At 34.5% G+C, this 136,800-nt stretch overlaps 10 protein-coding genes and 6 pseudogenes across 11 annotated transcripts; 4 read left to right on the top strand and 12 right to left on the bottom strand.

Annotated features, from left to right (window-relative positions):
- Positions 1 to 4,105: 4,105 nt before the first annotated feature.
- LOC120150681 (mitochondrial import receptor subunit TOM6 homolog) lies at positions 4,106 to 5,649 on the top strand. Its single transcript, XM_039163310.1, has 2 exons — positions 4,106 to 4,360; positions 5,467 to 5,649. Exon 1 carries the CDS (start codon positions 4,190 to 4,192, stop codon positions 4,352 to 4,354), a length of 165 nt encoding a protein of 54 aa, XP_039019241.1. The 5' UTR covers positions 4,106 to 4,189; the 3' UTR covers positions 4,355 to 4,360; positions 5,467 to 5,649.
- A 930-nt stretch (positions 5,650 to 6,579) lies between these two features.
- On the bottom strand, positions 6,580 to 8,519 carry LOC120150701. The gene is made up of 6 exons (XM_039163322.1): positions 8,084 to 8,519; positions 7,533 to 8,006; positions 7,389 to 7,448; positions 7,209 to 7,295; positions 6,997 to 7,125; positions 6,580 to 6,911 (listed from the first exon to the last, which is right to left on the bottom strand). The coding sequence occupies exons 1-6, from the start codon at positions 8,270 to 8,272 to the stop codon at positions 6,615 to 6,617; spliced, it is 1,236 nt and encodes a 411-aa protein (XP_039019253.1). The 5' UTR covers positions 8,273 to 8,519; the 3' UTR covers positions 6,580 to 6,614.
- A 2,059-nt stretch (positions 8,520 to 10,578) lies between these two features.
- LOC120150714 (probable E3 ubiquitin-protein ligase ARI2) lies at positions 10,579 to 14,068 on the bottom strand. 2 transcript variants are annotated; one of them, XM_039163338.1, is made up of 7 exons: positions 13,761 to 14,068; positions 13,243 to 13,275; positions 12,865 to 13,147; positions 12,176 to 12,656; positions 11,343 to 11,891; positions 11,125 to 11,261; positions 10,579 to 10,999 (listed from the first exon to the last, which is right to left on the bottom strand). In XM_039163338.1, the coding sequence occupies exons 1-7, from the start codon at positions 13,881 to 13,883 to the stop codon at positions 10,863 to 10,865; spliced, it is 1,743 nt and encodes a 580-aa protein (XP_039019269.1). In that variant the 5' UTR covers positions 13,884 to 14,068; the 3' UTR covers positions 10,579 to 10,862. The 2 variants fall into 2 exon arrangements, with proteins under 2 accessions (XP_039019269.1, XP_039019268.1); XM_039163337.1 differs by having other exon boundaries at positions 11,092 to 11,261.
- A 1,546-nt stretch (positions 14,069 to 15,614) lies between these two features.
- Positions 15,615 to 16,314, top strand: LOC120150693 (agamous-like MADS-box protein AGL62). The gene has a single exon (XM_039163317.1). It carries the CDS (start codon positions 15,622 to 15,624, stop codon positions 16,312 to 16,314), a length of 693 nt encoding a protein of 230 aa, XP_039019248.1. The 5' UTR covers positions 15,615 to 15,621.
- Positions 16,315 to 17,575: 1,261 nt separating this feature from the next.
- LOC120150689 lies at positions 17,576 to 19,144 on the top strand. The gene has a single exon (XM_039163313.1). The coding sequence runs from the start codon at positions 17,576 to 17,578 to the stop codon at positions 18,941 to 18,943; it is 1,368 nt and encodes a 455-aa protein (XP_039019244.1). The 3' UTR covers positions 18,944 to 19,144.
- A 162-nt stretch (positions 19,145 to 19,306) lies between these two features.
- Positions 19,307 to 21,813, bottom strand: LOC120150682 (protein trichome birefringence-like 13). The gene is made up of 6 exons (XM_039163311.1): positions 21,327 to 21,813; positions 21,068 to 21,245; positions 20,837 to 20,977; positions 20,124 to 20,244; positions 19,813 to 19,947; positions 19,307 to 19,615 (listed from the first exon to the last, which is right to left on the bottom strand). The coding sequence occupies exons 1-6, from the start codon at positions 21,730 to 21,732 to the stop codon at positions 19,352 to 19,354; spliced, it is 1,245 nt and encodes a 414-aa protein (XP_039019242.1). The 5' UTR covers positions 21,733 to 21,813; the 3' UTR covers positions 19,307 to 19,351.
- A 2,975-nt stretch (positions 21,814 to 24,788) lies between these two features.
- Positions 24,789 to 45,121, bottom strand: LOC120150694 (annotated as a pseudogene).
- A 3,934-nt stretch (positions 45,122 to 49,055) lies between these two features.
- On the bottom strand, positions 49,056 to 51,161 carry LOC120150688 (annotated as a pseudogene).
- A 141-nt stretch (positions 51,162 to 51,302) lies between these two features.
- On the bottom strand, positions 51,303 to 56,042 carry LOC120150695 (serine/threonine-protein kinase STY46-like). The gene is made up of 5 exons (XM_039163318.1): positions 55,995 to 56,042; positions 55,812 to 55,899; positions 55,266 to 55,486; positions 51,460 to 51,540; positions 51,303 to 51,380 (listed from the first exon to the last, which is right to left on the bottom strand). Exons 1-5 carry the CDS (start codon positions 56,040 to 56,042, stop codon positions 51,303 to 51,305), a joined length of 516 nt encoding a protein of 171 aa, XP_039019249.1.
- A 7,563-nt stretch (positions 56,043 to 63,605) lies between these two features.
- On the bottom strand, positions 63,606 to 65,904 carry LOC120150687 (annotated as a pseudogene).
- Positions 65,905 to 66,506: 602 nt separating this feature from the next.
- LOC120150685 lies at positions 66,507 to 68,916 on the bottom strand (annotated as a pseudogene).
- Positions 68,917 to 107,541: 38,625 nt separating this feature from the next.
- LOC120150697 lies at positions 107,542 to 116,987 on the bottom strand (annotated as a pseudogene).
- A 49-nt stretch (positions 116,988 to 117,036) lies between these two features.
- Positions 117,037 to 119,140, top strand: LOC120150715 (soluble inorganic pyrophosphatase 6, chloroplastic-like). The gene is made up of 7 exons (XM_039163340.1): positions 117,037 to 117,054; positions 117,265 to 117,576; positions 117,663 to 117,823; positions 118,134 to 118,234; positions 118,347 to 118,528; positions 118,861 to 118,959; positions 119,048 to 119,140. The coding sequence occupies exons 2-7, from the start codon at positions 117,325 to 117,327 to the stop codon at positions 119,138 to 119,140; spliced, it is 888 nt and encodes a 295-aa protein (XP_039019271.1). The 5' UTR covers positions 117,037 to 117,054; positions 117,265 to 117,324.
- Positions 119,141 to 120,008: 868 nt separating this feature from the next.
- On the bottom strand, positions 120,009 to 121,322 carry LOC120150691 (annotated as a pseudogene).
- A 762-nt stretch (positions 121,323 to 122,084) lies between these two features.
- On the bottom strand, positions 122,085 to 123,531 carry LOC120150690 (eugenol synthase 1-like). The gene is made up of 5 exons (XM_039163315.1): positions 123,319 to 123,531; positions 123,027 to 123,161; positions 122,701 to 122,929; positions 122,423 to 122,626; positions 122,085 to 122,331 (listed from the first exon to the last, which is right to left on the bottom strand). Exons 1-5 carry the CDS (start codon positions 123,529 to 123,531, stop codon positions 122,135 to 122,137), a joined length of 978 nt encoding a protein of 325 aa, XP_039019246.1. The 3' UTR covers positions 122,085 to 122,134.
- Positions 123,532 to 124,471: 940 nt separating this feature from the next.
- LOC120150692 (protein trichome birefringence-like 12) lies at positions 124,472 to 127,569 on the bottom strand. Its single transcript, XM_039163316.1, has 4 exons — positions 126,931 to 127,569; positions 125,725 to 125,862; positions 125,226 to 125,475; positions 124,472 to 125,055 (listed from the first exon to the last, which is right to left on the bottom strand). The coding sequence occupies exons 1-4, from the start codon at positions 127,452 to 127,454 to the stop codon at positions 124,780 to 124,782; spliced, it is 1,188 nt and encodes a 395-aa protein (XP_039019247.1). The 5' UTR covers positions 127,455 to 127,569; the 3' UTR covers positions 124,472 to 124,779.
- Positions 127,570 to 136,800: the final 9,231 nt, after the last annotated feature.

The raw sequence follows: 136,800 nt of genomic DNA on the forward strand, positions 1-136,800 counted from the left end.
TCCATGGTGTAACACGATGTTCCAATGTTCCTGTAAATTTAAATAAACAATACTTAGTAAAAATATAAATATGATAAGTTACGAATTCAAAGAAATAATACCTGCATGGTTTCTTTTCTTGTAGTACCACTGTTGAATAGAGGCTCGAAAAAACTCCATTAACATAGTAATGGGTAATTTCCGGGAATGACGACTTAGAGCGTTGATTGATTCTGCACTATTAGACGTCATGAAACCATATCTTGCTCCAAGTTGATATACTCTTGACCATCTTTCAAACCCGACATCTTCTAGTGTTTGAGCACACTGAGGCAAAACACTCTTAAACAATTTATATGCTTATTGAAATCCACTTCCCGATAAGCTTTTACAGCCTTCCAGTATGTCCATTTGTGCTTTTTTATACCAGCAGACCTTGATTTTAGATTTCTATACAAATGAACACCACAAAGTCCATGAAAAGCATCTGGGAAACACCTTCTAACAGCGTTGTCAATTGAGTTGCCCTATCGGATATGATTGTCAGATTGCTAATAGGACCTATGCAATCCCTAAGATGCCCCATAAACCATGTCCATGAATCAGAGGTTTCAGATTTGCCAACCCCGTAAGCTATTGGCAATATCCCATTGTTAGCATCCATGGCTACTGCTAATAAGTTTACTCCAAGGTATCGACCTTTCAAATGTGCTCCGTCAACTATAATAACTGGGCGCATGCAAGTAATAAACGAACGAATCTACAAAATAATATACACAAGAAATATAATCATTTAAATGTGAAATGCATGTAACTAACAAAAATGAGTCAACAAAATTATATTGATTTACTAACCGTAGCACCAATGGCGATAAACAGCAACTCAAAGCGTCCATCTCTATCTGTTTTGATATGAGTTACCGACCCAGGATTTTTCAGCTTTAAATTGTGACAATAAGCCGGCAGTTGGGCAAACGATGCTTCTGGCGACCCCCTCAACAATTCCAAGGCATAACATTTGGCTCTCCAAGCTTGAGAATATGATATACTAATCTTGAACCGAGCATTCATGTCAGTCATAATTTCATGTCCCCGATACCCTGCCATTCAAAAACATTAACTCAGCCAGAAACCACCCAACACCTTTTTGTTTGCCTGTCTATGGTGAGGAAAAACTTGGGTTCTTGAACATGTATGTTTATCAATAAAAGTCCTAACTTGAAACATTTTGCAATCTTTTTATTCTCTTTGCAATCATACGCCACGTACAGTTTTTGTCAATCATACACCTTGTTTCGAAACGATCTTTGCTTGATTTGTTAACTTTTAGTTGATAGCCATCTTCCACACATTTCGTATATAAAGCTATCTTCAAGTCTTCCTTTGTATCAAACAATCATCTTTCTTGATACGAATAACTTTTGTGTAACAATCAACTGCTTTCTTTATCAACTCTTCTTCCGGTATCTGAAGTAATTCTGGCATATTCCAGTTATACGCCCGTGGCATTTTCTTTCTTCGGGGACTTTTTCTTCTTCAGGATTATATGAATTACAGAATGGATGTTCAACATGTTCATTCACAGTCGTAACTTCCTCCTCATTATCATCAACATTACATTCTTCGGCAACGGCTGTTTCATCATCAAAATTCGGGTATTGACCATATCAATATCATTACACGCATGGTCTGTTTCTTCTTCTGAAACATCATCAAAATCCGTGTATTGACCAATATCAAAGTCCGGATATTGACCAAGACCAAATTTCGAATACTGACTAGTACTCACAATTTTTTCTGTTGGCTCATCATCGTCTAACTGTCAATACGAAAACCGGAATTTGGTGCTGAAAGTTGATTGGGATTTGGATTAGAGAAAGGTTGTGGTTTTGAGAAAAACTTAGTTGATTACTACCCGCTACTGACCCAACAATACTACTTCTAGGTTCAACAACATACAATGTAACATCATCTTGTGAAACACTAATGTAAGCAATGAATCGTTCAACATCTTCATTGTCGGTTAACAAATAAACTTTACCATTTCTCTGATAAGATAGCCTAAATCCACTTAGGGGCTCTAAATTCAATTTATTTGAAACACGTAGCATTAGAGTTTCATAAGTTAACTTTTGTAAAGACAATTTTAGTTGAAGATTCATGGGTAAAGGCATATATTGTAAAACACCATGAACATTATCCCATGACCCTCCAAAACACAAATCTATCCAAACATGATCAACATTAGATGATTTCATGGTTGTAAATTAATTTACTAAACAGACGAGCTGCGAAACTAAAACCTGTTGCCGGATTGGGAAGGATGTCGTTGGATATAGGAACGGATGTCGCCGGAGAGAGTGATAGATGGAGATGGAATGAGTTGCGATTTAGGGATTTAGTTTATGATTTCAGTGTTATATACCCAAAATTTCAGTGTTGTGATTTACAGATTCTCGTTGCGATTTACGGATTATCGTTGCGATTTACAGATTCTCGTTGCGATTTACGGATTATCGTTGCGATTTACGGATACGCGTTGCGATTTACGGATTATCGTTGCGATTTACGGATACCGTTGCGATTTACGGATACGCATTGCGATTTACGGATACGCGTTGCGATTTACGGATACACGTTGCGGTTTACGGATACGCGTTGCGATTTACGGATACGCGTTGCGATATACGATACGCATTGCGATTTACCCATACGCGTTGCGATTTACGATACACGTTGCGATTTACGGATACGCGTTGCGATTTACGTGTTCGCGTTGCGATTTTCATATTCGCGTTGCGATTATGGAAAATCGCAATGCGAATTTGTACTATCGCATCGCGATTTTCAAGAATCGCGTTGCGATTTTGGAAACTGATTTGCGATTCTGGGATCGCGTTGCGATTTTTATTTCGCGTTGCGAATTTGTTGGTCATTTTGGCAAATCCAAAAAAGTTGGTTAAAATCGTATATTATAACTTTTTTTTGGTCACTGAGGCGATTTTCTCTAAATTTAATATTAATAAATTGAACAAACGAAATTAAGAGAATCACTTTATAATATTTAATTTAAATTAATAAATTAAATATGGATAGTTGAAAAAAATTATACATCATAACACGGGGCACTCACCTCATACCTCTCCATTTACATATATTATATTTGGAAGATCACTTTTGGATTCAAAGACTTGCATAAGCAATTAGAATCTTTAATAAGAAAGAAGACAACATCAAGGATAATATACATAATTAGAACTTGATGGTCGTTTTTTAATTGAAAAAGAATGATGATTCGAGACCAAAATTGATTCTTCTTCAAACCTACAGAAGCTTCGAGTAGAAAGAGAATGATTTTTTGAATAATTTAGATTTAGGGTTTAGTGTTGCTCGATGGTTATATTAAATAGTAAAATTGATCAAACATGTTCGACTCTGTCATTATTAATTTAAATCTCTAACTATATAAATCTTTAAAAAATTAAATTTAGAAAAGTTTGAATTTGAAAAATAAAATTGATTTTGAAAAAAATTCAGCCTAACAGAATTTGAATATAAAAAAAATTCAAACTCGATAAAATCTAAAATCGAATTTATCTGATTTGAATAATAAATTTAATCTTTAATATTTGTATACTATATGATTTTTTTATGTTCTACACATGTTCATGGTTAAATTTATCTGATTTTTTAAAAATCAAATTAATGTAATATATAATTATTAAAGATTAAATTTGTTATTACAATAATCAAAATCATATAAAATATACATTAGTTGACCCTATTCCCATATATAATGAGGTGAGGAGATGTAAGGTAGTAGGTTGCCCCCAATGCCAGGTTGAGAGCAATTTCCATGGAAGACCTCCGGCAGTCTATTATTTTCTCGTATTTAATTTTAGTGAGTGAATTTTTCAACGAAAATTTTATACATGCACATTTTTAAACAATATCAAGTTGATTATTAATTGAATAAATCTTGTTAGTTGAGTTATAATTAATTATCTTTAATCTTTCACTTTGGAGCTGAATTAATCCGAATATACACGTGGATATAAAATAGCAGAAAACTTGAAGGGCAAAATAGTCAAAGGCCATATGCTTCCTCTATATAGTAGCTAAACCCCCATCGCGGCTAGGGTTTAAGCTTCTGCCTCCATCGACCCAGACTCTAATAAAAAAGCACAGCACAACTCAAACAGAAGCAGCGATGTTCCCAGGAATGTTTATGCGCAAACCCGACAAGGCGGCGGCCTTGAAGCAGCTGAAGGCACACGTGGCTATGTTTGGGGTCTGGGTAGCCGTGGTTCGTGTCACCCCTTACATTCTTCATTACCTCTCTGATGAAAAAGATGAGCTAAAGCTCGAGTTCTAGAGTCAGGTAATTTAAAGACTTCGACTCAGCCCAATTTTGGGGACTGAGTATTGTTTTCTATCTGGGTTTTTACTGCTACGAATTGTTACTATCTGGGTTAAATATCAATTCTTGCGTTTGCCCAAGATAGGGTTTGTATGCTTAAGACACGTTTAGGAGATAATCTGGGTGATGGAAAGTGGAAGGAGACGTTTTGGATATGGCTATTTTTATGACATTTTTTTGTCCATTGGAAGAACATTGGGAGGGGCCAAATTGCTTCACTTCAATAGATCAAGGACCTATTAAGTATTTGAACCTAAACAGGGGTCAGGACCTAATTTGACTAACATTTAAACTAAGAGGGACCTAAATTGCTATTCCCAACCTGTATGTGGGTTGGTCACTGCATAGTAAGCTCGACCAGGATGCCTTGTCCTATAGGTGGAGTATGATTGCCTTCAAAAGACACTTTCAATTCCCTGATTGTCATTTTTGTTTAATATTTTGGAGTATATTCATTGGCTTGGAATGATTTAATTTTATCACGATCGTCGTCGGGGTACACCAATCTGTTTGATTTCCTTAAAAGTTGCTATTACAGTCTCGTTACAAGTCGAGTGTGTTATAATAGCGAAAGCCGTTCTTTGTATCACTATCCATTTACATGCGTGTGCCTTAGTGCCTTTCCCTTGCCAAATAGCATGACAACTGGTTATTTGGTAAACCTGCATAGCTGTAAACAAATCCCCATTTTCATTTCTTTTGTCCCTAATGATATCGTTATTGAAATTAGTTTCTTTGTGTTGGTTGCTAATGATTACAAGCCTGCATTGATGACAACTTCTATGGTGCCATTCAATAGAGTCCTGTTATTTCACCTCTACTCTGATTGTTGCATAATATTATCAGTTGAGTGCACCAAAAATCAATGCCTTCGATTTGAATTTAGTGGTTGGCAAAACAGATTTTGCTTCATATGGTAATTATGTGAATGATATAGTAGCCACACTTGACTTATCTTTTAGACGATGAATTATTGTTAAAGCCCTTAGCTTGTGTCCCTCATCTACTGCATTCGAGAGGTTGTTTTGTATAGTTTGTTGCTGATTTTTCCTCCTTATATGGTGCAGTGGGTTTACAAGGAGAGAATTTGATTAGAACATAAAGGAGTATGCAAGTTCCGTGTTCATTCTTGCTTTAGTACGAGGCCGAAGTGCAATCACAATAGGTTTTTTGTGTTCTTGCCTGTTAGTCTTGTATTTAAGAAATGAAACTTGTCATATCTACTTGAATATACATTTATCTGGTTATCTTGTTAGTATTTAGATTTTGATAATTGGTTATTCTAAGTTTCTTTAGATCCGTTTATATAATGATCGAAGTTTTGTTTAAGTTCTCTCGGAAAATCCGACCCTTGAGCATGTCTACTATCTTTTTAACTCATCTTGTGATCATTTTCCTTCCATCATGTTGACTCAAAATCTAGTGGGTCATTTCTCATTTGAATTGTGTACATAAATCTTCTCCAATCATCTATGAATTGTTAACTCGAAACTTAATCGAACCTAAACTAAGAACCACTTTAAGCTTGAGAGCAGGCCACGATCTCAGTTTTGATGGCCGCTACCAAACAATCATAAGCGTACCCCATGCATTCTTCATCTCCGCCGACAACATTTCCGGAACTGCTTCCTTTATGCTCTCCAACAGAGCGAATTTCGTCACCTCGAAATGTTCATCGGCTACACCGTATTTGAAGTGGGTGCCCCCTAGTTTCTTCGAAGTCGTCTCTCTCACCGTTACTCTGCCGGCTTTACGGAGTTGAACAGCGGACTCACATATCTTCAAAGTTGTCAACAAGTGCCACTTACTCTCAATATCATTGGTAGTTATCGTCGACTTTAGTTCTTTTATAATGGAGCAAATAAATTTGAAAGCTACCATAATTCACCCCAAATCCCTAAATAATTTTCTTAGATCCAAAATTTCCTTTTTTTTAATCATTTCCCCTAAATTTGTCATAAAAAAACTCATTTTCAGCACTAATTAATTTATGTCAACATGATGAGTTGGAACAATTTTTTAATAAAAATTCATGTCAATATTTTAATCATGATAATTAACGGTTTTGAGATCAAATTATGTCAAATTAAAGTATAAGAACTAAATTCCGAGTTTGATAACGACTCAAAATCAACCTCATTTTAGCGCCATCATTCATAGACTATAACAATGTAGGATGTAATGAATTTCACAGGGCTAGATATACCCTATATCACTAAGCTAGTTCTTTTGGAAATAGATATTGGAATGCAAAATTGTGAGGGACCCATTCGATAATTTTCCCATTTTTCCTATTGCATGATTGCTGAATGTTCTTCAGTGCACCAGGCATACATTGCTCGACCATTTGCAGTAAACCAGCTGAACAAACATCTGAATCTTTTGCAAAATACTCCATAATCTTTGGTAACATTATGTTTTGCTCCTTGTTGACACTATAATTTGCTTGGATGTACTCTTGTTTTGCTACTTCAAGTTCATGGAACACTTCTTTCGGTGTGTATATTCGGACCTAGATCAAAATAAATCAATAAGTCTTGACAAAAAGAATATCGAGAATTTATTTAGTCCCCAATAAGTTATTCCAAAAAGTGTACCACGGGGTCCGAATGGCTTCCCGAACTAAGTGCAAAATGCAGGAGAGGTTCTCGGGACTCGATTGCATGGTCTCTTCGACGATCACCGACCCTAAATTTCGTCTTCGAAGGAAAAAGAAACCGTAGCCACTGCAAGCAGATGAAAGTTTTATGTTGATCTCGTGTTGATTATTATACTTCTGCTCGAAAATTTGCCAACAACTGGATTTTACCTGTCCAGGACGAGGTGACCGGCACCCAAGTATTGAACACTGTAAGGTGTCTATGCTTATGGTATGGCCACCAACATTATATGCAGCCTGCTTTATCATTATCATCATCATCATCCATAGGATTGTCAAATGCAAGCATGTATTGCATAATCCTTTGTTGAAGTAATCAGAAAAGCTCACCTTGAGTAACAAAGACAATCTCTTCAGATTGTTTTTCGGAATACCATAGACCAAATATGCCTGTATGAACAAAGTAAAGTCGGTATTTTTTTAGGGTCTTACTCGGAAATTAAATAAAATGAAGATTGATATGTGGAACATTACATGCATCACCAGAGAATTGTGTACATTGATCCAGAAAGCTAGCTTTTCCTCATGTTCCATCCTTCTAACATCAACTTCTTCCAGCTGATAAACAAGTGACCTGTAATATTGCAGCTTATGTTCAATATCTTGTAACCTTTTGCTGTCCCTGCAAATCCCTTGAACCTTAACCATTTCGAAGGTCGGTCCGCTGGATTCCTTCGACTTCGCAATGTTAAAAGGGCTATCGATGTGGAAGTTCAAGGATGAAAATTTCCCACACCGTGGGGTGCTCCACATATCATCAACTGATGATAAATAAGACATAGGAGAAGAAAAGTTATGGTTATTCAAAGGTGGGTCTGCAAGTTCACAATATATGGTTGAAATGGCCTTGATCATCTCCTCGGAAAGCTGGTTCGGAGTTTTGGGAATACGATCGGAAACGAAATGGTCTGCCAAGGTTAGTCCATTCGAGGTATTCATCTGAGCCTTCTGGAAAATCGAATGAAAGCAAGGAAAATCAGAAACCAGAAGGAATATACAACTGAATTGACATGGACACGGATTACCTCCAACATGGACAAAGGAAGAGAATGGTATAAATCTACAGAGTTATCAGCATTCTTTTTTGGAGAAGTAACCGAATATGCCGATCCCCGAGAGAGCGTAGAATGGCTCCGAAAAATGCTAGAATCTAACACTCTCTTAGTTCCCCAAACATCAATGAATTTCTTTGGTGGATTTTCTTTCTCTGACATAATATCACCTTCCAGAACCTCAGGAAACGTTTCTTTTTGCGCCACTGAATTTGGTTTCGGATTCTCCTCTATGGTATTCAAACACAAGAATCGTCGATTGAAAGTTTTACGGTACAACGAGAGCAGATACTTCTCCAAGTAGGCAATTTCCAATTCTAAAACTGCAATGTCCTTTAAAATATCCTTAGCACCCTGGAATTTACATGAATGAACTCATTAACTGATGCAACAAGTTATTTATAATGTAATTATTCTGCAAAAACATGGAACATAAAAGTCGGTAAAAGGTCTATGACTTAATGCCTTGTCTAATGCATGCCGAGCCGCAAATTGGTCCTGCAATCGATCCCGAAGGCGTAGATGCTGCTCGAAAAGATGTTACTATTGTAGCTTAGCTTTGTATATATATCCCAAACCTGTATAAGCTTTGCAGATATGGCAAAATTTACCTCTTGCTTTAAAGAGTTCCGAACTTCGAGATTGGTATTCTCCTTTGCTTCAACATGGCTCTTTATTGTGTTATGAGATGGATAACTATCAAAACAAAAATATATACCAACCATTACCAGCTGATAATAGAGTCAACTAGCTCAATCACATAACTTCTAAGAAACCAGAGAGCTACCTGCTGGAGCGCTTGTGTGTTGCTTCCATGAATCGAAAGGGCAAATTCGAATCGGAACCCCGCCAATCCGCTGCAGCCATGGTAATATCAATGGTGCCCCCTAGTGGAGAATAAAAGTTCACTGAAACATCATTAAATGTTGACAAAATTTTCTAAACCCATCAAGAAAGATGGCCAGAGCTAGAAGGAAACATCCAAACTCTGCATTAATTGCAACATAATACAGTATGAAATCTGCATATATATTATAAGGTTCACAATAAACAATCCAATGGAATGAGACTACTCGCGCAAGTTAGCCTTGAAATTGAATTGATAGCACTAGTTGCATAGGTAGAAGAGCTATGTCTCAATTAGCTGTTTACAAAGGGTGTCCATTTCTTTGACTAGTCCCTTGTCTTAGAAAGCTAAACCACCTTTGCATTAAAAGAAGTAAAATCAGTCCTTGTTGTGCCTTTGTGGGTTTTCAATCATGTAGTTTCTACTTTTACATTTCATTTTGTTCCTATGCCATTTCTACACCGTTCAAGCCAAGGGATCCACTTTGATTTGGCTCCACTACAAAAAGCTTTGTGCATGCAGAATATATGGCTTTTAAGCCGCTTCACGACAGAGATATGCTACAGAAGAAGTAATAATAATAAGAGCATGAATGCATGCAAACCATCATTACTTGACTTAGCTAACTTTTATATTAAATCTACTTTTCCATTCATGTCTGCTCAATCCCAATATAACATGTATGGCTGGTGAAGAGATTGCTAAGGTATGTTGTTTCAACTTTTTATTATGCATTTGACACTTGTCTATATTTGAATATGAAGTATAAGAGAATATCTTTATATCCATGTCGGACATGTATCTAATATTCATTGTCGAGTTTGAGTCGCATAGGATGATCTGTTGTCGTCCCTTTAAAATAACCAAAAGGGAGAAAGCACTCGAGGGAAAAGAAAACAGACCTCAAAAGGGCTGAAAGTTGAAGGTCAAAGAATAAATGTATAAGATCAATGTTTTGACATGAAATGACTGCTTTTGTGGGCATTACTTTGTCTAATCCCTTTTACAAAGGGAAAACATTAGAATCCAGTCCATAAAAGACTTGCTTTTCTCCTTTCTTGAAAAAGTTTATTGCCTTTCCTTTTGATATGTTTGCCAAGACTCTATGATTGATTGATCACTTCAACTAATTTAATCATACAATTTTAGCATTAAACTATACGGCGATAACTAAAATGAGTTGCCTGCTTCAGACTTTTCAAGGTTTCAGAAGGCTCGAGTTTTGACCGATGCCTAAAACATCAAATGGAGGACCAAGCTTATCAGTGTCATAATCCGACATCATTGCCGGCGGGAAAGAGATAGACATCTTGAGCAAAATGAAAAACATAATGAATATATGCTTTGATCTGTCAAACTTGCGGACCCTGTGAGTAACAAAAAACCTTGCAGGACCTGTAGATGCCTAAAGAGAACAATTCTGGAGTTCATCCTCTCGGCATGTCATGACTCGACTCATGCTCCACAGGTTAGCATTGCCAGAAATAGATTTTAAATAAAGATCCAAGCAAACTCCATGGTTACCAACAGATGTTTATTGTAGCAAAGATAAGCAATGAAAAATATCTTAAAAGGAGGAAACTTGGGACAACTCAGATCTCAGGTTTGAGAAATTACTCAAATTCAAAAGCCTAAGGTTTCTGTACATTAAATTGATTTTCAGTTCACACAACCTTTGAAAGATAAAGAGAACCTATGAAATCAAGAATTGATCTTCCAAAATCTCTCTAAAATAGAAAAGAAGCAGAAAAAGGGGGACAAAAAACATGCTAAGCAGGGAAAGTGAATCATTTGAGCGGGGTTCTATGCTCAATCCATTAAATCATCAAATCCCATCAGATAAAGTGAAGGTCTCTAATTAGCTCTGTACATATGTACTTATCCAGAAAAAGACTATTAGAGAGATCAATTCCTGTCGATAACTTCTGCTGGCAAGTTCAGATCAAAGAAACCACCTCCATAACTCTCCTTTTTAGGTTTTTTCGGTGATGGGCAACCACTGTCATCTGAACTCTCAAAGCTGAAAGATCGGTCGCGCTTGCCTACATGTCAGTAAATTTTTAAAAATATATATGTTTTAATAATCTTCAAACTAAGTGTGTGTGTTGATCTCCCAAAAGATAAGTGCACATACCACTAGTGCCACAATCGAAGGGAAGGCAATTGCCAGTTGTAGTACCGGCTTTACTATTCCGACAGACAGCAAGCTCTGATGCTTTCTCGATGCCTTTGGATTTGTATGGAGCTATATTATGGGTATTTCGTTGGAGAGAACCCAATAAATCATTCTCAATGCATTCATACCTGCAAAGAATAGCCTCAGCACGAGAACTCAAAACTCTCATAAACATCAATTAGTATTTGATATGTAATAACTATACTTACATTTTCTTACAAAGGTTATCAATGATCACAGAAAGATTGATTACATGCATTCGTATCTCCATTACTTTATCATCAGTATATTGATCAAAAGGCTCTTCCAAAAACTTGGACAGTTTCTCAACATTTGCTTCAAGCTGCTGCTGCTGATCCTCAAACAGATGCTGTTTTATTTCCCTTTCCTCATTTGTCATCTCATCCTTGAATAATTCTTCTCCAAACATGTAAAATGCAAACGGGTATGAATATGAAAGAACCCGCCTTGATCTGAAAAGTCTAAGAAGTCCATTATTTACCCAGCTGAAATCTCTAAGTCTTGATTCCCTCTCTTCTGAAATTGATACCTTCTCCAGTATAGTCTCCTTGAGTTTACTCTCAAGCTTAAACGAATCTGTATGAGCTTTATAACGGTTATGATAGTGCATATAACGATAGAGATCTCGCTTTGCTCGTTCAGTCTTTTTCTCACAGTCTTCTATGTAGCGACCGCAGCTGTGACCAGCAATTCTTGACCAAGTATGGTCCCGTCCAGTAGCACCACCACACAGCCAACTGCATTAGTTGGAAAAGAGAGAAATGTGATAAAATAATTCATATTCAGCAGTGCAAAAATCATGTAAAAAAACCAAATAATATAATTATAAATAAATTAAACAGGAATGAGGAGTAAAACAAGTCACTAATGCTGGTGTAAGTTCAAAAGCTTTGATTAGAATTAACATTTATGCCAAAACCAAACACTTAAACATAGATAACTAATTGTCATCACAATCAGATTAGACAGTTTTAAGAAATTTGCAAACAGTAGTCAACAAAAAAAAAAAAGAAATCCTTACCAAAATGCTTGTCCACAGATACAGCTCACAAGATTACATCCACCATTCTTCTCCACAGGTTTGTGACACTTCGGGCAAGGCTTTGTATGAACAGTGATCCAGTTGACTGTTTCTGATTCATCTCGGCACTTCTTCATCCAATGCTCCCACATCATACATGAACATGGCGAGTGTGCTTCTGATAAGCAACTAAAACAAAACTGTACACCACAAGAACATTCTACCTCACAAAATTCATCATCCTCAACGCGAATAGCATTTCCACAATGAGGAGTACTAGGGCACCATTTAACCATCCTATTGTCTTCGATGTATGACTCAAGAAGAAAACGATCGAATTTATCCGCTAGATCAGGATGCCTTTTACCAACTAGATTCCTAACAACAGCCTCATCACAAATAGCATTGCACTTGTGTGCCATGCACCTAATGCGCTTACTTTGACCCTCATTTATCTTCACAACAAAATGTTCTGTCCAACCTAGGAAAAGGAGGGAAAAAATCAACTCAATAGACTAAAATGTGCGAGCTGTTACAACTTCAATTACTTTTTGCACACATAACCAAATTTGAGTTGATTGCTCATTTTTAAGGGTCGATTTCAAGAGTCCTCGCATTTTTACATGCTGGTCTTATATGGCGCATATGCATGCTTTAAGAACAAGTTGCAGATTAAGGAGGATGCTTACAGTCATTGCAAAAGGCATGGCCACAGCCCATTTTCGTCATCTTATCACCAGGCAACTCCTCTATGCATATGTCACACATTGCTGCAGATGAAGAGGTCATAGGTGTTTCTGTATCCTCACTCTCAACAACAGAAACACCAGCTTCAGAAAACAAGTCCGTTTTCCCCTTCTCCACAAGTACGGCGAGCAATTTCTCAACATCCCATCGGTAATGAATCAGTAAAGTCCGAGCATGGTGCTCCCTAAGCGATAGCATCTCCATTACTCTCCGCAAATCTTCCCTCTGCCAAGACAAAACAAAGCAATCAATTCAATTCTAAAAACTAGAACACATATGCACAGGAAACCAAAAAAAGGAGAAAAAGATTTTTTTTTTACCTGGGCAGCTAAAAGTGATTCTTTTGTAATAACCTGCGTAAGTACCATAATGGGTTACAACACAAGTACGCCCATTCTAAGAATTCAGTACAAATAGGAACGGAAAAGAAGATGAATATAAGATTCATAGACACTATGTAGTCAGTCCTTTAAGGTTTTCCAATCAAGATTAAAGCTTAATCTCCCCCCCCGGGTTTCTTGAAGGGGAAGAGTTCAATATACACAGTGCAATATAGTATAACAAAAACACGAAACACATGCAATAGAGAGAAAAAAACTGATCAAATTCAACGATCAGCAGTTCCTCTGCTTGTGAAACTAAAAGAATTCCCTAATGAACATGCAAAAAAAAAATCACCCACTTCAAATTACTCTATCCTCATTCTCGAGAAAACCCAAAACCATATTTTTCCAAATTAAACAAAACCCAATCTTAAACTGGAAAAAAAACCCAGAACCAAGAATCTACATATCAATGACAAATTGGAACAAGACATGGAATTCGGGAATAAATTGACCTTGGTAGTGGGACCCTTTGAAGGGGCCCACTGCAAATCGGGGTCCTCATTCTCGAGACCGTCGAGGGAGTCTCGATCGGACGAATAGTAGTAATCCTCGTCGCTGCTCCCACAATCCTCCATCGACAGATCGATCAATCAACACAATTCCAAACTTACCGATTTTAATGATAAATATTATCTTTCTTGCTCAAAAGGAAATGAATCGATTCGTTCCCAGCTATAATTTTACTATCGATTTGAAGAGTGTAAGAGAAGGAGGATGAGAAGAAGGATTGGAAAACGAAGTTTATAATAGAGAAAACCAATTAGATAATAGTAATTATTTGAAAATTTGTGAGACATAAGAGAAACGCTGTCGTTTCGCTTTTGTTCGTGCTTCCTTTATGTTTATATATATAATAATAATTAATAATAAATATGTTAAATTATTAATTAATAATTACTACTAATTATTAATGTATTAATTTTCTGATAAACAATAAACAATAAAAAATGAAAAATAATTAATTATTAATTTTCTACACCCGAAAATTAAACCTTAATTATCCTATCCAAAAAAATTTTGTGAGCTTAACGAGCAACGAATTGAGTAATATTTTTTAATGAGTAGTGAGTCAAATCGAGTAACAAAATTTTTTAACGAGTACGAGTCGAGTACTACTCAACTCGCATCGACTTGCTCAATAAGCACCCCTAAATGTAACCATGTAAACATTAAGAGCACTTATTATTTAATTTTTATTTTAATCACTCAATTTCAATTTTTTTTTAAAAAAATTATTCAAAATATTATGTTTTGGTTATATTTTAGTAATCTTTTTGTTAAAAAAAATAAAGGTGAAACTGACATAATATTTTTTTAATTATTTTTGTGATATTATCTTATGATGACATGTCAATATCATCGTTAATTTTTGAATGTTGAGTCACAAAAACATATATAACGTTAAGTATGATTTTTTTAGAAAAATAGTTAGGTGGCTAAAATAAAAACTGAGTAATCGGTGGTGACTAAATCAATAGTTTCTCCAAAGTTTAAATATAAGACGAACATGATATAAACAAATAAAGTAACTCTTATTGAGGGATCTTTCATCTTTGTGGTTGATCATAACTCCCAACTATTATTAACGTATTGTATTTTTGAGATATCTGGTGTTGTTTTATCCTCTAATTTTGCTAATATCTTCAATATGGTCCTTCAAATTCTCTAATCTTATTATTTTGGTTGTCAATATTTTCAATTTAACAACAAGCATCTTTCGTCTATCGATTTAACGATTCAAATAAAATTATTTTTATTAAACTGTGCAGAATTACAAGAACAACATTGCTCTCCAACCCAAACTTAATTAAGAATTGATTTTAAATAACCAATATCTACGGTCTACCTTAAAGGCAATTAAATAACCCTTTTTCACAGCAGAAATCTCTGGGATTTTCTAATAGGCAATTAATTAAATCAACTTACGGGAAAAATTTAATGTTAATTTTTGAGATGACATTATTAAAATAAACACTCGTAAATTTTGAACATAAATAAATATAAAAAATATTTTTTTAAAAAACGAGAACATGAAATATAAAATTTATTATTATATTATTATATAAGTGTGTAAGATTGAATTAAAATAAAAATCATATCAAATATTCATATATAATATTGGAGAATCATTGATATAATAATTATAAAGATACTAATAAATGTAAAGTTGAAAATTTATGAATTGAACTAAAGTGTACACATTCGAACTTACCATGTATATATTTACTATAATCTCTTGAATTTTCTTTCCCCTTAGAGTGTAAGAAAGCTTCAAAGAATACCAAATTTTCTCAGAGCTCATTAGGTATAACAATGGCAACTCCCAAGCAAACCATAAGTAGCAACACCACCACCAGGGCAACTAGGGGCCGCCAGAAGATTCAGATAAAGAAACTCGAGAACGAAAGCAGCCGTCAGGTAACTTTCTCGAAACGCCGCAACGGGTTATTCAAGAAAGCCAGCGAGCTTTGCGTGTTATGCGGCGCGAACATCGGGATCATCGTGTTCTCTCCCAAAGGAAAACCGTTTTGCTTTGGCCACCCGAACGTCGACGTGATACTGGATCGTTATCTTAATGGAAACCCTCTGGAAGACGCTGACATTGCCTCGTGTTTCGAGGAGTTTAACGAGGAGTGTCGAGAGACGTTGGAGAAACTAGAGGTGGAAAAAGGGCGGACCAAGGAGATAGAAAAGGAGAATGAGGATAAGAGAAACAAGGGAGAGTTTTGGTGGGATGAGCCTATTGATAATAATATGGGGATTGAGGAACTTGAGACCTATGCTAATGCAATGGAGGAGCTGAGGAATAATGTGGCTAACAGGGGTAATTTACTGATGGGAGATGTTTTCGCCGCCACCGCCGCGACTACCACCACCGTGGCTAACCAAAGCGGCTTCGGGAATGGTTTTGCTGTCCAAAACGGAGGTTTTGCCGTCGGAGATGGTGACTTTGGTCTTGGTATTGAAGGTTTTAATTTCGATCATGGTCCTGACTTGGATTATTAATAATCTCTACGGCATCATTGAAGGTGTGGTTACTGTTCTACGTTACAAAATTAATGTTTAGTTTTTATTTACTGTATGAACACTATTGATTTCATCTTTATGTGATCATATACAATGAAGTACTTAATATTAGTTAGTTTTTTCTCCTTTAATTTAACCATTGAGTTTAAAGCAATTCGATTTATTAATTTGAATCATTTCAAATTAAACGTGAACTGGATTTATTTAAATCGTTGACATATCAAGTTAAATTAGATAAGACTCAATTCAAACTTAGATATCAGATTTAAAATCAAATATCATGATGCATGCTTAGTTAAATTAGAATAAATTTAGATATCGTCTACATATAACGAAGCTTAAATTAGATTACAATTGATATTAATAATATATTTCAGAGAATTGCAGAGAGTTTTGCTATAGAAATGATTCTTTTAACGTAATTTGCTCCATTTATAATATTAAATTTTAAAATATTATTTAAATAATCTAACATCTCATTATATTAATTAAGACTTGATTCTCAATCAAGATTATGAGTTGGCGGAGAATTGAAAAGTAGAAAGAGTTGAAAGTAGAGATGGTCATGAGTCCGTTTTACCTAACTTAAAATTCATTTTGATTTTTGGGGTAAAAATTTGATCCATTTCTGATTTTTTGAGAAAAAAAAAACTTACAAAATTGAGTCGAAGGTTCAAATAATTATCTATAGTTGAAAGTAGTTTCAAAACGACAAAGGTAGAAAAGGGAAAACGACCAAGAAGTAGCATAGAAGCATCTTGCGGTGGTTGTCGTAATACGTGCGCATTGTATTCGATGATCAAGTCTTGGTGTACAATAAACTCCCATGCATTCCCCATTGCCCAATATCTATTTTTGTAATCTTTGATTTGCAGAATAATAATCTATGACGGGGTCAAGTCGAAGGCCTGTTCTAGATTCAGGGTTTTGTCGGCTTGGTCTTCATGTTCAATTTAGACTAGTAAATCAGTGAATCGGATTAGTTTTAGATTAATTTACTAAAGAAAAGATTGATCGGATTTAAATTCAAAATTTGATACCAATAAAGACTTAAATAACTCGAAAATAATCATTAATAATTGATTGAGACATTGTCTGCAGCAATCCATCTAATGTTACAGCCTGTTTTGGCATCTCTCCAACTTTCCATTTTGCTTATAGAGATCGCCTTGTCTCTTCCATTTTGTAGGCGAACTCTTTTTTTTTTTTTTGGCTTCAGACCCTCATCCACAAGCACTCGATGGATCATTGCCCTTTTGTGCGCATCCTGGTGGGAAATTTGGCCCTGAAATTTCATGTACCTACAAGGTCCTCACTGTCAAGGGTCCAGGACCCTTATTTTTCTTGTTACTGTAAGATCAAATTCAACAACTTCCCTCATCAAGTTGCTACAATCCCTTTGATCCAATCAGGACAAAGTCTGGAAACTGCTCCTGTCGTGGCGTGTTTCAGTCTAAGCAAGCCTCAGATTTGTCTTTGGGGTTCATCGTTCAAGCTGTCTATAGAAGTTTATGCTGATGGTAATGGCGACAGTGCCTGTGGACTGGCATCTGGGAAGTTATTGGGGAAGGTTTCAGTGCCTTTGGATCTCCATGGCATCTGGGAATCGAGGCCGTGTGTTTTACATAATGGATCGGTTCCTATAGGCCGAAATCGAAGCAGCAAGAATGGATCATGTATGCAGTTGTGTTTAAATGTCAGGACTGAACCTGACCCGAGATTTGTCTTCCAGTTTGGTGGAGACCCAGAGTGCAGCCCTCAGGTTTTCCAGGTTCAAGGCTCTTTTAAACAGGCAGTCTTCACTTGTAAGTTTGGTTTCAGATCATCTTTGTCGGAATCAAACAGGTCCAGGAACTGGCTATCTTGTCTGAAATCTGGTAGGGACAAGTTCTCTAAAGAACTAAAAGGATGGTCGATTACAATCCACGACCTATCAGGCTCTCCGGTTGCAATGGCATCAATGGTGACACCATTTGTCCCATCGCTTGGCTCAGACAGGGTTAGTAGGTCCAATCCCGGTGCATGGCTAATTCTCCGTCCGGGATATAGAACCTGGAAACCTTGGGGTCGACTTGAAGTTTGGCGTGAGCCTGGTTTCATCGACGCACTCAGTTACAGAGTCAACCTCTTCCACGATAATATCATGACAGCCACAGGTACAACCACAACCACCACCACCACCGTCGCCAGTTCAACTCTCAGCACCAAATTTAGCGGGAAATTCACCATGGATATTTTGACAACCAACATGGCAACCCCAATCCAAACTCCATTGATAAGCTCACAAAGCAGCTGTGACTTCGGGTCGTCATGGTCACATTCCTCGTCAAGACCAGGGTCCGGATCAGGGTCAGACTTCGGGTTTGGAGTGTTATCCATTTCTCCGCAGAGCGGTAGTGGATTTGTAATGTCATCAACTGTGGAAAGTGCGGTGAAATGCAGTAAACCGGAAGTGGAGGTAGGGGTGAAGCATGTGACATGCACGGAGGATGCAGCAGCTTTTGTGGCGCTGGCTGCGGCGGTGGATCTAAGCATGGATGCTTGTCTGCCATTCTCTTATAAGCTAAGGAAAGAATTGAGGCAGCAAACTCAGAGCTTTGTCGTTTAATACAGGTGGGGCCTTGTCGTTTTAGGTTGTTTGGTGTAATAAACAACTAATCGGATGAGTTGGTTAGATGTGCTTTTGGATATAAACACTTACAGCAGTTCTTGAGCTTGATGTGATAACCATCAGTTTGTACAGTTCGAATGACATGGCAGGACAGATTTGAGTCAGTTTTGTTTTAACTTTCATGACCAACTTCTTGGACATAAATGAGTATAAATATTCTATGTTACTCTTACCGACATCGAATCGGACATAGGTATCCAAGTATAATCCTACTGTAACAATACTTGTTGAAAAAAAGTGTAATACAAGCTGAATACAACACAAACCAATAAGGTTAATTCTAGACTCGTCACCATAAATGAATCAAAACTACTAAATTGTTTGTGAAACACAAAGAAAACAATTTCAGTTTCGAGTTTTAAGACGGTTAAGATGGGCTACAAACAGGTCGTTCCATGTATCTGTAACTCCAGGCAAGCACCAATGCATGCAGTCATCGTGTTTCTTTCCTCCGGCTGAGGAAGGGTGAGCGTCTGCTCTGAACTCACTCATACGGGTAATATTTAAGCTGTGGATATTAGACCCCTCGAGGGCCTCGTATAGGTGCTGATTCACGAGCCGTGTTTCTACGTTCGTCCCGTTATTCTTCAACGAGAAGAGCTCTTCCACCTGAAAAGGGGATATAACCAATTTCAACCTTGATCCAGAGTGGAAACAGACAAAAGATGAACAATTCTTTCTCCTCGGAAAACAATGGAAGTATTTCAGCATAAAATAAGATGCAAGTTTAATCGAAAGGTAGAACATTGCAAGCCGGCATTTATATTAACAAATATAGCGTCAACATAACTAGTAAAGAGACTCACTTCTTCTGGTAACAAAGGCAGTAACCGTCGACAAGAGCCACCTTGGTCCCAGTCGCCTCCTTCAAAATGCCTGGGTGATTGCGTGCGAAACAATTTAATGGCACCTCGTCGCATTGTTTTCTCCACAAACCGTATCTGCCGATTGACGATTAGTAAGAACTCAGAAGGGAAAATAGTAGCTATAACTCTGACAATGCCAAGTCTTCTCTAAACGAAAGTTGCATGAATGCCACTAAATAAGCTTTGTTATGCAAAGCACCCAATTAGTATATTATTCAAAATTGCAGCAAACGCCATTTGCAGTAACATACCATGTGTTTTAAAACCTTATCCAAGCCAACATCAGGAGGTATGGGAGGGATCACAGGAAGACCCTTTTCAAAGAAAAGCATTGGTGACTTGACTGGGTCGAATTTCGAAGGAGCCCACCACCTATAAAAGAGCAATCGAAATAGTTAATCCAAGTCCGGAAATCTTGGATAACAAACTAGAAATATATGGATTAGAATAACAAAAGAAATTGTGACCAGGAAACAACATAAATATATAACACAACCACATACAACATGATCCAAAAAGCATTGATGATTACATATAAATCAAAAACCACATCCAACTATGGCAACTTGTCATCTCATAAAATCCATTTTCGGTTGATTTCATTCAACACGAAAATAGGATGAAATGCTAAAAGTAACTTAGGAACAACAAAAGAAAATAAAAGGTATGCTACCATACTATTACCACCAAAAGATCTCAACAACCAACCAACATGTCAATATAACACAACCACAAGCTACACAGCTTGAGCCTAAGAGCTCTGATGAGTGCATGTAACTCGATAACCAAACCCAAATCTAATCCACTTTTGGTTATTTTCATCTACCATGATCCAACAACTTAGGAAGAACAAACAAGAACATAAAGGCATGCTACCATAATATTACCGGCACTAAAAGATCGCAACGAGTCATCATGCATCGACAATCTACATCATGTTAAATGGAAAGGGTAAAAAGACTACCAGTGTCCTGTGTTAAAGATCAGTATATCATGGAAGCTTGGAGCCTTTTCCCATGTGCTTTCTGGAATATCGACATCGACTCTATAACCCTCTGTATATCCAAGAGCTTCTAACTCACCACCATTTGCATTAGCCGACCACCTGCATCAAACAAGCCAAAGAAAACAACTTCAAACGAAATGAATTGGAAATTTATCAAAATGAATAAAAAGAGCCCCCAAAGCAGCTTACCTACCATAGCGTGCCAAAAGATTAGTTCGATGATAAGCAATGGTAAGATTATAGTGAACAAAGGTAAATCCACGATCTGCTCCAGCAGGACGCCATTTCTTCACATCATTGGTCACGCGTTTCAGAGTGCAAAACAAAGAAACAAACATGTTTCTGTTTAAGGAATCACCAATAAACCCTGCACTGTTGAGTATCGGTTAAGGCCTAATTGCTTAAATTACTTTTTCTCTAATTTCAAATCTCGTGAGAGGGGGAGTACCAATGTTGGTGTCTCTGTAAGTGTGAAGAAACTTGAGCGGATCGAACGGCGGGAGATGGCAATTACGAGGCTTCCACCGCCACTTAACGATGTCTCCGCTGTTGGATTTGTTGTTCAGAATGCAATTCCATCCTTTGAATATTTCCTTGCAGCTACTGTCGTACCTATCGAATCTCGCATCTGGGTTGTAAACCCACGACCCATCGGTGTAATCGCAGGAAGAATCGCCGGCTGCAGTCGGATCGGATCGGGTTGTGTCGATGGGTCTAAATTGGAAGAAATTGGGATGAGTTGCAAAAGAGGAAATGGAGGCTCTTCTGGAAATAGAGAGAAGGAGAAAGATGCAGACGAAGCAGAGGAGGGAGAAGAGAGGGAAAAGAGATGAAAGCTTCTTTGTTGCTGCCATGGCGGTCTTGAATGAGCTAAGCGGGTAAAGCCCAAGGCTAAAAGCAATGGAGATCTTAGGTCGAAGCGAAAAGCAAACAAAACAGAGTAATCGGTCGGTTTCTCGGGTCCCGTATGACGTGTCAAAGATGTGAAAACAATAACATACAATAGGGGTAATAGTTTTAATCTGTGTACAAATTATCTGATTGGTCAAAGAAATAATTAAATGTTTTAGTCACTTTTCTTATAATCAAATTTGAGTATTATTGAATCTAGTCGATGCTCATTGTTAAAGAACACTTCTTCCAAGAAGTTTTGTGAAAGAGGGTGAGAACTTGTTCAATGTTGATTTGTATTAAAGTGGAGATCATTAGAGTTGTGTGATTTTTTTAACGAATTCGAGATAATTAAAAAAAGACTCACTTAAAATAGAATTTAAAATAAGAATAAAATATTAAAATAAAATCCAATCTGAATAAAATTTTATTTATCTCTTTGTGCATTGATGAAGAATAAGAAATAGATATTATAGATTAGGATTTAAAATAATTTAATTAAACTCTAATTGGTTTAGGCGTATATTGAGTGCATCGTCGATCAAATGCGCACCCAGAGTTGGCGCGAAGTGGGGGCTATTGTCCCCGTCCGTTCCCATTCAGTACATCCCTCACTATAACATTATATTGTTGCATAAGCTATTAAAAGTAGGGTTTTTTTTTCTTGTTTAATTACCCTCAAGGCCTAATTCAATTAACTTGAGGTATCCCCTGGCATTAGGTTTTCGCCAGCAATTCTGTGAGGCTTATTTAGGTCCCTCTCAATCACACGAACTCGACGTCCATCCCGCATCATGTGAGCCGAGAAGGGTAATTCGGATTTGTATGCTTATAACTCGACTCGACCCGACCTGATCTGACACATCATGACACGGTCTGATAAACTAGGTGGAGTTGTGACGAGTACACATGACAATTATATCACGAAGAATATTGGAACCTTTCCAAGAGAATAGGCAAGAGCTGCTCCGGCAACTCCAGCGCCAACTATGATAATATCAGTAGTCCCAACAGCCTCAGCATTTCCAGTTTTGTTTACACAATTTTCACTCGGAAACTCCATAGAAGCTGTTCTGTTGATCTTGCTCGGTCCCCTAGATCTTACAAGAGAAATGCAGTAGAAGAGAACAAACCCCAAAAGAGAAGCCATAACACCTGCAATTCCAACTATGTACTGCTCAGCCATCGATTTAAGAACAATATAGAACAAAATATGGAATGAATGACCAATGAGGGTTGTGACGGGCTAATTTACAGTGACAAAAAGAACTTGCCTATAAATCTGAGTGTTTATGAATTGGATAGGGTTTGGTGTAAACTTATGTGTAGGGTTACTTTTCATGCATGTGTATATTTTAGGTTTGCCCATATTTTTTCACAGATAATCTTTATTTTATATTAATTTAGTATATAATAACTCTTATATATATATTCTTTTATTAAAATTTAAAAATAGATACATACCATATTTAGTAATATATTAAAACTCACTGAGCGACCTCAGTGATAAAAATGAATGTTATTGTCCTTAAAAGTTCTAGATTCGAGTAGTTGTATATGTAGGGTATGTATTCATTATCAATTGATTAAGAAAATTTTGAACATATACTACCCTTATAATTATTTCATAAAATATTAATCAAATTAATCATAAACTTTAAGGTTTAAGTTAGATTCATGTTTTAAATGTAGCTAGACCTTTAGAGTCGTGTTTATTTATGAGCTTTCAATGCGACGTTGGTGAATGATTTTCTTTTTCTGTTTTTAAACCCTAATTTTTACCGTTGTCAATGACAATGTCAATCATCACAAAGAGAACACTATCTTGAGAGGAATTGAGAAAAAGAACAAATAGAAATATAAATTATTTACAAGTTTTCACGTTGGAGTTAATGATACCCTAATTGAAAGATAAAAATAAAATAATATTGATAATCTGAAAAGTAATACGGATTTTTTTAAAATAAGGATTAATTTAGAATGAGAATAATAATTTGAGGATTGATATAAAATGTTTCAAAGTTTAAAGACTAATTTATTTATAATGGATTTAGATTACATATAAATTAATATTATTAATTAAAAATAGTATAATTTTCTTCTATATATTTCGTGATAATTGCTATAATACCATTCTCTATAATTATTATCAATTAAGTTATCATTTAATCGAATAAAAATAATATTTTCAATTTTTCTTGAAATTGATTAATTACCTTCTAAAGCCTCACACAAAGCTGAAAATTAAAATCCCCTTTCTTATTTTTGTTTTGGCCCAATTCTCATTCAATTGATCACAAGTCTTGCCTATTAGGTCCATTTGCTTTTACTAATCGGATCATCCATGGTTGGAATCAACATAAGAATATTGACTTGGAATTCAGATCGATAGACTCGTATATTTTTTTAATTAAAGAATCTACACTACAACAAAAAAGGTTTGTAGTGTCTCATTCCAGTAGATCAATTGATTGTTGGTTATAGATTCATATATTAATCATAAGAATTTTATATCCATACTAATTATTTTGTGATCATTATTGTTCTAAAGTGCAAGAAATACAAATTTATACTTGATGAAACTTGTCCCTAAGAAATGAAGGTAAAAGAAAGAAAAAAGTTGGATTGAAGAACACGACATTAGTTGTTATTATATTTCTACAAGTATTAGAACACTTTACCAAAATAATATGAAAACTATATAGTTGCAAATATAGTCAATTTGGAGAATATTTTAAGAGGCTAAACCACCTTCACAAAGATAGTCTAACATAACCAATCGGATGAACTTCAAACAAAAGCTTCAAACCCTAATAGAAAAACATATGCTTACACTCGTGGAATATTTCAAGCTTGACCAAAATACATAGATGTAATGGTTTTTAGACATTGTGCAAGTACATTACAAGTTTTAGGGTTTTTTGTTTTTGTTTTTATTATAACCATCGATTTCTAATCTAGAACAGGTATTGCAAAGTCCACTACAATCGATTCAAACGAAGAAAGTAGCTAGCACAACATATGTTATTAATCCATGGAGTTTCTTCTCATACTTTTCTGTTCTTTTTTCCAGGAGGAGTTCTATAATAGGCAGGCACAATTAGAGGAAAAATATATGTCTCATTCCTTCGGACTGTATAAAAGGGAGAACAATGCTTGATCCAACTTGAAACACAACAAATATTAGAAAATGGTATTGGTGATTCATATATTTACATCATGTTCGTGTTGCATGAGAGCTGTTTAGTAGAGAAACTAACCTAAAGGAGTTTAGCTCCATTCCACAAGCGTTTGGGAGAAGGAAATGGAAGTAACAATCGCCAAACACCATATATTGCCATGGCAAAGAGATGAAATGCCAAGCTTAATGGACGAGGGGATAAACTGGAGTGCACAGCTGATAGTCCATGTGCAAATACACTGAATTTCAAATACCCTAAACATGACTACTGAATATCCTTGATTGCAGGATCAGACGAGGCACTGAACATCTTCTACATGACATTAGCCAGTGTATTTATTGTAGATGGAATTGGCTGCAATATGTAGTTAAAAGTGCAAAATTATATCATTTTTTTCATTTTTCCTTCACTTTCAAAATGAAAATGAAACATTGAAATTGTAATACCTTTGTTGAGTTAATCGATCGACGGAATTAGCCAAGAGGGGGGTGAATTGGCAATTAAAAATTTGGTGGAAGCTTTTGCAGAAAATTGAAAAGATTTGCACAGCGATTTAGAGTGGTTCAACTTTCTCAATCAAAGTCTACGTCCACTACCTTAGCTATCCACACTAAGGATTTTCCAACAAATTCACTAATTTGTTCTTTCTTTTGAGGCCAAAGAGATAACCTTACAACACCCTCAAGAATATACCCCAATTCTTGAGAACACTCTTTTCCCAAAGAGAAGATTACAAATTTGCAAACTTACAAGGAAAACCTCACAAGGTAAGATGTTTGCACAATTCTAGAACAAGAAAAGAACACTCAAAGATAATTACAAATGAGCACAAATGGTGTTCTTGAAAGCAAAATGAATATTGAAAGGAAAATTGGCTTGATTTGCACAAACTTGATGTTTGATGCTTTCTCTCTTGTTTCTCTATGATTTCTTGTTGATCAAGGGCTTCAGAACTTGTTTAAATACACATTGAATCACTTCTGAACGTTAGGGATAATTAATGAAGATAATATAGCCGTTTTAGTGTGAAAACAATTAATAAAACAGCTTGGAGCGTGGGGGGAATCGGTTCCTCCTCATAGGGAATCGGTTCCCTAAGTGTAAAATTCAAATATTTCGACCGTTGAACATGGGGGAATCGGTACCCCCTATGGGGGAATCGGTTCCCTCCGAGCATTCTGGAAATCTCGGATCCAAACCATTCAGGGGGGAATCGATACCCCATTGGGGGGAATCAGTTCCCTCTGAGCAATCTGTAATTTTTGGCTTTGAAATGGTTCGAAATACTTTGAAAGATTATTTTGAAATTGTTTTAAGATTAAAACTTAATTTTACACTTAAGTAAGGATTAAAAATGATTTTTGAAATATTTTGAGTAATGTTTTGATATTCGAATAATTATATCGAATATACTTAGAAAATCATTTTGGAAAATCTTAAAATTCATTTAACTTAATTTGTTATATCGAAAATATCAAAATGTTTTCAACAATCTCCCCTTTTTTTATATAACAAAACATTTTAGTAATTTTAAGATTTTGAAATCAAGTTTTGAAATTACTCCCTCTTACTTTAACACTTCTCCCCATTTATCATTTTAAAAACACACTTAAAACACACTTCTCCCCCTTTTTGTTAAATCAAAAAGATTCAAATAAGCGTGAAAAATATGTAGTCAATTGATTAGGTATATGTATGCATAAGCTGCTAAGATCACAATCAAGAAAACCGTTAGCCATTAGTTCCATAATCAATATTCATAAACAATGTGATATGGTAAAATTGGTCATATTGCTAATAATGATGTAAATGATGCAATAATGAATAAATCACACCAAACATATAAGTTCACACCATCCATAAATTTAAACAAATTCACAATCCACAAATTCAAACTTTCCAAAATATTCAAAATGTTAAAACAATAAGTTTGGAAAGTAAAATATTTAATCACATATCCGGATCAGGAAGAGGAAAACGAGCTCGCATAGCGGCCATTTCGTTAGTGAGGTCATTAATACGTGCGTTGGTTGCTTCATTATTTGCACGCATTTCCCGAAGAATTTCTAATTGTTGAGCTCCCATTGTGGATAAATGAGACTCTATAGAATTAAAGCGTGAATCCATAGTCGCATATCAGTAATCAAATGTCTCCATAAAAGATTGAAAATATGGAGGCATTTGAGTCGATTGTTGTGCTTGCTCTTCGGGCTGCTCCTCGGCCTGCTCAGGTTCATCTTCAGCTTCATCGATGTCTCGCATTAGTTGCTCAAGCTCGAGATCTTCGTCAGCTTCGGGTGGAGCTTGTGAAGAACTAGCTCCCGGAGTAGTTGCAGAAGACCGAACCCATTCCCCGGTTTCCTTATCCTTAATCCATCCCGCTCTCGTTAAGGAAAGAAGGTTAATTTGTTTCTTAAGAGGAAAAATGACATCTAGACCGACTCTAAGCCCAGCTTTGGAAAACAGATTACTCAAAATACAACCTTAAACAAGAGATGAACAAAGTTTTTTATTAGGAACAAGATTTACGGTTTCAATAATTTCAGCAAAAATAATCTGAGGTAGGTTGATTTTAATATTGTTTTCGAAACAATGTAACCACCAAAGATCTAAGGCTCTAAGAGTAGAATAACGACCTCCAGATGGTCGAAACCACCAAGAAATCATTAGATGAAGAAAACGTTCATGAAGGTCTAGGACACTTGCACTATCCCTTCTTTTATAACGAGATCCTAAAACCTGTTTTTCATTTGAAATCCCTTCATTATCTAATCCGAATGTATTAGCTATGTAAGCCGAGTCAATATATAAGAATTGTCCTAGAAGGTAGGAACGAATTCCTATGGTTTCGGTTTCAGTTTGGTCTTTAACACAAACGACATTAGAATAGAAAATACGAACAAGTTGATGGTAAACGACGGGTTCAAGGTTAAAGAGTTTATTAAATTTCCACTCTTGTAAAAGAGGAAGATATTTAAAATTGATAGCTAACATAGCTTGACGAGAAGGAATACGTTCTTCCCGGATTTTGTAAGAGTCGAAATATTGATAATACCAAAAACGATGATTTCTAGGACCAGGATGATTGAAACACGAATTTTGAATAGTCAAATTAGGATCAATAGGATTAGGATTATAAATTGGAATAGGTGGAGGATTTGGAGGTGGATTTGGTTGTCGGTGTGAACGACTAGATGAAGACCTAGCACGTTTAGGATTAGACATGGTGAAGGAAATCGGAATTGATTGGATAACCTGCAATTTTAAAAACAAATGTATGCAATTTAATTAATCCCAAAACTCAATTGAGTCCTCAATATTTCAAGGTTCTCTAAATCAATCCTAATGGGCAAAGTTTTTGAAAAACTTTTGAAAAATATGGTTTTGAGAAACAATATATGTATAGTTTTCATAACAACAACATAATTTAATCAAAACACAATAATTTGAAAATTAACAAAATTTTTTTTATTTCAAAAATTTAGAAAATTTTTTGGAAAATTCTTGTGTTTTTGATGAAATTAGTTGTAACATCTAGTTTCTAATCACTAAACAATCAATGCCCGATCACTATTTCAACCTAGAACTAATTAAAACTAATCATATGTTCAAAAACAATAAAATAGAGAGTTTAGAAAAATTTACCTTGAAAGATGAAGATTGAGGGGATTTAGATGTTGTTTGCACGATTTTAATGACTCCAACAGGTTTAGAGGATGATATTTAAAGCGAATTCCGATTAATATCGTTGATTTGAGGTAAGAAAGGAGATAGGGAGAGAGTTTGGTCGGCAAGGAAGAAAATGGAGGGTTTTTGCGTGTTTTGAAGGGTTCTACCCGATTTTAACAGAACCCCAGGGGGTATCGATTCCCCTGTGGGGGGATCGGTTCCCCTTCAAAGGGGGAATCGGTTCCCTTATGGGGGAATCGATTCCCTCTGTACCAAAATGCTAAAATCCGATTTTAAACACCCAAAATGCTAAATTAATTTTCTCTAGTGGTATTGGCAACTCATATATTGAAAAATAATTATGTTCAAACAATTAAATTAATCTTTAATTGATATTTAAACATAAAATTAATTTTTTCATCAAGAATCATAAACTCCCCCTAACTAATAGCAATGAATGCAATCAAAAAATCACTATTATGAGCATTTTTCAGTATTTATTAAAAGTGTTTAAAAATATTTCTAAACACTAAGTGAAGATAGGTTGGTCAAACCTAATTCTCTCCTAAGTGTCCAAAATCTTTCCTTGTCTAAGGGTTTTGTAAAGATATCCGCTAATTGATGCAAAGTATCAACATATTCTAGAACTACATCTTCCTTAGTGACATGGTCTCTAATGAAGTGATGTCTTATTTCAATGTGCTTAGTTTTAGAGTGTTGGATGGGATTTTTAGTGAGACAAATAGTACTAGTATTGTCACACTTGATAGGAATGGTACCTACTTCAATTCCATAATCAAAAAGTTGTTGTTTCATCCATAAAACTTGTGCACAACAACTACCGGCTGAAATGTATTCCGCTTCAGTGGTAGATAATGCAACACAATTTTGCTTCTTTGAAAACCAAGAAATCAGCATATTTCCAAGGAATTGACAAGTACCGGAGGTGCTTTTCCTATCTAATTTGCATCCTCCATAATCCGCATCAGAAAAGGCATGCAAGCTAAAGCTAGAGTCTCTAGGATACCAAAGTCCTAAACTAGGAGTGTCCTTAAGGTATCTAAAGATTCTCTTAACAGCTAGTAAATGTGATTCCTTAGGACATGATTGAAATCTAGCACATAAGCAAACACTAAACATAATGTCTGGTCTACTTGCAGTTAGATAAAGCAAAGAGCCAATCATTGACCTATATAATTTAACATCTACACATTTACCTCCTTTATCTAAGTCAAGCTTTGTTGAAGAGCTCATTGGAGTGTCATGAGGTTTCCCATTTTCCAGTCCAAACTTCTTGAGCATATCTTTGACGTACTTAGCTTGATTAATGAAGATGCCATCTTTTGTTTGCTTGATTTGGAGTCCCAAGAAAAATGAGAGCTCCCCCATCATGCTCATCTCAAACTCACTTTGCATTAGCTTAGAAAATTCTTGGCAAAGAACATCATTAGTAGAACCAAATATTATATCATCAACATAAATTTAAACTACTAATAAATCTTTACCTTTATGCTTTAAAAACAATGTAGTGTCAACCTTTCCTTTTGAAAAACCTTTTTCAATTAAAAAATTTGACAATCTTTCATACCAAGCTCTAGGAGCTTGTTTTAAACCATAAAGAGCTTTTGTCAATTTAAGAACATGATCTGAAAATTTTGAATCTTCAAAACCTGGAGGTTGTTCCACATACACTTCTTCTTTTATAAAACCATTTAAAAATGCACTTTTAACATCCATTTGATATAATTTAAATTCATGAAAACATGCAAATGCTAATAACATTCTAATTGCTTCCATCCTAGCTACGGGAGCATATGTTTCATCATAGTCTATGCCCTCTTCTTGAGTATACCCTTGAGCAACAAGTATAGCCTTGTTTCTCACTATATTACCACTCTCATCAAGCTTATTCCTAAATACCCATCTAGTACCTACAGTAGATTTATTACTAGGCCTTTCAACTAATGTCCATACTTTACTTCTCTCAAATTGATTTAACTCTTCTTGCATAGCCATAATCCAATGTTCATCATTTAATGCTTCTTTAATATTCTTAGGCTCTATGCATGAGATAAATGCAACATAATTACAAATATTTCTAAGAGAAGATCGAGTTATTACCCCTTTTGATGGATCACCTATAATTTCACCATCCTTGACATAGTTGTACTCTCTTGGATAAGATACTTCCCTTTATTCAATGGTTGGATTCTCAAGAGGATCATGAGTTTCCTCATTTTTTGTTTCTTCCTTTGATGATGGTTCTCCAACTTCATGTCTAACATCATTTTTATTTATAACAGCTACATCATCATTCACACAAGAATCCTTCCTTGGAAGGGGATTATCATCGAAAACAACATGTATAGACTTTTCTACAACTAAAGTTCTTTTATTAAATACTCGATAAGCTTTAGAATTTAAGGAGTAACCCAGAAAAATTCCTTCATCACTTTTAGCATCAAATTTGCCAAGGTTTTCTTTACCGTTGTTATAAACAAAACATTTACATCCAAAAGGATGGAAATAGCTAATGTTAGGCTTTTTATTTTTGAAAATTTCATATGGAGTTTTCTTTAAAATTGGCCTAATCATTACTCGATTAACAACATAACAAGCAGTATTTGTGGCTTCCGCCCAAAAATATTTTGGCAAATTATTTTCACAAAGCATGGTTCTAGCCATTTCTTCTAAAGTTCGATTTTTCCTCTCAACAACTCCATTTTGTTGAGGGGTTCTAGGTGCTGAAAAATTATGGCTAATACCATTAGAATTACAAAATTCAATAAATCCAAGATTTTCAAATTCAGTGCCATGATCACTCCTAACACTAGTTATAGAGTAACCCTTTTCATTTTGGATTATTTTTGAAAATGTGATGAACTGTTCTAATGCTTCATCTTTAGTACTTAAAAATAGAACCCAAGTATATCTAGAATAGTCATCTACCAAGACAAATGCATATTGTTTTCCACCCAAGCTAGTAGTCCTAGTTGGCCCAAAAAGATCTACATGGATCAATTGTAATACTCTACTAGTTGATACGTCATTAATGGATTTAAAAGAAACACGCTTTTGTTTTCCTTTAGCACAAGCATCACAGATTTTATCATTATCAAATTTAAGCTTAGGCAACCCTCGAACTAAATCACCTTGAATTAGCCGTTGCAAAACACTCATACTAGCATGTCCTAGTCTCCTATGCCATAACCAATTATCATGTTCATCTTTAGCAACTAGGCATAAATTAGTCATATTAAAAGAATCTAAATGCACCATGTAAATGTTTCCTATTCTATGACCAATAAGCATAATCCGATTAGATGCAATGTCAATGACTTTACAACCATTAATTTCAAATAAGACATTGAATCCTTTATCGCATAATTGACTAATACTCAATAGATTATGCTTTAATCCATTCACATATAAAACATTCTTAATTTGTATGGAAGAGGTATTACCTATTGTACCAATACATTCAATGTGACATTTTGAATTGTCTCCAAAAGTTACTTCTCCTCCATTTTTGGCGTTAAGCTCAATGAACCGGCTTTTGTCTCCGGTCATGTGTCTTGAGCATCCACTATCAAGGTACCATGAATTTGAATTTGTTTCCCGTGCCTTGTAGCAATGCTCCTTTCCCTACAAACATAGATTAATTTTTGATTTTTGGTACCCAAATTCTTTTGGGTCCATATTCATTAGTTTCCAAAATCCTAGTCCCCTTAGGTATCCATTTGTGTAGGATATTTTTATCTTTAGTAGTAATGAGTTCTTTAGGAACCCACATACTTCTAACGATTTTTCCATTAGAGGTTCTTTGGGGACCTCTATGATTGTAGTTTCTAAAACTTTTTCTAACAAAGTTGGATTTTGAATTTCCACATTTTTCAAAATGTTTTGTTCCAACTTTATCAAAAGAAGTTTTAAGATCATCAATTTTCTTTTGATGATCATCATTGATCTTTGAAAGTAAATTTTGCAAATCTAAATTTTTCTTTTCAAACTCTTCTAGTTTGATTTGCAAATCTTTCATTTTACTTTCAAGATCGTTGTTGGTTTTGGATATGAGTTTGTTTTCATTTTTCAATTTTGAAACATCATTTTTATATTTTAAAAATAATTTCTCATAATCCGAAGCCAACCCATTATATTCCTCTAATAACTCATCATAGGATAAATCATCAAAATCAGATGAGTTAGAGGTTACCTTAGAATCTTCCCCAAATGCCATCAAGCACAAGTTAGCTACTTCTTGTTCCTCTTCATCGGAACTTTCTTCATCGCTCCATGTAGCCACATGAGCCTTGTGCTTATTCTTTGATTGACCATTTTTCTTCAATTGTGGGCAATCATATTTAACATGCCATAGCTTTTTGCATTCGTAGCAAATGATTGGGTCATTCTCTTTCGGTTCATTTTTGAGGCCTTCATTTCGTTTGAATTTTCTTCCTCGATAAGGTCTCATCATTTTTCTGAACCGTTTGGCAAACAATGCCATTTCCTCGTCATCATCATCGTTATTCGAATCACTCTCATCTTTTGTGGATTTGAGAGCAACTCCAATGTTTTTCTTCTTCTCCTTCTCCTTTGGTGTCTCGTCAATTTTGTCGAGGTCCACCTCATCTTCGAGCATCATTTCATGAGTGAGGAGTGACCCAATTAGCTCTTCAAGAGTTAAGGATTTTAACTCCTTAGACTCGATGATTGCCGTCTTCTTTGATTGCCACGATTTTGGGATGGAGTAGACTAACTTCCTTACAAGCTTTTCATTTGAAATGATCTCTCCATATGATTTGAGACCATTGACAATCGTTGAAAATCTATCCGTCATAGCTTTGATATCTTCATTTGATTTCATCCTGAAATTTTCATAGCTATGCGTTAGAATACTAATTTTAGATTTCTTTACCTCATCGATACCTTTATGAGTGACTTGAAGTTTGTCCCATATTTCTTTGGCGGTTGTACACGATGAAACTCTTCCGTATTCATCTGGTCCAAGAGCATAAAAAATGATATGGATGGCTTTGAAGTTGAGCTGAAACATTCTTGTCTCTCATTCACTCCACAACCTTGGATGAGTGAGAGGTTTGATGTATCCTTCTTCTACAGCATTCCATGCTCCCATGTCACTTGCTTGAATGAAGTACATCATTCTATTCTTCCAATAGGCATAGTTAGCTCCATTGAAGAAAGGAGGCTTGTTAACGGGCATCGAATCGAGACCGGAGTCGAAGTTTGAAGCGGAGGCCATTGATGACTTTGATAATCGATATAACTCTTCCCGAATCGACTCAAGAGGCGATTAAACCTTCAAATGAGTTAGGCTCTGATACCAATTATTGAGTTAATCGATCGACGGAATTAGCCAAGAGGGGGTGAATTGGTAATTAAAAATTTGGTGGAAGCTTTTGCAGAAAATTGAAAAGATTTGCACAGCGATTTAGAGTGGTTCGACTTTCTCAATCAAAGTCTACGTCCACTACCTTAGCTATCCACACTAAGGATTTTCCAACAAATTCACTAATTTGTTCTTTCTTTTGAGGCCAAAGAGATAACCTTACAACACCCTCAAGAATATACCCCAATTCTTGAGAACACTCTTTTCCCAAAGAGAAGATTACAAATTTGCAAACTTACAAGGAAAACCTCACAAGGTAAGATGTTTGCACAATTCTAGAACAAGAAAAGAACACTCAAAGATAATTACAAATGAGCACAAATGGTGTTCTTGAAAGCAAAATGAATATTGAAAGGAAAATTGGCTTGATTTGCACAAACTTGATGTTTGATGCTTTCTCTCTTGTTTCTCTATGATTTCTTGTTGATCAAGGGCTTCAGAACTTGTTTAAATACACATTGAATCACTTCTGAACGTTGGGGATAATTAATGAAGATAATATAGCCGTTTTAGTGTGAAAACAACTAATAAAATAGCTTGGAGTGTGGGGGAATCGGTTCCTCCTCATAGGGAATCGGTTGCCTAAGTGTAAAATTCAAATATTTCGACCGTTGAACAGGGGTGAATCGGTACCCACTATGGGGGAATCGGTTCCCTCCGAGCATTCTGGAAATCTCGGAGCCAAACCATTCAGGGGGGAATCGGTACCCCCTTGGGGGGGAATCAGTTCCCTCTAAGCAATCTGGAATTTTTGGCTTTGAAATGGTTCGAAATACTTTGAAAGATTATTTTGAAATTGTTTTAAGATTAAAACTTAATTTTACACTTAAGTAAGGATTAAAAATGATTTTTGAAATATTTTGAGTAATGTTTTGATATTCGAATAATTATATAGAATATACTTAGAAAATCATTTTGGAAAATCTTAAAATTCATTTAACTTAATTTGTTATATTGAAATATCAAAATGTTTTCAACAACCTTCCTTAGAATATAAAAAGATTTAAGATATTTGCTAATGAGGTTTACATCAGATAGATTATGCAATGGTCTTAGAAGATCCCTAAGTAAAACAACATCAGATAATGCAACAATCATTCCACCTCCGATTAAAGCATGGCGCATATTGAGTGCATCGCCGATCAAAAGTGCACCGGGTGTCGGTTGTGGAGAAGCAACCATGATTTTGTTTGCCATTACTCTTATGTTATCCTTCTTCTCTATTACAGATATAAAGGCAGTGTTCAGTTCGGGAATAACCTGAAATGTATGAATCATATTGTTAATCCGCAGATTCAACCAAATTCTGCTAATGAACCGATAAAAGAAAGATCCATATACCTTGGGAGCTACCAGGTTTTTCATGTTGGGAAATAAAACGAGAACGAGTAATTTTCCTATAACCAGATTATCGAGAATGCACAATAAAAGCGGAAAAATAATACCCAAAATTGATAACGGAGTTTAGCCAATTATGCCTACGTCTCCGGACTACTGCAGATATTTTACTAAAGAGAGAAAATTTACAAGTTTTTACAAAACACTCACAACTCACAAGAAAGCTCTCTAGTATTGGGAGAAAGAAATGATTTGGGATGATTTTGAAGCTAAATGAGTTAGGGTATTTAAAGTTGAAGCTTAAGGACTAATCTTATAAATACCCTAAAGTGTGCATAAACTAATGTAATTAACCCTATTACATAAAAAATAAAAATTTGGGGCATCAAATTTGGTGCCCCCTTTGTTGAAAACCCATACATTTAAGCGGTGCCCCATCCCACCATTGTTGACTTTACAATCTCCCACTTAAAGACTGATTTTAATCTGTCTTCACACCTCAATCGATGCAACAGCATTTCTGGTCTTGTTACTCTAGCATACCAACTGAAGTTGAACACAACTTCAGTTTGTCTGTAGTCACCGTCTTTGTTAACATGTCTGCCGGATTTTGAGCTCCACAAATATTTTCAAGTTTCAAAATCCCATCTTCCAGAAGAGACCGGATAAAATGGTATCGCAATTGTATGTGTTTAATCCTGGAATGAAAATATGGATTCTTTGCTAGATGGATAACACTTTGAATGTCACAATACAAGACATTATTTTCTTGTTTCTTGCCTAACTCTTCCAAGAAACTTTGGAGCCAAACCATCTCCTTGTCGGCTTCCGTAACAGCGACATATTCTACTTCAGTTGTGGAGAAGGCAACTATCTTCTGTAGTTGAGAAACCTAACTTACTGTAGTTCCTCCTATAGTATAGACATACCATGTAACGCTTCTTCTGATGTCGACATTTCCAGCTAAGTCAGCATCTACATAGCTTGTCAGTATCGTATCTCCACATTTGAAACAAAGCGTTTTGTTTGTGGTACCCCACAGATATCTGAGGATTCATTTGACTGCTTCCCAGTGTACATTGCTCATATTATTCATATACCTGCTAACAGCTCCCACTGCTTGAGCAATATCTGGTATGGTACAAACCATGACATACATCATACTTCAAATTGCTGAGGCATACGAAACCGTCACCATGTGTGCACGTTCTTCCTCCGTCTTTGGTGACTGTTCTTTGGAGAGTCTAAAATGAACACCTAAAGGTGTATTTACTGATTTAACATCTTGCATGTTGAACCTGGAGAGTACTTTGTTGATGTACTCAGCCTGTGATAACATCAAAGTCCCCGACTTTGTGTTTCTCTTAATCCTCATACCAAGAATCTGCTTTGCAGTGCCCAGATCCTTCATAGCAAACTGCTTCGACAATTTTTGCTTCAAGTGTATAATCTCTTGCATGTCTGAGCCTGCAACGAGCATGTCATCAACGTATAATAATAAAATAATGAAGCTGTTATCGAACCTCTTGATGTAGCAACAATGATCTGCTTGGCATCTGGTAAACCACTGCTACTCATGAAGCTATTGAATTTCTTGTACCACTGTCTAGGAGCTTGTTTTAAATCGTACAAGCTCTTCTTCAACCTCCATACCAAGTTTTTCTTGTCTGCCTTTATGAAGCCTTCTGGCTACCTCATATAGATTTCTTCCTCCAAATCACCATGAAGGAAAGATGTCTTTATATCTAATTGCTCAAGATGTAAATTCTCTGCAGCTACAATTTTCAACACCAGTCTGATTGTAGAAAATTTTACGAATGGAGAGAAAATTTCATTGTAGTCAATACCTTCTTTTTGTTGAAAACTTTTGACAACCAATCTTGCTCTGTAGCATTTGCTTTCATCGTGCTCTTCTTTGATCCTGTAAATCCACTTGTTATAGAATACTTTCTTGCCTGATGGTAATTAAGCTAATTCCCACGTCTGATTTGACATAAGCGAGTCCATCTCATCTTTCATAGAAGACTCCTACTTGACTGAATCATCCACCTGTATTGCTTCATCATAGCACTCTGGTTCACTATTGTCAGTCAGCAACAAGTAGTGCAAAGAATGTGAATAACGCTGGGTTGGTTTAGGAATTCTGGAGGAGCGTCTCAGTTCTGGTGTACCTGGTTCTTCTTGAACTGCTTCAGGACTAATCTGAACATCATTTCCATAAATCTCCTCAAACTTAACAAATTCCTTTGTTTCAGCTTCGGTGTTTGAGCTACTTGATTCTATGGTTGATCTGTCTTTGTACATCACATTCTCATTGAAAATTACATCTCTTCTTCTGATGATATTTCGATTTTCGTAGTCCCAAAACCGGTAACCGAACTCATCACCACCATAACCAACAAAGACACATTTGTTGGACTTGGCATCAAGTTTACTTCTTTCAGCAGAATTTATGTGTACATAAGAAATACAACCAAACACTCTTTAGTGTGAAAGGTTTATTTCTTTTCTGCTCCAAACTTCCTCTGGTATTCTGCCATCCAACGGAATTGAGGGTCCACGGTTGATCAGGTAAGCTGCAGTGTTGATAGCTTCAGCCCATAGCAATATAGGCAAGCCGACATGTATCCTCATGCTTCTGGCACGTTCATTCAGAGTTCTGTTCATGCGCTCTACTACGACATTCTGCTGCGATGTCATGAGAACTGTTGTCTCCATCTTGATCTCATTGTTTGCGCAGAAATCTCTGAATCTATTATTTCTGTACTCTCCTCCATTGTCAGACCTCAACCGCTTGACTTTCAAACCAGTCTCATATTCCACCATGGCCTTCCATTTTCTGAAGGTATCAAAGACTACTGATTTCTTCTTCAGAAAATAAACCCACGCCAACCTTGTAGAATCATCGATGAAGGTGACATAATATAGTGAGCCTGCAAGAGATGGAACTAGAGATGGTCCCCATACATCAGTATGAACCAACTCTAACTTTTCAGCCTTGGGTGTCTTGCCAATCTTTGCAAAACTGACTTTCTTTTGTTTTCCAAAGATGCAATCCTCACATAGTCCGACATCTATATTCTTTAGATCCGGTAGCTTCCCTTTTGACAAAAGTGTCTTTATCCCTTTCTTACTTATATGGCCAAGCCTTTGGTGCCATAGGTTTGATTTTCCATCAGCATCTGCTACTGCAATGATATTCTCTAAATTTGAGGTTACATAGAGAGTATCAGTCTTCTTACCACGAGCAATGACGAATGCTCCTTTGGTAATCTTCCATTCACAACCTGAAATGGTTGTACTATATCATTCTTCATCGAGCTGTCCTACAGAAATCAAATTTCTTTTGATACCTCGAATATGTCTCACTCCTTTCAGCTTCCAGGTGGTTTGGTTTGGCAACTTTAATCAAATGTCTCATTTTTCGACGATCTTCAAGGTTTTATCATCGGCTAGATGAACCTTCCCAAAATCACCACTGACATAGTTCTCAATGATTTCTTGGCATGAGGTGGTGTGGAAAGATGCCCCTGAATCCAAGATCCATGATTCAATCGGACTGTTGACGCTTAGAATCATGGCATCACCTATCTCCTCTGTCATGTTGGCAGATTCCTGTGCATCAGTATATTTCTTCAGTGCTCGATAATCTCTTTTAAAGTGACCCTTCTTGCCACAATTATAACAGGTAAAATATTTCTTTCCCGTTCTTGATTTTCCCATTCTGGATTTCGATCTGCCACGATTTGAATTTCTTTCTGAAGTTCTCCCTCTAGACTCCGTGTGCAAGGCTGAGGAGCTTGATGCTTCACCCGATTCTCTCCGTCAAATTTCTTCACTCAATACTAGATCCCGAACATCGTCGAATTTTAATTTGCTGTTTCCTGACGAGCTGCTGATTGTTGTAACATTAGTATTCCAACTGTATGGCAGAGATGATAAGAGAATTAAAGCTCGAACTTCATCATTGAATTTAATTTCCATAGAACTCAACTGAATTGTGATTGTGTTGAGCTCATTTAGGTGTTGAGCCATTGATGCCCCTTCCGCCATCCGCAAATTGAATAATCACCTCATCAAGTGAACTTTGTTTGAGGTTGATGGCTTCTCATACATACTGGAGAGAGCCGCCATAAGACCCACCGTGGTCTTTTCCTTTGCTATGTTGAAAGCAACATTTTGGGACAACGTCAGTCGGATAACTCTGAGGGATTGTCTGTCAAGAAGAGCCCAGTCTTCATTCTTCATACCCTCTGGTTGCTTTCCTAAGAGAGGTTGATATAGATTTTTCTGGTACAAAAAATCTTCAATCTGCATCTTCCAAAATCCAAAGTTCGTACCATTGAACTTCTCAATTTTCACATTCTCTTCGTCTGCAACCATCACTCCCACTCGAATCTGGCTTCTTTTGGATCGTTTCTGACAATTCTTGCGAACCATCGTGCATTAGAACACTTCCGTCGACAAATTCGTATCGTCGATTTTTTTACTATTCACGAAATTACTATTCATGTGAATAGTAATGAATAGTAATCCTGCAGAAAAAATGACAAAATTCACCACCAAAAGCTCTGATACCAGTTGTTGGGAAATAAAACGAGAACGGGTAATTTCCCTATAACCAAATTAGTGAGAATGCGAAATAAAAGCGGAAAAATAATCTCCGAAATTGATAACGGGGTTCAACCAATTATATCTACGTCTTCGGACTGCTGCAGATATTTTACTAAAGAGAGAAAATTTATAAATGTTTACAAAACACTCACGATTCACAAGAGAACTCTCTAGTATTAGGAGAAAGAAATGATTTGGGATGATTTTGAAGCTAAATGGGTTAGGATATTTATAGTTGAAGCTTAAGGACTAATTTTGTAAATACCCTAAAGTGTATAGGGACTAAAATGTAATTAACGCTATTACATAAAAAATAAAAAATTGACTACCGAATTCGATGCCCCCTTTGTTAAAAACCCATGCATTTAGGCGGTGCTCCTCCCACCATTGTTGACTTTACATTTCAAGTAATGACTCATTTCACTATTGGAAAGAGGGTAAATTTTTAATAGGAACATCCACCATGCAACGAATTTCAGTGTTGCTAATCGGATAAAACACGATAGGTGAAGAATCAGCTATTATAACGCCTCCATATTTTTCATTCGGAAGTTTACATTCAGACAGAACTAAACCAACAAAATAAGACGGCACATCAACCTGCAGAAAGCGTCAACATATTTATATATATGTGTGTGTGCGCGCGCTCTCAAAGTAAAGAATTTGAAGCCTTTTTCACCTTGGGACGTCTCAAATTCGACAAATAACCATTGCAGATGACGGTGAGAGGAGCATAAGCCGTCGTTAGTTGACCACTCTTATCTTTGTAGTGCACTCCTTTGACAGTCCTATTTTCTTCAATCAGAGATGTTACAATCCCTTGTTCTAGACTTACACTACATCATCATATCATTAAACACATGAATCTGAAGCTTGTAAGTAAAGGAATGATTTCATGCACTTATGTTGAATTGAATAGAGATGAAGACGAAGAAGAAATACTTGTGAAGAGATGCAGCTTTGTTCCGCAACCTTTGAACGAAACGACCATTATGAAAGAGTCTTCCAGCCACACAGGACTGATAATTTTCCAGAGGAAAATTTATGGGGACTTCCTTTCCATCCTTGTATAGAACATAACCCAGAATTCGCTGAGCATCAATCTCATCAACGCAATCTGCAGTGCAAGAGTTAATGTTAAAGAAACAACACCATAACTATATTGGTGCATAAGCTATTTAAAAGTAGGATTTTTCTTGTTTAATTACCCTCAAGGCCTAACTCAATCAACTTGAGGTATCCCCCTGGCATTAGAACTTCACCCATGACTTTGTTGGGCGCATTTAAATCCCTCTCGATCACTCGCACTCGACATCCATCCTGCAACATGCAAGTAATTAAGTGTAACACACACACATGTGTATATATATATATATATATATATATCAGATTGATTTCCAAATATATATATATATATCAGAATAATGATATCCGAATCGAACTTTTTTTTTTGTTTTAAATATTAAAATTTTTAATAACCTTCTTTCTAAGAGTCAAATATTGGAGAAAGTGTGATTCTTGCTTTTTATTTTGAATGATTTCTTAAGATTGGCACTCGAAAAACTGTGAGATTGGTGGATCTATTCTATAGAGTTATTTGATCTATCGGGTTATTTGAAGATGCAAGGTAGATTCAAAAAGATTAGTTTATTTGTGTTATTTATAATATTCGTGATATTATTATTTTCGTAATATTATTAATGATATTCTTTTTTTTTACTTTTTTTTACTTTTATTATATATTATTCTATAGAATTCTATTCTAATAAAAATATATATAGCATTTAGCATTCATACAATATGGATTAGTTTGAATTCTTATTGAGGCTTTTTCTTCCTAAATTATATATTTATTTCATATAGCATATAGAAGGAAATTGATTTCATATAGAAGGAATAAGTATATATATATTAGATTGAGATGATGACACTGTGCATTATATATATATTGCCACAATTGTTGGTAGAGCGCAAGGCTCTTAAACTTGTAATCGTGGGATCGAGTCCCACGGTGGGCAATTCATAATTTTGACTGCCGGAGGTCTCCCACGGAAGCTGCTCTCAACCTGGCATTGGGGGCAGCCTACTATCCTATCTCTCCCTTACCCCATTACATATGGGAAGAGGGTCAAAAAGTTTTAAATTTAGTAATAAGGTAGTCATTAATAATGTCTACAACAAAATTGTTCTTTAGCGGCGATTTTTAGTCCTATAGCGGCGTTTTTAAGCGCTGCTAAAAGTACTTGCGACGATAGGAAAAACGCCGCAAGAAGCGCCGACAATACCAACGCCGCTAAAGGTAGCGGCGTTTGAGAACCAAAAACGCCGCAATAGGTCAAGATCTATAGCGGCGTTTTTGGAACAAACGCCGCAATAGGTCAGATCTATAGCGGCGTTTTATGGAACAAACGCTGCAAAAGATCATATATATAGCGGCGTTTTTGGAACAAACACAATGAAAGGTCAGATCTATAGCGGCATTTTTTTAGAATAAACGCCGCAAAAGGTCAGATCTATAGCGGTGTTTTTTGGAAGAAACGCCGCAAAAGGTCAGATATATAGCGACGTTTTTTGGAACAAACGCCGCAAAAGATCAAATATATAGCATCTTTTTTTTGGAACAAACGCCGCAAAAGGTCAGATCTATAACGGCGTTTTTGGATACAAACGCATAATTTCCTTTTTTTAGCTTAGATTAATTGATTTTGCATATTTCATTTATGCAATACATCACCTAAATTTAATATCATGTAGCTTTATCTAATTAACAACAATCATAAATTTTAATTAAGACACACATTATGCAGAAAAATACTTAACAACAAAATAAATTAAAATTTATAAACATTAATATAACAAAAATACATACAAATGTATACATGTGTTACATATACTAGAAACAAAAAAAGGAAACTAGTTGCATGTGTATTTTCACGCTTCCCACTTATAACTCTAATATACAATGACAATCTTTCCCAAGTTCTCGCTATGTACACCCAATAATCAAATTGCTCTTTGCAAGCACATCAGGGAACTTCTTTACCATCCCAAGAATCAATTTTGTAAGATCTATTTTCCAAGTGCAGAGTTCTAACTGTACTTAGTGAATCCTGCTTGAGGCTCAGCTACATACCTTGAGATCCACATTTGAGTGTGAACGCAAGACAGAACTAAGCTCAGGATCTGAACGGATATTGAGCCATTTTCCAGTACAATGCTTAAGAACTTCTGCCTTGAGTGCAGCTTATGCATAATAAGACATAAATATAAGCAACCAAAATAATGGAATTTATTGAGCAGACATTCAACTTATATTTTTACCAAGTAAAGGAAACTTCCATCATATTACAGGGTAGCTACCTCTTCACTTTGAAATCGACCAAATGTATTACGGAATAGAAACCTTCTTGGGTCTGCAATCAATACCTTGCATCAATTGGCATTAAAGTAAAAGTTATTTTTCGTCCGTGTACAGTAACAATGATTTTTCTAGGTATCATCCAATAACATGTTCATTATGCTAAGTTAAGCGCGCTCAGCTGAATTTAAAATTATAATGTGGCTTCAGATTATTTACCTGGGTATAACTAGAACCAAATAAGACACCATTTCCCATTTGAAACTGAGACCTGAAGTCTTTACCCTTTACAAGGAAAAAAAAGTTAAAAAAAAAGACTCATATTTCATGGCAGAAAGCCCAAGCCACCACATAAATTTTGTTTACAAGCACAAAAATAATGATGAATAAACTTAAAAACAATCAGAATACCAGGTATGACACTTGCAATGACACAGAGAGAAATATACAAGGATGAAAGCCAATTAGGTAAGATATAATATACAATTTAAGAGTGACCGGCCTTGTAATCCAAGTTGAACATGCCATGCGACATATGAGGCTCATTTGTGAGTTGGAACAGGAAACAAAAAACTATAAATGTGTTTACACAAGAAAAACATATACTTTGCAACTAAACAAGAAATACATAGAATGGGAATTATCACATGTACGCCTCTAAATGCCTTACATGTTTGTTGAACCATTTTTTTCCTCAGAACCCCCCAACACCCCACCCAATAAAACAATTTTTATTCTTCAGAAAGCACAACTTAAGCTAACACAGCATGCTAAAGCTACTGGTAGAGAAATTACATGTTACACAAGAAATTTCCAAAATGACAGGAAAGAACACAATCAAAGAACTCCACTAGGAAAGCCTAAACCACCACAAAGCAAGAAAGTCAATAACTATGGAAAATACAGAGAGGACAACGTTACAAAAAATGTATTATATTCGATACGACAAGAAATTAATGTCATGCATAAAAGGAAGATGCATAATGAGGAGAACCCGAAAGCAAATGGATATATCCTTAACAACTGGGAAACATAATCAACCCACTACAAAACAACCAACACAATCAGATCTCAAATTAATCAGTGAACTTAAATTATACTGATTAATTAACAATAAGAAAATAATATGATATTTATTATTTACATGTTTCATGAGAAATTGAAGCGTCCAAAGATTTTTAGTGAAAATACAAGCGTCCCCTACTAGTTTGGAAAAGTCCTTTAAACAAAAAAAATATGGAATTAAAAAAATCCATTTTGCATCTAATTTTCAGCATATTTCATTAACCTTTTAACGGTTCTTTCATGTTATTTCTTGATAAAGGAAAATAAAATGTGTTTAAAACTATAAGAAGGAATCTTCTACCAAATAATTATAATAATTTTCCCTTATAAAATCACAATTCCATTAGCTGTGAAAATTATCTACAATGAAAACAACTTCAGTAAGAAAATAACCAAAAATATCTCAGCATGTGCACCTGCAAGAATATGGGGGAATAATTGTTCTGTGCATGAGATGAATTAGAAGATTGAGGTGTGAATGATCCTGAAGATTGGTGCGCAGGAGAAGATGAAATACTTCCAGTAGAAGATTGTCTGGTTAAATAAAATGAAGTTCCAGACACACTTGGCAATCCGAATCGATATGTGAAAGGGTGACCAAATGCTAGCCAATCTTTTTCAACAAGTTCCTGTATTAAGATTAAAGCCTAACCGTGAGTTACATACATACATGAACTCCATCCAAAAAGGATATGAGAGAGAATAAAAACATCATGCATTGTCAAGAACAAGAAATTCCTTCAAGGGAATTAGGTTGAGTACAGATTGGCTTACATAAAAAGAATCTTAAAACATTCATAAATCTTAAAAATAATCTTAAAACAAAGCTTAAAGGGGAATAAACATGAAATTGTGATGCTCTTAAGTCTTAACACATTCATAGGGATAAATACCTGAAAGTAGTTAACCGGCTTGGTTTGAAATAAGTATGTGTGAACTTCAACAAACAGTCAACTCTAAATAGATAATAATTACCAAATTAACACATTATTTATTAAAAAAATAAAGGTTTTCAATGATTGAAAGCTTTGTTTTTCATTTATTTCATCTGTGCCTGGCTTGAATCCTTTAACTTTACCCTGCTAAGATACTAAAACATAAACAACGGTATGAATTGAAATAATAGTGTACATATAAACTACTTAGGAGACATGAAAGTACAATAAATAAAGGACGCATGTAAGGTTTCAAACTAAACCTTGAGAATGAGAAACCCAATTCTGAATTTTCATCTTACTTCGAAAAGAAACCTGACATGGACAATTTCAAAGCTAAAGTTCTCTCCTTGTAATTGTTTTTACCTTGTAGGGAGGGTTTTTCTTGTTTACAGAGTTTAATTATTTTTTCCCTTCTCGGTTTCTCAGTAAACAAACAGGGGGTTAAGTAAAAGAAGCTTACCTGAAAAGAGACTTGCAAGCTAACATTCGATATTTTTTTCTGGATCTGCTCCTCCTTATCCTTTGAACTTCAAGTTTTCGAGGGTTTTCGAGGATTATTGCTGCGAGATTTTAAAAATTAGCTTAGGTTGAAGATCAAAACGGCCACGAGAGTGAGGGTAAAGCAGAAGAACAAATGCTGCAAACATTGGGTTTCAATTTTAAGAGAGAGATGCATCGATTAGGGGTTTATGTTTAACTTCTGACGAGACATCAAAAATAGGTGAATTGGGAAAAATGAAAAAGGTTAAAAGGGGTTGGGATTTAAAAATTGTAAACTTGCGGTGTTTATAAAACAAACGCCACTAAAGCATGAGTCTATAGCGACGATTGCATAAAAACGCCACTAAAGTACGAGTCTCTAGCGGCATTTGAATACAAATCCACTAAAGTTTGAGTTTTAGCGACGTTTGTATAAAAACCCACTAAGGTATGAATCTACAGCGGCGTTTATAAACACAAACACCACTAAATCACGAGTCTATAGCGGCGTTTATATAAAAACGTCACTAAAGTACGATTCTATAGCAACGTTTATATAAAAATGCCACTAAAGTACAATCTTTAGCAGCGCATTTATAGAAACGCCACTAAAGTATAGTATTTAGCGGCGTTTTTATAGAAACATCGCTAAAGTTCGTTCATGCATGGCTTCTTTCGGTGTCAATTGGAATTGAGTTTGACTAGCAAATGTCTTATCCTTTTGCATCAAGTGGCAACCGGCATTGTCAAGGTTGCCACCTTTCTGAGTAAATTAAAATATCTTATACAGAAAGGGAACGATTAATCATCTGTAACAATAATTAAAATTTCAAATATTTTGTGATTACATAAATCTGAAAACAAAGCCTAAAGGAGAAGCTGTGAGAGCTGCAACTCCAGCTACATACAGTTCAGCCAAGGATATTTAAGAAGAACAATGTAGAATCAAGAAGAAAGGGGAGCAATGAGTTTTCTGTACCCTTTTCACGTGTCTTTAAAGGAGCAATTTACAGTTATTGTCTTCGTTCATGTATGGCTTCTGTCACTGTCAACTGGCGTTGCGTTTGACTACTAAATGGCTTGTCCTTTTGCATCAACTTCCAACTGTCACCATCAAGCCTGCTGCCAACTGTCACCATCAAGCCTGCTGCCACGTCCCAGAGTCTATAAAAACATCTTTTAATCATGAATGGAAATATTTTATACCGACATCTATAACAATAATTTAAAGTTAGGGTAAACTATATTATGATTATTTAAAGAGGAATTAATTTTATTCTTATCATCCATCTTTTAATTTTATTAATTTAAATATTTAATTATGTCAGTGATATTAATCAAGTTATTATTAATATTTAAAAGAGAATGACGATATGATTAAAAATATTGGTATACTAAAACATTTTATTCCTATTATTTATACATTATATCCATTTACACTTAATTTTAATTTAATATAATAAATTTAATCTTTAAATTAAATTATAATATGGATTACGATGTTATAAATAATACGTTTAAAATTGTAGTTAATGAATTGAAAAATGTCATTGAACATAGTTGAACTTTAGAGTTTAAGAGTACATTGGGATGACCTAATTCTTTTGTATTACAATATTTGATATATATCTTATGAAATAAGATACTGTTACACAATCTAAAACTTTTTTAGTTTTATACGGATTTAGAATCGTTTAATAAGTGATATTAATAGTAGAAAATGAGAAGATATTCACTGTAAAAAAATAATAAGTCAATTTGAGTCATCTATTTTCATTTATCCAACGATCTTAAATCTGAGTAAAACTAAAAAAAATTACATTGTATAAATAGATCATAACTCATATTTTATAATAATATATTTAATGAAAAAAAATTAGAAGTGAAGACTCAATTTTAAGACAATTAGAGAGAATAAAAACACGTAACTTATTAAAATAAATCTAATAGTTTGTTCATAATTGAATACATTATATATATATATATATATATATATATTGTAGTTAATGTAAGATTTAAAATAAAAATAGGTTTAAAAATTTTATATTTATAAACTTGATTTAATATATTTTTTTCACGTTTATTTTCTCATATTCGAGTCCCCACTTAATCAATTTTATTTCTCTTTTTTATGTCATTAACTATATTATAAGCATGAATCCAATGATCTATGTTGTAAAAGAATTGTTATTTCTTGATGTCTCGAGTTCGAACACTATGAAATTAAGGTTACGAGCGTTTAATGTCAAAGAGTTGAGTGATATCTTTTAAAAATACTACCTTGTACTTACCCAAATTAATAAAAAAAACTATATTATAATATATATATATATATATATATATATATAATATTATAAATTTACTCACATATTTTGGGGAAAAAATTGAAATTTATTAAAACAATTCATATACAATGCATACAAACTCTCTAAAGAAGTTTATACAGGAATCACATATGTAAATACATGATATAGTGGGATGATGCACTAAATTCTTTAATTAATGTAAGTGAATCGAATTTGACACCTACGAATAGAGTAAATTGAGTTGGGAAGGTCGCCTTCATCTCTGTAGTACCTGATCTAGATTAGTCAGTCAATAAATCATATACTAATAATTAATTAAAAAAAATATATGCAAATACAACTTCAACACTTCCCTTATTAGATCCACTATAACCCCTTAACATAATAATGAACATCTCCAAAATAAGAGTTAAAAAAGTATTACAACCCTGACATACGCTCAATGACTCATCACCTGTCATTCTATCATACTCCACAGCAAATTCGATATCATACAACATTAAAGCTACCTTATATACGCCTCAAAGAAATAAATGGTTGCCTCATATCTGAACTCCTAAATCCAATATTCATTTAATCTTATGAGCTTACAAAATCTTCTCACTCATTCCCTTCAATTTAAAATCTCAATTTCTTTCTAAATTACATCTTTCAATTTTTTTTTCTATCCTAAAACCAAATCTAAGATATGTTCATCCTAAATCAAACTCAAATGACTTAAATTTATAAAAAGATTTAAGTCAATAGAAGAATTTTATTATACTCGATCACAAATTATAATAATGTCATGAGAATACATAAAATTTTAAAATATAAATTATGTAAAACCATATATTCCTATTTTTTATTAAACGGAATAAAATTTTCGAGTATACGAAATTTGAGTTACAAACTCTAATCATGAAAATATGAAATTTCGTTGTAAACATAGAATTGCTCACAACATATGCTGCTAATTAATCCATGGAGTTTCTTCCCATTCTTTTCTGTTCTTATTATTTCCAGGGGGAGTTCTATAGTATGCAGGCACAGTTCGAGGGAAAAACATTTGTCTCACTCCTTCAGACTGTACAAATGGGAGAACAATACTTGATCCAACCTGAACAACAACAAATATAGAAAATGGTAATGCAAATTCGTATACTCATATCATATTCATGTCGCATAACAACTGTTTAGTAGAGATACAAACCCAGAGGAGTTTAGCTACATGCCACAAGCGTTTCGGAGACGGGAACGGAAGCAACAATCGTCCGACACCGTATATTGCCATGGCCAAGATATGGAAGGCCAATCTTAAAGGATGAGGACATAAACCGGAGTGTAAGGCCGATAGTCCGTATGCGAATACGCCTCCGAGTCTCAAGTATCCGAAACATGCCTCTTGGATATCCACCATTGTTGGATCAGACGAGGCATTCAACACCTTCTGTAGGACATTAGCCAGTGTGTTTATCGTAGATGACATTGGCTGCAATGCAAATGCAGTTAAAGTGGTCTTAGAAGATCCCTGAGTAAAACAACATCAGACAGTGCAACAGTCATTCCCCCTCCGGTTATAGAATGTCGCATATTGAGTGCATCGCCGATCAAAAGTGCACCGGGAGTTCGGTGTGGAGAACCAGCCATGATTTTATTTGGCATTGTTTTTATGTTACCCTTCTCTATTGCAGATATGAAGGCAGTGTACAGTTCTGGAAGAACCTGAAATGCATGAATCATACTTTTAGTCCTTAAATTCCCCTTATAAACAATATAAGAAAGATCCAAGTACCTTGGGAGCCACTTGAGTTTTCAAATAATGAGCCATTTCACCATCGGAAACAGAAGGTACATTTTGACTCGGAACATCGACCAAGCAACGAATTTCGGTACTGCTAATCGGATAAAATGCGAAAGGCGAAGGTTTTGATATTACAAGACCTCCATAATTTTCACGGGGAAGTTTACAGTTTGTAAGAACCAAACCAACACAATATGAGGGGACATCAATCTGCAGAACATAATCAACATCGTCATATTTTCTCAGATCATAAGAGTTTGACATTAAGCAAGACTTCCTACATTTTCACCTTGGGATTGCAGAGAGCGCGTCTCAGATTCGAGAAACAACCGTCGCAGACGACCGTGAGAGGAGCATAAGCCGTTTGCAGTTGTCCACTCTTATCTTTGTAGTGCACTCCTTTGACAGTCCCATTTCCTTCAAGCAGAGATGTTACTGTCCCTTGTTCTAGACTTACACTACATAATCATATCATGAAACGCATAAATTCCAAAGAACAGTAGGAATAGAGTAATAGGATCGAAGCAATGGATCGAATTTACTTATGAAGAGACGCGGCTTTCTCCCGCAACCTTCGAACAAAACGACCATTATGAAAACCTCTTCCAGCGACATGGGACTGAAACTTTTCTAGAGGATATGCTAAGGGGGCATCCTTTCCGTCCATGTAGAGAACATAACCCAGAAGTCGCTGAGCATCAATGTCATCAACACAATCTGCAGTGTCAACATTCAATGTCGAAGAAATCACACCGTAACATTATATTGGCCCATAAGCTATTTAAATGTAGGATTTTTCTTGTTTAATTACCCTTAAGGCCTAACTCAATCAGCTTGAGGTATCCTCCTGGCATTAGATTTTCACCAGCAATTCTGCGAGGCTCGTTTAAGTCCCTCTCGATCACACGAACTCGACGTCCGTCCTGCAACATGTAAGCAGAGTAGAATGATCAAGTATCATAATCATATCAAAATAAGATGATGAAACTAGGCTAGAAGAAACCTTTCCAAGAGAATAGGCAAGAGCAGCACCGGCAACACCGGCACCGACTATTATAATATCTGTAGTCGCAACAACCTCAATATTTCCAGTTTTGTTAGCACAGTTTTCGTTCGGAAACTCCATAGAGGCTGTTCTCTTGAGCTTGGTCAGTCCCCTAAATCTTACGAGAAAATTGTAGTACAAGAAAACAAACCCCAAAAGAGAAGCTATAATAGCACCTGCAAAGCCAACTACGTAATTGTCAGCCATTAATTTAACAACAATATGAAACAAAATATGGAATGAATGCTCAAGAATAATACAAGTGTGTGCACATCTACTCTAGCACTTAGCTAATTAGGCCAAACATTTAGCCCTTAGGTAAAGTTACTGGAGTGAAGCAATCACTAATCAATGGTTGAACTCAATCTTTGCAGCACTTTTTCTACGAAAGTTGCTCCGCGTGAAAAATTTGTACTCCAGTGATTGCTTAAAAGCAAGCAGGTTAATCATCATGTCTGCCACATTGTTGGCTTCTTTAAACTTGCTTTCTTGGACAATATCTCACCTGCATGTGAGCTGTCACTTTCGACAATAATCCGACTGTAACCACCGGCCGGATGCCCTTTACTATAGCTTTAGACACCTCCTGCAGAAGCCAAGTACGTATTTCTCACATCAAATACATTTGGAAATCAAAAACAGAATGTTGAATGTTAAAGGAGCATTAGTGTTCACATCAAATGAAACAAACTTCTTCTGCAATTAAGGACAGAGAGTATTAGGGAGCCTCTCCCAATCCATGTGATCTGCATATAAGGTTACCTGTGTTACAGCATGACACCTTAGTTATTAGTTTCCCGACTAGTCCAAACGAAGGAAAGTACCGCTGAAAATGACTGAATATCTGATAGTGGGGACGCATAGCATTATCCGATGAATCTATTATCCAAATGAATTTGGTAGGATGAACTAGGGTTGTAAACCAGTCGAGTTCAAGTTTTGTTGTGTTCAAATCAACTCGAAAAGTGTAAAATTGAGCTCGCATTAACTCGAAAACTCACGAGTATAAATTTTTTGACCTTGACTAGAAATCAAAACTTGAAGCTCAACTCAAGTTCGGAAAAAAATTTAAACTCGAAATATTGTTAAGCTTAACTCTATTGAAGCTCAAACTTGAACATTAATTAAATAAAAGTCTTATATTGTATTTTTTTTAAAAATAACAACATATAAATGTTAATATTATAAATAATTTAATTTAAAAATATAAAAACTTAATATATTATTTTTTAATTACTCGTGAATTTTTTGAATCGAGTATGAAGTAATTCGCTTCGACTCGTTAAGAATTTGAATCTTCGAGTTAAGAGTTAACCGAGCTTTGATCAAATTAATCTTGAATAACTCAAAATATGTTTCGTCTTATTTACTCTATATAATATAATATAATATAATACAGATAGCTCCATTCGAACATGATCATTGGCTTTCGAGATATCAATCTCGAGTTCAACTTCACCCATCCGACCTCTACTTTATGCATGTGATTTGATGCAGGTTTTTGAAAGCTAAAAGCACACTGTTAGAGATTTACAAGTCGAAAAAACAATCAAACCAAGATGAATATAGATGTCTCAGGTAAGACAACCTTAATATATGACTAAAGAAAGACGTTATCAGAATGTTAATATGTTTTAACATTTTCGGTAAAGTGCTGCCTAAAACATTATTTTTTTCTACAAAAAAAATGTTAATATTTGGCGTTACCCAAAATGTTTAACATTTCCGATAAAGTGTTACCTAAAATATTATTTTTTTCTACTAGAAATGTTAATATTGGGTTCTACATAAAATTAGTTAGCAAAATTAATATTTCCGGTAAAAAAATAATGTTTAAGTAGTGCTTTACTGAAAATATTAAAAAAATATTAATATTTTTAATAGGATCTTTCATTAGCTATATATTGAGGTCGCCATACAAGAGAACTACCTAAGATGAACATAAAATAATAAGATAAAAAAAAAAAAGGAGATTTAATGTGATTCTTTCTTTCCTAAAATTTAATATCTATATCAAAATCGAAGTATTCCATATGCTCCCTTAATATCTCTACAAAACTCATATTTATAAAATAAACTATAAAAATTATAGAGATCCCAAAAGCAATTAGTCTCTTAAAAATATTTTCTCTCTTTTAATTATGAAGGTTAAGACATTATTTATACCAAAACTCATTGTATTTTAAAATAATTTTTATAAAATAAAAACTATTACCTTAAGTAGTATTACTTGTTAAATAAATTCAATTACCAAATAATATAACAATTAAAATTATAACAAAATCATACATAATTATATTTGAATCAAAATCTAGACCAAATTATCGACATAGAACGAATATTAACTTAAGATCTGAGATGACATTAGCTAAGTAACATGACTGTAAGATAGGTGAAAATTAGATTGGATCAAAATGTATCAATTTCTAAAAGTATCCCAAACGATTTCTAATAAGAAATATAGATTTAAATATATTTAGAACAAAAATTTAACGGTAGCTGAAATAAAGAAAAAAGACAAACAATAAAGAAAAAATATAAATCGGACCGATTCCTGCAATTTGGAAAGTATATAAATGTTGGACTTTCGAATTAAAGGTGATGATCAGAAAATTATTGTGGAACTTGTAAGGCTGTATGAACTTAATTTTTAGGGTTTAGACGTGAGACGATTAATTGTTTCTTAGATGGTTCAAAAGAATTTTTTTATATGTAACAAAATTTATGAGGAAATTCAATTTTACTTTTCAAGTTATATTATAGATGGAGGAAGCGTAGTGTTAAGTACATCTAAGTATTAAGTTTTAATTGGGGGAACCCTAGCCACTCTCTCCCCTCCCCCTCCCTTTTTTCTTTTTCTTTTCTTTAGATTATATAAATCAGATCAACTTTCTCTTTTTTTGATTTTGTTTAGTCGGCAGCAACATCGATTTTGATGTTGGTTGTTCACCGTCAATTCTCTTCTCTTTTTATATTGATTCAATTGTATTGATTGATTTTCGTGATAACTTTATTATGTCTTGAGTATACACAGGTGTACTGCCTTTTCAATATGGATGGAGGTTTTTTGTTGGTTTTTCTTAATATTAATCCAACGTTCATTAAAATTGTGTTGGATATTCTCCATAGAGGTTTTAGGTACGAGCAGTTGCATCTTCAGGATACACATGCATTATCAATATTAATTTTTTTTTAAACAAATATTATCTCATAATCAACTTAAATTATTAAAATAAAATTTTAAATTAAGAAATGATCTATTGAAAAATAAAGGAATATAAATGTTCTAGTAAGAGAATATATATTTCTTCTTATTGTATGATCTAGGTCTGAGTTTTATATAAATTTCCTTAAAAATCGTTTTACATTCACCGTGTTAAAATGACAAACTTCTAAAATTTTACGAGCACTACTAGAAAATCCCTCTTTAATGACGCTCATTGCGCGTCATCTATGGGTGCAGATGACACACAAATACTCGTCATTGAAGCCACCGACATAAATCTCAGATGACACACAATTGTGTGTCATAAATCTATGACACGCATTTATGACGCTCATTTATGACGCGCATTGAGCGTCATTGAAGCCCCTGTCATAAATGAAGATGACACACATTTGTGTGTCATAAATTTATGACACGCATGTATGACTTACATTGCGTGTCATTGAAGAACACGTCATTAAAAAGGATGACACACATTCGTGTGTCGTGATTTATTTCATAAATTATATATATATATATATATATACTGTAGATTGAAAAATAATCAAACTAAATCACATTTAATGCCTCATAATACTAAATATATATATCATATTATATATAAGCAATCCATTTGCATACAATATATTCACATTAAGTTATCAAATATATTGTAATCATATGTCGATACAAAATATCACGGCATAATAAAGTTTGTCACATAAGATACCCATTCTTTGCGAATATCATCAATGTCATCATCCGTGTATTCTTCCTTCCCATCGCCAACCTAAGTAAAAAATATGAAATAAGTATATAATTTATACTTATTTAAAGTGAAGTATATAACTATCAAAGAGTACTAAAATGACCAATTTTACATATGCATTCTTTGAAGCATATGTAAAAATAAATTTTACACATTTAATTAGTAAAACTTCCCATATAAATTATATACATTATCACGGCACGAATTCACAGTTTTCAGTCTTGCTAACAAGTACTTGCATTAATTTGTTTAGAATAGCATCCTATTCAAGTCCATATGATAGTTGTATGACTAATGTGTATGTATGATATGACAGATGTGTATCAGAAAAATTTGCTTGCATTCTTATTGACCAACACTTCAAGTCTGTTGGTTTCGCTTGATTAGTAGCTCCCTTTGGCTTAAGCAACATGGACATGGATTGCAGCCTCTTTGTTATCTCGGTAAATGATGGCATTGATTCATGATCATGAGACCAATACTGTTCTATTAGCTTCCTCCAATCAGGATGGCAACATTCTGGAATAGGAGGTCGAAGCGTGTTCTTCACGATCCCTCCTGCAGTCATAATTCAGTAATCAAACAGAAGGCTTTTGTTTAGCTTTCAGACAGAGTGAAAAACTGGAAAGGAAAGATGGTTAATTGTATGCAGTTTTTGATATGGCTTCAATTTATACACGAGTTGTTTGTGATGTTGTTTTATACTATTACAGAGCAAGAGCAAATGTAGTCTTATACCCTAAAACTCACATAAACCTTTTTTGATCTTCATCTTCAACGAAACAACATTTGATTGATCATCAATGACTTTTCCATACATGTATATTTTCCATTCATAATCACTAATCAGGGCTATTAGCATATTGGTAAATCAGAATCTTACCAATGATGGCACCACAATGCATATCAGCATATGGCTCCTCTCCGGTCAAGATTTCCCACATTGAAATTCCATATGAGAATACATCAACCTGTCAAATTAAATATTCATAAATTTGGCTTTAACGTGTACTCATTTTCCCTTCCCAGTGGTAAGACATATATACTTGAATATGGTTTTACTAACCTTTTTAGAAACCTTGGTGCTACTACCATTTAGCAGTTCTGGCACCATCCATGGCAGGGTTCCTCACACACCTCCAGAAACTAGAGTATTGCGTTTGATTCTTGATAATCCAAAATCTTCGATCTGTAGAAACAACACGTTGTAGCCATACTTCAAGTTAAGAGCCAACGAAAACCTTTCAGAGACATAAGACGTCCTAGTTCCTAACATGATAACTTGATAAGTTACAGCATATAGACTAATTTTGAGGGGAACATGAAGGTTTAAGGTTATTCTATAATTCTATTTTCTATACATATGATCACTAATCATCTTGGGCTAAAAATAATTTTGGGGTTAACCAGAACTAAGAATTTTTCTTTCTGGTCATTTATGATTTATAATATCACGTGAGGCACCTTGAAATCATAATGCCCACAAGAACGATGTTTGTCTTTAACATATTGAGTACCTTGCATATGGGTCGTTGTGGGTCCCTTAGATTGACAAGCAAATTGTCACATTTCATATCAAAATGAACAATGTTTTTGGAATGCAAGTATTCCATGCCAAAAACAGCCAATGAGTGCATTATTAATGAGTCTACCAATGAACAACACAAACCACTTCAAGTTCTCAAAAAGAAACACCAAAGATAACTTTATCAAACCTGTAAACAAGCAAGTAAAGAAACAATCAGCTAATGTTAATTAAGTTATTTGTCATATGGCACTTTTAGAATCAAACGTTGAAATTCGAGTTTAAACGATCATATTACTATTACTCCAAATGATCAATAATATGATGCAAAAGAGTAACAACAGCACCAACCACCAAAGAACAAAGCAAGATCAATTAGATTATTGCGCAATACTACCAGAAATAGCAAAAAGTAACCCGTTTAACCTAATAAGACTAAAGGGGCTCAACCTATATTAACTTCAAATCTGACCAGCTCAAAACGGTGAATATAATAATAATATACATGAAACACCTCATGTGCTACCCCTCACTATAGCAAAACAGAGTTTTAGCGGCGTTTTTTTAGTCATATAACGACGTTTTAAGCGACGCTAAAAGCATTTGCGGCGATAGGAAAAACGCCGCAAGAAGTGTCGGCAATACCAACGCTTTAAAGTTAGCTGCGTTTGAGAACAAAAAACGTCGCAAAAGGTCGATATCTATAGCGGCGTTTTTGGAACAAACGCCACAAAAGGTCGAGATCTATAGTGACGTTTTTAGAATAAACGCCGCAAAAGGTCAACATCTATAGCGACGTTTTTGGAACAAACGCCGCAAAAGGTCAGATCTATAGCGGCATTTTTTGATTCAAACGCCGCTAATTACCTTTCTTTAGCTAAGATGATTTTGCATATTTCATTTTTGCTCTACATCACCAAAATTTAATATCATCTAGCTTTATCTAATTAATAACCATACATTTTAATAAAAACACAAGTTATGCAGAAAAATACTTAACAACAAAATAAATTAAAATTTATAAACATTAAAATTAAATGTAATGTAGTTTGACATTGTTTTCTAGAATTTAGTCTACGTTCTTTCAATTTTAATTAAAAAAATATTGTTTACTAGAATGTAGTCTTCATTGCTCTTTCGTAGGGAAAGAAAGTAAAAACTCCCTTAGCTCCGGTTCACCAAGAAGACTCCTTGCGCGGACTTCTGCTTCAACCAAACGCAAACAAGAAGTCTGGAAGATACAAAAATATAAGAAATACTAATAAGAATCAACATGAAACTTAATATAGAGAAAAAAGGAAACATTTGGCATAGAATCAACCAGCAAAAACACTTGACTTAGTTATTAACACAATAATATAATATGTAATTATAGTAATGCATAACAACATAAGAAACTAGATCTTACATGAATTGTATGTCAATATCCAAATAATGCACTGAAAGAGGTACAAAACATATAATAGCAGTGCATATTGAGTTAAAAAATTTGCAAAATGGAAAAAAACAAGTAAATGTCGTACAAATTCGAAGTTTTTGAGATCAGGGAAGTTCACAGCTACAACAACCATTACTGCTTCATTTATAGCCACTCGTGTCCATGTTTCTAGACTTCTGTCCTTATTATCTAGCATACCCCTTTCTTCGATATGTGCCACTTGGAGGAAATCATCAGTTGTAATATGCACCAATACAATAGCAGAAAGTCATATCTTCGCTAAAAGGCATTAGGTTAAGGGCATTTATACCTTCTAAACAACACTATCAAACACGATCCTAAAATTTCACATTCAAGAAGTAATAATATCTCAATTTCATTCATTTTATATATACTAACTAAAACCCTCTTAATTTTATAAAATATGTTTTTCTCCAAGTTTCTGTTTCTCTGTTCCGATTAATTATTTTATAAAATATCATTGTGGAGATGAATTATACTGCTGCCTTCCCAACGCATCAAGTCCCATCAACTTAGCAACCACACTGGGTGGGTTACATTTAGACTCCACATCTTTTGACGTTTCCTAGGCCAAGAGCATCTTCATGGGTGTTACATTACCTTTCTTGCTTGACAAAGTTCTCCTTAACCCAGATACCATCTGGGCACACAAAAAGAAATAAAACAAGTGAGAATGCAATGTTATTTTTATAATTCAAGTGGAAGATATAGAGACAAACATAATCCCTATCAGTTTGCTTATAATAATTACTATTGCAGAGACTAAACACCCAATATTTACCACTTTATCCTCTATCGGATCTCCAAAGGCGGGGCTTAACATCCTTACAACATCAGATTGACTCCTAGAGTGTGAGGACCCTGCCCATCAACCAACAATATGTTAAAATAGAAAGATAAATATAAACAACCAATAACACCACTAACTGACGTCTAATTCATGCATAAACCTGTCCCACAAGAAACATGGAGTCAAAACCACTAGAACAAAACCAGTCAAAAAGGCGATCTGGTTTCTGTTTCATATCGAGATTCATACATCTATTGTACAAACAATCTATAAAAGAAAAATAATTAATGTTGCAAATGGAACTAAAGTAATTGAGACATCTATTGTACATTGCGAATTTTTCAGATTTACAAAATGCAATATATAAGTTGAGCACGGTTTTAGGTGGGTCGAAAAGGATACCGTTAGTTTCCATTTTCTGCGTATAAAGAAATGGTTCAGGCTAGAATATGAAACTGATATTGCAAGATGCTCTAAGCCCCAAGTTATACAACCAATTTAACACATTTATGGAGAGGATTGTATACCTGATGCATTACCCAAGCGCCTCGTGTCTCTAAAGCCAATAGTAACTGACAAGCATAACACCATCAGAAGCCAGTTAATCTCAAGAATGTAGATCTGAACGTGGATTTTGGACGATGTGTGGACTATTTTGACCTTCGGGAAGCATCCAAGGGAAGATCACTGTTTGATTATCGAGAACATTCCAGTTATGATAGCTTGGCTTCCCACTATTGCAACAAGTATGGCTATAACCAAAATTGGCCATCTTAATGCATCCTCATACAAGTTGTCCAACATAAACTTGTCCAATCCTCTGCCCTTTCTATCAAATATCAAATTAAAATAATATCGGTGAGACATACATACATGAACATGTTATGTTACCTATGTATGAATGAACATACATCACATCACATGTTTGTAATACCACTTTGTAAGTGGAAGTGGCATTATCATTCGATCTTGGAGCAGTGGCAGGTTCTAATTCCCAGCCTGTAGTGCAAATTCCCAGCCTGTAGTGCCATTTGCTTGAACAGAAGCATCGGGAGAAATTTTTTGCTCAGCTGGAACACCACCATGAAAACATAAACACAAATTGATATGCAAAAGGTTCAAACTTATTTTATGTGGTTAAAACCAGTAGAAAACCGGTTTATTGATGTTTCATGGCGTAAAGTATTGAACTATTGAAGATGATTCAAACTCGCCAACAGGAACAATAGTCAATGCCAATGAATTCTTCTCATCTAATTTTGATGCAACCGGGACAGGATTGTATAAACCCTGATAAGAAAGAGAAAAACTCATGCTGAAACTGCAAAAGTTGCATATGAAACCATAAAAAAGACTACTACATTACCAACAAATCAGGCGGTTCAACCATAGGCTCTTCCACTTTCTTCGCTTCTTCTGGTTCATGCAGAGGAGGTGGTGAACATTGCTGCACCTCTGGGGTTTTCTTGCACTCAACGGCCAACACTTCTTTTGGGTTTTCAATCTGCTTGTCATATCAATATTTTGTAAGATTAACAGAAAGTAACAAAAATTAAAACATGAAAAAAATGTCATAAAGATGGTAATAGAATATTATATATGAATAATAGCTCAACTGGCAGAATAATGATGAAAAATGGTTGATCATTATAACTAGGTATCTAAATTAACACAAATTCATCAGCTTACATATATTACATCTAATTGCATGTATGTAAAGGCATATAAATATATATAAATCATCTTTTAGACATGATCTTTACGCACAGTTAAAGCCTGTGGAGTTTCACTTACCTAATCTTCCATTGCTTGTAGAAAGGATGCAGGGAGCTTCAACATAAATTTCAAATGAAAATTAGTTTCTTCAACTCATGAGAGTTCAAGGCAAAGCGAATCTATCACAGAAGGCACCAAAGTTGAAGTTCCCGAACCTGCTCTATCTTAATACCAATCGCCACGCCCAATATCAAGTTTTTTACATACTTCATAAAATTCTGAAAGCCCCTCCACCTGCAAATAAAAAATTAGTTCTAAATCATCTTCATTTACGCTAGAGACAATATTAGTTGAAAAATCAAATTAGTTCTAACTCGAATTATTATCTTAACAAAGACAAATAACTAATACAACAAAATAATGGCATCAAAATTAATTGTGTTGTAGCTGCTATTTTATCTTTCTGATTTGCCAAATCAGTTGTAAATTTGAAAGAAACTCCACCTCCAGAAACAAACCCTAGTGGAATTCAATTAAAAAAAATAGTAGAAGAGAGAAAAAAAATGAGAATCCCAAGAACAAACAGATCTTAAAACAAATTTGGGGACTTGAAAATTTGAGCTACAAACAGGTATGAAATAACCCAGATATTTATGCCAGAATTTATTATAAGTAGAAAACTGTATGGATGTTTACAAATTACACCTGGGAGGCTCAATCACCAAAGCAGTACTGAAGAGATCCTGAAATCACCGAAACTGCAACATTTTCCGGTGTAAAACTTTCAAGAAACTGCTGAAAAAATAAAAATCTAAAGCGGTCACCAACTAATTGAGAGTAAAGGAATTGGGAGCAAGTGACTCAATGTGTTAGGCGAGGTCACCAACTCAGACTCATGGGAGGCAGAGCGTGGAGAGAGGTGCAGTGGCAGTGGTGGTAAAGTAGGAAATCTGAATTCAGTGGTGGTGAAGTAGAGAGGGGAGAGAGAATATGAAACATTTTTATTTTTCAGAAAGGGAGGGAGCGGAATGAAAAAAATAGGTGAAGGGGAAAACATGAAAAAGGGCGCTGAACTTATGAACTTTAAGCTTTAGCGGCGTTTTTAAACATAAACGCCACTAAAGTACGAGTTTATAGCTGCATTTTTAAACACAAACGCCACTAAATTATGAGTCTATAGCGGCGTTTTAAAACATAAACGCCACTAAAGTATGAGCCTATAGCGGCGTTTGTATAAAAATGCCATTAAAGTATGAGTCTATAGCGGCGTTTGCATATAAACGCCACTAAAGTACTACTCTATTGCGGCGTTTGTTGAAAATTCCACTATAGATGAATCCTATTACGACGTTTATTAAAAAATGCCACTATAGATTAACCCTATTACGGCATTTATATAAAAACGCCGCTAAAGTACTACTCTATCACGACGTTTGTTGAAAAAACGCCACTATTGATGAACCTATCGCGGTGTTTGTATAAAAACGCCGCTAAAGTTACCATTTTGTGGCGTTTAGAGTTAAAACGCCGCTATATGTTTACGCCGCTGTAGAGCTACGTAACCATAGGCTCAAAACAGGGTGTTGCAGAAGGTTAAACTTGCTTAACAATTCAGGTCCATGTCAATAGTAGAAATTCTATGATAAACAAAAATTATATTACATAATTAAAAAGACAGAATAAGAAAAAAAGAAAGGCAACGATTATGCTAAATGATGCCAACAACCGACCATGTAACCAGTTGATTGACAGCCAGTCAATGAAAAGGATTTTTCCATGAAAAAGCAGTAAAAACAAGAAACAATGCTTTTTTCATTGAATTGAAACAATGAGAATCATGAAAATGACAGCTACTTCGTGACTCTAATGAAAAAAATCAACAAACCTGCGTCAAAAACTCAACTCAAATCTAGATTTTTAGCATTACGAAGAAAGAATCAAACTTCGATTCCAATGGGAACAATTATATAAACATTCGTGTAGTACAAGATGAGAAATGGAGATTGACCCATTATAAGACCCATTAAAACTGCCACAAACACAAGCAAAACCCATTAATCAGATCTCCATAAAAGAAAGGAGAACAAAATTTCAGTTAAACCCCATAAATGTTCAAAAAAGAAAATGAATAAACCTTGGAAGGAAGCAAGGAAGGAAAGCTTACTGGGATTCAATCAATAAAACGAATGAGCAAGTGTAGGAGGGAAAAAGAGAAAAAGGGGGGAAGCATATACGTGCGTGGACTGATTATCGAGGAGGCCAGGGAAGAAGTGGGAAAGGATGAAAATAATGAGGGGATTTAAAATACGACTTTTACAGATGACGTACAATTAAAAGTGTCTCCGTGTTTTTGATAAATTAGCGTGTGTCATCGTTCGTGTGTCATTAAAAATATATTTTCTTGTAGTGGAGCGAATAAACTTATAAAATTTCAAGGAAAACAAAAATAAAATTTTAATAAAAAATATATAAAAATATAAAATATATTATAATTTTATATTTTCAAGAGATGATTATCTCTATCCGCCCCTCAATTCATCCATACCTTAAACCATTTTTCGTTCGGTTCCAAGCTTCTTCAATAGTGGGCTTGCAATCTTCTTGCATTAGCCTAAAGATATAGATTTTTTTCACAAATAATTTATAATGCAACCAAATGGTCCCCTATCTTGTCCTGTAAATGTCTCTGTCACAAACGTATCAAATGTTCAGCACATTTTTTTTTAAATTATTGCGTTTCCAGAACATTTTGGTAAATAATTTCTTCACTTAGGGATACCAATGGAGCTGTGGGACCATAAATTATACTATACTACAAAAATAGACTTGTTATGAGATTATAAAATGGACCTACATCCATATAAGGTCCAAATATTAATGGCGTATTCGTTAACATATTAGTGCTATCTTGTACGAGATGACTCACTCTTTCTCGTATAATAGTGATTTTTCGATCGATTCAAATGAAATAAATTTAGTGAAGTTATAAATATCATTATATTATTTATGTTTTATTTGAATTTTTTGAATCAAATCATATCAAATATATTTATTTGAGTTTTTTTTTCTTCAAATTTAAAATGTTATGATATGATTGATTTCATTTTAAACAATTCTCTATAGTCATATGGGATAGAAACTTATTATTAGAAAAAGAAAGGAAGTTACATAGATAATTTATAGTAGTCTACGAACATAGAACTGCTCAGAACATATTCTGCAAATTAATCCATGGAGTTTCTTCTCATACTTTTCTGTTCTTATTATTACCGGGGGGGAGTCCTATAGTATGCAGGCACAGTTAGGGGGAAGAACATTTGTCTCACACCTTCAGACCATATAAGGGCAAAAGAACACTTGATGCAACCTGAAACACAACAAATATAGAAAGGTAATGGTGGTTCATATGTTTATATGATGTTCGTGTTGCATAATAACTGTTTAGTAGAGATACTGACCCAAAGCAGTTTAGCTGCATTCCACAAGCGTTTGGGAGACGGAAATGGAAGTAACAATCGGCAACACCATATATTACGATGGCAAATAAATGAAACGCCAAGATGAATGGACGAGGGCATAGACCGGAGAATATAGCCGATACTCCATTTGCAAATACACCTCCTCCAAGTCTCAAGTACTCAAAACATGCCTGTTGTATATTCTCCATTGCCGGATCGGACGGGGCACTGAACACTATCTGTAGGACGTTAGCCATGTGTTTATCGTCGATGACATCGGCTGCATGCAGTTGAAGTGCAAAATTACACCGTTTCTTTCAAAATTTATGTAGAGCATGAGCCATGAAGTCTAGCTTACCTTCCTCAGAGTATAAAAAGACTCGAGGTATTCGCAAATGGCGGATGCATCAGATAGATCGTGCAAGGGTCTTAGAAGATCCCTCAGAAAGACAACATCAGATAGTGCAACGGTCATTCCTCCTCCGGTTATAGCATGCCGCATATTGAACGCATCTCCGATCAAAAATGCACCTGGAGTCGGGTGTGGAGCAGCAGCCATGATTCTATTCCCCATTACTTTTATGTTATGCTTCTTCTCTATTGCAGATAAAAAGGACATACGCAGTTCGGGAAGAACCTGAAATGTACAAATGATAGTGTTATCCTACAGATGCATACAATTCCCCAAATGAATTGATGAAAGAAAGATCAATACATACCTTGGGAGCCACCAGAGTTTTCAAGTAATGTGCCATTTCACCATCGGAAACCGAAGGTACATGGTGACTAGGTATATCGACCAAGCAACGAATCTCGGTGCTGCTAAGGGGATAAAATAAGATCGGTGCAGGATCTGCTAATATAAGTTCTCCATAATGTTCATACGGAAGCTTACAGTTCGTCAGGACTAAACCAACAAAATGAAGGGATATCAACCTGCAGAAATAATCAAGACCTTTACATACATATATACATATATATATCTCAAAGCATATAATTTAAAAAGACTTCCTATGCATTTTTCACCATGGGATTGCAGAGAGCGTCTCAAATTCGAGAAACAACCATCGCAGACGACAGTGAGCGGAGCGTAAGCAGTCAGCAGTTGACCACTCTTATCTTTGTAGTGCACTCCTTTGACAGTCCAATTTTCTTCAAGCAAAGATGTTACTGTCCCTTGTTCTAGACTTACACTATACATCATGTCATCCTCATATCATCAAACACATGAATTTTGAACTGATTTAGAAAAGTAAAGCTCTACAAAATTTTCAGAAAAATTACTTGTTAAGAGATGCAGCCTTCTCCCTCAACCTTTGAACAAAACGACCATTGTGAAAGCATTTTGCAACCACATGGTGCTCAAACTTTTGCACAGGAAAAGTTAATGTGGCATCCTTTCCATCTTTGTACACAACAAGACCCAGAGCTGGTTGAACATCAATGCCATCTAAACAATCTGCAGAGCCAGTTTTCAATGTGAAAGAAATCAATGTTATACCACAACCTCAATTTAAATTTCGAATTTTCCTTTTTTAATTACCCTTAAGGCCTAACTCAATCAACTTGAGGTAGCCTCCTGGCAAGACATTCGCCGGCGATTCTTTCGGGCGCGTTTAAGTCCCTCTCGAGCACGAGCACTCGACGTCCGTCCTGCAACATGTAAGCAGAGAGTAAAAACATGATTAATGAGTCGTGACATATATGTACATATTAGATGAAGCCTGTTTATTCAGACCTTTCCAAGAGCATAGGCAAGAGCAGCACCGGCGACACCGGCGCCGACTATGATAATATCTGTAGTCCCACCAGCCTCATAAATTTCAGTATTGTTTACAGAGTTTTCCTTGGAACCTCCATTGAAGCTGGTCTTTTATGCTTGCTCAGTCCCTTAAATCTTACAAGAGAATTGTAGTACAAGAAAACAAGCACCAAAAGAGAAGCTGTAACACCTGCAAGTCCAACTATGTACTGTTCAGCCATTGATTTAACAACAATAAAATCATGGAGTTGAACAATCAAGAAGAAGAGCATAAAACAAAGTCATGGAGATGGACAATCAAGAAGCAATGAGTCAATCAGCTTAAAATGGATAATCATTTTCCTTCACGTCTTTACTTCATTACTAATATTAATATTTCGACACGTCTTTACTTCTTTAACAAGTGGACACCAAACGACAAATATTTAAATCATTCTGATCTGCAAATATTTCACCAAATAACAAGAAATATTTATATAATTAATTAATCTTATGCCTCTTCATTAGCCAATTCATTTTGTCTTCCACTTAGCTGTCTTGTGGATTATTTTATTCAAAATCGTAAGTCCAATATTGTCTTCAAATGATCTTTGAATATATAATAATCTGTAAACATCAACCTTGAATTTCAGAGATAATTTGTTTATTATTGCAACTTTATGTCCGCCATCGGATTGTTATTGATTTTATTTCCATAATTAATTATAATATTTTTATTATGTATTATACATTATTAAAAAGTCATCTCAATTATAATTTTTTTGTTTGACTGATATAACATTTAGAATACACGGATATGTGTAATTATGAAATCCAATGATAAGAATCGCTCATAACATAGAATACAATACAAATACAAGCATTGCGTACCTAATGTAAAACAAGTACAAAACATTATCAAATTTACTTAATAAGCTAACTACTAACAGATATATATATTTATAATTTCGTATTGCTCACAACATATTCTGCAAATTAATCCATGGAGTTTCTTCTCATACTTTTCTGTTCTTATTATTACCAGGGGGAGTTCTATAATATGCAGGCACAGTTAGGGGGAAGAACATTTGTCTCACTCCTTCAGACCATATAAAGGGCAAAAGAACACTTGATGCAACCTGAAAAACAACAAATGAAGAACAAGTTACACATTAGTACTGGTAGAGGAAATTGTAGACACGACGATTCATATATTAGTGAATTGTAGCGGAGACACCGACCCAGAGGAGTTTAGCTCCATTCCACAAGCGTTTCGGAGTAGGAAACGGAAGTAGCAATTGGCCAACGCCGTATGTTGCCATGGCAAAGAAATGAAATGCTAAGCTTAATGGACGAGGGCATAAACCAGATAGCATTGCTGAGAGTCCATGTGCAAACACACCTCCAAGTCTCAAGTACCCAAAACATGTTTGTTGCATAGCCTTCATTGCAGGATCGGACGAGTCCCTGAACACCTTCTGTAGGACATTAGCCAGTGTGTTGATTGTAGATGACATTGGCTGCAATGCAGTTAAAGTGCAAACAAAATTAATTCGTTTTCTTTGCTGTCATTCAATTTCGAGACGTATATGAAACACAAAGTGTATCTTACCTTCCTCAGTGTATAAAAGGACTCGAGATATTTGCAAACGGCGGATGCATCAGATAGATCATGCAAAGGTCTTAGAAGATCCCTCAGTAAGACGACATCAGATAGTGCAACGGTCATTCCTCCTGCGGTTATAGCATGTCGCATATTGAATGCGTCCCCTATCATAAATGCACCGGGAGTCGGGTGTGGAGCAGCGGCCATGATTCTAATCGGCGTTGTTCTTATGTTACCCTTCTTCTCTATTGCAGCAATAAAGGCAGTGTACAGTTCAGGAAGAACCTGAAATGTATAATCTTACTGTTAGTCCACAGATTCAGCCATTTCACCTTATGAATCAATAGAAGAACGATCCAAGTACCTTGGGAGCCACTTGAGTTTTCAAGTAATGGGCCATTTCACCATCGGAAACAGAAGGTACATTTTGACTCGGAACATCGACCAAGCAACGAATTTCGGTGCTGCTAATGCGATAAAATATGATAGGTCCAGGTTCTTCTAATATAAAAGTTGGGTAATTTTCATTCGGAAGCTTACAGTTCGTCAGGACTAAACCAACATAATAAGAAGGGATATCAACCTGCAGAAATAATCAAGACCTTTACATATATATATTCTTAAAGCATAGAATTTAACAAGAAATCCTAAGCATTTTTCACCTTGGGATTGCAGAGAGAGCGTCTCAAATTTGAGAAACTACCGTCGCAGATGACGGTGAGAGGAGCATAAGCCGTCAGCAGTTGACCACTCTTGTCTTTGTAGTGCACTCCTTTGACAGTCCCGTTTTCTTCAATCAGAGATGTTACAGTCCCTTGTTCTAGACTTACACTACATTATCATATCATCGAACACATGAGGTTGAAGCTTGTAAATAAAGGAATGTTGTGACATCTTATATTGAAATTGAAGGAATAATGAGACGAAGAGGATGAAATACTTGTGAAGAGATGCAGCTTTGTTCCTCAACTTTTGAACGAAACGACCATTACGAAAGGTTCTTCCAGCCACATGGTACGTCTGAAACTTTTCCAGAGGAAAAACTATGGAGGCCTCCTTTCCATCCTTGCATAGAACAAACCCAGCATTCGTTCAGCTTCAATCTCATCTACACATTCTGCAGTGCAACAGTTCATGTCAAATAAACAATACCATGACATTATATTGTCGCATAAGCTATTTAAATGTAGGAATTTTCTTGTTTGATTACCCTCAAGGCCTAACTCGATTAACTTGAGGTATCCCCCTGGCATCAGACCTTCACCGGCCATTCTCTCGGGCGCATTTAAGTCTCTCTCGATCACTCGCACTCGACGTCCATCCTGCAAAATGTAAACAGTTAAATCTAGTTTCCAAATGGGAGAAATTGAGATGATGAAACTTGGGACCTTTCCAAGAGAATAGGCAAGAGCGGCACCGGCAACTCCAGCGCCGACTATGATAATGTCTGTGGTCTCAACAGCCTCACAGTTTCCATTTCTGTTTACACAATTTTTCTTTGGAAACTCCAAGGAAGTTGGTCTTTTCAGCTTGCTCAGTCCCCTAACTCTTACTAGAGATTGTAGTACAAGAAAACAAGCCCCAAAAGAGAAGCTATAACACCTGCAACTCCAACTATGTACTGCTCAGCCATTGATTTAAGAACAATAAAATTATGGAATGAATAATCGAGGAGAAGAGCTTCAAATAAAGGAAGTAATTAGGGATGAAGGTATGATCTAAGACACGTTAAATTTATAAAAATTTTGAAGGACCAAAATAGATTTTAATAAAAAAATATCTAAAATACATAAAAATTTAAAACTTTTAAAAAAGATGACTGACGTCACCCGCTCACCCTCGGTCCATCTCACGTAGCAATGAAAGGTGAGTGCAGCTAGTTTACTTCTTAAAGTTTAACACAAAAGCCAAAAGGAGTCATTTATATAATTTCTGTCTTCGTTCATGGCTTCTGACATTGGATTTGATTCACACATGGATTATCCTTTTCAACATTGGCAAAGGAGTAATTTACATTACCAACACGATTGATTCAAGTAGTAAGTAGTTTGATATCGTTTAAATAAAATTTGAGTTCAAGTCCTTGTATATACAGAAAATTTCTGCTGTGAGACTTACCCACTAAACTAGATGTGTAATATGGGTTGATTCATATTAATCAAGAATAAGGCTTAGAACGGGGAAAGCAAACAAATAATTTAAATTCATAGGATTGTTTGATTCTTACGAGATATAAAATTACTTTTACAAATAAAATTATGAAATATAATATGTTAGTCAAAATATAACACATTTTTAAATTTATCAAATTGTTCTTATAGTATATATATGATAAACTAAAAATATGTATTTTAAAATATAACACTTTTACGAAATATTTAATAAATTTATACAATAAATAATTAATTACCTAATTAAAAACACAGCAAAAGATCTATATAAATAAAATCAGTTATCTTAGAAGCATTATAGTTCAAAAAGAAATATTATGCCATACCTAAAATATATTAAAATTTATTAAATAATTTTAACAATGAAAATAGATAACATAAACATAATTTTAATCATTAATATATATATATTATAAACATAATTATTCAAACTCGATAATTAAAAAAAAATTATTATTAAAATTATTTGAGGAGTTTAATAAACAAAAATATTTTATTAGATCAAAATAGAATATGGACAACATAATATAATATGAGAAATACAATAAATGACGGCCCACTGAGTGAAAAACAAAAGCTGCAGACTGTAAATGTGGGTGAAAATGAACCACGATAAATCAAGTCCCCACTGCAGCAAATGATTGAAAATAGACAAGAATAAAGCAAACGATTCATGTTTTAAAGCACGTTGATAAATTACAAACTAAATGACAAATTTTTTTATTCTGCATGGTTATTGAAAGATACCTTTTATAAAATTTTGAATTTCACCGGTTACATTAGGATGGTAATCGAATATAATTTCGTAGATTACGTACCGTATCTATTTCAATTGGAGCGATAATGGGTATAACTTTAGTAGGTAGTGGACGTGTGTGGATTTAGAAAGTGATACCCGACACGGGTAGTGGGCAGGTGATGAGTTTGAGACCTTATATGTCCTGCATCTGCCCGCCCACTAAATACCCATTAAATTTTGAATCATTATAAATTTATGTATAATTTTAGAGTTTGTCATTTATGTGTGCCAATGAACAAAAATATTATGTGTTTGTCATTTATATTTATAGGCTTTAATTATGTATTTTATTATGTTGTTTTATGTACTTTAAGATCTATGTTAACACTTAACTCAAATAATCATTAGTTTATTTTATTATGTTTCTTAATGGACGTGTTTGTTTTATCTTTGTTGTTTATGTATAACTTAAGGTTGATGTAAGGCAGGTCTAGCCAGGTACGTCTCCAGTTGGCTAGTAGGTGTGAGGATGAATTTGAGAATATACCCGCATGGGCGGTGTAGATTTGAAAAATTTTACCCATCATAAGTGGTGGCGGGTGGTGGATTTGAAAAATTAGGTAAGTATGGAGAAGGGATATCTTCACTTAGCTCGCCCGTTTGCCATCCCTAAGTTACATCGATAGAATATATTAATTCAAAAAATTCAAACATATATTTTATAATTAAATAAATTAAGGAGTCAAATCTTGTGGGTTATTTCCCTCGTAATCAACCAATGGCAGATTTATGTTTAAATTAAGGTGGAGAAGTGTTTATTTTAAAATTTAAATGTTTTTAGTTATTTATTTTTTTGATATATTTATCTTAAATTTTATTTATATTATATCCACTTATAAAAATTTATAAATATATGTGTATCTATAATATATATATATATATATATATATATATATATATATATATATATATATATATATATATATAAACAGTAACACCGCTAATAAAATGGATTTACGAGCCAAATATTCCTTAAGAGATTTTATATTTGTAAAACATGAGATTATTCCTCAAGTCTAATTTTCTTTATTTCAATAACATTATCTATCAAATTCGTCGTATAAGTTTGACAATTATAATAAAATTGTGGTCTTGAAATTTATCATAACTACAAGACTTGAAATTTATATAAAATTGTCTCACTTCGTGATAACAACACAGTAGGATTTTAATTCTATTTATTATTATTATTATTATTATATTTTAAAAATTATGAATTTAAATTATACAACTATATAATTTTTAATTTCATAAATCAGAGTTAAAATTGATGTCTCAAATATCCCCTTATCAACTTGGACAATAGCTCGTTTTTTCCAGGTGCAATTAAATTTTATTATTAATATAAACTAAAGAGAAAAATATTTATATAAAGAAAAAGTGACAAAATCTCGTGTCATAATCACACTAAACATACTGTTACAGAAAAGAGACAAAAATATATAATTATTCTCAAAATCATCTAGGCCGCTTTATGTGACAATAACTCATTCATGTATTCACAGTTTATAAATCTTATTTATTTGGAATTAGTTTTTAATTTATATATATATTCTTTAAATGATTGTAAGTATATATTTTTAACTTATAATACATATATTTTGGGATAAAATTCGGGGGAAACCCCCAAAAAGCTTTGATGAATTAATAATTGATGTCAACATGTAGAGGACCACGTCTTGAAGACTTGTCCTACATGAGCTAGCCGCCAAAGTTGATGCAGACTGAACAAGCATCAGATAAAGCCACAAAGGAATATCAGACAAAGGAAACGTCAGAGGCGCGTGAAATCACATCTTCAAGACACATTAAATATCGAACAATCAAGGGGCTTTCCTTTGTTAGATGATAACAGTGGATATAGATGAAGCTAGTCCCTCTACTCTTTTCTGTTTGTGGTAATCGGAAGCCAACATCAAGGGGCAGATATCTTCCTGTTTAAGCGGGTTGAAGGAATTGAATCCACAAACATTTGGAATTTTTGTCTTGATGCTTCTTATTCAGTTAGCATCAACTTTGTTAGTTATTTAACGATTAATATTTTTTTTAATTTGATATGTCTATACTATCACACCCCAAAATGTCAAATTATAATTTATTAAATAAATTAATTGATTCTAAGGATTAAATTGTAAGTTTCCAAAGTTTTTTGGGTTAGTTTCAAAAATCTAGGAGGTTCAGAGACTTAGCCCCAAAATTTCCCAATTTTCGATTAGTTAACACCTAAACCCTCCTGTCGACTTACGCCACCACCCAGTTAGGCTTGCCGTCGACTGGCGAACAAACCCCCAAACCCCTCGTCCAAAATTAGCGTCGTTCGCTGTAAAACCCGCCACGAAGTTTCAACGAAATAAAACCCTGTCGCTCGATTTCCTTTGATTTCCGACCGATCTGGTGATCGTCGCACCTCGCCACCACCTCCATTGAGTTCATCGGCATTGTACAAACAAAACTCGGTCGATTTTGTTCCACGTCGATGCGCCGCCGTCGATCGTCATTGAGGTATTTGTCAAATGTGTTTTTTCTGGCGACTTTAGCTTGTTTTCTGGCTTGTTGATGGTTGATATGGGTCGATTTTAATGCATAGTTGTTCAGGGAAGAATCGGTCGATCAAAACGACCCTTGTCGTCGTCGCACGCGCTGTCACGCGCTAGCAGTTTGCGTGTGGCTCCTCCACCAATCCAGGAGGTTTCTGGAACCGGTAGAGTTAGACCGAACCAATCGAGTCAAACTGGTTTGAACAGAGTCAACTCGGCTGAGTCAACTTGCCTAAGTCAAACCAAACTGAGATAACTCGTCTAAGTAAACCCGTTAACTTTGACCAAAAAGTTTAGCTTCTGACGTAAAGTAAGATTTTATGTTTTTCGATATCCTGGTCCTAATCCGAAGTCTGTTTTGCCAAATTCGCATTCGATAAGCCATTTTCTAGTTTTTTATCTTGAATTCAATTTGGTTTTTCGATTAAGTTTAGTTTTTGACGTAAATTCGTTTTGCTATGTATCCGAGAAATTATTGGACGTGGAATTAAAGTTCGAGGGTGACCGAATGTAGTTTAAATGGTCAATCGACATGGCTCATGAATCGGGGTAATACATTACTACCTTATGCATGCTGAATGGAACATGTTTGTATTAGTAAATGCATGGTTGAATATGATTACATGTGCATAGTAAAAATTTCTAAACTCGATCCAATTGCGAAATAGAATAAATTAAACTGAATAAGGCTCAGACTAGTTGCATAAACACAAACAGACTGATAACAATGATTTCAAGTTCAGTGATTATCCGAAAAAGAAAATAACCTCAGAATCTCTAAATTCTATTTATCCTCATTAAAAACTTTAATACCAAAACTACCTGATTATAAAATTACATAATTGCCCCTGAAGCACAAAATGACCAAAATACCCTTGAAGTGTAAAATGACTATATTATATAACCAAGTTGAACTAAATAGAAGTACTGTATGTATCTGAAATTGTGAAAACGACTGAATTACTATGGAAACTTCAAACTGACCAGGATAAACTTGATTACTAAATGACCTAAGTACCCTCAATGACATATAATTAAGCGAATGACTTGGATAAGTCTGGAAACGTTGATGAACTTATATGTTGTACCGTCCATAAGGGTTTTAAACCACAAATCCATCACATCGACATTTCATGATACTGTTGCAACACAGAAATGAAATAAATATCATTGGAATACATGTTCGTCTCCCTAAGATCCATTCAACGATGATCCTGATATTGATTAGTTCAGCTAGTGCAATCAGTGTTAAAAAGTGAATAATAGAGAAGTATCACGGTCCGAATTATTGACAAGTATCACAGTGTTAGAATCTGTAGTTCAATTGGACTCAAATCCTGATAATTCAATATAATCTTGAATACCACAAATCATCTCTCTACTCTTATTAGATTAAATTACTAAGAATTCTCTAAGAATCAAATGTTTAAAATGCCTCCGATTTCCTGAATAATGGAATCACTCCTATCATACCTGAAATCTCAAATAAATCTGAACGGATATATATGACATATTACCAAAAAATGTACATATGTTTGGATTGAAAAGAATTTATCGAAATGTCATCGAGCTACGAAATATTAAAATAACTCTGATATTCAAATGACTAAAATACCCTGAACCCCAAAAAGATTAGAATACCTTAAACTCTAAGATGACCAAAGTAACCTCGAGTGTGGAAGTTACCTAAATATCCTAACAACTTGAAATAAGTGAATGTCTTTGGATAAATTCTAGAAACACCAACAAACTTATTATGTATCATCCCTAAAGGTTATGGAGCATAACTCAAGTGATGATTATTTTTATATTGAACATCCCATAAATGTATAATACCATCAAATATATGATCGTCTCCTTTAGTTCCATTCAGTGGTGATTCTGAAAGTGATCAGTTCAACAAGTGTAATCAATATTAAGAAGTGATTATTCGTGAATGAAGTATATCAATATGGAATATTGACAAGTTTTTAGGGTAGAGATCGGTTAGTACGATTTGACTCGAAATCATGATAATTCGGTATAAATTTAGAATAATGCAAACTACCATTTTACCCTTATTGGATTAAGTTACTAAGAATCCATCAGTAATTAAAATGTCTGGAATACTCCTATTTGGCTAAATAATGAGAACACTCATGTTATATCTAGATCTTCAATAACTCTGATGTAAAAGGTTATAAATGTCTTCCTGATTACTAAATTACCTCCGAAAAATATATGAATACTATATGATCTTGATAAATCACTTCCCGAATGAATGATGAATCAGTTAGCTCCCCTATTTTTAGGGATCTTGATTCTAAATTCCTATTAAATTACCAAAGTTTCATGGCTCCCTACCTAATAAATACCAAGTAACTCCAAAGAATATATGGATTCTCAAGTGTGTTCTTTATGTGACATGTAAATGTTTATATATTTTAAAACGTGATTTTCTGAAATTATTGATTTACTAGCTTATGAACTATGGCTACATGGTATGTGTTCTCTGGTTATCTATTTTCACTGAAAAATATAATCTTTCATGATTTATGGATCATTTAATCTATTGTTTATTGTATGAGCTGATTGTTGGGTATAATTTGGGTAGGCTGGAGTATGGAGGTTCAACTCTGATCAAGTTGGTAATTCCTTACGGAGCTAAGGTATTAGGTAGACTTTAAGTCCCCAAGGCACTCCCTTTGGTAAATCATGGGACTGCATATGGTGTATGGGTGGAGGACAGTTATATGGTTTATTTCATTATCACTCTTACGAGATTTTACTGGATCAGGATCCTGATATTATTATTTACTGTTAAATATGATTTCTACTGGATACTGTATGGGTAAGATTCTGGAGTATGGAAGTTCAGCTCTGATCAAGCTGGTAATTCCTTACGGACCTAAGGAGACGCTTGGGTAGGCCCATAGGCCCCAAGGTATTCCCTTATGGTGGCTCATTTGTTGTATGCTTTGGGTAAGTCCTTATGATGCAGTTCTGAGGAAACTACATAAAGGTGTTCAGTTTGAAGGTATTATTGTGGTTTTAAAATATATTTTAAACTACTAACATTTTTAAAGGATCTATATGCATTACTCTATTTTGTTGAAACACGCTAGACATCCTATTTCGATCTCCTGAACTTAGTCCTCTGAATGTTTCATCTGAACTAAAATTTTCATGTCATTTACTCGAAGAAATATCACTAGAACCACAACTCATCTCGAAAACCTGTAAACATATGAATCAATAAGGAATTTTTTATGCATGCCTATTATATATTTGTCTTTCAGCATCACTTGGTAGTCTTGTATTACTGAGCTTCCCAAAACTCACTCTTTTACTCACCATTTCAGTTAAAAGAATTGAACTAGTGCAACTATCGAAATCAGTAAAGGAGTTCCAACGACGTTGTTTGCGGAGTACGGTACATGTGATTAGGGGCATGTAGATTGTATTTTGTTTTATATCCAAATCTAAACTTGTATGATTTTAATTCTATTTGTAATATATGAATTATTTTTATATGGACTTGTATTTCAATTATAAATTGTTTTATGATTTTACGCGTTTTAACAAAAAAATTAAATTTTCTGTGATTTTTACTGTGGATCGCTCTGGTGGCCCTAATATGACACCTCGGATTGGATCGGGTACCCGCATTGGTATGTGGGTGTTACATTTAGTGTATCAGAGCTTAGGTTGAGTCAAGTCTTCTGGGTAGATCGGCTGATCGACTGTCATAGGATGTTTGGTCTGTACATGCCCCTACATTATGACTGTACTCTTTTGAGCTGGAACTTTGATGTCACGTAAGCATTTTGTAATATACCAAAATATCTTATCTGTTATGATTCAATCTGTACAAAAAAGGAATAATGTCAGTATCCATCCCAATTTTGGAAGTTACCCTACACTAACGTGAGATATTATTGTTTAAGAATTTTAACCTGACTCCCGACCTAAATTTGAGTTGTTACTGTAACACCCGTAACCCGTATAATTATACATATACAGATTACAGATGTTATCTGAATTCTCGAAAACCATTACCTTTTCAAAATCGATTTAAAATTATATTTAAAGATAGAGTAAATATATATTAAACCATATCATAAAAATTCGTTTCGTTATAACCAATTTAATTCAAATATTTTTATTTATGAATAGTAAATAGTACCCGAACAGTGAACAGTGAACAGTGGGAGAATCGATTCCCTGTAGCAGGGGAATCGGTACCCCTTTAACAATCTAGAAATTTAGCTTAAAAACCGTGGTTACTGTTCATGCTACAGTAACTTCCGAAAATTTACATATAAATTCATAAAAATTAACCTTTCATCACTATAAAGTTTCCAAAATTAATTCAACAAATAAATTGAACATTTTCAAATTACATGCCACTATCTAAAATCAAATTTCACAATAGGATGTCTTACTGATATGAAATACCTCTCGATGCTTGATGTCGTTCTGAACTCTTTATTCTTATTCTTTGCTTTTACCTAAGCGTGAAAATCATCACACGCTAAGTATAAACTTAGTGAGGCAATTTAAAACATTTAACAGTGTAATACAATTCATGCATGATTTTCAATATCAAATATCAAATTTCCATAAAATCATTTTACTAACATATCCACTATTTTATCATGATCAAAATAATATAAAATCTATACCATTTATCCCATAAGCTCGTAAGCTTATTTTACCAAAATACTTACCATTTAAATTCCATAAGCTCGTAAGCTTATTTTTCCTATATACTTGCCATTTTCTGTAAGCTCATAAGCTTATTTTTATGGTTACCATTATTAACCATAAAACATAATCCATAGCCATAGCCCATATTAAACCTGAGGACCCTGGGTATACGAGTAAAACCTGCACCGTAGTGCTAAACTGCACTAAGCTTACGCCATAGCTAATCCAGACAATACACATAAGGTCGTGCCTACCACCTACACTAAGCTTCGCTATAGTGCTAATACGGACATAAACTGCACTTAGTGTCCTTACACACTATAGTGCTAATATAAACCTGCAGCTATACTCTATGGCATGCCAACTATACCCTGTCCCTCAATGACTTATTTGGGCATATAGTCTATTTATTCGATCCATCCATGGCAAAGTATATTATCAATTTAACAATGGCAGTTCATACCCGAAACATTCATGGTAAAATATCACATTTTCATGATCAATGCATTTAGTTTCATACTCTGACATATCATGTCAATTTATAAAATGATATAAAATCATGTCGATATAAACAGGTCGACTTATCGCAAGTCTTCCTTATGATGTATAAAACATCCATGTATAATTTCATGCCTGTATTGCACTTACCTTGACACTTTGTCTTTCAAATATATAAGCCTCACTATTGTCCACCATAAGCCCTTTATATTTGATTTGCTTCGATTACAAATCAATCACAATCTGTAGAATCATCAATTCATAATAATCCATATGTTAGTATTTTACTAACATAATACATTCCACCATATCTCCATACTATATTTGAAATTCATCATCTATCAAAATTTAACTCTATATTCCTTATAACATTGGACCAACTTTTCCCACTTACTCATAATGGTCTTCACCATTTTACCACTTAAATTCTTAATACCAACAGCTCGTATAAAATGCACAGAAGTGCCGTGTAGAATATGCACCGAGTGCCGCATAAAATGTTCCGAAGGACAACATATATGTCCTGAAGGACCACATAATTGTCCTGTAGGACACATATATGTTCCAAAGGACCAAACATATCCCGAAGGATCACATATATATTCCCAAGGATTACATATATGTCCCGAATGACCGCATAGACCCCTCGACTCTTGGCATGCCAATTATACCCTTAGGTTCCATCTCTCATACTATGGGTTTTACCATGTATATCATGTATGCTCTTATTTCATATGATCAAGTAGTCGTATAGGCCATGGCTCATAGTATATATCATATGTACATGTAATTACATACATTATATCATATAACTTATATTTGTTCTCTTATGTTCCTATATATATCATACAACATATATAATCACATATCATCACATATAACTTATGCATGTACCCATGTATTCATACTTATCATATCAATCTCATGAATGTATTTATGCAGTCATGAAATCAATGTAGGAAATAGAGTTATCACAAATCTTATTTCCATAAACCCTATATGTCTCATAGTATGCACTCACCTTGGCCTCACTAGTCAATACTAATCTCTTATCTATCTCTCTTGGTAACTCTTACTTTGTTGACTTGTCTGGACTTTGCTTTCATGCGATATCTACACGAATATAAAATACTTATAAATATCATAATTTGAATCATTACTAATCAATCATCAAAGTTGAATCTCGAAAAGACACTTGATTCTTTATTTCAATTGGAGTAGTATCGGTACTTAAGGTACAATACTGATACTTCTATATAATGGTATCAATACTCTACTTCAGTATCAACACCTATTCTGGATATTGGATTTTCATTCTAAAAATTGTATTGATGCCTATTGGTATCGATACCCATGGTACCGATACTACCACTTTGGTATCGATACCTTATGAAGAATTTGTCCTTGTTTGCTCGATGGTATCAATATTGTTCATCCAGTATCGATACCTATACGCAAATATCACCTCTAAATGCTTAGTAGTATCGGTATTGTTCATCCAGTACCGATACTACAAACCCAAATTACACTTCTACATCTCAAAAATATACCCATAACTTACTATATTCTTTCATTTACTCTTCTCTTCACCCCAAAACCTCATATATGCATCCATCAACCATCCTATTTCATAATAACTCATCAACATCATCAACATGTTCTAATTTTATTCTATCACTATATACTTCTTATTCTAGCTGATGAAAAGTCAATTCCAACTTCCAAATCCATTTATATCTTCTTATTAATAATTTCACTTATAAACTTATTATATTCAATCATCCATAATTTACTATACTTTGAGTTTTAAACTACTTTAAACTTTCCTTAAGCTTTCCTAACTCATCAAGAATTAAAACCATATCTAAATTGCAAGAATTAGCCAACTAAAGAATTTTTACCTTAACTAAGGAGCTCACGGGGAAGAAAAAGAAAGGGAGGATGAAGAACATGAGAAGTCTCTGGATATTTTTCCCCTAATAATTTCTTCCCACGTGTATAAAAACACCAAAAATGAATTTTTAATTCATTTACCTTGCTAAAAGACCTTTTTGCCCTTCCATCTTTCCTTTATTTACTATTCAATCCTACATAATTCAGATAAGTCCTTGAACTTTTAATTTATCTAATTTGGTTACTAAATTAAAATTTTACAAATAGGTTACTACCTCGGTGTTTGGGATGTTACAAATCTCCCTTAAGAAAATCCGTCCTCAAATTTCATTGCACAAAGAGATGGGGTATTGATTACGCATATCTTTTTCACGTTCCCACTTTGCTTCATTTACTTGTGATTCCTCCATAAAACCTTGACCAATGGAACTGTTTTATTCTTAACTGCTTGACTCATGCCAATATTTGCACTGGTTCCTCCTCATAAGTCAAGTAAAGCTGAACTTCTATCTCTTCAGGTGAAACTATATGGGAGGGATCAGATCTATACCTCCGAAGCATGGAAACATGGAAAACATTATGAATCTTTTTCATTTCGGATGGCAAGGCTAATTGATAAGCCACTGGTCCCCACTCTCTTCATAATCTCTATGGCCCAAAACCTAGGACTCAGCTTTTATTTCCGTCCAAACCTTAATACCTTCTTCCAGGAAGATACCTTCAGGAAAACTTCATCTTCAACTTCGAATTCAATTTCTTTCCTCTTAAGATCGAAATATGGCTTCTATCGATCGAATGCCACTTCGAGAGTATACTGAATTTCCTGAACTTTTTCTTCCACATCTTGAATCAAATCTGGACCAAGAACACTTCGATCTTTAAGCTCATACCAGTTTAGTGGCATACAACATTTTCTCCCATATAAAGCCTCATAGGGTGTCATCTTAATGCTTGACTGATAACTATTGTTGTAAGCAAATTCAACAAGTGGAAAATACTTATTCCACAACCCTTTAAACTCGATTACACATGCTCTCAACATGTCTTCCAATATTTGAATAGTCCTCTCAGATTTTCCGTCTGTCTGAGGGTGAAAAGTTGTACTAAAGTTCATTCGAGTTCCCAACGCTCCAATGTAAAGTTTTCCAAAATCTCGATGTGAATCGAGGATCTCGGTCAGAAACTATTGAAACATGCACTCCATGCAATCTAATAATTTCTCTAATGTACAGTTCATCATACTTTTCCATAGAGAAATCAGTTCTAATAGGAAGGAAATGTGATGACTTGGTCAAACGATCAACTATTATCCAAATATAATCTCTTTTATTCGGAATCTGAGGTAACCCCGTAACAAAGTCAATCGTCACATTCTCCCACTTCCATTGAGGAATGAAGAGTGGTTGCAATAATCCTGAAGGAACTTGATGTTCGACTTTGACTTGTCAACATGTCAAACATTTAGACACAAATTCAATGATACTTTTTTTCATTCTTGGCCGCCAGTGCCGACTCTTGAGATCTATATACGTCTTGTTTCCACCCGGGTGCATCGTCAATGGACTACAATGAGCTTTTGTGAACATATCATTCTTTAATTCTTCATCATCTGGAACCACCAATCTCCCTCGATAATACAAATTTCCATTAGACTTAATCTTAAAATCATTTGTTCCAATCTCTTCAAACACTTTTTATCTTTGTTTTGTGATTCCTTAATTTGATCCAACCATGTAATACCTCAAATTTTGACCAGTGACTAAAATGTAAGTTTTGAAAGTTTAGTGGCTAAAGTATATAGTTTGAAAATTTTAGGACCCAAAATTTATACTTTTTAAAAGTTATATATTTTAGCTTGTAAATGAAAAGTTTGGATTAAAACAGAGATTTTAGTGGGGATCCGATTTTTGGTACGAGGATTGTGATAAAAGCTATAAAATAGTAAAGTTCGGTGTTGAAATCATATAATCAAATCGAACCGGAATTTTACGAAAATTTGAAATATGTTATAAAATGGTTGGAAATATTATTTTTCATATTTTAGATCGGAGAAATTTGGCTCAGAACAGTGCAATTTTTCAGATTTGACCGAACAGTGGAATTTTAGTGACTAAAATGCAATTTTTGAAAATTGCATGGTCAATTTCGAAGTCAAAGTCAAGTTGTATCATCTTTGACCAAGGAATATTTTATTGGAAGATAATACAATGACATTTGATAATTTTCAAGATTTATTAAGGGTATTTTTGAGATTTTTCATTAAATATTAAATTCTATTAAGTGATTTTTGCCAAGTGTATCAAGTATTATATTCTAGAAACCACGAGAGAATTCAGATATTTTCAGCTTCTTCCTTCATTTGGCAGTATGTTCAAGTTCTAACAAGGTAAGGTTTTTATTTGTGATTTTTGAAGTAATATACTTGATTTTTTGGATTTAGATATTAGATAGAGAATTAATCTACATGAAATTCTCTATCATTTGATACATATATTTCATGGTGAATATGACTATGAGATGAAATTTTATGATTTGGGGTTATGAAGAGTTAAGTTATTTTAAAGAAATTGGTTGTAAGAATTGATGAAGAACCTAATGATGCAAATTAATAAAAACAGTTTATATTCTGAATCTGGCAGTAAATTTGAAAATTCACTAGAAATTATATAAAAATCATTTGGAGGTGATTTTTATATTTTTATGTTATTATATCAATCTAGTTTTGTTTAAAACAAATGGTGATCAATTTAAGGTGTATACAAAAAGATATGAATTTGTAACCGATGAAAGGTCAGAAAAAAGGCAATAGATTCTGCACAAAACAGATTATGTCAGCCAAATTTGAAAAATCACCATAAATTGTACAGAATGAATTAGAAGGATTTATTTATATGGATAAATTCATATTCGAGTCTAGTTTTTAACGGAAGAAAATGAATTAAATTCCAGTGTGTATATAAATACAGAATACTGATTATTTAAAGGTAGTGCAAGTTGTTTGAATATGGAAATTTTAGAATTTAAGTTGAAATGGATTAGATGATGAAGAGTAATTTTTAAATGTAAAAGTACCATTTGGGTGAGTTAGAATAATTCTGGAAATTCTGGAAAGTGTGCTGATTTTGGAGTTTAAATATCAAGTTGGGATTGAATTTCAAGTTTATCAATATGTAAGGTTGAAATTGAAAAAGTTTAAGAAATTAGGATGAAATTGTAAGCTTTTGAGTGTTGAAGTATTGATTTGAACTTTTATTTTAGTTTTTGGAAATTTTATATATTTAATGGGAAATGATCATAATAGTGAAGCTTCACTATTATGAAATTAAAGGAGAAGTTGAATTGAATTCTAGAAAAAATTTAAAATATTTGGTTTGATTTTATAATTGGTAAAAGTTGAAGAATCATGTTGGGAATAATTATTTATAGAATTGAATAAGTATTTTATAATGAAATTGCATAAATATTTGGTTTGATTTTATAATTGGTAAAAGTAGAAGAATCGTGTTGGGAATAATTATGTATGGAATTGAATAAGTATTTTGATAAGTTTGAAGTTATAATGGAGTTATGAGTTTGGTTGATATCGATTTAGTTATCGATTTAATTTTATAGATTTTCTAATATTAAAATGAGCTTATATTAGTAAGATACTAGTATGTAGTTCGAACAATTTTGTGTTATAATTTGGTATTGTCAGACTACATTAAATCTAACAATTCGAACAATTCGAAAGGAAAGGACAATGCTCGTGACTAGGATTATTATATATAAATTCTATAGTGAGGCAAAAGTGAGTGCAATTATTTATTTAATTATTTTGATCGAGGACGACTTGCGATAAGTCAACCTCATTCAAATTTACAGTATGATTTATAAAGTTTATAAAGAATATTTTCATAATATTTTATATCAGTTATATGAATGATTTAGGGTATGAACTACCCAAACATGATATTTTTATGATGGATTTATTATGATACATCAGCCCATTGTGTGTTATAGCGAGAATTGTTAGTACATTTGGCATGCCATTAGTTGAGTATTATCAGCTTTGATACATTTGTGTATCAATGTTATCATATCAGCTTTGGTACATTCGTGTATCAATGTTATCATATCAGCTTTGGTACATTCGTGTATCAATGTCCAGCACCGTTGGTGCTTATTCAGGTTATGATGGCACTGAAGTGCATCATATCTCAGTATCAGTTACGATTTACACAGTGTTATGCATAGTGCGCACCTTACTCACGTATCTTTTGTTCTCATAAATATGCATTGGGCTATGAAAAGGAATATGCAAGTTGTGAATGAATTCCAGTTGACAGAAATCCTGATATGCTTATTTTATCAGATATGATTTATTAGAATTTTCATGAGTTCATGATTTAAAAAGAAATTTCAGGTCTCAGCAAAGAAATTGACTTGGAAAAGTTGGTTTGTCAGTTTAATGTTTTAATTCGAATTATTTTATTTATGTTTATTATATTTTTAGATTTTTATCACCTTAGATTATTACTGCCTCACTAAGTTATACTTAGCGCGTGATGATTTTCATGCGTAGGGTCTAATTAAGGTACAGACATTTTATGATGAGCCTTCCAAGCATCATGTGCAGATCATCTATAATATCAGTATCAGTAAGACATCATTGAATTTTTGTTTTGACTAGTAGTGGCTTGTATAATTATTTTAGTAGTTTCTATTTATCGTATTTATTTTAAATAATTTGTAATAGTAAACTAGAACTATTTTAGTTTATTTTACTTAGATTAGTTTTATCAGTATCTGTGCATGAAAAGAATATATTATGTTATTATGTTTTTAAAAGATTTCACGAAAAGACATGGTTTAGTAAAATTACTGATTAACAAATGAATTTATTTTCCTGTGACAAAGAAATAAATTATAGTTGAGATATACTTTAAAAATAGATTTTTAAAGCTAGAATAAGATTTTTAAAATAAACAAATTTTTAGGAAAATTTTAGTTCAATAAATGTTTTTAAGTTGATGTGACATCTTTGACTCGTATATCGAGACGTATACGAGTTAAGGGTGTTACATTTATTAGTATAAGAGCTACATATTTAGCCGATTCTCGGCCTAAACTGAGCCTATGTTATATCAGAAATATGTACAAGCCACTAGGATGTCGAAATTACTTATCTGGTATGGTCTGATGATTTTATTTATGATGATGCTCCTTACTAGCGTAAATTTGTGATTGTATTTATATGTCGGGTTCGGAAGACATAAGGCAATCCACCGAACAAGAGATAATAGTAAAGAGGTAGAATATGTACCTCAACAATAGGGAATACCAACATATTAGGGAGTGTCGGCTCCAGATCAGGGAATATTTTACAAGCTCTAGGGGCTATTATGGCTCGATATCAGCTATGTAACACCCCCAACCCGTACCCGACCCGGATCCAAGTCTGAGGTGTCACATTGACTTTTCCAACTTTAACTCTTGACAAAATTCAAAGAAAATTTAAAACTTTCATTAAAATAAAAGCGGTTTATTTACATAAATCGACCAAAATAACCAAGATCGATCAGAGCATATTCAACTCAATCAATTAGTACATGCCAACTATATTCAACATAACCAAACACATTTAAATTATCTATTTTCTGATCTGAAATCTTTGTAAGGGAGATGCTGACCTGTTTTGCTCTTCTTCGCTTCTGTAACCTACATGTGAAACAATCACACGCTAAGTCTATGACTTAGTGAGGCAATAAACATATATGCAAACTTTAACTAATAATCATACATGAACAATTACTATTACTATTCATACAATTCATACACTCTTATAGGTAACAAATACATACGTACATATATGTCATAATTATTCATACCTCTTGTCTTAAGTTCCTATGATCTCTTATATTCATATCATTTATCATGTAAACTTGTTACTATATCATCATGTAAATCAATTATAATCATTCACATATACTGTAACATGTACTCATATATGACCTATCATAAAACACATACACAAAAGCAACTATATCAGCATCTTCATGCTTATCACTATCATTGATTCCTTTTATCATATGATTCTGTAATTACCATTTGTAAAATTATATATCATACATAACATTTCACAAGGAAACAAACATATCATCATATCAAGTTTATTAATATTATCTCTTATTTAACCCATGATACACATGTGAGAACTAAAAATATACGAGTACATAGAGGTTGTGCACTATGCTATCACCACAACTCGTATAATTCCCTCAAGGGGCACTGAATATTTGTCCCGAATGACCACTATGTCCCGAATGACCACTGATTGTTCCGAAGAACCACTATGTTCCGAAGGACCACTGTTTGTCCCGAAAGACCACTGATAATCCCTCGACTCTTGGCATGCCAACTATACCCCTAGCTCTCATATCACATAACATGGGCATTATCTTTTATACCATTACACATTTTCACATAGCCACATAGCTTTTCACATAACATTTCCATTTGCACATGTAATTACTTAACTTATTTTCACATAGCTCATGTTCCATATTCATATCTCATAAGCACGTAACTCATATTACTTATATTCACATATACATTCACATTACCAATTCACATAAGCTCATGTATTCACATAGATTATTTCTCATAGCATATCACATAGCTTCTATTCTTTCTCACGTAGTCACATAGATCCATGGCATATAACATAATCCAAATTGCATATAATCACGTAGATCATTTCTTAGATTTTCATGTAAACCTAAATATCATATCTTGTTCACATATAATCATATATACTTCATATAGTACATAGAAACACCTAGAACACTTTCACATAGCTTATATAAATTTTTGGAGTCCTTTCATATTACTTGATAACATATATCATATATGTATATAATAACTTATATCATATCATCTACCTTATGCTCCATTTCTTTATATTCCCTTAGATTTCATAAATTATATCGTATTTCTAAACATATGTCATTTAATAGTATTTTATTTATGTATTAATTTAATCTATTTACTTAATTCAATTTCATATATTCATTATAACCTTTTCATATAGCTCCATAAATCTTTAGCATGTAACTTATCTTACATATTCGTATCATCCCTTCATATTCAAGTTTCCTACTTGATATACTATTCCCCTTTCATTCTATAATTCAATCTTATTTAGTTCCCTTCACTCTCAATAAATCAAAAATCTCTATTATACTAATTCTCATAGTGGATTATATCACTATGTACTTGTCCAACTCATGTTTCTATTATGCATATAACAGTTACACATGTTTACCTAGTTCTTATCACTTCTCATGAACTCACTTTCATCATATTTTCCTATTATTACATATTTTATATTCTTTCATCAACACTTAATAGTGCTTTTACATAAACCATATAACACATACAAAAACATATCAATTCATATGATCAAACATACATACATTTCATATTAATTACATAATCATGTACTATACTATCGGAAATAGACTTATCGCAAGTCACTTTCTATATAATCCTATGTAATAAGATGCACTCACCTTGGCCTCACTAAGTTCCCATCCACTTTATGATTTCCTCTCTTTCGATCGAATCTTAACTTGATAATTGTTCCGGAACTGGTTTATGTTCGATATCTACATAATCATACATTGATACACATCAGTATCCCATTGATATACTCTAATCTATCATTTCTTAGACCAAAAGAAATGTCTATTTCAATTTCCCTTGAAGTGCATCGATGCATTCTACAGTGTACTGATGCATCCCTTAACATGTGCATTGCCTTATGCATCGATGCACTAATTGCATTCGATGTTTCCATTTTTAAGGGGTGCATCGATGCACTTCCTATGCATCGATACACACTGAACAATTTCTGGAAATTTACCCTTGATGCATCGGTACATGATGAATGTGTATCGATGCACACTTACCCAGAATTCCAATTTATGCCCGAAAATCCACTCTTTTCAGCTTAATTACTTCATATATAATCCCCTTTCTTATTCTTAACTTACATACTCATATTCAAACTCATTTCTATTCATTAATCACCTCTTTAACATCAAAACCCTATTCTACATATGTAATTCAAGAATTACACTAAAATTTCAACATGTTCCAAATTCAATTTTATTACTTCCTATCTCTTAATTAGATTGATGACAAGTCAAATTTATCTTCCAACTCTAGTTATGAACTCTATTTCAAGATTTCATCCAAGAACCTCAAATCTTTAATCCCTCTTAACTCCATCATACCTTGATTTTAAGATAACTTAAGTTTTCCTTAAGCTTAGTTATCATCTAATAATCAAAACCCAATCTTAAATTTAACCAAAAACTCAATAATCAGAAAACTCACCTTTGACTCTTGGTTTTCACGCGTGAAGGAAGAAGAAAGATGAAGAGAATTCTAGAAACCACTTTGTTTCCTCTTCCCTTCCACGTGTTTAATATATTACCATATTTAAATATTTTCCTTGCAAATAACCCTTTTGCCCTTCAATTCACCTTATAATTACTAACATCTTTCAAGTAATATTTCAAAATAAATCATTGAACTATTTCATTCTTCTACTTTAATCACTAAATTCTAAAACTTTACAATTTAATCACTAACCCGATATTGAGGATGTTACAAATCTCCCCTCCTTTAAAGAAAATTTGTCCTCGAATTTTCACTGAACATATCAATAAGAACATATCTTCTATTGTTCTCATGTTATCTACTTTACTTAATCTTTCATTCCTTTATTTCTTCAACTATCTTTTTCCTTTATATATTTAACTACTGTCACTTATCATTTAAACAACAACCAGTAACTTCAATCCATTTATGTCTTTTCTCTCATTTGATTCTGCATTTCCTTTGACCTTTCTGAAATTTCATATAATGTCACTAATCATGGAGACAATAACATCGATTTTCATCACTTACCCTCATAAATCCATCTTTAATTATCTTATAACAATAACCAACTCATTTTCCAACATCATTTGACTGAGAACACAACATTAGATCTTCTTTAACTATAATTAACATACACTTTAAAGAATCTTTTCACATCACCTTGCACACTTTTCTTACTTCTATATCAAAATTATCATCTACACTTCCATATAACCTTTATCGTATCTGATCCTTTAACTCATCCCTTTCATTTCTTTATTCCATTATTCCTTTATTTATTCCTTATACACAAATCATATCTTTCCTTTCATGTTCAAATACTCTTGTCTTATCACCTATACTCATCTCTATGTACCAATCTTCATTGCATCCTCATAACTTTGATAACCCATTTCTTATACAAAACTTCATTCTTTATCATTTCTTATACCTATATTTTCCTCCCTCAAGATCCCATGCAAATACTTATCTCCTTTTCTACATCATAGTTATCTGATCAGGATACACAACTATATTTAAATTCACATCATAATTGATTAACTCAACTTTATTTTTTCCTCCAATCTTATAACTCTATCACCTTTACTTTGATAGCTAATCAATAACATCTGTTCAATCTAGGGTACAAGCCCTATTAAACCAATCATATACATCATTTCCAATCGAAATTATCTCAAAATTAGTTCACTTAACTTATCAATTTCACCTCTATTCTCATACATCCTGTAATTTCCGTTATTCAAACTCAACATTATGACTTTCTTTGTCTTATAGACTAATCATCAATATACACATTCTCAAACTCTTCTTATCAATTCTCAGCTTTACTCAAATATACAAATCCTTATTTCCTTTACTATACCACCTTACTATGATCCAAATATATATAATTGTATCCGGATCCATTTCATATTTGGTTATCATATCTTGATAATATCTTATAATCTTATATCTCCAATACATTTCATCACATAATCTTGTTAGCCATCGCTAACTTTTTTCCATCTAGAATGCAAAATAGTTTTCACATCACTTGACCTATTTAAAATAATTCTTATTCTTCACTTTGTATAATTTCTAGCAAAACTCGGAAGTCATTCCTCCAATTTGATCTTTTAACTTGGAATACAACCTATTCCAACCAAGTTTGTAATTAAAAATCATACTCTCTATCTCTCTTCGATAGTGCTAATTTATGAAATACTAGTTCCCTTAATCATTCTGAGTTCTCTCCAGAACCTTAACACAATAACCACTTTTGGAAAATGAAACCATTTCAACACCTATAGCACTCTTTTAATCTAGGCACCAGCCCTCTAAACATCACTTGTATGCATCATTTTCATTTAAATTAGCTTCACAACTTTTCACTCTACTCATCAAACTGTACTCTTATCTATACACATTACGATTTCCCTCTGTATCAAACTCATAAACTCTGGTTTCATATACCTTATACACTTGTCACTGATGCACTTATCCTTGAACTCTTTTGCAATTCTAACCCAATCATTTGATCTCTTAACGTCCTTATGGTGACACTTGTTCACCATATTCTATCTTATTCACTTTATAACAAAACTTCTCCATATCACTTTTTCTATTCGAAACAGTGAAAACCTTTTATCACTATTCAGATATAATTTCAATTTCTAAAATCAACCTTTGATCTTACAAGGAACTTCCTGAGGCGTTCGCTTTTCATCATGCCTGGCCAGGGCATGTGAATTGCTACCACCATCAGGTTTGCACCTATCGATTCACTTTGACATTTCTTATAATCACATTTATATTGTATTCTATTAAACTTATTCTATCAGCAAGACAACATATTCCTTACACTATCAGATCATAAATTTTCACTATTTAGTTGGCATGTATACATTATACGACACTCTAAACTCCAGTTTATGCCGAGAATCGACTAAACCGTAGCTCTGATACCATTAAATGTAACACCCCCGACCCGGATCCTAGTATGAGGTGTCATATTGACTTTTCCAACTTTGACTCTTGACAAAATTCAAAGAAAATTTAAAACTTTCAATAAAATAAAAGCGGTTTATTTATATAAATCGACCAAAATAACCAAAATCGATCAGAGCATATTCAACTCAATCAATTAGTACATGCTAACTATATTCAACATAACCAAACACATTTAAATTATCTATCTTCTGATCTGAAATCTTTGTAAGGGAGATGCTGACCTGTTTTGCTCTTCTTCGCTTTTCTTCTCGCTTCTGTAACCTACGTGTGGAACAATCACACGCTAAGTCTATGAATTAGTGAGGCAATAAACATATATGCAAACTTTAACTAATAATCATACATGAACAATTACTATTACCATTCATACAATTCATATACTCTTACATGTAACAAATACATACGTACCTATATGTCATAATTATTCATACCTCTTATCTCAAGTTCCTATGATCTCTTATATTCATATCATTTATCTTGTAAACTTGTTACAATATCATCATGTAAATCAATTATAATCATTCACATATACTGTAACATGTACTCATATATGTCCTATCATAAAACACATACACAAAAGCAACTATATCAGCATCTTCATGCTTATCACTATCATTGATTCCTTTTATCATATGATTATGTAATTACCATTTTTGTAAAATCATATATCACACATAACATTTCACAAGGAAACAAACATATCATCATATCAAGTTTATTAATATTATCTCTTATTTAGCCCATGATACACATATGAGAACTAAAGATATATGAGTACATAGAGGTTGTGCACTATGCTATCACCACAGCTCGTATAATTCGCTCAAGGGGCACTGAATATTTGTCCCGAATGACCACTATATCCTGAAGGACCACTGATCATTCCGAAGAACCACTATGTCCCGAAGGATCACTGTTTGTCCCGAAAGACTACTGATAATCCCTTGACTTTTTGCATGCCAACTATACCCCTAGCTCTCATATCACATAACATGGGCATTATCTTTTATACCATTACACATTTTCACATAGCCACATAGCTTTTCACATAACATTTTCATTTGCACATGTAATTACTTAACTTATTTTCACATAGCTCATGTTCCATATTCATATCTCATAAGCACGTAGCTCATATTACTTATATTCACATATACATTCACATTACCAATTCACATAAGCTCATGTATTCACATGGATTATTTCTCATAGCATATCACATAGCTTCTATTCTTTCTCACGTAGTTACATAGATCCATGGCATATAACATAATCCAAATTGCATATAATCACGTAGATCATTTCTTAGATGTTCATGTAAACCTAAATATCATATATTGTTCATATATAATCATATATACTTCATATAGTACATAGAAACACCTAGAACACTTTCACATAGCTTATATAAATTTTCGGAGTCATTTCATATTACTTGATAACATATATCATATATGTATGTAATAACTTATATCATATCATCTACCTTATGCTCCATTTCTTTATATTCCCTTAGATTTCATAAATTATATCGTATTTCTAAACATATGTCATTTTAATAGTATTTTATTTTTGTATTAATTTAATCTATTTACTTAATTCAATTTCATATATTCATTATAACCTTTTCATATAGCTCCATAGATCTTTAGCATATAACTTATCTTATATATCCGTATCATCCCTTTATATTCAAGTTTCCTACTTGATATTCTATTCCCCTTTCATTCTATAATTCAATCTTATTTAGTTCCCTTCACTCTCAATAAATCAAAATGCTCTATTATACTAATTCTCATAGTGGATCATATCACTATGTACTTGTCCAACTCATGTTTCTATTATGCATATAACTGTTATACATGTTTACCTAGTTCTTATCACTTCTCACGAACTCACTTTCATCATATTTTCCTATATATTATTACATATTTTATATTCTTTCATCAACACTTAATAGTGCTTTTACATAAACCATATAACACATACAAAAACATATCAATTCATATAATCAAACATATTGTAACCCCCACAGACCGATAAGGGTAACCAGATCCGATCCGGGGTGTCATATTTGGGCCACCAGAGCGACCCACTGTAAAAATAGCAGAAAATTTAAAACTTTTATTGAAACGTGTAACTTATAAAATAAGTTGTGACTATTTAAAAATAAAACAGATTTCCAGACTCGTATATAAATCAAAATACAATTACATGCCCCTACTCACATGTACCATACTCTGTAACAACGCCAGAAGAACTCCCTTACTGAAGTCGATAGATGCACTGGTATAATTCTTTTAGCCTGAAAAGATGAGTAATAGAGTGAGCTTTGGAAAGTTCAGTAATACATAACTACCAGATGATGCTGATGAACGTGCAGATACATATAAATATTTATATATCCTTATTGTTTCCAAACATTTATAGACTTTTATGCTGAACAGAGTTCCTACTGATATTTCAGGTGGTAACAGACAATGAGCTTTCAGTTCAGAGAAATATTTCGGATGACTGAGTTCAAGAGATCAGAATAGGTTATCTAGTGTGTTCCCGTAAAACCAGTAAAAAGATATAGATCTTTTAAAACATATATATATATATACCCTCATCCCATCACATCAGAATGTGAAGGTTCCCCAGAACCATACACCCAACCCAACACATCATATAAGGCCATGAGCACAAAGCCGAGGAACCTGCCAAACTTCTTCCTTCAACAATACCCCCAATTAAAACATTTTTTCCGTCATTAAATGGAGATATCAGAAATAAAAACAGAATTCAGAACAGATATCATAACAGAATCCAGATCAGAAATCAGAACAGAATTCAGGTCATGTATTAGAACATAATTCAAGTCGGAAATCAGATAAAATAATTATATGATTAGGGAACACACCAGAGTTTACAAATATTATTCAGAGGTACTGGATAATCTTAGCAAGTAGAGAAACACGGATTTTCAGTATACCGATAGAATGTAGGAATTTAGAATCACTATTGTAAAAAGTTTAATAACTGACGGAATCATCAGTTATTTAGAATGTGAATTATCAGGATCATATCTTATTCGGACAATTTTCAGTAGTTGTACGTAATCAGAAGGGTATTCAGAATCCTTTACATCCATGTCAATTGATCGGATAATTGAACAACTTGAGAACGAAGATTCAGAACCTTAACAATTTATGTCCACTGGTCAATTCATTTTCCTTCCAGGGTATTTACTTTTTAATACCACAAATTCTTGTTCATAGATCATCTTCAGAATCATCGCTGAATAAATCTTCCAATGATCTTTATTTCATTTCCAAGCTTCCACAATATCATGAAATACTGACGTGCTTGATTTTTAGTTCATGTTCCATAAGGACAGTACATCTTATAAACTCATCAGAATTTCCAGACTTATCCAATTCACTTACTTAATCCTCAATCATTGAGGTTACTTAGCTTATTTAGCAGTCAAGTCCATTCCAGTTACCTTGGGGGTTTTCAGAGTAATTTAGACGTTATTGAATTTTAGATACATGTTGTACTTCTGTTCCATTCAATTTGGTCTTCATGGTTGATTTGTCGAACAAACGTCCAATTCCTAGTACTGAATGCGATCTATAGTTGAGTTGAGCTGAATACTTCCAAATTTTGTCATCGAGCCAAACTTGAGAGGACGAATACGTATTCCAGTAATATATATGCCATTCAGGTATTGACATTGCTTTAGGGTATTCAATCATTCATGAGCTTAGTGATATTCTTGGATCATTTCCATTATAGGGGTATTTTGGTCATTTTACAGATTCAACGTATTTAAATCATTTCCTTTCGTCTGATCTTACTATTAAATTCAACCTTATCATTTATTTCAGTTCTTTCGAACAATTATGATAACAGAACACCCCGATAAATTATTCTTCAGGTATTTACTCATAACTCGGATATTTCTAGGTCAAGTGCCTTCTCAGATTTTACAAACGGAAAAACAGGAATTTTCCTGAACTAAGTCAGGATCTTAACAATCAAATCTGTACTTAATCGAGTTAAGTACGAATCCTCAAAGTATTTTCTCATTTAGGGTTAACTAGGACTATTTTACCTCTCAAGGGTATTTCCATAATTTCTTAACCAGATAATTTCAATATTGGCTCTTAACGAAAATAATTATAATTTAGAGATCCTATGATCAATTGCTTTCCCGAACATTCTCTTATCTTGAAATGATTCCTTAATAGAATTCTAATATCTTGCACAAACCCTCTAGGGGTTAAAAACCGATTATCCGTATTCCGTAAGAAAAATCTAGCATTTCTTAAGAACATATGTAGTTTTATCAAATCTATATATCCTTTCAGAGTTATTAATCAACTTCCAGGGGCAATTCTTGACGTCTTACAACTTAAGGGTATTTTCATAATTTTACCCTACCAGAGTATTATCATAATTTCCCATCCAAGTATCTTTAACATTTAACCTTTGATGAAATAAACTATAAGTTACAAATCCATGTTGATTTCTTTATCACTAAGCACAAAACTTGTAATTTAATTCTAACAATCCCTCAATTTCTTATAAAAATCATCTGAACCATAATCAATTACTGAACCCTTTTACCGTATTTAGATTGAATGTAGAAACTAATTAACTACACAAAAGAGACAAACATTATCTTAATCATGCATTTACTAATATTCATATGTTCCATAAAGCATAAAGAGGTAGTAAAGTATTACCTCGATTTTTGTGCAATGTTGATCGACCATAAAAATTCCATTCGAACGCCTTTGATCTTCAATTCAACTTCTAATAATTCCTCAGATACATATTAACATAAATTATATAAAAAACGGAGCTTAATTACGATAAACGGATCGAATCGGGTGATAAATTAGTGAAAATAGCTTACCGGGTTCGAATTTGGCGAAACAGTCTTCGGATTCGGATTTAGGACGTCGAAAGGATAAAATATGACTTTTCAAAAATTTGGAATTTTCGGTCAAAATCAAAGTCAGCGGGTTTGATCGGCAATTTTGAGGCCTTCAGGTTTGAATTTCGAAAAACGGACTGCGGAATCGGATTTGGAACGTCGAAAAATGTAAGGATAGATATACTCGGTCAAATTCAAAGGTCGTTTAATGCCCGGTCAAAGCCTGTCAAAGTTTTGGTCAACAGTGGTCAACGTCGGTCAACAGGTCAACGGGTCGGGTAGGGTCGGGTTATGACTTGTCAAACCGGTCATTTTTTTCTTCCACTCGCAGTGGGGGCGCATGGGGGCGCGTGAACAGTGCTAAATTCCCGGAAAAATTCCTAAAAATTATTTTAAGCGATTTCGAGATACTTACAAAGCTCGGTTCAAATTTTTGAACGACGGAGAGCTCGATTTCAACGAATCGAAAACTTTGACCGCTTCACCTCCTCACGTGCCGCCGTCGACAGAGACCAAGGATGACACCGGCAGACTCGGAACGATGCAAGGAACACGATGGTGTAGGAGGTGTCGTAAACGGATGCTCGGATCGTCGTGAATCGATGAAAACCCAACTGAAATCGGGTTATTACCGACGATACTTCCGACTGAAATTAACGACGAACGGCGACAATTCATGACGAAAGGTTTGAGGGGTTTTGTTCATCGCTCGACAACAAACACGATGGTGGTTTCGGCTCATCGATCGGAGGTCGGACGACGAGTAGATCGGAGTTGAAAGTTGGTGACCGGGAGAGGAATTATGAGCATTTTCTACAGAAAATGCACGGGAAATGGGGGTTATATTAACTCCTATAGAAAAATGGTCAAATCATGAGTTTAGCCACTGAACTTCCTGCACTTCTTAAAACAGTATGCCAACTTTGAAATTTTACAATTTAATCCACTGTTTCTTTCAAAATACCAATTAAATCCACCACTTTATAATTTCTTAAATTTAACCCCTAAATTGGGGTGTTACACATACATACATTTCATATTAATTACATAATCATGTACTATACTATCGGAAATAGACTTATCGCAAGTCACTTTCCATATAATCCTATGTAATAAGATGCACTCACCTTGGCCTCACTAAGTTCCCATCCACTTTATGATTTCCTCTCTTTCGATCGAATCTTAACTTGATAATCATTCTGAAACTGGTTCATGTTCGATATCTACATAATCATACATTAATACATATCAGTATCCCATCTAATCTATCATTTCTTAGACCAAAAGAAATGTATATTTCAATTTCCCTTGAAGTGCATCGATGCATTCTACAGTGTACCGATGCATCCCTTAACATGTGCATCAATGCACTCCTTATGCATCGATGCACTAATTGCATTCGATGTTTCCATTTTTAAGGAGTGCATCAATGCACTTCCTGTGTATCGATACACACTGAACAATTTTTGGAAATTTACCCTTGATGCATCGGTACATGATGAATGTGTACCGATGCACACTAACCCAAAATTTCAATTTATGCCCAAAAATCCACTCTTTTCAGCTTAATTACTTCATATATCATCCCCTTTCTTATTCTTAACTTACATACTCATATTCAAACTCATTTATATTCATTAATCACCTCTTTAACATCAAAACCCTATTCTCCATATGTAATTCAAGAATTACACTAAAATTTCAACATGTTCCAAATTCAATTTTATTACTTCCTATCTCTTAATTAGATTGATGACAAGTCAATTTTATCTTTCAACTCTAGTTATGAACTCTATTTCAAGATTTCATCCAAGAACCTCAAATCTTTAATCCCTCTTAACTCCATCATACCTTAATTTTAAGATAACTTAAGTTTTTCTTAAGCTTAGTTATCATCTAATAATCAAAACCCAATCTTAAATTTAACCAAAAACTCAATAATCAGAAAACTCACATTTGACACTTGGTTTTCACGCGTGAAGGAAGAAGAAAGATGAAGAGAATTCTGGAAACCATTTTGTTTCCTCTTCCCTTCCACGTGTTTAATATATAACCATATTTAAATATTTTCCTTGCAAATGACCCTTTTTCCCTTCAATTCACCTTATAATTACTAACATCTTTCAAGTAATATTTCAAAATAAATCATTAAACTATTTCATTCTTCTACTTTAATCACCAAATTCTGAAACTTTACAATTTAATCACTAACCCGGTATTGAGGATGTTACAAGCTAGCTGTAACACCTTCATTTCCTATGCCTCCACCTCCTCGTTCAGTTCCGAGAATATTGGTTTCGAAAGAATTAAAAAGTTTAGGAGTTGCGAAATTTAAAGGTGAAGTAAACTAAGGCCCATTAGTGGTAGATATGTGGTTAAATTATGTGAAAATAATGTTGGATAGTTTTCACTATTATGGTGATGAAAGATTTAATGGAGTAATTTCACCGTTACGAGGACTAGTTCGTATATGGTGGATGAACATGATGACACATGTTCCTCTAGATCATATCACTTGGTGGTTTTTCCTAGAAGTATTTTAGAAGAAATATATCAATGAGTTGTTTATTCCACATATGAAGTAGGATTTCTTTAATTTGATTCAGGTTATAAATCTGTATACAAGTATAAATGTGAGTTTAATGAACTTGCTCGATTTGCCTCGGAGATAGTTCTCATTGAAAGAGACATATATCATAAATTTATTTGAGATCTCCGTTTCAGACTCAGGGAACTTCTGTTGGCTGCGAATTTGACCACTTTTCAGGAAGTGGTGAACAAAGCAAAAGACTTGGAAATGAAGCAAAATGAGAATTATCTGATAGAGCGTAGACAACAGTCTAAAAGATCAGGAGCATCATCCTATTTTCAGTTTAAAAGAGGTCGAGGTTCCGATTATCTATATCAAAATAAATATGAAAGTGGTACTTTATATCTTTATGATGAACCTATATTTGTTTTGATTGATCCGGGTTCTATGCATTCCTATGTTAGTTCAAAATTAGTTAAAAATATGAATATTCCATTAAAACCCATCAATAGTGATATGATAGCTATAAACCCACTGGGTCATAGTGCTAGAGTCACACGGATTAGTAGAAATTGTCTGATAAAGATTCAAGGGGTTGTATTCCCTATGAATCTTTTGGAGTTACCATTTGACGAGTTTGAGATTATATTAGGCATGAATTGGTTATCTCGACATTATGGTTAGAATTGAATGTAGCATGAAGCGATTACTTATAAAGGATATAAAGGGTACCGAGATAATAGTAACTGGAGAAAAAGTGAAATCTTTGCCCAATGTGATATTAGCAGTGATAACAATGAAAATGATGGGAAAATTGTATAGTTTTCTTAGAAAATGTGATTGATACCCGAACATCTAAAATTCAATTGGAGGATATTCCAATAGTTTGAGAATTTCTAGATGTATTTCCTGATGAATTACCCGAATTATCTCTTGATCGAGAAGTAGAGTTTAAAATTGATATTTTCCCGGGTATTGCACTTATTTCAATGGCTCCATACAGGATGGTTATAACGAAACTCAGAGAATTAAAGGTGCAATTACAATAGCTATTTGATCAATGTTTTATTAGACTGAGTGTATCTCCGTGGGGTGCACTGGTTCTTTTTGTTAAAAAAGAAAAATATACCGAGGTGATTATGTATTGATTATAGTAAACTGAATAAAGTGACGGTAAAGAATAAATACCTTCTTCTGAGGATCGATGATATGTTTGATCAGCTCTAGGGTGCTTAAGTATTTTTATAAGATCGATCTTTGATTAGGTTATCACTAGCTAAAGATAAAATAGGAAGATTTTCCAAAGACAGCTTTCAAAACCCGATATGTCATTATGAATTTATTGTGATGTTGTTTGGACTGACCAATGCTCCAGCAATATTTATGGATTTGATGAATCAGGTATTTCAGCTGTATTTGGATCAATTTGTGGTTGTTTTTATTAATAATATTTTGATGTATTCTAAGACTCAGGAGAATCATAACGCACATCTCCATATTATACTACAGACGTTGCAAGATAAAAAGTTATATGCTAGATTATCAAAATGTGAAATTTTGACTGTTAGATGTCGTTTTTCTGGGCCACATGATTTCAGCGGAAGGAATTTTAGTAGATTCCAAGAAAGTGCAAGCGATAATGGAGTGGAAACCTCCGCAAAAATGTTTCGGAAGTCCGACGTTTCTTAGTGTTAGTTGGATATTATCGGAGATTTGTGAAGAATTTTTCAATAATTGCATCTCCACTTTCTAAGTTACTTTGAAAGAATGTACCATTCGTCTGTACTGAAAAGTATCAAGAAAGTTTTGACACACTTAAAAAGATTCTGACAGAGGCACCGGTGTTAGTGTAACCAGAGTCAGGAAAAGATTATGTAATCTACAGTGATTCATCCCTTTATGGTTTGAGAAGTGTTCTAATGCAAAAAGGTAAAGTGATAGCTTATGCTTCAAGGCAGTTAAAGGCACACAAACGGAATTATCCAACACATGATTTGGAGTTAGCAGTTGTAGTGTTTGCTCTGAAAATATGGTGTCATTACATATATGGTAAACGAAGCTACATTTATACAGATCATAAGAGTTTAAAATATTTGCTCACTCAGAATTAATTAAATCTAAGACAAAGAAGATGGATGGAGTTTCTCAAAGATTATGATGTGATTATTGATTATCATTCAGGGAAGGCTAATGTGGTAGTTGATGCACTTAGCCGAAAAATATTTGTTACTGTGAAAGCGTTAGATACATGACTATCAATGAAAGAAGATGGTGCATTAATTGCAAAATTAAGATTGAGACCTTCCCTATTATATTTAATCAAGGATCTTCAGAATAAATATAAGAGGTGTCTAGATATAATGGAGCAAGCATAGAAAGGAAAAAATGACAGATTTTAAAATAAAGTCTAATGGATGTTTGTATTATCGGAATCAGATTTTGCATACCAGATTATGAAGAACTAAAAAATATCTTCTTTCTGAAGCTCATTATAGTCTTTTTACTATGCACCCAGGAGGAATAAAATGTATCAAGATTTGAAGAGTCGATATTGGTGAGTAGGAATGAAAAGAGCTATCACTGAGTTTGTTTTTAAATATCTAACTTGTCAATAGGTAAAAGAAGAACATCAAGTACCTTTGGGGTTGTTGCAACCTATCTATATTCCTCAGTAGAAATGGGAACGAGTTACCATGGATTTCGTAACAGGTTTACCTTTGACACCTAGCAAGAAAGGTTCGATCTGGATGATCGTGGATAGATTGACAAAGACAACACACTTTATTCCAGTTTGAGATGATTATTCCATGGACAATTATGTTGAGTTATATATATATATATATAATAGTACTACTTTATGGAGTACCTATTTCGATAATTTCAGATAGAGACCTGAGATTTACTTCGAGAATTTGGAAGCCTTTGCATAAAGCATTGGGAACAAGACTAAATTTCAGCATGGCTTATTATCCTCAAACAGATGGTCAATATGAGCAAACTATTCAGATACTTGAAAACATGCTAAGAGTGTGTATTACTGATTTCAATAGGATCATGAGAAAAGTATTTGTCATTATCAGAGTCTGATTATAACAATAGCTATCAATCAAGTATTAAAATGACTCATTTTGAAGCATTGTATGAAAGAGAATGTCGAACGCCATTGAATTGATATGAACTAAAAGATTAAGAAGTGATTGGTCCATATCTGATTAAAGAGTTGGAAGACAAAGTGAAGGTGATCCAAGATAATCTCAAGATTGTTGCTGATATACAAAAAATCTATGCTGATTTAAAAAGAAAGAGATTGAATATCAAGTAGGTGATAAGGTATTCTTTAAAGTGTCACATTGGAAAAAGATTCTGAGATTTGGACAGAAAGAGAAATTTAGTCCAAGATTTATCGGGCCATACGAAATTGTAAAGAGATTTGGACTAGTAGCTTATCAGTTGGCATTATCTCTAGAGATTGACAAGATTCATAATGTATTTCATGTATCGATGCTTCAAAGATATCGATTAGATCCTTCACATATGATTACACCGGATGAAATTGAGATTCAACCAGATTTATCATATGAAGATGAGCTAGTAAAGTTTTTAGCATATGGAGTTAAATAACTGAGAAATAAGACGATTCTATTGGTAAAAAGTTCTTTGGCGGAATCATAAAGTTGAGGAATCAACTTGGGAACGAGAAGAAGATATGAAGAAAAGGTTTCCTCATCTGTTTAATGCAGATATGTAAATACATACGGAAAATTCGAGGACAAATTTTACTTAAGGGGGAGGAATTGTAATACCCCAAATTTTGATCAGTGACTAAAATGTAAGTTTTGAAAGTTTAGTGGCCAAAGTATAAACTTTGAAAAGTGTAGGACCCAAAATTTGTAATTTTTAAAAGTATTTTTAAAAGTTATATATTTTAGCTGTAAATGAAAAGTTTGGATTAAAACAGAGATTTTAGTGGAGATCAGATTTTTGGTACGAGGATTGTGATAAAAGCTATAAAGCAGTAAAGTTCGGCGTTGAAATCAGATAATCGGATCGAACCGGAATTTTACGAAAATTTGAAAGATGTTATAAAATGGTTGGAAATATTATTTTCATATTTTAGATCAGAGAAATTTGGCTCAGAATTGTGCAATTTTTCAGATTTGACCGAACAGTGGAATTTTAGTGACTAAAAATGCAATTTTTGAAAATTGCATGGTCAATTTCGAAAGTCAAAGTCAATTTGTATCATCTTTGACCAAGGAATATTTTATTGGAAGATAATACAATGGCATTTGGTAATTTTCAAGATTTATTAAGGGTATTTTTGAGATTTTTCATTAAATAAATATTAAATTCTATTAAAGTGATTTTTGCCAAGTGTATCAAGTATTATATGCTAGAAACCATGAGAGAATTCAGACATTTTCAGCTTCTTCCTTCATTTGGCAGTATGTTCAAGTTCTAACAAGGTAAGGTTTTTATTTTTGATTTTTGAAGCAATATACTTGATTTTTTGGATTTAGCTATTAGATAGAGAATTAATCAACATGAAATTCTCTATCATTTGATACATATATTTCATGGTGAAGATGATTATGAGATGAGATTTTATGATTTGGGGTTATGAAGAGTTAAGTGATTTTAAAGAAATTGATTGTAAGAATTGATGAAGAACCTAATGATGCAAATTAATGAAAATAGTTTAGATTCTGAATCTGGCAGTAAATTTGAAAATTCACCAGAAATTATATAAAAATCATTTGGAGGTGATTTTTATATTTTTATGTTATTATATCAATATAGTTTTGTTTAAAATAAACGGGGATCAATTTAAGGTGTATACAAAAATATATGAATTTTTAACCGATGAAAGCTCAGAAAAAAGGCAACAGATTCTGCACAAAACAGATTCTGTTAGTCAAATTTGAAAAATCAACATAAATAGTACAGAATGAATTAGAAGGATTTATTTATATGGATAGATTCATATTCGAGACTAGTTTTTAATGGAAGAAAAGGAATTAAACTCCAGTGTGTATATAAATACAGAATAATGATTATTTAAAGGTAGTGCAAGTTGTTTGAATATGGAAATTTTAGAATTTAAGTTGAAATGGATTTGAAGATGAAGAGTAATTTTTAAATGTAAAAGTAGCATTTGGGTGAGTTAGAATAATTCTGGAAATTTTGGAAAGTGTGCTGATTTTGGAGTTTAAATATCACGTTGGGATTGAATTTCAAGTTTATCAATTTGTAAGGTTGAAATTGAAAAAGTTTAAGAAAGTAGGATGGAATTGTAAGCTTTTGAGTGTTGAAGTATTGATTTGAACTTTTATTTTAGTTTTTGGAAATTTTATATATTTAATGGGAAATGATCATAATAGTGAAGTTCACTATTATGAAATTAAAGGAGAAGTTGAATTGAATACTAGAAAAAATTTAAAATATTTGGTTTGATTTTATAATTGGTAAAAGTTGAAGAATCATGTTGGGAATAATTATTTATGGAATTGAATAAGTATTTTGATAAGTTTGAAGTTATAATGGAGTTATGAGTTTGGTTGATATCGATTTAGTTATCGATTTTATTTTATAGATTTTCATATATTAAAATGAGCTTATATTAGTATGATACTAATATGTAGTTCGAACAATTTTGTGTTATAATTTGGTATTGTCAGACCACGTTAAATCTAGAAATTCGAACGATTTGAAAGGAAATGACAAAGCTCGTGACTAGGATTATTATATAAAAATTCTGTAGTGAGGCAAAGGTGAGTGCAATTATTTATTTAATTATTTTGATCGAGGATGACTTGCGATAAATCAACCTTATTCAAATTTACAGTATGATTTATAAAGTTTATAAAGAATATTTTCATAATATTTTATATCAGTTATATGAATGATTTAGGGTATGACCTACCCAAATATGATATTTTTATGATGTATTTATTATGATACATTAGCCCATTGTGTGTTATAGTGAGAATTGTTGGTACATTTGGCATGCCATTAGTTGAGTATTATCAGCTTTGATACATTCGTGTATCAATGTTATCATATCAGCTTTGGTACATTCGTGTATCAATGTCCAGCACCGTTGGTGCTTATTCAGCTTATGATGGCATTGAAGTGCATCATATCTCAGTATCAGTTATGATTTGCACAGTGTTGTGCATAGTGCGCACCTTACTCACGTATCTTATGTTCTCATAAATATGCATTGGGCTATGAAAAGGAATATGCAAGTTGTGAATGAATTACATTTGACAGAAAGCATGATATGCTTATTTTATCAGATATGATTTATCAGAATTTTCATGAGTTCATGATTTAAAAAGAAATTTCAGGTCTCAGCGAAGAAATCGACTTGGAAAAGTTGGTTTGTCAGTTTAATGTTTTAATTCGAATTATTTTATTTATGTTTATGATATTTTTAGATTTTTCTCACCTTAGATTATTACTGCCTCACTAAGTTATACTTAGCACGTGATGATTTTCATGCGTAGGGTCTGATTAAGGTACAGACGTTTTATGATGAGTCTTCCAAGCATCATATGCAGATCATCTATAATATCAGTATCAATAAGACATCATTGAATTTTTCTTTTGACTAGTAGTGGCATGTATAATTATGTCAGTAGTTTTTATTTATCGTATTTATTTTAAATAATTTGTAATAGTAAACTAGAACTATTTTAGTTTATTTTACTTAGATTAGTTTTATCAGTATCTATGCATGAAAAGAATATATTATGTTATTATGTTTTTAAAAGATTTCACGAAAAGACGTGGTTTAGTAAAATTACTGATTAACAAATGAATTTATTTTCCTGTGACAAAGAAATAAATTATAGTTGAGACATGCTTTAAAAATAGATTTTTAAAGCTAGAATAAGATTTTTAAAAGAAACAAATTTTTAGGCAAATTTCAGTTCAATAAATGTTTTTAAATTGATGTGACATCTTTGACTCGTATATCGAGACGTATACGGGTTAAGGATGTTACAAACCATATTGGTTTAAGTTTTAATTATGCACATAAACCACCATCTCTATCTAATGACAACCTTGCATCTAAAGCTCATAAGGTTGTAAACGTTTTTCGACTTAAGGCATCCACTACCACATTTGCTTTTCCAGGATGGAAATCAATTATCACATCATAGTCCTTTATAAATTCAACCCATCTTCTCTTCCTAAAGTTTAATTCTTTCTTAGTCATCAGATACTTCAAGCTCTTATGACCTGTATAGAGATAGCAACGTTCCCTATATAAGTAGTGACGCCAAATCTTGAGAGCAAACACTACTACAACCAACTCCAAATCTTGCGTTGGATAGTTCTTCTCATGTGGTTTCAATTGTCTAGATGCATATGTTACCACTTTTCCCTCTTGCATTAGTACACATCCTAATTCGTTCTGGGACACGTCACTGTAAACCACATAGTTCTTGCCAGACTCAGGTTGGACCAACACTGGAGCTTTTGTCAAAATTCTTTTTAACGCTTCAAAACTTTCTTGACATTCAAGGGTCCAAACAAATGGTACATTTTTCCTCATCAAATGAGTCAAAGGCAAAGCTATCATCGAAAAGTTCTTAATAAACCTTCGATAATAACCCGCAAGTCCTAGAAAACTTTGCACTTTAGACACGTTCTTGGGAATTTCCCATTCTAAAATGGCTTTTATCTTTTGAGGATCAACCCAAATCCCCTCTGCAGAAATCACGTGGTCAAGGAATGTCACTTTATTCAACCAAAATTCACATTTTGACAGTTTGACATATAGTTTCTTATCACGTAGAATTTGCAAAACTACTCTCAGATGTGCACTATTCTCACCATTAGATTTCGAGTACACCAGTATATCATCAATAAAGGCAACAACAAACTGGTCCAGATAAGGTTGAAATATTCTATTCATAAGATCCATAAAAGCAGCAGGTACATTGGTTACCCCAAACGGCATAACAATAAACTCATAATGACCATATCTCATTCTAAAAGTCATTTTTAGAATATCTTTCTCCTGAATCTTCAATTGATGATAACCAGAACGCAAATCGATCTTCGAGAATATCGAGGCTCCCTTTAACTAATCAAACAAATCGTCGATTATAGGGAGAGGATATTTATTCTTTATGGTTACCTTGTTGAGCTGTCTTTAATCTATGCAGAGACGCATTGAACTATCATTCTTCTTTACAAATAACACCGGAGCTCCCTAAGGTGACACACTTGGTCTGATAAATCCTTTGTCCAATAATACTTGCAACTGGATATTTAATTCACTCAATTCTTTTGGTGTCATTCGGTAAGGTGTCATTGCAATAGGCGATGTTCCAGGCATTACTTTAATTTGAAATTCAACCTCTCTATCCGGAGGTAATCCTGGCAACTCTGCATGAAAGACACCGGGGAACTCTCTGACTACGAGAATCTCTTCTAAATCTTTCTCCTTGGCTCTGGTATCTATCATATTAGCAATGAAACTCTAACATCATTTTAGAAATAATTTCTTTGCTGACATCACTGATATTACATTTGCTAACATATTCAATCTTTCACTGATCACATTCACTTTTATTCTTTCTGAACTAATCAGGGTTACCCTTTTTAGTTTACAATCAACATTTGCATGATAATGGTACAACCAATCTATCCCCAAAATTACTTTAAACTCATCGAAAGGTAGTTCCATCATATTAACAGGGAAATCAATTCCCTGAATTCTTATGGAACACCCTTTACATACTTTATTTACCCAAACACTATGCCCTAAAGGATTAGTTAATATAACCTCATTGCGTATATCTTCTAATGGAATCCTCAACTCATTCACTAACTTACTACTAATATATGAATAAGTGGAACCCGAATCAATCATTACCAACACAAATTTATCATATAACCGAAAAGTACATGTTATAATCTCTGGATCATCACGGTCTTCATTTGTCTTTATATTATATACTCGAGCAGTAGAACACACTTCTTGTTGAGTAGAGAACTCAGGCTGATTTCTTCCTCTACCTCTACCTCTTCTTCTTCCTCTTTGAGATACTGCAGCGGATCGTTCAGTCTGTACAGGTTTGCCGACCATCAATGGATAATCCCAAATAAAATATCTGGTGCCCCACATCGAAAATAGGCTCCAGAGAGTATTCAACACACTCCGAAATGATTCTTCCCACAATGTTGACACTGTCTGGTTTGACCCTGATTTGATCTCCTAGCACCAGATCCTACTGATTACGTTTGTCTGGTTCTCATCTGACTTGATCCTCTAGCAAAGGATGCAACTGACTCAGACCTGGCCTGAGATCGAAACCTAGAATCTTTGCCCATTTTTTATGGTGTTGAGCTTGAAGAAGCGCCAGCTCTCTTAGATGTTTGAACTATGTGTTCTCCAAACCTTTCATTTTGAGCTCTCTCAAGAGCTTTAGCGCGGTTAACCACCTCTTCAAATGAGGACAAATTCAAGACGATTAACATCTCTTTCAGTCTATGGCACAAGCCCTCCACAAACCATTCATATGCATCTTTTTCAGTTGGAATAAGCTCAGTAGCAAAACAACTTAACTTATTGAACTCGTACTCATATTCATACAGAGTGTGATTCAACTGCTTCAGGCTCATAAACTCTTGCTTCTGTTTCCTTATAAATTGATCTTCAATATACTTATGCTTGAACTCTTCCAAGAACAAGGACTATGTCACTTGGTCACTTATCATTCTCATGATGACATTCATCCACCATATTCTAATTTGTCCCCTTAGCAAAGAAACCACTCCATCTAACTTCTCCACTTCTAAGCAGTGGAGACTGTCTAACAAGATCTTCACATTATTAAGCCAAATGTATGCCACAACATGACCTTCATCGACTTCACCTTTAAATTTGGGAGCTCCCAATCCTTTCAATTCTTTCACCACATTCATTCTATGAGTTGATGGAGCAGGAGGTTGGAAACTCTTCAGAATAGTATCCAACATCCTAAAGAACATATCTTGATATTGTATAGGCACTCCCTGAGGTGACTGCTCTTCACCTTGCCTGACCAGGGCAAGTGAATTATTACTACCCTCATGCATATCATCTCCCGCTTCATTTCAAGAGCTTTTGCAATCATACATCTAATAAGACATAATCATATAACCTTATTAGCAAGACAACATACTCATCACTATATCAGATTAGAGGTATTCACTATTCTGTTGGCATGTAAACTTTTTAAATCACTTTTGAACTCGTTTTATACCTAGAATCAGCTAAACCTAGCTCTGATACCATTAAATATAACACCCCAACTCGTACCCGACCCAGATACGAGTTTGATGTGTTACATTGACTTTTCAAAATAATGTACTCATACAAAATAGTAGGAAATTTAAACTTATATTAAATAAACTGAATAATTTACAGAAATTTAATACAAAAGGTTTACAAAATGATCAGAGTATATACAACTTAAACCTTCAATTACATGCCAAAACTGGTTAATATAAAAAAAGAACCTACTGTTTAAGTTGTTTCTGATCTGATATCTGAAGAAGTTATGCTGTCTCAGTTGCCTACTCGTGCCCTTCTAGCTTCTTTGAGCCTACGTGTAAAACACTCATACGCTAAGTCATCGACTTAGTAAGGCATATATGTGTGTATATATATATATATAACCAATAATATAAACATGCAAATCATATACTTTTATCACTTTTACAAAGATATTCATATTTCACATCATAATAACATATATGATCAGACATAAAAACATAGCACATCATGAAACCTTAGTTCATTTTATATATTTTACTAGCCCATGGTACATTATAGAGAACTAAAAATATGTAAGTACATTAAGGTTGTGAACAAATGATGTCACCACAGCTCGAATAAAATGCATCGAAGTTTCGCGTAAAATATGCACCAAAGTGCCACATAGAATGTCCCGAAAGACAACATATATGTCCTGAAGGACCACATAGAATTGTCATGTAGGACCACATATATGTTCCAAAGCACCGAACATATATTTTGAAGGATTACATATATGTTCCCAAGGATCACATATATGTCCCAAAGGACCGCGTAGACCTTTCGACTAAAGGCATACCAAATATACCCTTAGCTCACATCTCACATACTATGGGCTTTACCATGTATATAATTTATGCTCTTATTTCATATGATCAAGTAGTCGCATAGATCATGGCTCATAGTATATATCACATGTACATGTAATCATATAGATTATATCATATAACTTATATTTGTTCTCTTATATTCATATATATATATATCATACAACATATATAATCACATATCAGCACATATAACTTATGCATGTACCCATGTATTCATACTGATAATATCAATCTCATGAATGTATTTATACAGTCATGAAATCAATGTAGGAAATAGACTTATCACAAGTATTATTTCAATAAACACTATATGTCTCATAGTATGCACTCACCTTGGCCTCACTAGTCAATACCAATCTCTTATCTATCTCTCTTGGTAACTCTTACTTTGTTGACTTGTCTGGACTTTGCTTTTGCTCGATATCTACACGAATATAAAATACTTATAAATATCATAATTTGAATCATTATTAATCAATCATCAAAGTTGAATCTCGAAAAGACACTTGATTCTTTATTCCATTAGACTAGTATCGGTACTCAAGGTACAAAATAATAATACTTCTATATAGTGGTATCGATACTCTACTTCAGTATCGATACATATTCTGGATTCTGGATTTTCATTCTAAAAATGGTACTGATACCTTTATATTGGTATCGATACCCATGGTACCGATACTACCACTTCGGTATCGATACCTTATGAAGAATTTGTCCCTGTTTGCTCGATGATATCGATAATGTTCATCCAATATCGATACCTATACACAAATATCACCTCTAAATGCTTAGTAGTATCGATAATGTTCATCCAGTACCGATACTACAAACCCATATTACACTTCTACATCCCGAAAATATACCCATAACTTACTAAATTCTTTCATTTACTCTTCTTTTTCACCCAAAACCTTATATATGTATCTATCAACCATCCTATTTCATAATAACTCATTAACATCATCAATATCTCACCCTAACTTTGGAAACCAAGAATCTTACTGAATTTTCAACATGTTCTAATTTCATTTCTAACACTTTATACTTCTTATTCTAACTGATGACAAGTCAATTCCAACTTCCAAATCCATTTATTTCTTCTTATTCACAATTTCACTTATAAACTTCTTATATTCAATCATCCATAATTTACTATTCTTTGAGTTTTAAACTATTTTAAAAATTCATTAAGCTTTCCTAAATCATCAAGAATCAAAACCATATCTAAATTGCAAGAATTAGCTAACTAAAGAATTTATTACCTTAACTAAGGAGGTCACGGGGAAGAAGAGAAAGGAAGGATGTAATTCATTCTTACGTGTATAAAAAACACCAAAAATGAATTTTTAATTAATTTACCTTGCTAAAAGACCTTTTTGTACTTCCATATTTCCTTTATCTACTATTCAATCCTACATAAATAATTTTCTAGGAAAGACCCTAAACTTTTTAATTTATCTAATTTGGTCACTAAATCTTAAAATTTTACAAATAGCCCACTAACCTCGTGTCTGGGATGTTACATTGTTGACGGTTGATATGGGTTGATTTTAATGCATAGTTGTTCAGGGAATAATCGATCAGTCAAAATGGCATCTGTCGTCGTCGCACGCGCCGTCACGCACCGGCAGTGCGCGTAAAGCTCCTCCACTGATCCAAGTGGTTTTTTGAACCGGTCGATTCAGACCGAGCTGGTCCAGTTAAATCGGTTTAAACCAAGTCAACTTGGCTTATTCAACTCGTATGAGTCAAACCGGACTGAGTCAACTCGTTCGAGTCAACCCGTTGACTTTGACCAAAAAGTCAGATTTTTAGAAAAGTCATATTTTATTTTTTCGACATCCTGAGTCTGAATCCAAAGTTTATTTCACCAAATTCATGCTTAGTAAGCCATTTTTAGTGTTTTATCTTCGGATTCAATTTGGGTTTTCGATTAAGTTCAGTTCTTGACGTAAATTTATTTGCTATGTATCTTAGACATTATGGGATGTGGAATTAAAGTTTGAGGGCGGTCGAATAAAGTTTAAATGGTTGATCGATATAGCTCATAAATCGAGGTAATACATTACTACCTTATGCATGCTGAATGGAACATGTTGGTATTGGTAAATGCATGGTTGAACATTGTTTCATTTGTGTAGTTAAAATTTCTAAACTCGATCTGATTGCGAAATAAAAAAATAAACTGAATAAGGCTCAGACTACCTGCGTAGACACAAGAAAATTGAGAAGAATGATTTCAGGTCCATTGATTATATGGAAAAGCAAATAACCTCAGAATCTCTAAATTCTATTTTTCCTCGTTAAAAACTTTAATATCAAAACTACCTGGTTATGAAATTACAAAATTGCCACTAAAGTGTAATATAACCAAAATACCCTTAAAATGTAAAATGACTATATTATTTGACCAAGTTGAACTAAATGGAAGTATTGTATGTATCTGAAATTATGGGAACGATTGAATTACTATGGAAACTATGAAGTTACCATGATAAACTTGACTACTAAATGACCTAAGTACCCTCAATGACATAGAATTAAGCGAATGATATAGATAAGACTGGAAACACTTATGAACTTATATATTGTATCGTTCATAAGGGTTTTGAACCACGAATCCATCTCGTCAACATTTCATGATACCGTTGCAACACATAAATGAAATAAATAGCATTGAAATACATGTTCATCTTCCTAAGATCCATTCAATGATTATTCTTATATTCATCAGTTCAGCTAGTGCAATCAGTGTTAAGAAGTGAATAATAGAGAAGTATCAAGGTCCGAATGATTGACAAGTACCGCAGTGTTAGGATCTGTAGTTCAATTGGACTCGAAATCCTGATAATTCAATATATAATCTTGTATAACAAATCATTGCTCTACTCTTCTTAGATTAAATTACTAAGAATTCTCCAAGAACCAATGTCTAAAATGCCCATGATTTTCTGAAAATGGAATCACTCCTGTCATACCTGAAATCTCAACAAATTACTAGAAAATGTACATATGTTTGGATTGAAAAGAATTTATCGAAATGTCATCGGGCTGCGAAATAAAAAATAACTCTAATATTCAAATGATTGAAATACCTTGAACCCCAAAAAAGATTAAAATACCTTGAACTCTAAGATGACCGAAGTAACCTCGAGTGTGGAAGTGACCCAAATATCCTAATAACTTGAAATAAGTTAATGTATTTGGATAAATTCTAGAAACACCAAAAAACTTATGTTGTTTCATCTCTTAAGGTTATGGAGCATAACTCAAGTGTGTTGAGTATTCTTGATACTGATTCATACCAGAAATGTATAATACCATCAAATACATGAACGTCTACTTTAGTTCATTTCAGGGGTGATTCTGAATGTGACCAGTTCAACAAGTGTAATCAATATTAAGAAGTGATTATTCGTGAAGTATATCAGTACATAATATTAATAAGTTTTACAAGGTCGAGATGAGTTAGTACGATTTGACACGAAATCATGATAATTTGGTATAAATTCTGAATAATGCAAACTATCATTTTACTCTTATTGGATTAAGTTACTAAGAATCCATCAAAAATTAAAATGTCTGAAATACTCCTATTTGCCTGAATAATGGGAACACTCATGTTATATCTAGATCTTTAATAACTCTGATGTAAAAGATTCTGAATATCTTCTTGATTACTCAATTGCCACCGAAAAATATCTGAATATTATATGATCTTGATAAATTACTTCCCGAATGAATGATGAATCCGTTAGCTATCAAACCTACTTTTTTAGGGATCTTGATTCTGAAATCCTATTAAATTAAAAAAGTTTCATGGCTCCCTACCTGATAAATACCAAGTACCTCCGAAAAATATCTAGATCCTCTAGTGTGTTCCTTATGTGACATGTAAATGTTTTACCTGTTTTAAAATGTGATTTTATGAAATTACTGATTTATTGATTTACTGCTTACGAACTATGGCTACATGGTATGTGTTCTATGGTTACCTATATTCACTGAAAAATATAATCGGTCATGATTTATGGATCATCGAATCTACTGTTTATTATATGAATCGATTATCGACGTATCATTTGGGTAGGCTAGAGTATGGAGGTTCAGCTCTGATCAAGCTGTTAATTCCTTACAGACCTTAAGTGACCTTGGGTAGGCTTTAAGGCCCTAAGGTACTCCCTTTGGTAAATCATGAGACTGCATATGGTATACGAGTGGAGGGCAGTTATGTGGTTTATTTCATTGTCACTCTTATGAGATTTTACTGGATCACAATCCTGATATTATTGTTTATTGCTAAAATTGATTTCTATCGGATATTGTATGGATAGGATTCTGGAGTATAGAGGTTCAGCTCTGATCGAGCTGGTAATTCCTTACGGACCTAAGAAGACCCTTGGGTAGGCCCATAGGCCCCAAGGTATTTCCTTAGGGTGGCTCCTTTATTGTGTGCTTAGGGTAAGTCCTTATGGATGCAATTATGAGGAAACTACATAAAGGTGTTCGGTTAGAGGGTATTACTGTGGTTTTAAAATATGTTTTAAACTACTAACATTTTTAAAGGATTTATATATATATTACTCTATTTTGTTGGAACACACTATTCATCCTATTTAGATCTCCTGAACTTGGTCCTCTGAATGTTTCCTTTGAACTGAAATCTTCATGTCATTTACTCGAAAAAATATCAATGGAATTATAACTTATCCCGAAAACATATAGACATCTGAATCGATAAGGAAATTTTTATGTTTGGCTATTATCTGGATATCCTTCAGCATCAATTTATAGTCTTGTATTACTAAGCTTCCCAGAACTCACTATTTTACTCACCATTTCATATTAAAAGAATCGAACCAATACAGCTATCGACATCAGTAAAGGAGTTCCATCGATGTTGCTTGCGGAGTACGGTGCACGTGATTATGGGGCATGTAGGTTGTATTTTGTTTTTATATCCAAGTCTGAAACTTTTATGATTTTAATTCTTTTTGTAATATATGATGAATAGTTTTTTTTCTGAACTTTTATTTCAATTATAAATTATTTTATGATTTTATGCGTTTTAATAGAAATTTATTTTTTCGAGATTTTTACCGTGGGTTGCTCCGGTGGCCCTAATGTGACACATCGGATCTGATCAGATCATCGGTATGTGGGTGTTACATCTACAACATTAATTCTTTTCAAATCTTCATTGAAATATCAGATCAATCAGAATTTTTCACCTGTAATGGACATCTCATCTCAACATATCTTCCTTTGTAGATTTTTATTCGCACCAATATAATTTGAAGTAACAAATTCTTTTGAAATTAAATAATTACTTATGATCATATATATTAATTGGTTTTTGGTGTAAATGCTATTGGCCGTTGTCTTTCACGTCAATTCTTGATTTTGTTAGATGCTACAATGGTCGAGTTTTAGATTTTGGTTGATCATTTTCGTATGACAGTGTAGCTGCGGTCGGTATGCTTTTTGCCTGTGTTTACATTGCCTACGCACATGGGTCGGTGTACATCATGAAGTTGTTTTCGAGTTTCTTCCTGTGTGACGAAACAAAGAATGGTTAAACACCATTGGAAGTTAGGTGTTATCCGTGGAGCCGCGAAGCTGTTTTTTGGACGAGAGTTTGATTTGTTCGAGGGGCTGGTGGTGTTGTGAGCTGTTATTTTGTTGTTGGATAGCTTGTTTTCAGATTTGAAGTGCTGCAGGGAGAGTTCCTTTAGCTTTCTGGTGCAAATCTTTCATTTCCTTGTGCTGCTAATTTGCGAGGAGCATATCTACAGTTTGGTGGGTGGACGTTTTTGTGTGTCTGAAGGAGTGTTTGGTTCGATTCCTTTTCCTTTGGTGGCGTTTTGGTGGTCGATAAATTGTGGAACCATGTAAAGTGTGTTTTGAGGTTTGGTTGTTTTTTTAGAGTAAAACTGCTGAATCGAGTCTGATTTATGTTACTGTGAACATTGTATCGACATGCAAAAGATTCCTTACTTCATCAGTGTGAAATCTAACGCGTGTTTAGATTTTCAAAACTCAGATATAAGGTATGGTTTTGGGATATTGGTAATTATTTGAGAAATTCAGATATGGATTGTTAGATACCAGCTAAATAATTCATATGATATTTTTAGAAATAAAATATTATATGCTCACATATTGGATGTCTAGTAAGTTAGAGATTGTCAAACATACAGACTCCGATTTTATTTGAATATGGATGTATGATTTTTCAGTGAAACGTAGCAGTTGACATGATTTCATTTCCAATGAACCCTGCTTCAATGGATGATTAAGATTACTCTGCCTTACCCTCACAAACATGTAACATCATATCCATAAAAACAGAACTATGGTTCCAGCTATGAAACATGAAAATGTTCGAAGATGACTCGATGTAACGAGATTCAATGAACACATCCGAAAGTCCTCGAGATTCGAGCTGCATTGAACAAAGGCTTAATGCCTTATTCTCAAAGATGACAAAACAGTTGGACTTTTACCATTGAGTTCGATTCCGGATAAATTCAAGGAGTTCAGGGGTTGTAAGTATCCAATACTATCATGGATTTCCCCAGAAAGTGAGTTACCAGCAAGGTTTACATCATTGAGAGAAACAAATGAGCCTAATGAGTCTGGTATCGTACCAGAAAACATGTTATCATTCAAATAAAGGCTGCCTAGACGTTTAATTCTCCAACGGTTTCCGGAATTTGGCCAGAAAATTTACTTGAACTAAGATCAATTGAGACTAATGAAGAAGCTAGAGAGATTGAAGCAGGCAATTCACCAGAAAATCGGTTATTCGACAGCAAGAGAGTTAGCATTACCAATGTAACCTGTCACTGGAACTTCAAATTGATTCATGGTGAGATCAATTAAGTAGAGCTTTGGCAGGCTCCATGTACCAGCAGGGACACAGTACCAGATAGCACATTGTTATGTACTCATAATCAAGCCAAGGACTTACGGTTTGCGTAACTTTCTGGGAGAGTTCCAGTTAAGTTGTTCTGCTGCAACAGAAGTTTAACCATTTTGTCATTCTTGAACATGTCTGGTGGTATAGGCAGGTAAAAAAATTCTCCGAAATCCAACCATGAGCCAATTTTCGGGGGAAGCTGACCGGTGAGGTTGTTCTGTAAAGTGATAACTCTACAGGGTTCTTGATTTCACCAAACTCCTCAGGTATCTCTCCTGAGAAACTATTTTCAAAGAGCTACAAAGAAACAAGATTCTTCAATGATCACAAATCCAGTAAGTCCTTCAAGCATATTCATTGAGTTTTCGAATTTCACTAGACTTGTAAGGTTTCCAAATCCAACAGAAAATTTTCCTGACAATGAGTTGTTGTAAAGCAGAAATTGTCAATGTTTATTGAGTTTGACAATTCCGGCAGGGATCAGACCGGACAATCTATTATCGGAGAGTTCGAGATTTTGTACCCGAGTGAGGTTCTGCATTGATGCATTCCATCATGTATCTGTCCTCTTGGGCTGCAATTTGAGGTAAAGCCAATACAATTGTCACCGAGGCTTAAGAACTTCAATTCAGTGAGATTTCCCAGTGATTTCCATCGAAAAGTATCCGAAAACCCCGCTGTTGTTCAAACTCAAGAGCTTGAATCCATTAAAAAGAAGACAAGTCATCATCAATAATCTTACCATACAAAGAATTGCTCCCAAGATCAATCTTCTCCGATGATTGCAGCTCGCAGTTGGAATGAATACTTTTTTTGTTTTCTTAGTTTAAGGGTCGTATTGTGTTTAAAATAAGCTCATGGGTCATATCCGTTTTTCAGAAAAGTACAATGGCCTCAATAACTATTAATCCATTTTTGTATGATTTCTCTAAAAAAGCGAATGAAAGGTCAGCCAATGAATGCCAACCACTTGCTCAAAGAAAATAAGTACATAATCTGTAAAGGCCACCACTCCCCAAAACACTCCTCTGATCTCAGGTCCACCACAAAAAGTAGAATTGACAATGGCCGCAGCAGCCAGAGTGATAGCCGTCGCCGGTCACTCCACCGCCACTGCCTCTTCCTGCTTGCTTTTCAAAAAGCCGTTCGCTTTGAAACGCGGCAGCAACGCACTTAATCTCAACAACGGCAGACGATTGTCGAAGAGATTGTTCTCTTGCAATGCCATTTATAACCCCCAGTTTCAGATCAAACAAGAAGGCCAACCCGAGTCACTCGACTACAGAGTCTTTTTCGAAGATACTTCGGGCAAAAAGGTATTTTCACTTCCCATCTTTTACCCCCAATTTATTTGAAATTTAATTCATTAAGGTTGGAATTTGAGATTTGATTGTGGCCTTAGATTTCTCCTTGGCATGATGTTCCATTGCACTTGGGAGATGATGCTTTTAGCTTCATCGTCGAGATACCCAAGGAATCAAGTGCGAAAATGGAGGTTGCTACTGATGAGTTGTACACTCCCATTAAGCAGGACACAAAGAAGGGAAAGCTTCGATATTACCCGTGAGATTTGTTTATTTTGATTAGGTTTATTGCTCATTTCAATTCTTGGATTATTTTCAGCTCGGATTTGTTGTAGCTAGAATTAAACTAGGGATGATAGCTGATCTAATATCTATAATTTTGATTTTAAATATCGAAATTCGGTTTTAAATATGTATGTATGTGTGAGATTCAGTTTGGATTATGGATATTCAATGTTTATATCTGAGTCCACAAAAAAAAGGGATTGGATAGAACCATTAATATGAAATTGCTATGTAGTGTGTTAAGGAGTTTTTGTTCCTGAATGATCCCATCCATTGTCCCTCAGCTATAATATAAATTGGAACTATGGATTGCTTCCACAAACATGGGAAGATCCATCTTTGGCAAACTCTGAAGTTGAAGGAGCATTTGGTGATAACGACCCTGGTAGTTCCAATAATTGTTTCAGTACTTGATACTTCTCACAAGGTTTTTCTTCTTTGTTGTTGTGAAAAGTAGGTTCTAAAATATTGATTTTTTTGTTTCTTTAAATTCTTAGTTGATGTTGTTGAGATTGGTGAAACCCAGAGGAAGATTGGTGATGTCTTGAAGGTTAAGCCCCTGGCTGCTTTAGCCATGATTGATGAAGGGGAGCTTGACTGGAAAATAGTTGCCATTTCATTAGATGATCCAAGGGCTTCTCTTGTTAATGATGTTGACGATGTTGAAAAGCACTTCCCGGTATTTCTCTCTTTACTTTCTGGGTTTTGATATTGTTTTAGATTGCTACCTTATTTTACCATGACAGCATGCGTTTCAAGACGTCGTTCTCTTTTTTGTGGAATTGGATTATTGATGAAGGTGAACTTGACTGGAAAGTAGTTCCCATTTCATTATATGATCCAAGGGCTTCTCTTATGAATGATCTTGACAATGTTGAGAAGCGTATTTCTCTCTATAATTTAGATTCTTGATATTGCTTCCTTATTTTACTATGACAACATGCATCTGAAGACATAAGCGTTGATTGTTATGGAATTTTATAATTGAGCATCCATTGGGTAATATTTTAGGGGACTCTCACTGCAATCAGGGATTGGTTTAGGGACTACAAGATCCCTGATGGAAAACCGGCCAACAAGTTTGGCCTTGGCAACAAAGCGGCAAACAAGGTAAGTATTGATTTTATAATTTTACCCATCACTTCATCCTGGTTCAACCTGCATTTGTTCACCTAAATATTATCTTTGTGATAAACAGGATTATGCTCTTAAGGTTATTGCAGAGACTTACGGGTCTTGGGCTAAACTTGTCAAACGGTCAATTCCCGCTGGAGAGCTTTCACTCGTGTAATTGCTACCAGGAGCTCTAGAGAAGCAATGCTTTCCATTTCAAATAATCATCTGAGTTTTTGACTTTTAGGTCTTGGTAATCCTATGAATTGATACCAATGCTCCTCTTTCCGCTTATTTATTCGAGCAAACTAATTAACTCTTTTGACTGGGGTTGTATTTCCTGTTCATATGGTGCTCTGGTGTTGATTAATATGAGGACTTGTGTGGAAATGACTTTCCTATGCAAATAAACAACGAAAATATTCCTTTCTGTAATTGCTGTGCTGAGAATAGTCAAAGTTTCAGTCATGTTGCTGTATCATTGTTATATTCTTTGTGGCATTGGAATAATAATCATCCATGGGAAAATACTGCAAGAGAAATTACACATTTATGATAATAAAATAACTAGGAACTGTGATTATATCATCTCCATTGTCCTTTTCACTAGGTGGAGTTTGAGGTTTTCTAGATCGGGTTTAAAGACTGGTTGTCATATGAGTTTAGAAAGGGGTTAGTGAATCAAGAGAGTGAAGTTGCTTGTGACAGCCATGGTTCTTATCGAGATGGATTTATGAGGGTTTGTTTCATGCAGATCGGCAAGGATTACTATAGTTTTGTTCAGTTACAGGGAATGGAATTATTGAATTTATTTTTGTTTGCATATATTCAAGCTCCTTACATGTTTCTGCTCACCACTTTATCGACTATTGTTCTGCCATTGTCGAGAATCATTGGTTCCGGTATGCCTCAAACCTTTAGGACTCGTTAGGGAGACCCAGAATTCTTTTCAAGGTTTTTGTAGATAAAGCATGTCAATAAAATCCTAGTAAACACGGCTTCTATTCTCTGAGTATTGTTTTACAACTTCTCCCAAGAGTACAACCAGAAAACTATGAAGCACCCGCAGATGATAAACATTAACCCTGATTCAAAATGCAGCAATAGCAGGCTTAGGTGGATCAATCAGAAAAATGTCGAGAGGTTGATCCATGGTGGTGTACTTGTAATCCGGATTTAGACTCCAAGTTTCAAGGTCATCTTCCCCAAGGTCATAGTTCAGATCACCTTTTACAAATATACTGTGAAGGGATGCTCGTACATTATCTGGAAATGCCAAGTCTGCATTCATCATAAAGTTTATGATTATCAAGTAAGCAAATTCTGCCCTATTGCTTACTACAACAGGTTCGAGATTCGAATTCAAACTTACTCTCTGTGAGTTTCAAAAGTTCTTCCTCTTGTACAAGCGTCTTCCTGAAACTCCTACCTGTTTTCTTCTCCCACAGGGAAACCAATTCAATCTGGGACAAAACATTCTCCGGCGTCCGATAAAATACGATCCGGTTGCATGTTCTCGGATCGTTTGCTAGTTTGATTGTGTACTCTGCGATATCTTCCTTATAATTGAACAGCACTGAAACGAATCATACATAGAAATCAATTCAAAACTAAGTAATAATTTAAAGCTTCGATTACCTACCCTTTGCTTCACCGGATCCATATATGATCATATCCTCATGTTCTTCGCATGGACGAAGCAAGTAATTCACGAAGCACCAAAACAATTTGCAGATATGTAAGTGTAGGGTATCCCACATGCTTCCACTGCCCTTCTAATCTTTAGCTTCTTGTCCAAACAAGCTTCAAATGGTGGCAGAAAGCTCAGTCGATCCTCTTCGACCCCAAATTCCAATGGAATGAACCTCTACACACGTTCCAGATATATAGATATGTAAAACCAACTGAATCAGTTTCAGCTGCACCAGTTTCTTCGTTCATGTATGAAGAATGTTTTTAACCTACCTTTATGTTACCTGCAACTTTAATGGCTTCAATGATATGAATCTGGTCAGGGACCTGAGGGAATGGTAACGATGAGATCACGATATCGACTTGACGAAGCGTTGCCACGATCTTTTCATGTTCGTCCAACTCTCCCTGTTTCAATATATACTTATCAAATATGTATACATAGACACATACATATGTACATACATACATACCTCGATGACAGTAACACCAAGGGATCGGAATTCATGATGCAAGTCGATCTTGTGTGGAGAGGATTGTGGGGTGATGGGGCGGGCATACACGAATGTTTGATGTCCTAACTTGATGCATGCCTTCACCAAATATGTTCCTAAGTAACCAGTTCCCCCAAATATGAGGATTTTATTATCCATATTTCTTGTGATCTACACCCTCTTGATATGGCCTTATTTATAGTTTCACCTCCAAACTTTCTTGTGATCCAAGTGCTCAAGTAGAAGTGGCAATAGTCATCTTGAATCGGGTAAAACATTTAAAATGTCACTATTAATAATCAACGTCCTTGAAAAACAGAATATGATATAATTTATAATATCAAACTAAAGGTGATTACAAAGTAGTATTTGTTCCAAGTACTTTCAACCATTTGATGATGAACACTTAATCACCCTTGCAGTCACTGGTGCTCAAACCTTTGATCTCTAAGAACAACAACGATTCCTTTAGTCACGATTCGTGTATTATCCATTAAATGAATTACTTTAAAATTACAAATCCTTGCAGCGGTTGGTGTTTTGAACTAAATGCATTATCCATGTATTATGGTGCAGTAAATAAAAAAAATTAAATTACTTTAAAATTACATTAAAATTATAAAGTTAAATTCTAATTAAATCATGTTTTACTTCAGATAAAATTTAATAGTAAACATGATTTAATTCAAATACATTAAATGAATTCATAAATTCTTCTTATTTAAAACGAAATACTAAAAATAAAGGGAAAATATATAATTTATTTAAAATAAGGAGCATTTGGTGATTGTTTCTATTTTATTTTATTCAACATAAGAGAGAGGAGCTGTCTAAATCTAAACCTAAGACTTGAACAATGTGAGTTATTTGTTATTTATCAATGGAGTTTGTAGTTGTGAATTGATAATTCGATCGACATTATTATAGGTACATTATATAAAAAGATATAAGATTAAATATATTTAACCTTTCATTATCTTTTGAATTTAAAACGTAGCACGAGCCGGCTTAGGTGGATCAACCAGGAAAACGTCAAGAAGTTGATCGACGGTGGTGTACTTGTAATCCGGATATAGACATGAAGCTTCAAGGTCATCCTCTCGAAGCTCATAGTTCAGACAATCACCTTTTACAAATATGCTATAAAGGATGGATGCCGGTACATTATCTGGAAATGGTAACGCTGCATTCATAGATAAAAGCTTATGATTACTAACAAATTGGTTTCAATGAAGTAAGCATCCAACAGGTTCGAGACTCAAATCCGAACTTACTCTCTGTGAGTTTCACGAGTTCTTCCTCCGGAACATGAATCTTCCTGAAACTCCTACCTGTTTTGCTCTGCCACAAAGAAATCAGTTCCATCTGGGACAAAATATTCATCGGCATCTGGTAGATCACAATTTTGTTGCATGTTCTTGGGTCATTTGCTACTTTGATTGTGTACTCCGCGATATCTTCTTCGTAATTAAACAGCACTACAGAAATCGATTCAAAACACATGTACTGTTAGATGAATCACTGATTATTTTTAAAAGCTTGAATTACATACCCTTGGCTTCACCGGATCCATAGACGATCACGTCCTCATGTTCTTCATGTGGACGAAGCAAGTAATTCAAGAAGTAAGCACCAAAACAGTTCGCAGATATGTAAGTGTAGGGTATCCCAGATGCTTCCACTTCCCTTCTAATCTTTCGCTTCTTATCTAAACAAGCTTCAAATGGTGGCAGAAAGCTCAGTCGGTCCTCTTCGACCCCGAATTCCGATGGAATGAACCTCTGACACATACCAAATATATAGATATATAAAACCAACTTAACCAATTTCAGCTGCACCAGTTTCTTCATTCTTGTATGAAGAATGTTTTCAACCTACCTTTATGTTACCTGCAACTTTAATGGCTTCAATGATATGAATCTGGTCAGGGACCTGAGGGAATGGCAAAGACGAGATCACGACATCTACTCGATGAAGTGTTGCCACAATCTTTTCATGCTCGTCCAGCTCTCCCTGTTTCAGTATATTCTTATCAACTGTGCATACATACATACATACATACATACATACATACATACATACATACATACATACATACATACATACATACATACATACATACATACATACATACATACACTCATACATACAAATATACGTACATACATACCTCGATGATGGTAACACCGAGGGATTGGAATTCATGATGCAAGTTGATCTTGTGTGGAGAGGATTGTGGGGTGATGGGGCGGGCATACACGAATGTTTGATGTCGTAACTTGATGCTTGCCTTCACTATATATGTTCCTAAGTAGCCAGTTCCCCCGAATATGAGGGTTTTAGTCTTGGTTTCTTCAGCACTACCAGTGGCTTCCTTGTCCATGTTTCCTGTTTCTTGTGATCCTCACCCTCTTGCTGTGGTCATATTTGTACTCTTATCCCTGAACTTTCTTGTGGTCCAACTATGACCAGCAAACGTAATTGATACAGACCAATACCCCATGTGCAAATTGTGCAAATTGCAATGGTTTGATTCAAAAGAAGGAAATGTACAATGGGTCACGTCAGAGCAATCTCGTGATTCATGTAAGAAATGGAGATCTAATAATTTCGATGTGTCCACCTCACTAACGATTGAGGAACCTTTTTAAGTTTGGTTTTTTACTTTAACGATTTTGTTCCCTTGTTTGTTTCTCGAGAAAACTGGGGGAAAAGATTGTCAGAACAGGTAACTTTTAGCATACTGTTCCATTTTTTTTGGACCATTCTCTGCGACCCAACATCGTGCATTCGTCTTTGATTCTGAAAGATGCTCACCCGTCGGTTTTGCAGTCATGTGGTGCGGTCCCATCAGAGTCCTTTAAGTGTGGTCTCAATAAATGTGGCCATAGCAGTCGGTATTGAAGGTTTGCCTACACAGCTGAAGCTGGCTAGTGTAATGCTGCAAAGAGGCAGTAGTGGCGAGCAACGAAACAGTTAACAATGCCGGTGGAGTAGGTGGGGAGAATTTTGGTTTTGCTCAGTATTTGTGTGTCCCGTGAATAGAGATCAAAGCAGGGAAGAGAATCTCCCGACGCTTATGTCCTGCCTGAATGCCCTCTGTAAGTAATCCATCGTGAAGCTGACGAAAACCAGCTCGGACATTCAAATGTCATTATTATTGTCCAGCAGAAGTTTCAGCTGCACAGTGCAAGCAGCTTTGTTCTTGCTATCTTGTAAGATTATAGAAAATTAAAATATGAAAAGGGAATTAAATGAATCGAGTATAAGAGAATTCTAATAATTTAAATGTTAAGCTATGGAACGTTAATGAATTTCCCTGCTCATCTGTTAGCCACTCTTTTCTTCAACTCCGCCAGTACCCTTGAACGTACTAGACATCAGTTGTCGTCGTTCCGCAGCTATAATTGACAAATATATATAGTATTAAAACAGCCATTCCACCCCCAAAACTCGAAGAAAAACAATAGAGAACATCCACAGGAAGAGAAGTTGGAGGGCACTGGAGGCTTGTGGCAATTCACACATATTCTGTATATCCGCATAATCGGTTCAAGTAAAGGGCGCTGCTTGACTTTGTGCGAGGTGAATACTGGACAACTTGATAAGGTTTTGTGCAGCTTTCGTCATCCTATCCCAAGCTAATACAGATTAGCTGAACCAGTATATCGACCCATGCGTCTGGGACACCAGGTACGCACCAATGCATGCAGTCTTGGCCCCAAATCGACACGGCATCCTTCTTCCCTAACCAAATTGCCGGATGTGCGTCGGCTCTGAACTCGCTCAAATGAGTCAGATCAAGCAATGGAATATCTGTTCCTCGCAATGCCTCTTTAATGAGATGGTTAAGTCTCCTTGCCTCTTTATTCACTCCATTGTTGCTGGGATCAAACCACAAGTCAAGCTGTGCAGGTATTAGTATCAAAGTAAGGCAATACAGTTCTTCGGACCAATAGCAGATTCGTCTTCAACCTAAACTAAATTTGGAATTGACTTGCTATACAAGGCTTGATAAACAGAACTTAAAACAAATGGAACATATTGAAGGAGTCGATTAAATAGACGTGCAAATACCTGGTTTTCTTCAAGGGGTTTGTCAAACAAGCAACTTCCATTTTGATTCCACTCACCACCATAAAAATGTCTCGGTGACTGCAAACGCCAGAATTTGAGGGTATTCTTAGGAACTTCCTTTTGAATGTAGTGGACCATATTTTCCAGAACGACTTGAAAGCCATCTGATAATCCCAGCGGAGGACGTATTGGTTCCCCATGCCGATAAAAGACAAGAGGCGTCTCATTTGGGAATTTATCATAGCCCCACCTGATCAAAGACAAAATCAAGCATTACTCCCAGATGTTTTCAGAGAAGCATGTCCCAAAATAACATCTTGATACGCAAGCATGAAAGGCGTTGTGTTTTACGTATGTACTAAGAAACTATACATTTCAAAAAATGAAACATCTCAAACGTTATACCAACCGCATGTCTGAAAATAATAACAAAAGATACATGTAACATGTTTAGTGATCAGCATCTTCTATAAATTAGCGAAAAAGAAAACAACATTACCAATGGCCGGTGTTGAAAACAAGAACATCATAGAAGTCAGTGATGCCGATCCATTCATCTGCAGGAATATCAACATCCACTCGGTATATTCCTTTTACTCCATCTTGATTGGAATCCGTAGATTGTTTCTGAATCCACCTTGATTAGTCAAGTACATTCGAGCAAAACATAAAAGTAAGACCGGCATCGAGACTTTAAGAATTTCCATAGAAGGCAAATGAAACAACAAAGAGGCAAGAGCAGAAGAATAAGTTTTTATACAAGTACCAATGCCAGAAACAGAAACAGTTCTAAGCCGTTACATCATTGCATTCCGGTTAGGATCTTGACTTCTATGGTCAGTCTAAATCACCAGGTCTTGAACATAATGGGAACATGAGGAAAATTAAATAACAAAGCAAAATTTGGCAAGCAATATAAACTCAGACGATAGCTAATTCAACGAGATATCTTAAACAGAATCATAGCTATCACAATGAAACTCAAATTCAAAAATGAAATTCTGGATAACTCGAAAATGTAGTTCATACTCCCTAGCAATTTAATCTATGATTCATGGTCTAGAATGGTAAAAATATATAACATCAATATGATAGGCAAGCAATATAAACTCAGACGATAGCTAATCCAATGAGATATTTTAAACAGAATCATAGCTATCACAATGAAACTCATATTCGAAAACGAAATTCCGGAGAACTCGAAAATGTAGTCCATACTCCCTAGTAGTTTAATCTCTTATTCAAGGTCTATAATGGTACAAGTATATAACATCAATATGATGGGCAAGCAACATAAACTCAGACGATAGCTAATCCAATAAGATCTCTTAAACAGAATCATAGCTACCACATTGGAACTCATATTTGAAAACGAAAATTCAGAGAACTCGAAAATGTAGTCCATACTCCCTAGCAGTTTAATCTATGATTCATGGTCTAGAATGGTACAAGTATATAACATCAATATGATGGGCAAGCAACATAAACTCAGACGATAGCTAATCCAATAAGATCTCTTAAACAGAATCATAGCTATCACAAAGGAAATCATATTCTAAAACGAAATTTCAGAGAACTCGAAAATGCAATCCATACTCCCTAGCAGTTTAACCTATGATTCATGGTCTAGAATGGTACAAGTATATACATCATATGATATAGGCAACACAAAATCAAAAACTATAAATAAATTAAAGAAGCTTACTTGTATCTGGCAAGCAGAACAGCCCTATGATAAGCCACAGTGACATTAAACTTGGGGAAATAAGCCCCTCTCCAAGCACCTTTCTTCTTCCATTTCTTAGCGCCATCATCAGCCACTCTAAGAATGCACAAAAACGACACCAGAAAGTTTTCATTCAATGAATCCCCAACGAACCCAACATTCTTATTCCGCGTCAAGCCCAGGAATCTCCATGGATCGATCCTCTCCAGCTTGCAATCTCTGGGTATCCATTTCCAGGAATTGATGAGACCCATGTTGTCCCTCTTGTTCTTAAGACAATTCCAGGCGTTCCTGTGAAATGGGCAGGTATCGTCGTAGAAAGGGTCGGGTTTAGTGGAGTCCAAGACCCAATTGCCATTGGAGAAGTTACAAGCAGAAGAGGGTGAAAGAAGGAACTTTTTAGTGAACCGGTTGGTGGTGTAAAGAGGGAGGAACGTGGAGAAAAGGAAGAGGAAAACAACGGAAAGGAAGATTAAAGAAGAAAGCTTTGTATGGTGACTCATTAGTTACGTCTATGGCTGTATATTTTTCCACTCAGCAATTGAAGAAATGTTCTTCGCCATGTTCATCTGTAAGCTTTAGCTTGTCTTAGATCTACAAAAGTGAACCTTCCATGGATAATTTTAGACAGGAAACTCGCATGAAATTTGTATGTCATGTGATTCTATTGTAAGTGGAGTGCTTTAAGTTCCACATAGTACTGTTGATAGATTATAATGGATTTAAGTATAATTATTTTAATTTATTGATAATGTATATATATTTTATAAATACAATTATTTAAATTTAAAATATATAGAAAAATTAATATTTCTTTTTATTAAGATTAATCAATAAACTCAAAATATAAAATATCGTTTACAAAGATAAAAAAAAATTGATCTAAATACATAAATTAATCACATAAAAAATCATTGAAATATGTAAAGGGCTCCATGTAGGCTCAACCTTAACAAATTGGGTTCAAATCAAATAAAAAATTCAGCGATTTAATTTTTTTTCTCTTTTAAAAAATCATCGATTTAATTTTTTTAACATATAAATAATCTTTTAATTAATCAAAAATTGTTTCATATAGTATAATATTTAAAATACAATTCGAATATAGTATATTTTTTCACTCTTTCATTCTCTTTTATTATCGTTTCTTTGTGTCAACGAGTGTGTCGTAACCGTCTTTCGGTTGGGCCCCGGAATTGGGCTTCGACTTGAAAAATGTGATTGGAGTCGCCACCGATTATTTATTTAAAAAATAAATAGGTTAATCGGATACCTTATATCTTACCTGATTTGTGTCTTACCAAAGATATGTCGGATTCGGGAGTCGATTACGGTCAAGGAAGGATTAGCACCCTTGAACCGCCCTTTCGGTACTACGTAATTTGCCGGTTGTCTTAAATTAAGAAAATTGTAATTTAAAATTAAAAGGTAAAAATACGATCACAATTACTTACCTTAGATAGTTTTAAAGGTGTGGCCTTAAGAAGGTCAAAAAACCATGTTAGATAAAAAGGTAATAGATAAAAAGGTAAGAAATAAATAAATTAATTAAATTAAAATAAAGAGAAAACAAATTAAATAAAAGATAAGATAAAGAAAACAAAGATAAAATAGTAAGTAATATAAAAAATAAAGATAAAGAAGAAAAAATATAGAAATAAAACAAATAAATAAAATAATAAAAAAGTAAAAAAATATATATAAAATAAAAAAATAAAAAGTAATATATATATATATATAAATTAATAAAACTGATAATAAAAAATAATATATTTATATATAATCTAAAAAAAATAAAAATATATACTAAAGTAAAAAGAAAATACATAAATGTAAAAAAATATTACATGAAAAAAAATAACAAAACAATTAAATAAAATGAGTAACAAGGGAAATGTGCTTATAAATAAAATTAAATAAATAAAATAATAATAATTAAAACGTAAATGTAAGAGACCAAATCAAAAGTAAAAAAGATACTACCTTTTATTTATTTTTCGAATCGTTTACAATAGCTTTGCCTTTGTATCTTCTCGTGCTTTCCTCTATGTTTTGTGTGTAAATCGTGTGTCAATCGTCTGTTACAATAGTGAGCTACAATGGCTATTTATAGTGCTTGTGGATCCTATCTTTAGGAGTTTAAAACATAGCAAAATTCTATCCTATTTTAGGAGTTGAATCCTAGCAGAATTCTATCCTATTTTTGAGAGTTTGAATCCTAGTAGGACGAAAAAGGTGTGTTGACAGCTGCCCCTCTTTTCCCATAGTCGTGTAACGGGGATAGGGCAAAGATTGAAAGACACACTTTTCGTTCGGTGGAGTTGAAAATTGACTCTGATGTTTCAATAACTCCCTGTCGAATTGAGTTACGGATGACTCCTCCGTCGTGAAGTCGAGTTCATCTGGAAGCTTCTGAGCACTATATCATTCGTCGTGAAGTTGGAATCGAACTCAAAGCTTTTGGCGAGTGGCCTTTGAATCGTCTTCTGGATCAAGATACTTCGTCGTGAAGGTGAAACTTGACCTGAAGACTTCGGTGTTGATGCGTTACAGATGACTCATTCGTCGTGAAGTTGGGTCAATCTGTTTGTGAAATTGGAATCGTACAGGGCCCCTTCGTCGTGAAGTTGAGCCTGAGAATTGGATATCCTTCGCCATGAAGTTGAAATCCAAATATTGTTCCGAGTCCAATATCCTCCGCTGTGAAGTTGAAATTGGTTCTGGAACTGGGAAATTGTTTGTTGACAGTCAGTCGCCCCTTTGCTGTGAAGTTGAGCTTGTGCTGTCTCGAGTCTAATATCCTTCGTTGTGAAGATGAAATTGACTCTGAACGAAATCTTGTTGACAATCAGCCGTCCCTTCGTTGTGAAGTTGAACTTGTGTTGTCTCGAGTCCAATATCCTTCGCTACGAAGTTGAAATTGGCTCTGAAATTTGAAAAATGTTTGTTGACAACCAGCCGTCCCTTCGTTGTGAAGTTGAACTTGTGTTGTCTCGAGTGGCACGATATCCTCCGTCGTGGAGTTGAAATCGCGGATGAAACTGAAAAGTTGTTCGTTGACAACCAACCGTCCCTTCGTTGTGATGTTGAACTTGTGTTGTCTCGGGTAGCACGATATCCTCCGTCGTGGAGTTGAAATCGGCTCTGGAATTGGGAAATTGTTTGTTGACAACCAGCCGTCCCTTCGCTGTGAAGTTGAACTTGTGTTGTCTCGAGTCCAATATCCTTCGCTGTAAAGTTGAGATTGGCTTCGAAATTGCTTGTCGACAGTCAGCCGCCCCTTCGCTGTGAAGTTGAGCTTGTGCTGTCTTGGGTCCAATATCCTTCGCTGTGAAGTTGAAATTGGCCCTGAAACTGGGAAATTGTTTGTTGACAACCAGCCGTCCCTTCGTTGTGAAGTTGAACTTGTGTTGTCTCGAGTCCAATATCCTTCGCTGTGAACTTAAGATTGGCTTCGAAATTGCTTGTCGACAGTCAGCCGCCCCTTCGCTGTGAAGTTGAGCTTGTGCTGTCTTGGGTCCAATATCCTTCGCTGTGAAGTTGAAATTGGCTCTGAAACTGGGAAATTATTGTTGACAACCAGCCGTCCCTTCGTTGTGAAGTTGAACTTGTGTTGTCTCGAGTTCAATATCCTTCGCTGTGAAGTTGAAATTGGCTCTGAGATTGGGAAGTTGTTGTTGACAAGCAGCGGTCCCTTCGTCGTGAAGTTGAACTTGCATTGTCTGGAGTCCAATATCCTTCGTTGTGAAGTTGAAATTGGCTCTGAGATTGGGAAGTTGTTGTTGACAAGCAGCGGTCCCTTCGTCGTGAAGTTAAACTTGCGTTGTCTGAAGTCCAATATCCTTCGTTGTGAAGTTGAAATTGGCTCTGAAATTGAGAATTTGTTGTTGACAAGCAGCGGTCCCTTCGTCGTGAAGTTGAACTTGCGTTGTCTGGAGTCCAATATCCTTCGTTGTGAAGTTGAAATTGGCTCTGAAATTGAGAAGTTGTTTGTTGAAAACCAGTCGTCCCTTCGTTGTGAAGTTGAACTTGCGTTGTCTCGAGTGCCACAATATCCTCCGTCGTGGAGTTGAAATCGCGGATGGCCCCTTCGTTGTGAAGTTGAACCTTGACTTGAATATCCTTTGTCGTTAAGTTGAAATCCAAGTATTTTATGTTGCGGGTGGATACAATTTCCTTCGTCGTGAAGTTGAAACCGTGGAGACCCCTTTATTGTGAAGTTTGGCTTCGAGCTAAATATCATTCGTCGTGAAGTTGAAATCCACTCTCGAGCAAATTGTGTCGCTTTGAGTTCAATATCCTTCGTCGCGAAGTTGAAATTGACTCTAGCTAAAACCTGAAAAAGTTATGCATATATGTGATGCTATGTATGCAATGCTCTTAGGTGTGCCTAAAATGTATATGCAACATATGTTATCTTGGGGCTCTGGAGAGAAATCTCGATCTCCAGTTGCCTGTCTGGAATCTTGATTCTTGAATCTTCAAATTTTGATCCCTGATCTTGAATTCTTCAAATGTTCAAATCTGATGTGCACATTCTATTTTTGATTTGAGAAATGCTTCTCGACCATCTCAAGTATGTGCCTGATCTGAGTGTAACGGTTCAGATGATGCTTCAAAAGAAGTTGTCTTGAAAGAGATAGAATTTGTTTCAAGGGAAACGATCTCAAAGATATCTGTTGGTTCATGAGAAACGGTCTCAAGAGAGACAAAATTTTGTTTCAAGGGAAATTATCTCAAGAGAGACGAAAATTTATTTCAAGGGAAATGTTTTCAATGTTTATGTTTCAAGAGAAACTGTCTCAAGGGAGACGAAATTTGTTTCAAGGGAAACTGTCTCAAGAGAGACAAAACTCTTCTAGTGAAAACGGTCTCAAGCGAGACAAATCTTGTTTTAAGAAAAACAATCATGAGTGAAATAAATCTTCTTTCGAGTAAAACAGTCCCAAGTGAGACAAAGTCTGTTTTAAAAAAGCAATCTCAAGTGAGATAATCATCTGCATTAAATGAGACTGTCTCAAGCGAGACATAATTTATATTGGAAATGTCGAATCTGAAAATGAATGTCGATCTTTCTATCTGTCGAGTTGGTTAAAGTGTAGCTTCTTGCTGCTGAGCTAAGCAACCGATATCAATTTGTAAAGGTGCTTTTGAATCGAGTATCCTTCGTCTTGAAGTCGAAACTTGACTCTAAAAGCTGCAAAAATTGTGTATGTGGGAAAAAATGACAAATATAATGTTATAAAATGTATGCATAAGATGCATGTAACATGAATTGGTTATGTTTTATCTCCTAAAAAAGGTCTGATAATTTGCATTAGGATGTTGAATCCCCAAAGATGCCCCAATATCCAAAAATGCCCCAATATTTGATGTTGAATCTTCAAAGATGCCCCAAATGTTCCTCATTTCTTGCTTCAGCATTGATTCTGAGCATGAGTTTTGTGTCTAAGAGTCACATGTCATTTACCAAGATCCACTCTAGAGAGACTATCTTGTTTCAAAAAAAAAAACGTTTTTCTTTCTCTTTTAATATCAATTAAAAGAGTTTCAAAAAATGTTTAATCCCAAGTTTTAAAAATATTACCCCTTTCACGGTTTTACAATTGAGACGAATCATAAAACTAGAGTTCATTGGATATCAAAGAATTAATTACAATGTTAATCCTTCAATAAATTATAGCTATTTGACAAGTGTCATGATCAAAGCTATCTTTCAGAGATGGTCAAGTAAGGAAAGGATAAAAAGTCTCAGGTCATTGTGTTTGGTCAAAGGTTTGGCATTTGATGCTCAAAGGTTTGGTATTTGATGCTCAAAGGATTGATGGGGTAGATTGCATGCTTCTCTACTGGAAGTGTTCTCTGACTCCCAACCTTCGTTGTCACACTCGGATTGTGCGATGCCTTATCAAGGAATTTGTGTGATCGCCTCAGTTGCACAATTTTTATATTCGAGCCGCCTTTTCAGGTTTTCAACTCGAATCCTCCTTTGGTTTCAAGACGTTATTCAGGATTACGTCTTGAACCCCCCTTTTTATTTTTCTCTACCATACATTAATTACATTGTTTTTTTGCAAACAAAGATTAATCCTGATGGGCGGGATGAAATCTGAAGATAGTCTCTTCTGTTTAGAAATCCATGTATGATTAGAAGGGACTTTTAAGGCACGTAATGTAGGCCAAGGCTCATGGTTATGAAATAAAAGGATAAATAGGCCCAAACAAGTGTTTTAGGGTGTTGAACCAAGGATCAATTCATTCTGATGCCTTCAATCCTGTCTTGCTCAATTTGGATCTGCTCATATGTGTTTCTCTGGATTTTCTCTGGATGTTCCATGATCTTCGAGTGAAGTGATTCAGAGATTCGAGAATGATTGTGCTTGATCAATCTCATAGTTTGAAGCTTGATGTGCCATTTGTCTTTAGGGAATCTTTGCATGTGCTTTTTGTCCCTTTTTCTTTTTGATTTTTGCTCTTTTTTCCTTTTGTTCTTGTTTCTCTTGTTTCTTTGTTTTTTTTTTGCTTTTTTGCTTCTTTTCTTTTTTGTTCTTGATTGGATCTTCGCACTTGCCATTTGTTCCACCTTTTTGGTGTCTCCTTTTGATTGATGTCTTCACTCATGTGAGCAGATTTCTTCCACATTGCCCCCCAGTGTGGAGGGTGATCCTTGGTTAGGGTTGAATCAGAAGAAAAATACTATAGGCTCAAAAGGGGACACAAGGGATATATATTTTCTCCTATTGTAAAGGGATAAAGAAAGAAAGCCGTTCATCATTTCATACATGGAAGTCCTCATAGAAGAGGTATCCCCAGGGGGATAGATTTTCAGGATTAATTTCATTCACATGAAAACAGTGTAGTTAATGTGTGATAGAATTATTTCGAATGAATTGTTTTTTTTTGCTCCTTGCTCCCAACATATCTCAATGTTCATGCTCCCGGCGAGATGCCCCAAATTGTGTCTTAGAAGAATGCTCATGTTCAAATGAACAACTCAATGCCTTGGGTATTAAAATGTCAATTGTGAGTCTAAAAAGACAATGGTGTGACTTTATTTGACTCAAAGAAAGGTATGGGTGTATCAAAAAGATAAAGACAATGTTCAAGAATTTCAAAGGGAATGTATGTCAAAATTTGGTCTTTTTGGTAATGATCAAGGTATTTCATTTTGAGGTTTGAGACATGATAAGAAAGGTATAATCTTGTCATATGTCAAAAATCTATAATTCTTGAAGAATTAAAAGAATCCTTAATTCATTTAATATTCGAAGAACTAAAGATTAAAATTTGTTCAATTGCTCTACCTTATAAAGTAGCATAAATTCAATCATTTAACAGCTTAAGCGAAAGATCAAAGACGTGTTCAAACAAAACAATCCTCTAAGTGCAAATGGTATATGCCATGCCCCCTTCTTCGGCAAGCACCTTACAGGTTTCAGAGGAATGTTTGGGGCTTCTTACGTGGTAACAGCTAGCAGCTTCAACATCGTGGCCCTTAGGATATGGGGATTCTTTTCTTAGATCATCCTGGCAAGCTTTGTCCTACAATCAGCTGATCAGGCTCCTACTGTTACAATCTTGCTTCCATGTGGTTAAATTCGCTTCATCGAGCCCTTCACGACTTAATTTCATGTTTGTGAAAATGCTTAAAATGTAGATAAAAATGCAAAAAGGCGAAAATGCAAAATGCAAGAATGCATGAAATGTTCGAGGCATTGATCCAGAAAAGTGTCCATTATCATAAATAATCCTTATTCAGACAAAAATGTTTTATCTTGTAAGAGACATAAAAACAATAAAAGGTATGTTCGGACTAAATCTTCTAGACATCCATCCGAGATACTTTCTTCCATGACTCGACTGCTTCTTTGATCATCTTCTTATAACTGTCACCGTGATACATAAACTCTGATATAGATAATCCATATGTTGCTGGGACAAACTGATGTGCCCCATACTGTCTAAGTGCCAACAACGGAGCATACCCAACTGCACCTCAAAGTCCAAATAGGGTCATAGTGTCAGAATTCCCACACTTGAAAAGAACATCACTGAGGAACAACCAGGGGGCTCTCCAGGTAATATCCCGGTCCTGTAGATGAGTGAAGACTTTCATCCATTTCTCTTTTGAAGCGCCTTCATATCCTGTCATGGTGATGAACTCTCTCAAAGGTGAATACGTAGTGTTAAATCTACAGTAGGCAACCCCATTAGTCTTCTAGAAGTGGATGTGAATCCAGACTTGAAGGAACTGAACACATCCAATGAATCTACCTCCGCCAGCTCTTCGGCAATGGTTGAGAGACCAAAAGGTCTCGGCTGAGATGGTCGGTGATGGGTTGACTCGTTTCGGAAGTTGCTCAAACAGTTCCACCACGGCTATGTCAATGCATCCTAAAACCTTCGGAAAGATGATCAAGCCATACAGACCTAGTGCAAAAAGGTCTATAGTCTTGCCCGTTACCTTTGTTTCGGAGTCGGTCAGTCACCCATTTTTCATCAACTCCTGCAATCTTAGCCAGTCCGTTCTTGAAAGGCTGACTCTTGATGTGTTTGATGTAGGCTCGCTCCAGTTTAATGCTTTCACAGTGCAATAGTGTAGTATACTCCTCGATGGTAGGTACCATGTCCTCCTGGTTAAAAGTGAAGCAACTGTATCCCAGGTTCCAAAATTGAACCAAGACTCTGATTAAGGGCTCATTGGTCTTAACATGAAGCAAAAGTGCAATGTCACCATACCGCTGATTGAACTTCTATTTCCGATCATTCTTCCAACTATCTCATATGTCTCGAAGTTCTTGCACATTATTTTGTTTTAAACTGATAGAGGCGTAGCTAACTAGCTCTGACACATAGCTTCCTTGAAGACTATCTCCATTTTCCTTCTGAGTCTTCTCGGACCATAGTCGTACCTCGGGGTTTTTAATCTCTTGTATTACAACACCTTTGTCCATGGATTCAGATTATTCGAGTTTTAACAAACACGTTTTAGTGGATCAATGACCTCTTTTATGATGCAAGTGATGAAAATAAAATAAAATAAAATAAAGATGAAAAGAGTTAGTGAGGTGAAAAAAAATAATAAAAAAAGATCATAAAAATGAAAGTCCTACCCCACATGCTTATTATTCCTACCCGGACATGATCTCTATCCCGCATGCTACTTTCAAACAAATCCTAACCGCATATTTGTCTAGTTCGCATGCTTTGAACAGAAACTAAAGCAGGAAACAAAGCAGCCTAGGGTTTGGAATGAGATTTTGGGGTGGGCTCTAATTCTCCATGGTCTCCCGGTTTAGGTGCTAAAAAATGGTACCCGAGTTCTCCTTGCTGGTGCCCCCTTGGGCTTGCCAGACCCTTAGTCCTAAACCCATCACAGGCTTGTGTGGACTAAGTTAAACTCGAGAGGAAACATTCCCTTATGCCCATACGGAGAATAAATTCACACGAAGGCATAAGGTATATGAATCCCGAAGGTTACTTGCTAGGCCCATACGGAGAATAAATTCACACGAAGGCGTCGCTTTCACCCCCACTTAAATAGGGTTCGGAGCTCGGGTATAGAGCCTTTAGATGAAAAATCTTTAAGGGCTGAAATCATTAAAAAACGGTCAGTACAACTATTTACTTCGAAAATATAATCAAAAGTAAGCAATAAGGATCGAAATGTTACCTTAAAATTTAAACTTACCCTTTTCATTAAAAAGACAACTGGAAATTACCTTAGCCTGACTCACTTACGGTCCCTAGTGGAGTCGCCAAGCTGTCGTAACCGTCTTTCGGTTGGGCCCTGGAATTGGGCTTCGACTTGAAAAATGTGATTGGAGTCGCCACCGATTATTTATTTAA

The sequence above is a fragment of the Hibiscus syriacus genome, unplaced genomic scaffold (assembly GCF_006381635.1).
Source record: "Hibiscus syriacus cultivar Baekdansim isolate YM2019G1 unplaced genomic scaffold, ASM638163v2 tig00111023_pilon, whole genome shotgun sequence".
NCBI lineage: Eukaryota > Viridiplantae > Streptophyta > Magnoliopsida > Malvales > Malvaceae > Hibiscus > Hibiscus syriacus.

What these genes read in the sequence shown, in the direction of transcription:
- LOC120150681 (XM_039163310.1), top strand. Translation starts at nt 4,190, where the DNA reads ATGTTCCCAGGAATGTTTATGCGCAAACCCGACAAGGCGGCGGCCTTG.
- LOC120150701 (XM_039163322.1), bottom strand. Translation starts at nt 8,272, where the DNA reads ATGTCAGAGAAAGAAAATCCACCAAAGAAATTCATTGATGTTTGGGGA. An exon ending in GGTCACCTCGTCCTGGACAG is followed by an intron (nt 7,126 to 7,208) that starts GTAAAATCCAGT and finishes ATCTGCTTGCAG; the next exon opens with TGGCTACGGTTTCTTTTTCC. An exon ending in GAAGCCATTCGGACCCCGTG is followed by an intron (nt 6,912 to 6,996) that starts GTACACTTTTTG and finishes ATTTTGATCTAG; the next exon opens with GTCCGAATATACACACCGAA.
- LOC120150714 (XM_039163337.1), bottom strand. Translation starts at nt 13,883, where the DNA reads ATGGAGGATTGTGGGAGCAGCGACGAGGATTACTACTATTCGTCCGAT. An exon ending in CCATGCCTTTTGCAATGACT is followed by an intron (nt 12,657 to 12,864) that starts GTAAGCATCCTC and finishes TCCTTTTCCTAG; the next exon opens with GTTGGACAGAACATTTTGTT. An exon ending in ATCTGTGGACAAGCATTTTG is followed by an intron (nt 11,892 to 12,175) that starts GTAAGGATTTCT and finishes CAACTAATGCAG; the next exon opens with TTGGCTGTGTGGTGGTGCTA.
- LOC120150693 (XM_039163317.1), top strand. Translation starts at nt 15,622, where the DNA reads ATGGCAACTCCCAAGCAAACCATAAGTAGCAACACCACCACCAGGGCA.
- LOC120150689 (XM_039163313.1), top strand. Translation starts at nt 17,576, where the DNA reads ATGGATCATTGCCCTTTTGTGCGCATCCTGGTGGGAAATTTGGCCCTG.
- LOC120150682 (XM_039163311.1), bottom strand. Translation starts at nt 21,732, where the DNA reads ATGGCAGCAACAAAGAAGCTTTCATCTCTTTTCCCTCTCTTCTCCCTC. An exon ending in TTACAGAGACACCAACATTG is followed by an intron (nt 21,246 to 21,326) that starts GTACTCCCCCTC and finishes TCAACAGTGCAG; the next exon opens with GGTTTATTGGTGATTCCTTA. An exon ending in TGCCTTTGTTACCAGAAGAA is followed by an intron (nt 19,616 to 19,812) that starts GTGAGTCTCTTT and finishes TCCCCTTTTCAG; the next exon opens with GTGGAAGAGCTCTTCTCGTT.
- LOC120150695 (XM_039163318.1), bottom strand. Translation starts at nt 56,042, where the DNA reads ATGGTGCCAGAACTGCTAAATGGTAGTAGCACCAAGGTTTCTAAAAAG. An exon ending in GCACCAAGGTTTCTAAAAAG is followed by an intron (nt 55,900 to 55,994) that starts GTTAGTAAAACC and finishes TTAATTTGACAG; the next exon opens with GTTGATGTATTCTCATATGG. An exon ending in GCATTGTGGTGCCATCATTG is followed by an intron (nt 55,487 to 55,811) that starts GTAAGATTCTGA and finishes TTATGACTGCAG; the next exon opens with GAGGGATCGTGAAGAACACG.
- LOC120150715 (XM_039163340.1), top strand. Translation starts at nt 117,325, where the DNA reads ATGGCCGCAGCAGCCAGAGTGATAGCCGTCGCCGGTCACTCCACCGCC. An exon ending in GGAAAGCTTCGATATTACCC is followed by an intron (nt 117,824 to 118,133) that starts GTGAGATTTGTT and finishes ATTGTCCCTCAG; the next exon opens with CTATAATATAAATTGGAACT. An exon ending in ATGTTGAAAAGCACTTCCCG is followed by an intron (nt 118,529 to 118,860) that starts GTATTTCTCTCT and finishes GTAATATTTTAG; the next exon opens with GGGACTCTCACTGCAATCAG.
- LOC120150690 (XM_039163315.1), bottom strand. Translation starts at nt 123,531, where the DNA reads ATGGACAAGGAAGCCACTGGTAGTGCTGAAGAAACCAAGACTAAAACC. An exon ending in TCGGTGTTACCATCATCGAG is followed by an intron (nt 123,162 to 123,318) that starts GTATGTATGTAC and finishes ATACTGAAACAG; the next exon opens with GGAGAGCTGGACGAGCATGA. An exon ending in TGGATCCGGTGAAGCCAAGG is followed by an intron (nt 122,627 to 122,700) that starts GTATGTAATTCA and finishes CGATTTCTGTAG; the next exon opens with TGCTGTTTAATTACGAAGAA.
- LOC120150692 (XM_039163316.1), bottom strand. Translation starts at nt 127,454, where the DNA reads ATGAGTCACCATACAAAGCTTTCTTCTTTAATCTTCCTTTCCGTTGTT. An exon ending in GTTCTGCTTGCCAGATACAA is followed by an intron (nt 125,863 to 126,930) that starts GTAAGCTTCTTT and finishes TGACTAATCAAG; the next exon opens with GTGGATTCAGAAACAATCTA. An exon ending in AACCCCTTGAAGAAAACCAG is followed by an intron (nt 125,056 to 125,225) that starts GTATTTGCACGT and finishes ATACCTGCACAG; the next exon opens with CTTGACTTGTGGTTTGATCC.